The sequence below is a fragment of the Heterocephalus glaber genome, unplaced genomic scaffold (genome assembly GCF_053883595.1).
Source record: "Heterocephalus glaber isolate CG9 unplaced genomic scaffold, H.glaber_assembly_v1.0 deba00001452, whole genome shotgun sequence".
Taxonomy (NCBI): Eukaryota; Metazoa; Chordata; class Mammalia; order Rodentia; family Bathyergidae; genus Heterocephalus; species Heterocephalus glaber.
In genome coordinates, this window is record NW_028258302.1 from 18,990,223 (window position 1) to 19,134,401 (window position 144,179).

The 144,179-nt window shown below is 44.5% G+C and overlaps 1 protein-coding gene and 1 pseudogene across 8 annotated transcripts; one reads left to right on the top strand and one right to left on the bottom strand.

Annotated features, from left to right (window-relative positions):
- Nucleotides 1-16,641: 16,641 nt before the first annotated feature.
- On the top strand, nucleotides 16,642-18,755 carry LOC147827259 (ubiquitin carboxyl-terminal hydrolase CYLD pseudogene; annotated as a pseudogene).
- A 6,508-nt stretch (nucleotides 18,756-25,263) lies between these two features.
- On the bottom strand, nucleotides 25,264-96,362 carry Zbtb40 (zinc finger and BTB domain containing 40). Of its 8 annotated transcripts, none has more exons than XM_087215608.1 (20): nucleotides 96,194-96,358; nucleotides 73,550-73,633; nucleotides 63,160-63,954; nucleotides 62,557-62,690; nucleotides 52,728-52,920; nucleotides 51,872-52,014; nucleotides 48,074-48,266; nucleotides 46,267-46,403; nucleotides 45,446-45,647; nucleotides 44,751-44,884; nucleotides 42,988-43,156; nucleotides 42,209-42,667; nucleotides 41,381-41,587; nucleotides 37,691-37,855; nucleotides 34,610-34,824; nucleotides 33,261-33,423; nucleotides 32,445-32,531; nucleotides 30,836-31,062; nucleotides 28,973-29,163; nucleotides 25,264-28,203 (listed from the first exon to the last, which is right to left on the bottom strand). In XM_087215608.1, exons 3-20 carry the CDS (start codon nucleotides 63,857-63,859, stop codon nucleotides 28,014-28,016), a joined length of 3,909 nt encoding a protein of 1,302 aa, XP_087071734.1. In that variant the 5' UTR covers nucleotides 63,860-63,954; nucleotides 73,550-73,633; nucleotides 96,194-96,358; the 3' UTR covers nucleotides 25,264-28,013. The 8 variants fall into 8 exon arrangements, 7 of the variants coding, with proteins under 7 accessions (XP_087071734.1, XP_021118680.2, XP_021118683.2 ...); XM_021263021.2 differs by having other exon boundaries at nucleotides 63,160-63,896; nucleotides 96,194-96,354; XM_021263024.2 differs by lacking the exon at nucleotides 73,550-73,633 and having other exon boundaries at nucleotides 42,209-42,481; nucleotides 63,160-63,896; nucleotides 96,194-96,362.
- Nucleotides 96,363-144,179: the final 47,817 nt, after the last annotated feature.

The window sequence follows — 144,179 nt, forward strand, 5'->3', positions numbered from 1 at the left end:
TCCCAGTCACCTCTTGTTCCATAGTCCCCTCCTTCTTAGCAGAGGCTGTTCCTCCAATGAAGTCTCTTGTAATCTTTTTTTTTTTTTTTTTTGGTACTGGGGATCAAACTTGGGTCCTTGTGCTTGCACAGCAGGCAGCAAAACCACTGAGCTAAATCCCCGGCCCTCCAGTGAAGTCTCTTGTCATCCAGTGCCACTGTTTTGCTCTGCGCTGGCCTGTGCTTCCCACGGAGGTGAGGGCAGTGCCTGGCCCCTCCTGGTTGCTCTGAGTTGGAGAGGACGCTTCAATAGCTCTATGCCCTTTCCAGGCCATGCAAGACCTCGGCAACTTCAGAGCTGAGCTCTCAGTGCCACAGGCCCTATGTCTGTCACCCAGGCTGGCACTTGGCCAGGGAGGGAGGGAATGGGAGAGAGAGGGCAACCCACAGCCCCAGGAAGGAACCACCAGCCCTCTGAGGTAGGTGAGAGGACAAGACTTGAGGTGACAAGAAATCTAGAGCCACACTGTCCAATGTGGCCACCTATGGTTACTGAGCACTTGGAATATGGGTAATTTGCACTGAGATGACTTTTAAGGAAAAAAATGTAAATTCTCTAAGTAGCATTTTATATTAATTAGTATAACTCTGGCGTGTCGTTCTTTTTTTTCTCTCTCTCTCTCTCCTCGGTACCATGGATTGACCTCAGAACTCTGGCATTTTGGGTTGAATAAAAACATACTATTAAGGGCCGGGGGTTTAGCTCAGTGGCACCGTGTCTGCCTTGCAAGCACAAGGTCCTGAGTTCTATCCCTGATACCAAAAAAACAACATACTATTAAAATTAATTTCACTTGTTTTATTTCCTTTTTAATGTGGCCATTAGATTCAGAAGTGCACGTGTGGCTTATATTGTATTCCTATTGGATGGCACTGTGCTAGACCTTCCAAGCCGGGAGAGCCCTTAGAGATGGAAACTGAACATCCACGGTACAGGTAGGGAGGATGAGGCCCAGAAGGAAGGCACTTGATCCAGGTCTCACAGCCAGAAAAGCATGCTTGGAAGACTCAAGCTCAGATCACAGGGACAGAGCTTCTGGTGCTAACTGGGCACATGAGTTCATTAGGACGAGACTAGAAAGCATAATTTCCAAGAGTTCAAACAACTGCCAGGTGGATTAGGAGCTTAAAGAGGCTCCTGCCAGGGCTGTCGGAAGATCCCGACCTCAGTTTGAGGCCTCACCAAAGATGGGGGTCTGTGAATTAATGTCACCACAGTGACTGGAGGAGTGAGCTCATTTAAAAAGCTGCAGCAGGAGAAAAGAAAAGGTGAACCTGAACTGGGGACAATTATGAATCTGCAGAAGCCTCCCTCAGTGGAATGAAAGGTGGGCCAGAAGGGTGGGAGTGTGAGCTACTCCATGTCTAGGATCTCGGGGGACCCAGCAGAGGCCGTAGGAGGAACAGAGCTAGAGCTGGCTGGGTGACCTCGGGTAAGTCCCTTGGCCTCTCTGGATGTGGGACCCTCGAGTGTGGGCTGATATCAAAGGGTGTGAGCTTGGGATCAGATAAGCCCTGGTACCAGCTCCACCAGTTTCCAACAAATGCTCACTTGGCATCTGGGCTACCTGCACAGTCCCAGTGCAGCAGCCCAGATGTGAAGCACTTGGTAGGCCCTGCCTTGTGGGGCTTTAGGGAGGAGACCAACCAAGCAGTAGAGAGAGGATTTAGGAAATATTAGATGGTGCTAGGGCTGTGAAAAAGAATTTAAAGGAGGCTAAGAGGAGGGAAAAGTGATTCGCGCCTGTTCCAGGCAGTATAGGCAGGGAGCTCCCTGCAAAGGTGACATGTGAGGAGCAGGACAGATTCCAAGAGCCCTAGTGTTAGAGGTCTACGGAGGCTACCCATGGGTCCCGCAGTTCCACCTCTGAGCACCGTGACCTGAGCAAGTTCCTTTTCTACCCTGGTGTCGCCTCTGCCTGGCTTTGTGCTGATGAGGCTGACACAGAAGCAACTGCAGTAGAGTCCAGGATGAGTTCCAAGATGGCAGGACAAGGTTGGCAGGAGCACAGAGGAGGATCCTGGAGGCCGTGAACTCTGAGGCATGGCTGGAAGGTCTTTAGGAAAAACCAGGGGGCAGGACCTCGCCTGGAGGTACCAGTGGAGGCTCTGAGAGCAGGGCTGCTCCTGCTTGCTTGTGAAATGGGGTGGTAGTGCCAGGGGGTTGATGGCCTGCATGGAGGACAAGACGCCATGTGAGGCTGGAGGGTTAGGCTCCAAGGGCCTGTCTGCCTGAGCTGCCAGGACTCTGTGTTGAGCGCTGCAGGGGCTGAGCAGGCCACGGTGGGTCAGATGTATGTCCTGAGCAGATCCCTCTGACAGCTGAAGGCCTGGGAAGACAGCTCTTGGGCCCCTGGGCCTTCCCCTTTCCAGCTCAGGGTCCCCAGGGCCTTCAGCCACCCTGAGCCCATCTCCTCTGTATGTGCTCTGCTTGTCGACGGCCCCCAGAAGAGAGAGATTGGGGCTCTTGGGAAGACAGCCCAGGCCACCCGTGAGAAGCCGGCTACAGAGGACCTGTGGGGCCTGGGCCCCGCCTGTCTTCTCACCTGATCTGTGCCCGCGGGTTAAACCCCAGCTCCCCATTTACTCCCTGTGTGACCTTGCTTGAAACCGACTTCCCTGTGCCTCAGTGTCCTCACCTATGAAGTGGACCCTCCTCACAGGTCTGAGTGAATGAGCTCATGTGCGATTCCCATGGCTGATGGCTTCTACGTGCTCCTCACTCAACACGCTGCCAGGGGCTGTGCTCACCTCCCACTTTAGAGATGGGGTGGCTCTTGTCATTGGGTGTAATGTTTGCCTATTTCCTAGAATGTCCCTCACAAGATGGTGGCCTTAGGGGCAGTGTCTTTGAGCTTGTCATCTTAGTCCCCAGCACCAGGACTGTACTGTTACTGCATGCTGTAATGAGTGTGTGCTCCCAGCCTGACCCTCTCCTCCCTCCCGTAGTGTGCAATTTCTCACCCATGTTTTTCAGTACTGTTTCCCGAGGCTCCTTTCAAGACATTTTCCTGAGTGAAATTTTAAGACTACGAGTATACATGTGTATGTGCACTGTATGCAGCCGTGCTTTCTAAGAGTTGATTTTTCACCCCAGTAGTCGGTCATCGCGCCCTTGAGGATGCATGGAGACCTGCACATGTCACCTTCATTGGCCAACCACAGCACATGGTAGGTGCAGATGGCAAAATGATGTCCAGGCATATTTGCTGCTTGGATGGGTGTTCTGGGAGCCAGACACGGAGCCCTCTCACAGCTCAGAGAACGAGGGCAAGCAAGTTGGCCCCATGCAGTTACAGGAGGGCTGGGTTAGCAGGGCACTTCACAATTGTCTGGTCCAAAGTCTTTTACTGATGGAGAGATTGAGTCATGAGAGCAGAGGTAGAGGGGGGCAAAAGAAGAAGGAAGAGGTTAGGGAATTTGTAACCGAGTATGGGCCTAATGAGGGCAGCTGTCAGGCCACAGCTTTCTCATTCCCGAGGCTCGTCTCATGTGTGACACAGGTTAGATGTGCAGGGAATGTTGGCTGAGTGGATGGACGGATCCATCCAAGGACAGACTGATGTTGGTCTCTTCCCTACGCCAAGGAGGGATGAGTCTGAACTATAGCCGGGGTTTCTGGGGAGGCTCTGTGATGCCAGCTGCTGGCTGAGACTCAGAAGAAAACCTAGGGGCACCCAACTTGAACACCAGCTTCCCACTCCTTTGCCCCAAACTCAGCATTCATGGCCCTTCTCACCCTCCTCCCTCCATGCCCTGCCTTTGCCAGCTTCTCCCACCACAGCAGGTGGCAACATCCTGCCTCTAGTCAGGAATTGTCCTTGAGCCCTCCTTTTTCTCAAGTCCCATGTCCACTCCATCAGCAAATCCTGTTGGCTCCACTCAACCACTCCTCACCACTCTGATCCAAGCCACCATCATCTTCTTTGCTTGGCTAACAAACAATCCACTCAGACATTTTCATTGGTTGCAGACTCATTTGCATTTTTATGGAACTCTGCTGTGAGGAGACTGCAGCAGCCCCTCGGTCATCCCCGGCACCACCCTTTCCCCGCTCAGTTATGAGCAGCACAGCAGCACAGCTGCACAGCTCCTCTGCTCAAAACCCTCCCCTGGCCACATCTGTAAAATAACCCAGAAGGTCCTGTGTAATCTGGACCCCAGCTGCTTTTCTAGCTTTGCCTCCCACTGCTCCCTCCCTTGCCCACTCTGTTTCAGCCACAGTGATCCCTTCAATATTCCTCAAACAGCTTATGCATGTTCTGGCCCCAGGGCCTTTGCACTGGCTGTTCCCTCTACCGTCTCCCTGAGATGTTCACATGGCCACTCTGCAAAGCTAACAGGTCTCTGTTCAAGTCACTTAAAGCTGAGACATTTCTTGCATCAGCTATGACTTGAGTGAGTCCTTGAAAAGTTCATGTGCTGGAAGCTTGGTCCTCAGGTGGCATTACTGAGGTGTGGCCTAATGGAAGGTATTAGTGCCCATGGGGGCACTGTCCTCATGGAGCAAATTAGTTCTCTAAAGAGCAGGTTGTTAGGAAGCAAGGCCACCCTATGTGGTTGGCCTCACTTGCCCATTACATAGATAGCCACGGGAGTCCTCACCAGAGGCCACACAGAAAAGGTTGCCTGATCTCTGACTTTCTGCTTCCGAAGCTATATGTTAAATAAATCTTGTTTCTTTATAAGGTACCCAGCCTCAGGTACTGTGATAATAACAGGGAGTGGACTAAGACACCACTTAAAATGGCAACATGGCCTGACACTTCCCATACATGCTTCCTTTTCCCTGAGGGTAGGAGAGTGATGTGGCAATGGTCGGTGGTGGTCTCAGGAAGCCTTAGGCATGGTCTTAATTTTGATTTTTTGCTCCTTCATTCACTCTTTTTACACAATTGCTTGTCACTGAGCTCTGCAGGAGTAACACACAAACACAACACTCAGGTGTAACACCTGGCCTGGTCAAACTCACTGCACAGCATAGAATGGTGGTTGCCCGGCGCTGGGGAGGCGGGAGAGTTGAGGTGAGTGCTGACTGATATGAGGCTTCTTGGGTGGTGATGAGAAATGTTTAGTGGGCACAAAGCTTCAAGAAGGGAGGAAGAGAACATTCTGATGGATGCACAACTATGTGAACGGACTTAATGCCACTGAACTTTGCACTTAAAATGGTTTTTGGGTTTTTTTCTTATGTATATTTTACTACAAAAAAGTACAATACAAAACAAAAACTAGAACACAAATGAGCATGTGGCCAGTACTGTGGCTATAGGGGGTGTCTGCAAAGTCTGGGGGAAGATTACCTGGCTGTGTGACAGAGGCAGCTGTTTGTGGTGGCTCTGGAGGGCAGAGAGAGGCTGGGTGGGAATGGCTGGCAGGGGCCATGGGCGGGCATGGCCTGAAAGTGGGCACTTGACTGGGTGCACATGGTTGGATACTGGAGACCCTGAAGCTCTGTGACCTCCCCCAGCCCCCAGATGCTGAGGTCCAAGGCCCTAGAAAAGACAGTGGGGACAGTTCTGACCAGATGGGGGCAACCTGGGTCATCCAGGGCCCATATCTCCTCAGGCCTTTGTGTGCTGGGATGAGGAAGCCCCCACAAAGCTGGGGTCACCTAGCCAGCCAGACTTGGAAGACCTGGGCCTTGGGCCCTGCCTCTTGCAGGTGGCACTGAGGCCAAAGCCCTGGGTGGTCAACAGAGGTGCTCCCGGCAGATTTCCCTCTTCCTTGTTGGCTCCCTTGTGCAACAGGTGGGCAGGACGGCTGCCCTCCCCTTGGCCAGCCCCACCTTCCAGGCCCAGGAAGCTTCCCTCTTCCGGGCCTAGCTGCTCTGGCCACCTGCTGCTACCAGCTCCTCCCAGCTACCAGCTGGGCCAGCAGCAGCAGTACCCATGCACATGTCCACTGAGGGAGGCCTGGCTGCCTCGAGAGGCCCTCTTGGTGCTGCCCTCAGTTTCATGCCTACAACTTGGCCCAGAAAGGACACGTTCTCCCCATGTCTGTCCCCAAGGGCAGGAACTCCTCCACCATCACTCTCAAATGTGTCCTGGGTTCCTGGGGGTACTGCACACTTGCCATGGGGCAGCTCCTGCCGGGCTCACTCAGGCCTTGAGACATTCTGCGAGGCAATCATTATAGATGAAGAAACCGAGGCTCAGAGACAAGTCACGCATTCCAGTGGCAATGTCAGGCTCAGAATCCCGACTTCTCAGCCACTGGTGCAGTATGAGTCACAGAATACTGGAGAAGGGGTCTTAGAGGTTATCTCGTCCACTCGCTGGGGGTGGGGGCTAAAAAGACTTGCCGTCCAAGGTCACACAGCTCATGAGTGACAATGAATTCAGTGTGCCCATGACTACCATTATAAGTATGCTGGCTTGTTGCCACAAATCTTATTTGTTCCAAGATAAAACAAAAATCGCAATTGATATGGGCTGGCAAGGTGGTGTGAGCCTGTAGTCCCAGCCCCTCAGAAGGAGGCTGAGGAAGGAGGATTACTTAAACAAAAAACTAGAAAAGATCACGGTATGCTTTCTAAAAAATGTATTTACCTCAAGCAAGGGCGAGCTAGTTGTCAGAAAGCCCAGGATACCCAGGAAGTGAGGCTGTGCCCTGAGAGCTGTGTGCTTGGCCCTGCAGCCCACTCTGTGGATACAGCTTGTGCCCCGCCAGCAGATTTGGGGTAATGATGCCTTCTCAAAGGCAGAGGTAAAGAGGGCCTCAGGGCTGCCTTGGTGGGACCTCCTAATTTCTTTTTAGCTCTTGCCAGGAGCTGGTGAGAAACAGGAGCGAGAGTAGAGTGATTTATACTTATACCAGTGTGACCCTTCCAGCAGCAGCTCAGTAATCTTGGACAAGTCTCCTGGCCTCCTGAGCTTCTGTGTACTGCTCCATGAATGGGACAACAGCATTGCAGTGTTTTGGGATCAGCATGAGGGAGTGGAGTCCCTGACACATGGCCTGGGGATGATAGGTGCTCAATAAGCAGTAGCCACCATGGGGAAGGTGAGAACAGAGAGGGCACAGACTGGGGACAGTACGAGCTGCAGGGGCCTTAACGAGCGACATGAAGTCCTCCAAACCCATGCGCCTTTCCCTCTTGACACCGGGCTCCTATGCTAGTATCATACACCTGCCTGTGGTGAATGTGGGCTCAGTACTTCCCATGTAGCCTTCACCTCCCTGAGCCTCCGTCTAGTTCTATGCTCTCTAGTGACTGTACTAGCTGGCAGGTGACCATCAAAATTAAAAACTTGGCTCCTCAATCACAGTGGCCACATTTAAAGTGCTCAATAGCTATGTGGACTAGAGGTTCCATACTGGGCAACACAGAGTAGTAGACTGTCCCCAACAGCCCACAGGACAGTGCTGGTCTGGCGATCTGGTATGCAGGTGTTGCCCGGCCCATGGTGGCAGTTAGTAAATGGCAGCTCTCGAGCTGTCCCTATTGCTGGGTCACTGGCAGGACCTTGTCCCCTCTTGCTGGCCTAAGGCTCCCTTTTCCTTGGAGGGTGGGCATGATGCCAGGCCAGTTGTTCTGGCTACAGTTCTATTATGGACTCCCCATGTGACTGAGTTTTTGCTGGCATCTCTATTTCTTCACTGGAACAAGTATTTTCATGTCCCTCCAGGCTCAGAGCATTGCCTCAAGTCAATGACCTCAAGTGCTCTGGGGAGTTGGGGCCAGGACAGACACAAGGGACCCCACGGGGAAGGAGAAAGCCAGGTTTGGTGTCAGGGAAGCCGCATTCCATCTCTTGCTAGCTGAGGCACCTTATGTATGAGGCTGAGGTCTCTTCTGTCTAAACTCCTTTATTGTAAAAAGGAGTAAAATAACGAGCTTTCCTGAACTTTCATGTTACTGTAAGGATCAAAAGAAATAATGCAAATGAGTAACGCATACACTGAGCTGCTTCTGCCTCTGGTCCTGCTGCCCACAATGCATAGGTCAGATGTCTCCAGGGTACCAGCCACTGGCACAAGAGTAGGAAGTGATGGGTGGCTGGGACCAGTTCCTCCCTGCAGGACTCACTGTCCAGCTTGCCTTCTTTTTCATCTTCTTCCCCCCATAAAAGCCCACCTTACCTGTATGTCAGAAGTTCCCAAGCAGGTAAAACTGTTACACTTAATTTTTTTTTGGTACTGGGAATTGAACTCGGGACCTTGGACTTGAAAGGCAGGCAGCGGAACCACTGAGCTAAATCCCTGGCCCTTGGTAAAAGTGTTAAAGAGACCAGTACTGCTGGTATATTCTGTGGCAGAGTAACAAATAAAAACATGACATTGCCTTGACTCCAGACTCAGCCCAAACCAGTGAGCACTAAGTAGTACAAGGATGGAGTTTTTCCTTTGGCTGTGACACCAGACAAGCACCATGGCCTCATCAGTTTCCTGAAAAATGCTTGACATCACCCACTCTGTGCCACACCCTGCACAACAAGCCAATGCAGTGGTTCTCAAGCTGTGTTCCAGAGAATCTTGGGCAGCAGGGGTTCCTGGGCATGAGGGGTCCCAGCAGATTATTTTCATATAAGACAATGCTTTCTTCACTTCTGTTCACTTATAAATGTGCAGTGCAGTTTTCCAAAAGTTGTATGACATGTAACTACAAGAATCAAACTGTTTCCTTTGAATCCAGATGTTAAAAATATTTGCAAAAATACAAAATCTGGAGCCAGGCATGGTAGTGCATACCTGCAACCCAGTACTCAGGAGGCTAAGGCAGGAGGATCGTTGAGTTTGAGGCCAGTCTGAGCTACATAGTGGGACCCTGTCACAAACAACCCTCCAAAAAACAAAATATGCCATAATTCTTTTTATAAAAGTTATGTTTAGGGCCGGGGATTTAGCTCAGTGATTTCACCGCCTGCTGCGCAAGTGCAAGGACCTGAGTTTGATCCCTGGTACTAAAAAAAAAGAAAGAAAAAAAAAAGTTATGTTTAAATGAAATGGATTTATTGTCATTTTCATATGTTGCTAAAATTTTTCAATTTTTCTTTCTTTCTTTTTTTTTTTTGAGACGCAGTCTCACAGTGTAGTTCAGCCTGGCCTTGAACTCACTGTGTAGACCAGGCTGGCCTCAAACTCACAGTGATCCTCCTGCCTCAGCCTCCTGAGTGCTAGGATTACAGGCATGGGCCACTCTGCTCAACTAAAATATCTCACTTTCAACTTCAAACAGGGTAAAAATAAGAAGATATAACCCTCATTAAAAAAAGCTCTTTGAAAAAAAAAAACAGCTCTTTGGCCCTCTGTAATGTTAAGTGCAAAGGAGCCGTGAGACCAAAAAGTCTGAAAAGCACTCTGCTAGAGAAGTGAAATTGCAGAAGCAGTGTTTGAGGAACAGGATGCACGAAGAGAAGGCAGGGCTGCAAAGCAGGCAGTGAGTTGTCTACTGACAAGCAAAGGTGAAGTCTTAAAGTTATGAAGTCACTGGAGACATGAAATGACAAATAGTGTGTTGATGATGGCTACCAGGATATAGACTGGTTTTAGGACCACTGCCTGTTACACTTGAATTATATCTTTTGAAATCAGACTGAACACAGGAGGAAGAAAAGCTTAAGATTTATGGCATTGGGTCCTAGAGATTGTGTTCTCAAAGCTTACCACATAAAAGAGCTCAGTAAATAGCTGTTAAAGACACAAATGAAGCCAGGCTTGGTGGCACATGCCTGTAATCCCTGCTCTCTGGGAGGCTTGAGATAGGAGAGTGGGAAGGGAGATCAGGAGAGAGGGTGGGAAAGAGGAAGCAATGAATGAATATACAAATGAAGTTATGTAGTTGAATAAAATTGGGAGAAAAATGGCTGCATCAAGAAAGACAGCTGGCTTCCTGTACTTCAATAACAAACTCACTGAGAGAGAAATTAGAGAAACAATACCTTTCACAATAGCATCCAAAAAAAAAAAAAAGAAAAGAAATACCTAGGAATCAATCTAATGAAGGAAGTAAAAGACTTCAACACTGAAAAGTACAGTACTCTGAAAAAGGAGATCAAAGAGGATATCAGAAAATGGAAAGATATCCCTTGTTCTTAGGTAAGAAGAATTAATATAGTGAAAACAGCCATACTTCCAAAATTGTTATATAGATTTAATGCAACCTCAATCAAATTCCAACAGTGTATCTCACAGAATTAGAGAAAACAATCCTAAAATTCATTTGGGACCAGAAGAGACCTAGAATAGCAAAGGCAATCTGAGCAATAAAGACAAGGCAGGGGGTATCACAATCCCTGACCTGAAATTATACTACAAAGGTCATGTGATAAAACAGCACGGTACTGGCAAAGAAACAGACCTGAGGATCAATGGAACAGATTAGAAGATGCAGAAACAACATTGGACACACTCTGCCACCTCATCTTTGACAAAGGAGCCAAATACTTTCACTGGAAGAAAGATAGCTGCTTTAATAAATTGTGCTGAAAGAACTAGGTTTTCACTTGCCAAAGATTAAAACTAGACCCATGTCTTTCACCATGCACTAAACTAAAATTGAAATGGATGAAAGATCTAAATATTAAAATAAAAACACTAAATCTGCTGGAAGATAGAATAGGTAGAACTCTTGAAAACATTGGTGTAGGTAAAAACCTTATGAACAGGGCCAAGGATTTAGCTCAGTGGTTCTGCCACCTGCCTTGCAAGCACAAGGTCCCAAGTTTGATCCCCACTATAAAAAAAAATATATGAACAAAACCCCAATCACATAGGAAATGTCACAAAGAATAACTGAGATCTCCTTTTATTAAAAAGCTTTTGCACAGCAAGAAAAACCACCAACAAAGAGACAACCCACAGTGCGGGAAAAATTTTTTGCCAGCTGTTCCTCAGACAAAAGACTAATATCTAGAATATATAAAGAACTAAAAAAAACCAGACCCCCCCCAAATTTAAAGACCCAATCCAAAATGGGCATCAGAGATGAATAGCATGTACTTCTCAGAAAAAGAAGTAGAACCAGCAAATAAATATATGAAAAAATGTTCAGCATCAATGGTCATTTGAGAGATGCAAATTAAACCAACGCTAAGATTCCACCTCACCCCAGAAAGAATGGCTGCTATCAAGAAATTAACCAATAACAAATACTGGCGGGGGTGTGGAGAGAAAGGAACCCTTCTCCATTGTTGGCAGGAGGGCAACCACTACTACTTTGCCATAAAGAAAGAAAAGTTTGAGACATTTCTAGCTAAATGGATGCACCTTGAGACCATACTCTTAAGTGAAATAAATCGAATACACTTGTTTAAATACCACATTGTTTCTCTGGTGTGAGAAACTGAAAGTGGAAATAAGCACCAAAATATATAATAGATACTGAGAAATGGGAAGAAAACATTCAAATGAGAAAAGAAATAAGAGAAGTGGGAGGAGAAAAGGAAAGAAGGAACAAGAAAAAGGAGAGAGAGAATATGGGCCAGGGATTTAGCTCAGTGCCACCACCCCTGCCTCACAAGCACAAGGTCCTGAGTTCGATCCCTAGTACCAAAAAAAGAAAGAGAAAGAATAGAAGGAAAAAATGGAAACAAATCTTTTGTAAATAAGGAGTGGAGGAGGGGCTGGGGGAGGGGAATTGGAAAAAAAATATCATGTACAGGTACAAATTCCCTATGATGAATGTTATCATTATGTGTATATAAAATGTACTGATAAATCTTTCACACAAAAAAATTACTGCTTCAATTAAAAAAAAAAAGGTGGCTGGGTATGGTGGCACATATCTGTTATCCCAGCACTCGAGGCTGAGGCAGGAGGATCACAGTGAGTTCAAAGTCAGCCTGAACTACATAGTGAGACCTTGTCTCAAAAAACAAAACAAAACAGGAGGATCACCTCGAGTTAAGGCCAGCCTGGGCTACATAGTGAGTTCAAGCCCACCCTGAAATGCACAGGGAGATCCTGCCTCAAAAGAACAAAACAAACAAAAAAGTGAAACCAGTGCCTGACCCAGTGAACTTTAATAAATATTAAATAGCATGAATTATATACTGCTGACTGTTACATTCAAAAGTTTTCTTCCAAGGGGCCGGGCTTTAGCTCAGTGGTTTCGCCACCTGCTGCACAAGCGCAAGGACCCGAGTTTGATTCCCAGTACCAAAAATAAAATAAAATAAAAGCCCCTCCATATTCAAGGAGTTAAACCATTTAAGGAAAATATCCTGGATAAGTCCCTATTGAACAGTAAACTTTTCTAGATTTTTCTAAGGGATAAATGCTATCTCCTCCAACTTGACTGAAAGCACCACATAGAAGAAAGTAATTATATAGAGACATGTAAATTTAAGGTCAACATTGAACCTAAGCACTGAATTTGATTCCGTTTACAGCCAATTCAGTTTGCAACCAAAATTGTGGAAAGAATTAAGTCCATGAACCAATGTACTGCTGTAATTATCACGTTACCAAAACCTTAACTTTCCCACAGCAGATGGAAGCCATGGTAGTGGTGCTTGAGCTCGTCCAGCACCCTCTGTCTCAGTGACTTCTTTACTGCCACTGAGGCCGCTGGACTCTACACCCTCCTCCAGCTCTTTGTTCTTGACCTTCAGGGACTGGAGTCATGGCTGAGAGGGGCAGTGAATGCCAGCCACGCCCAGAAGGTACTGGCCCACCGACGAACACACTGGCTACAGCGGAAATCCATGGCACTCCTGCCACCACACACAGGTGTTCAGGCCTCGGCGTCCAGCAGCCACTGAGCTCAGCTCTGAGGCACAGCTACAACGTCTACTGTGATACTGAAGAAAACTTGTGAGAAGAGAAATCTTTGCCATATTTCTGATCTCAGCAAGAAAGATTTGTGCCTCTCATCATGCACAGCAGCGGTGGTATCCATCAGTGTCTTGTACATGTTCTTTCAAGGCATACTACTGAGAATGTCCATTAATGGAATGTTGCTCCAAGAATGATGCAGGCAGGGTCAGCTGAAGAAGCCAAGATGCAACCAGACTCGTGGTCCCTAATATTGAAGATATTTGAAGTCTTTATATTCTGAGATGGTTCGTTATGCAGTGATAATTGAACCAGTATGCTGATTTCTGTGATGACATCAGGATCTGGGAGAGAGGGGAGGACAAGGAGCTGTGCTGCCTCCTCTTGGACATCAGAGAGCCCCTGTGATGGAGATGTGGAAGCCACACCAGCCCCATGCACAGGATCTTGCTATGTAGTTCGGGCTGGCCTTGAACACAGTATGTAGCTGAGGCTGACTTCAAATGCCTATCCTCAGTCTCCTGGTGCTGAGACTACAACCATCCTCCACCACATCTGGAAGCAGGTAACAATTTGCTGGCAACTCATGACCTGATACACTCTTCCTGATAAATGCTGCTGCTCCCAGCCAGCCACACAGTCATGAAGGGTAAACAAGCAGTGCTCCGAAGGGGACTGTCCTATACAAGCTATCTTCTTCAGGTTCACCTCTTTGCAGATCCTGAAATCAAGATATCAATAGCTCAACATTGCTGGTATCAGGTTGACCCTCACATAGAGGAAATTTGTTATACAACTTTCTAGAGCAGGCCCAGGGACACCATAGCCACATAAAATCCTCAGATGTACTTCACAGTGTAAAACAGCAAACACCTCAAGGAGCAGAGCTCCCCCAGTGCGGAGGAGGTGAGCTGCGTGGGTGCGAGCAGCACCGCTCTCTCCCATCCTGGCGGCCATACTGAGACAGTATTTGGATCCACAGAACAGAGGTGCAGGGGGTCATAAAGGACATTGTTCTGAGCTCCAGAAGACAGCAGAAGTGAGCATCAGAAAGAGGGCCTTTCTCAAGCTCCTTGATGAAAATGGAAGCCCACTGGAAAAGTGAAGATAATCTCTGCAATAAAGGCACCCCAGACCACTGTAGTTGCACACTGAATCAGGCAGGATGGTGTGTGACTGCAGTCCCAGCCCTCTGGACAGCTGAGGTAAGAAGGTCACATGGTGGAGTCCAGCCTGACCAATTTGATGAGTTAGTGAGACCCTTAGTGGGTATCTGGAGTAAAATGTCTGAGGATACAGTTCACTGAGGAGATGCAGAGCACAAGCCCCAGTAATGCAAAAGTGAAACACTAACAGATAGATGATAAATAGATAAAAATATTCATAGATACTTAGATAAAAATAACAAAATAAGTGGCCACTGATTTATTTAGTATGAAGAAAAAATGGCTGTCATGGGTGGAGACAGGGGGAGAGTCCCCACAGTCCCGGGCCTGACTCTCCCAAGGACGCAGAAGGTTGTGGAAGAATCAGATAGAGACCAAAAGCATAGAAGCAAAGTTGTAGTTTTATTGAGCAAGCATGCAAGAGTACAGCTGCCTTCTCACAGAGAGACAGGCAGGCGTGCCTGAAACAGAGCCACCATTGCAGGGGGGCTCAAGATGCTGGTTTTGTAGTAGTTGGGGGCCTATCCTGCCTCTAGGCTGAGGGCGCCCCTACTTCATTGGTTAATGATTAACTTAGCTTGTTACTCGGGACAAGGAAGGGTCTTTTCAGGGCCCTTTTACATCTTAGGGCCAAGGTTCTTTTTCCTGTTGATCTTAGCAAACCAAGCTTTGCAGGGTACAGTGTGAAGAGAAGGTGCAACCTCAGCAGACTGTCAGCTTTTTATGGGTGGTTAAGCCTGTTCTGCCAGCTATCTGAACTCCTTTGGGGAGGGGCTCATCTCTCCCTGCCTAGGGGGTCTCTATGCCTACAGGGCTGTAGGCTTTTCTGTTACATGGAGACTCAGGTTTTGGAACCCCAAGACATGAGGTCACTTCCTTGGCAACATTTCCAAACAGAACTTGGAACTCTTGCTAATGGGTGTCACAATCTTGTGACTGCCATCTCCCAAGCTCACTTGGCCAGAGACGGTCAACAGCAAATATGCTGAACTGCTTCTCCACTTTGAGAGGCCGCAGCCTCAAGACCCCAGGTAGAGAAAGTATCTGTGAAAGATTAAGAAGATGGCTGACTTCATCCAGATGCTGCAGGCCATGCTGGAGCAGCCCCACGACTGTCACAGACATCCCAGGGACAGTCTCCCTGGGAGTGACCACCAGTGACCTACCAAAATCAAGGTACCCCAGTGAAGTCTCCCTAAGCACAAATACCAATGGCACAGAAACTGGGAAGAGCATGGGGCAAGTATCACCAGGCCCAGAAACACCCAGTAGCTCTGGGAAGGCCTCCCCAGAGCCAGGCACAGAAAACCTAGAGAGTCAAAGTCCAGGGGGGGAGACCGAAGTCACAGCCACCATCCCCTGAGAGACACTGAGAAGCCTGGTGTACATCCATCCAGGCCTGGTTGGCACTATTGGAAACAACTTCACAAAGAGCCTTGCAGGATTCCGGCCAGTGTGGTCCCTGCAGACAGTCAGGCCATTCTCGTTCTCTGAGCTCTGCCTGCCTGTTTCCCTGGGCAGCCAACCCGTCTATGCTCCCTTCTTCCCAGGCACCTCCACCACCCACACCTTTACCCAATCAACCCTGATTTTGGGAAGGGACATCATGACAAGATCACTTGAGAATTCCATCCCCTCTGAGGGCCTGTGTAATAAAGGTCAAGATGTGAGGTGTTTGGACAATAAACATCTTTTCACCACATACTGGGTAGAGGAGGGAGGAGACCCGGACACTGTGTCACCTCAGTTGGAGTTAGAAGAGGCCATTAGGGTTTCTAAGCTAGAGAAAGATTCTGAGCTCTTAATTCATTCATCGCCTTGTATACCAGAACATCCTAAAGTGCCTTGTCCAGGAGAAGAGAAATCCATCCACCACAGAGCTGCAGGCTGCTGGAGAAAGCTGTATTATGTGAATGGCCACACTTTTCAGGCCAAACGCTTCAGCAGGAGAGCTCACTGTGCTGTCTGCACAGACTGTGTAGGGGGACTTGGCCACCAGATGTACAAGTGCACCGACTGTAAACTCCCAGTTCACAAGGAGTGCCACAAACTTATCACAATTGAATGAGGGCAGTGTTCTTTACCATCAGAGCCCACGATGCCAGTTGATCCATCACCCATGGCTTCAGACCCTGCACACACAGCGATCCCACATAACCTTTCAACTCATGAGGCTTTAGAACAAGTTGATGAAGAGAATGAGGCAGGGAACACCGGGGAAAGTGGCAAAGCTTCATCTGGCTTAGGTGTTGAGGACTTTGATTTGCTCCGAGTGATTGGCAGAGGAAGTTATGGGAAAGTACTGTTAATCCAACAGAAAGAATCAAATTGTATGTATGCAGTGAAAGCAGTGAAAAAGGATTTTCTAAACAAATACCCAAAAGAACGACTCGGTTGTCATCCTCACAGGGGCTTTGGTGATATTCAGGAGCATCCATTCTTTCAAAATGTGGACTGGGACATGATGGAACAAAAGCAGGTGGTGCCTCCATTTAAACCAAATATCTCAGGTAGCAGGTTCGGCTGCGTGGGGGTCCGCACGTCGGAGGAAGAAGGTCGTGGTCAAGGTTTCACTGATAGGGTATATCAAGGGAAACAGCTTTTTCAGTGTGATGAAGATTGTGGAGTATTCATTGCATTGGACAAGCTAGAAATCATAGAAGATGATGACAATGGACCGGAAAGTAATTATGCAGGCCCAGTGGACACAATGCAGGTTGAACTCCCCCCTTTGGAAATAAACTCCAGAGTTTCTTTGAAGGTTGGAAAAACTATAGAATCTGGAACAGTTATATTCTGTGATGTTTTGCCAGGAAAAGAGAGCTTAGGGTATTTTGTTGGTGTGGACATGGATAACCCTATTGGCAACTGGGATGGAAAGTTTGATGGGAGTACAGCTTCGTAGTTTTGCAAGTGTTGAAAGTACAATTCTCTTGCACATCAATGGTATCATCCCAGATAGCATGACACAGGAAAGGAGACCTCCCAAACTTGCCTTTATGTCACGAGGTGTTGGGGACAAAGGTTCATCCAGCCATAATAAACCAAAGGCTACAGAATCTACCTCTGACCCTGGAAATAGAAATAGATCTGAATTATTTTATACCTTAAATGGGTCACATGGCCTGGAAGTGGGCTCACTGGCTGAAGTGAAGGAGAATCTTCCTTTTTATGGGGTCATTCACTGGATTGGTCAGCCACCGGGGCTCAATGAAGTTCTAGCTGGACTGGAACTGGAGGACGAATGTGCAGGCTGCACAGATGGAACCTTCAGGGGCACTCGATATTTCACCTGTGCCCCGAAGATGGCGCTGTTCATGAAATTGAAGAGCTGCAGGCCAGACTCTAGGTTTGCGTTCCTGCAGCCTGTCTCCAGTCAGATTAAGCGTTGCAACTCCTTAGAATTTGGAGGCTATTTAAGTGAAGTGGTAGAAGAAAACACTCTACCAAAAATGGAAAAAGAAGGTTTGGAGATAATGATTGGAAAGAAGAAAGGGATCCAGGGTCATTACAATTCTTGTTACTTAGATTCAACCTTATTTTGCTTATTTGCTTTTAGTTCTGTTCTGGACATTGTATTACTTAGACCCAAAGAAAAGAATGATGTACAGTATTACAGTGAAACACAAGAACTACTGAGGACAGAAATTGTTAATCTTCTGAGAATATATGGATATGTATGTGCCACAAAAATTATGAAACTGAAGAAAATACTTGAAAAAGTTGAACCTGCATCAGGATTTACCTGTGAAGAAAAAGATCCTGAAGAATTCTTAACTATCCTGTTTCACCACATTTTAAGGGTAGAACCATTGTTAAAAATAAGATCAGCAGGTCAAAAAGTACAAGATTGTTACTTCCATCAAATTTTTATTGAAAAAACCGAGAAAGTTGGAGTTCCTACAATTCAACAGTTATTAGAATGGTCATTTATCTACAGTAACCTGAAATTTGCAGAGGCACCATCATGTCTGATTATTCAGATGCCTCGATTTGGAAAAGACTTTAAATTATTTAAAAATGTTTTTCCTTCTTTGGAATTAAATATAACAGATTTACTTGAAGATACTCCCAGGCAGTGCCGGATCTGCGGAGGGCTCACCATGTATGAGTGTAGAGAGCGGTATGATGATCTGGACATCTCAGCTGGAAAGATCAAGCAGTTTTGTAAAACCTGCAACACTCAAGTCCACCTTCATCCCAAGAGGTTGAATCATAAATATAACCCAGTGTCACTCCCCAAAGGTTGCCTGACTGGGACTGGAGACATGGCTGCATCCCCTGCCAGAAGATGGAGTTGTTTGCTGCTCTCTGCATAGAAATGAGCCATTATGTTGCATTTGTGAAGTATGGGAAGGACGATTCTGCCTGGCTCTTTTTTGACAGTATGGCTGACCGGGATGGTGGTCAGAATGGCTTCAACATTCCCCAGGTGACCCCCTGCCCGGAAGTGGGCGAGTACCTGAAGATGTCTCCCGAGGACCTACACTCCTTGGACTCCAGGAGAATCCAAGGCTGTGCTTGCAGACTTCTTTGCAATGCATATATGTGCATGTACCAGAGTCTGACCACGAGCTTATACAAGTAGTGGGTAATCCCAAGAGGTGAAGAGACTGAACACAAAATCTCAGTTGCAATTGCCCAGAGCTGGCAGTTCTGTTCCACACCCATTGCCGGCAATGGGTATCTTTGTGTGGTGGCAATTCAGAAAAGGATTCCTTACTTCAAAACCAATTGCTTTTGTGTTACCGAAGTATTTAATAAGCATTTTGGGCTCTAGAAAGTATGTTTGTGTTGGTTTTTTAAGAAGTCTAAATGAAGTTAATTAATACCTGAAGCTTTAACTGCATTGATTATATGATATTTTTGGAAACATAAAATTTTAATTGTGACAGTTTAAAACCTCTTTTAGTCCACTGAAAATATAAATAAATGTTTCTTCTTTCTGGAAAAAAACCTTAAAAAATCCCCTCAAATATCTCTGAGTGATTCAGTTTGGACAACTTTGATCCTGAATTTACTAATGAACCTGTCCAGCTGACCCCAGATGATAATGATGTCGTGAGGGAGCTTGACGGATATGAATTTGCAGGTTTTGAGTATATCAATCATCTTATGATGTATGAAGGAGTCTGATCCCCATTTTTCAACTATGCATTTTCCTTATGTTCCCATTTAATGCTTGGAAAAACTTGTTACCAGCCTAGATAGAATTAACCATTTCAGAGATGTCAGGAAGCTAATTTTAATTTATTGTTTTGAAGCTATATTTAGATGTAATACTTGATTCTTATAGTCTGTAGTAGAGAATATGGAACTTTTTGTTCATAGATTAGATTTTTATGAACTGATTTAAATAACAATGAGGCAATCGCTTGTTAACCACACTTGTATATACATTCCATTTGTTGAGTGGGACATAATGCCTGATATTTTTTTTACTTATGATACAAGAAAACAATTTGTCTTTTCAGTAAAATATCTTACCTATGCTAGTTTCTCTCCAACTACACTTTTGAAACTGACCACCTTTTGGTGTCAATTTATGTAATCTTTAGGAAAATCCAAAAAATACCAACAATTGTGAATAAAAAAACATATACTTGTATCTTTTTTATATGAAAAAATACAATATACGACTACAAGCTTTGGAAAGGTAATAGTTCTCATGAAATGGGGCATCTGAAAAAGATTAAAAGATAATTTATTAAATGTTTATAGGGTCGGGGATTTGGCTCCGTGGTTTTGCTGCCTGCTGCGCAAGCGCGGGGACCAGAGTTCAATCCCTGGTACCAAAAAAAAAAAGTTTATAAATTTTAAATTGTTCTAAATTTAAAACTAGATCATTAAAATTAAATTAAACTAAGACTGTACCATTATAACTTATTTACATTTAGATGATGATGGTTACCTTTCACATCCTTGGCATAAAAATGATACTAAAACATAAGGATGATATATAGCATCCTAATTTTACTTAATGATCTAGTTTTAAATTCAGAATGATTTAAAATTTGTAAACATTTAAGAAATTATCTTTTTTTTTCCTTTGGTACCGGGGATCGAACTCGGGTCCTTGCACTTCCGCAGCGGGCGGTGAAGCCACTGAGCTGAATCCCTGGCCCTAAGAAATTATCTTTTGACCATTTTTAGATGCCCCAAAGCTTGTACTCATGTATTGTCTTTTCTTCATATAATTTAGTTTGAAACTAATGAAAACATCAAAGGAAAATGTTTATAGACATTCTCCTGTTCATTTCCAAGGCGTGTACGTTTCTCTTAATGCCTGGAACTTGTTTTAAAACAAAAAACAGAATTTATTCACAACATAAACTTATAGAGAATTCTAACATGTCAGATATATGTTTAGGATCTTGCTTTTAAGTGTTGCTCTTTTCTGTAGGGCATTTCAGAGTGTAGAATAATCACCCAGGGTGTTTGTTTACCATGTTTATTATTGAGCCCACATTAGAACTCTTTTGGACTTTTGAACCTCATTTTGAGAAACACTTTCTTCAAGATATTCTTTTGTCCTCCAGTTAAATAGTAGAAAGTGTGTTTAAGATGTTACAAGCAGAAATTTACAACTTTATGAACATTTCTGAACAAATTTTACATGAATGACTTCATTAGATACCTTCCTTGTTCCTCTCAACAAAATCTTATCAGTTTTCTGCCAATGATATCCAAATGATGAGCATTTTTCTTTGTTGAGGTTTTCATCATTATTCAGGGTGGTCTTTTGCTTTTCAGTTTTTTAAGTAATAAGATTAATTGTACATTTTATAGAGAACTGCATTACAAATATGTTTTCAATTATTTTTGTAGTATTTAAGTGTTATGTCAGTTCTTTTCACGTCTTACAGAAATTGTCTCAAAATACTCTTTAGGGGAATAAGTCACTTTATAGTCTGAATGGATGACATTCTGGTGTTCTAAAAAAATTTATTTTGCATAATCCTGTAGTCAGATCATTTTATGCATATGCAGCTTGGGTTAAATTTCAAGTACTGTGTTCAGCATTGGTATATTTACTGTATACATTTGTTTTGTTTTGATTTCTGTCATGTAGAACACTGTCTTGGTCATCATAATGTAATCTGTGTTGTGTTCTTCTTTTTTCATGTTACAGCCTTTAAAAAAAATTTAATGTAAATTCAAAATTAAAAAACCCAAATCCTTAACTTATATTTTGACCTTAACATGTAGCAAGTACATACATTTGGAAACTTTTGATCATTATCCATATTTTGCCATGTATGAAATCTTGATGTAATGCAATTATCATTATATTAAAAAACAGTAATGTGTCGGTCAAAAAAATACATAAAAAAAAATAGAAAGAAGTTCCCAGTGGGCTCTCTGCATTGGAGATTTGAGATCCCCAATAACATGACAGGTGCCACTTTTATCGAGCATTTGCCACATGCCAGGGCCTGCACTAGAGCCTTCCATATGACACTTTCAATCTCTTCAATGACCCTAAGCATCATGGGGAAGTCAGAACAATGCTGCTTCCTGCTGGGAGGTGCCCTGCACACATGTGCTAGGGGCTGTACACAGGAGGCCTGGTGGGCTTGTGGGAGTCCTGTATCTTAAGGATGAGCTCCAGTGGCGCTGGCAGGTGTCAACTGAGGACTGGCCAATCTGTGAAGGACTCTACGCAGCTCGTGCCACACCAAGGCAAAGGACATGCTGTTTTTGCTACTGGATACCACATTCCCAGTGATGAAAGCAGAGTTCTGGGCCTTGCTGGCTGTCTTGGGCAGGATGGAAAGAAAGATGGGCAAGGAGAGGAAGCAGGTAAGGAGACTGGCTGGGAGTAGCGAAACAGCCCAGATATGACAACACTGTTTACGGCAGGAATTATGGATGAGCTGCATTTTCTGATTGATTAGGTATTAAGCAAGGACTGCTTTAATATAGCATGATGTTTAAGAGCAAACACTGGAGTCATAAAGCCAGGTTCAAACCCCAGATGTGCTCTTCTTGGCTATGCAGTGACATCACTTCTCTGGCATTCATCTCCTCGCCTGTCACTCAGGGATGCTAAGGGCATCAACATCAGTGTTGATGCTATGACTTAATGGAGTAAGAATTACATAAAGGTCTTAGTCCAGTGTCCAATGTGTGGTAATCACTTAATAACAGAAAATAGCATGAGAATATTTCTAAAAGTATTACTCCCCACAAGACAGAACAAATAAAATCCCCCAACACTTGTAGGCACCATGAGCACTGGGTCTGGTCTAGACCAGTGTGGGTGTTCTACTCATTTCTCACATGTAACCCTCGCCTGTCTCACTAGCTGTGAGCTGCCTGGGCACAGGAGCTGTGTGCTACTGTTGCCAGGTCCATCCAACCTTCCAGTGTCTGGCATGGGACCAAGCACATGACAGGAGCCCGCGGACTCCCTGAACTTCAGGTCTCCACAGCCCTGTGCAATCAGACACCTGATGTGCCAGGCTCACTGTCTGTGTGTGTGAACAGGATAATTCACTGGCTTTGCCCTTGAAGGGGTCACAGCCAGTGAGGGAGGATCTTAAGTCATGCTGTGACAATCTAATAATCCCATGCTCCCCAGCCCACCTGTGCCCCTACTTGATGTCTCTCTTACCCCCACACGCACAGGAGCAAGTGCAGGCACCCTTTTCCTCAGCTGCAGTCCCTGGGCTCTGAGAGGGCCCTGGCACTGGCCTTCTGGAAAGCTGGCTTTGCTGAGGCTTCCACCTTAAGTGGAATAAAAGGCTGTTCGGTCCTATGGCAGCCCCACAGGGCACCCCCTCCCCCCTCCCCACTTTATCAGGCTTTCCTGATGGCAGGGCTGTGAAATCTCCCCTGGAGGGGCCCTGGGCCCCCAGACTGACCTTGTGCATATGTTTGATCAGCCATCTGTGGCCTGCCTTGGGGGAACTGGTGAAAGAGAAGTGGCAGGGGTAGTGTTTGATCAGGGCAGCTGAGGAGCCCAGGCTGATAGCTGCTCTTAGCCTTCTGCTAATCTCTTCTTAGAGGACAAGGAGAAGAGGATGTTCTGATAGACTGGGCCAGAGGGCTGGAGCACAGCATCACTGACAGGAGCGAGATGTGGAAACGGGGTTCTCCCTGAGTGGAGAGAGGGGCAAGCCTAACTGCTGGTCCCCTCTAGGTGGCCAATGTGGGAGAAATGAAGTCAGTAGGTGTGGTCCCTGTCCTCAAGGCATTCAGAAGAATCCACCCCAGGAGTGGAGAGAATTGACAGTGTATCCACTACTGGTGGGAAACAGCTCACACAGGACTGAGGGGTAGCTCCCCTCCCCCAAAAAACTGTGAGAATGGGGTCAGAGTCCTCCAGAGCCCAACAGCAGGCAACAGCTACTATGCACCCATGGAGTACACTGCTGGGACCAAGTCTGCAGAGAGGCACAAATGTGGACACACAGTGGGTATGGGACGGACGCTCCACTAGCACAGTGACAGATGCATGGGAAGAAGTCCCAACAGCATTCCTGAGGAGAAAAAGGGCTTGGTTTGTATGCCCCTGTCCTAGATGTACCCTTCTCAGGGAAACCCCAAGTCCTGGGATATTTCTCAAGAAAGTGAAGGTTCTTAGACTAGGACAAGACCATGTGGAGCCATAAGCTACTTTTCTTTTTCATCCCGAACATATTTTTGAGTATAAGCTTGTGGAGGGCAAGATGAAAATGAACACTAAACTAGATAGGCAAGGAGAACTGGGCATGGTGGCACATAGCTGTCATCCCAGCTACTTGGGAGGCTGAGGCAGAAGAGTAACAAGTTGGAGGCTAGCTTGGGGAACTTAGCAAGATCCTATCTCAAAAAAAAAAAAAAAAAAAAGGGGCTGTGGGTGTAGCTCAGAGTAAAGACCCTGACTCTATTCCCAGTACTGCCTACATGCATGGACACATGCATACACACACACACAAGAAGGCCAGACAGCACTACACACACATTTCCTTTCCCCTTGCTCTTGCTGATGTGCTCACAGAGGCTGTGCTTTCCCTTAGATGTGACCCCTCAGCTGTGATGCCCAAGGGTACCGAGCACTAGCCCTGGAAGAACCGGTCTCCCTTTTGTCCCTGTCTACCCTGGTCTGGGCAGGGTCTGGGTTCACTTCAGTGCAACCCATAAAGCACAACCTCACTTCTCCTCTCTAGCTTGTCTGCCCTGACATCCCCCAGGCCCTTTAAGTCATAGACTTCATCATTTAGGAAGCCACTATATTGTCAGGAACTAAAAAAATGTTACTAACTTCTCTCCTCATGGTCATTCCAAGGTCATCCATTTAGTAACAGGTGGGGCTGGGAAGCTCTCAAGTCCAACCCTTCCCACTATGGCATGGCCTCTCCCAGCCAGCCACCCAGGTCCAGGTGAGGATGACCGACTCTCCAGCAAACCTGCGAAGCTGGCTGATGGTTGGCAGTGCTCCCCTCTGCACGCTCCCCTCCCTAGCTGGGATGCTGGTATTAGTTACCCTCCTGGCTGCCCAGGACACACTCAGCACCACTGCTCCATATACAATGTGTGCAACCACAGACTCTGAAGACACAATAGGGAGGGGGTGTGGTGGGGTATGCCCTCATGAAGGTGCCTGTGGCTCTGTACCAGGAGGGTCCCAGGGGAAGGGGAATGGGCAGAGCCTCCCAGGCCCACACTGAGCTGAACTTCCAGGGCTGCAGGACTCAGTGGCCCCCCGTCACCTCAGGCTGGTCAGTTCCTGCAGGCAGCCTGCACCTCCTACCTGTGCTTCTCCCTCTGGTCTCCTTGTTGGCCGTCAGCAACGTGACATTTTCAGCTGTTCACTGGGAAAGATTTCTGCTTATTTTATGGCTATCTGCTCACCATTGGTGCTTTGGGGGTACCTGAGATTCAAGAGATAAATGAAAAATGGTGTGTGTTTTAAGGATCCCTAAGGATTCAGAGGAAGAAGAAAACACATAGAGTGCCAGAAAATGCAGGGAATGGTTGACTGGTCTGTAAAAAACTTTATTAAAAACTAAAATTTTTACACTAAATTCATTAAATCCTGTCTTTCACTTTGTCCTGCATCGTATGAAGTGAGACTGCTGGGAACCAGGAGGAGGGAAGTCAAACAATACTCACCAAGATCACACAGTGGCATGCAGGGATTTATCAGGAGGGACACCAAAGCCTGTGCTCTGAAACATGACCCTCAAATGAGACTCTGAAAGACAGGAGAGTCCCCTGGGCCATACTAACATGAAAGCACATGGAAGTCCCTAGGAACCCGGGCCTTCACGCCTGTGCCCATCTGACAGCTACCCAGAACCAAACAAAAAACAGGCCTGGGACACCACAGTCCACCTGAAACTCAGGCAGCATAATTTTTTCCAAGTATGTATTTTATTTATATGTATTCCCATACATTAAACATGAGTAACAGTTTGTAACCCAACTTATCCAGCATCACATGGGGGCTGCATGTCCTGACCGTGATGGAAACAGGTGTGACTGGCCTTGCTAAAGGAAAGCATGACCATTTCCACAATTTGGAGGCAATCTAAATTAGCCCAGAGAATGACTTTATTCCCCTCAACAATTCAGCCCCCAAAGCACTGACATCGTCTTTCCAGGTAGAGTTTCAGGTGTAGCAAGTTTCTGAGTTTCAGCTGTGCTGCTGAGCTGTTGGCCCAAGTTCTGCCAGCCCCAAAGTTTCTATGGCAACAAACAATGAACTTGGCTCCCTTCAACCCCAAGTCTTTCCTTTATTCCCATTTTCTTCCTATCTCCCAGGGATTTCTGGGGTGCACTGAATCATGCTGTTGAACCTTCTTCTTGGGAGACCTAAAGCACTACAGCCTCTTCTCCGTCACTGTCCACCTTTCTAGTCCCAATTTAACAGGTGTGCTGCTTGATCCTAGGACCACCTGTCCACTCTGGTAAGGCTAGCAGGTCCCTCCTGCCCTTCACCAGTATGGGGCTCAGGCACACGTGATTTTAAAGGCACACCCTCTCACCTCCAGTATGTCATGAGCCCCTGGGGTGAGAAGGAACTTTTAGGGACCCCCTGACCTTTCCCTGATTCTGAGAATCTGACTATTTGGGCCCAAGAGTAGGGAACAGAGACCCTGTCTCCTCCATCCCTTGCCCGAGGGATGCAGCTGAGGTGCCTCTGAGATCAGCCACAAGTCAGTGGCTTCTTCAGGGGGACATTTTCCAAATGCAGAGCTGCCGAGACAGAGGAGGCAGGCTTTACACAAAGAATCGAGGGAGACCTTGATCCTTGCCTTGTTGCTGCCCTGGTGGTCCAGGTTCTGCTCCTGTATTTGGAGAGCAGGAGTCTTGTCTGTCTGTGGTAAGCCCCACTCTTCTATCACCCATATGCAGTCTCACTTACTTGTGATGCGCAGATCTTGTTCCCTAACTGGCCCCACTATTCCTACGGTCAGACTCCAGTTTGGACTCTGTGTTTCCCCCCTCATCAACCTGATCCCGAGCTTTGGGAGCAGAGGCAGCTTGGGGTAGCCCTGAACAAATTCACACACTCCAAGAAGCCTGGTGACTCCTCCAACAATGACATGAGCCAAAGGGAACATGGGTGCCATGAGAGCAAGTGAGAGCAAGCAGTGTGGACAAAGGAGACCTGATAGCAATGTGCTCCATGGCAGCAGAAGTCTCTTGGGCAGAAGGGGGAAGAGCTGAAAAAGTCTTCCTTCAATAAAATCCACATCTTCTCCAGAGAGCAGCACTGTGGAATCCCAGTCAGCCAGTGAAGAGGTCCACTCAGCCAGTGCTGGCCCAGCATGGGCCCTCGCTGAACCCTGCCCAAAGCCAGGAGCACTGGTCTGTGCTGCTCTGTGCCCAGGGTGCAGAGAAGAGTGCATCTGGTGGCCTGGCAGCTGGTCCCACTTCTCTGCTTTCAGCACAGGGAGTCCAGCGATTCTGAAGAAAAAGAATGACTGGCCACCATCTGGGTCCTCATCCAAAGTGTTTCTTAGTGCTGGAAAGGATCTGACACTTGGGTTTAAAACTTACAGCTTTTATTCGAAGACTTAAGAAGAAACAACTTTCTGCTACAAGCCCTAGGCACTTGATGTGTTACTATCTTGCCTTTTGGCAGGCAGAAGTTCTGATGCCACTCAGTGCAATTCCACCATCCTACGGCTTATGAGGTGCTGCACTCTGACCTGCTGGGCCTGGCACCAAGGCCTGGTAGCCTGTGCCACTCCACTGTCTTTAAGGGGGTTCATCTGCCAAGAGGAGAGTCTGTGCCATTTTGCCACTTGCAGATCAAGAGCTCCCTGATCTGCCAACCATGGGGACTGAAAAACCTTAGGATGAGGGCAGACTTGGTAGAAACAGCACGGTCTGCCCAGGGAGACATCTTAAGGTTTGAGCACCATCTTCTGGTCAGTATTTGGCTCCTGAGGCCACCTCTCCTTTAAAGACTTCCCTTACCCTTCGGGATGGGAAGATCCCAGAACTGACAAGCTCAACTGATTTAGATATCAGAAAAAGGAGGATGGGAGGTGGGAGGAGTTGGCTGGGGCGAGCTGGCCTGGGCTGGAACTCACTGTTGCCAGGATTGCCTCCACAAAGCCAATGCCAGTGAAGACAATAGCCAGCCCCTGAAAATACTGGTCAGAACCAAGGCTCTACCTCTGCGCTTTTAGCTGTGCCCACCTGCCTGTGTGCCTGTGTGCAGCAATAAAAGCTCCACCTATGACCACCTCAACCCCATGTGCATCACATGGTGATGTACCTCACAGCCGTGGTGGGTGGGGCACACCTGACTGGAAAAAGGGGTGGGCTTATCTCTCTGGCAGTGTGCAGCATGAGGGTGAGTGATCAAACTGGACACCCTCTCCACAAGGGGTCAAGCCACACTAAGAAGCAGGGGGCCCTGCCTGCTGTATAAACAGTGCACTAGCCTACTCCAACCTTTGGGCATCAAGGAAAAGATAAATGCTAGTCATTCTTTCTAAACGGCAGGAACCAACATCCATCTAATTGCACTTCATAATGGATTCCACAAACCATTAATTACCAGATTATGTTTTAGGAACTAAAGATAAAAGGCTTTGTGAAATTCAGACTCCAAAGGATCACTGACCTGCAATAAGCATGTAGCCTAGGAGAGCTCATACAGCTGGCTGCGCACAAGGCAAGCGGCCTGGCCTGGTGGCAGGAGCAGAGCTAGGGGCAGCCTGCTGCTCTTGTTTGTGCAGGCACAGAGTGGCCTGCCAGCTGCAGGTTCATTAGGAACATCATCAACTCCAGAGGAAGCGAGGGAGGCAGTCAGGGTGGGCAGAAGTATTAACCTTTGATTAGAGGAAGAAGATGAGGAGAACATGGAAACATTGTGAGATGCAACCTTCAGGGAATGCCATGAGGAACATCCCAGAAGGCAGAGACCATCTGTTGCTGGATGGCTTGGGATGAAACACTCCCAGGAGAAACACACCAAAGGCTCTATTTCAGGAAGGGCTGACTCTACAGACTAGGTGGGACCTGGCATGGAAATGGCGTTATTAACACTGCCACCCTACTGCCTGGTGCAAGCACAGCCCCAGAAAGTAGATGGAGCTGAGCAGAGGGGAGGCTGGGAAAAGTGAAGAGGAAGCGCAAGTGTGTTTCAGGCCGGGGTCTCCACGGAGTCTGCTGTGCTTCCCTTTCACTTTCAAATGGCCAGAGGGACAGGCAGGTCTGCAGTCTACTCTGTGCGCTCAGTCCCCACCTAAGTGCCTTTCTGTCCTCTGAGAGCTGCTGACGTGTCACACTTCCCTGACCCTCAGCTCCCATCCCACCGCTCTTTCAGACTGTTTCAGAGGTGGGGTCAGGGAGGTCTGAACAATAGCCTGGGGGAAGGAGGCTGTTGGTTATGAGGGACAGAGCATAGGCATCCATGACGCAGACACTGGGTATGAGAGCAGTGGAGATTCTGTCTGTCCTTCGAGTGAGGCCATTTGGGTTGGTGCTAGGCTAAGACGCTCACCACTCGGGTCAGCAGGGAAGGGCAAAGGCCAGGATTCGGAGCTTCCTCTCTGAAGCAAATGCAGTCCTTTGCCAGTGAGCAGCCTTGACACTCACTTGGCCTCACCACAGATCAGGGTCACAGTACCATCCAGCAGATCCTCCACAGTCACCGCCACGAGCTCAGAGCTGGCCTGAGATGTCTGAGAGTCTGGCAAAGTCACAAACACCTGCGACCCAGCAAGCTGGGTCTCCTCCAGGGTGATCACCTGCTCAGTCGGGGCTGCCGGCTCTGAAGTCTGGATCACCTGAAAAGGAAAGAGCAGGGGGCTGCTCTGGGCAGTGTCCACAGTATGCACCCCAGAATTTACATGGCTTCCGTCTCATGCTGTAATGATGATATTTGTATTTTCACCTGAGGAGAACAATTACTTGTGCCTAATGGGAAGAGGCAAGTCTAACACACCAGTGATGCAAAAGAGAAGGCAAGCAAACAATTTAACTCCATGTACTAAATTGCTATAATTTTGCTTAGTATGCCATCTCGGGGTGCCCAGACTGTATGATTACACACCAGTGAACACTGGCTCAGTTTCTCACACTGGGTTTTCCTGTCTTGAGGATGATACTGCAGGGCTAAGTGCCATGTGAGAGCAATGCCACTGTAGGCGGGTGGTCTTGTGCCCGAAACACGGAAATGGGGTGATTTACAGAAGCCAGGCCTGCCAGGGGTGGCATCCCCGGGCCCCTGTGGGGCTGAGAGCCTTCTTGGGGCAGCACAGCTTCAGTCTCAGAGGAAGACAAGCTCATTCATTCAGCTCAGGAGGCCGATAGGGCAGGCTCCCCCTCTCCTCAGGTCACACATAACCCTCCCAGAGCTGCACGATCTGCTGAAAGCAGCCTTCCTGGCTCTGGGAGAACTCTTCCGTGGCTAAGCACACCCAGTTCCTTCCTGAACCTCCAAGTTGATGCTCTGACCTGTGGACCCTAGCACAGCTTGATGTTCTTGATATTTTTACACCAGTGAGCTCCCAGAGGGCACAGCCACCTGCTCTTGAGAACCAGCCAAGAGAGGAGAACAAGCACACAAGTGTGGAAGGCAAGCTCAGCTACTTCTCTGGTACGGAGTGAAGACAGCAACTGTGATATTTAATCAACAGTTATCTAACATCATAGTTTTCAAACAGGTTTTCTTTATTTTAGGATTGGAGCCCCCCATGCAAGACATCTCACCAAGAACTCTAATATAAAAAAAATGAAAGCAGAGAGGCTCTGGTAATGTGACAACAGGAGTGTCACCTGAGTCCTGCCCACCTGACCTGCCCTCTGTCCTCCGGGGCTCTACATGTGACTGAGCAGTGGGACAGTCCAACAGATTAAAGCCTCCACTTACAGTTCCTCTCCAACCCATCTACAGGTCACTAAAACTTGGCTGAGCTCAGTTTATCTTTTCTGGTACCCTCTCTATAGATCAGGAGGAAGAGTAAGAGAAGACCAGGGAAACACAGAGACTGGGTCAAGCTTAGACTCAAAACAATGCAAAGAGATGGGCTTCTCAGCAGGTAAGGAGAGGCCCAGATGTGTACAAATATGGCCATGTCCAGCCAGGGGAGCCACCTGTGGGCTTCACCTGCAGTGGTCCCTGCCTAACAAAGAGCTTGGCCACCCCTCTTTTAAGGTCTCCTGCACACCTCACACATTTCAAGGAATCTCTCAGAAGGCAGGAAATTTGTGAATGGGAGGAAAAACAAAGGTTCTTCTACTTTTGGAAATTCTGTCTGCCTTAGGGGCCACTGGGAGACTAGAATTTTCTGTTCTGTTTGGTAAGAGGTCCAGAAGCACTTAAGGTCATGGACGTATTACTCACAGAGCCTGAAAGAGCCCCGGGGAATAAGATTGAATGGTGGGACAGAGGCACCTCCACCGAAGCCCTAGGAACCCCGTGACTGCAATCTGTGTCCCTGCGGGCCCCAGAATTACCTGCACCATCTGGGAGGTGGCTTCCTGGGTTTCAGTCCCCGTCACCTTTGGGTGCTCAGACTCCAGGTGGCCATCCAGCTGAGCCTGGGAAGTGAAGAGCTCCCCACAGAGCTCGCAGGGGAAGGTGCTCTCTGACTGCTTAAAGTGCTCCGTGGTGACGTGGTGCTGCAATGCTCCAGGGAAGCGGAAAGTGGCTGCACAGTACAAGCACCTGAATGGCTGGGACCCTGGAGGAGGGGAGGCAGAAGAGATGGGCTGCAGGTGGAATGACTGACACAGTAGGGAAATGTGAGAGCAAGGAGTGTGAGGACTGTGATGGAAAGGCACAGCTGGGTTTTGGGGGATATGAAGCTGGTACCATTTGGAGGGGCCTTCAAAACACAAATACAGAATAAATGACAGATACAGAACTAGATGCAAAGCCTTGAAGTGACCCCTTCAAGTAAGAGGCTCTCAAAGTCCAGTTTCCTTAGCATTAGATTTAGGCTAAATTTGCTCTGGCTGAAGCTCATTATCCATTTAGCAGTGGGCAATGGTGCCAATGATACCATCTTTCATTGTTGTAAGGAGTACACTTTCAGATCTCCAGGCGGGACAAACAGCACCTCTATCTGCTGTGCACCAGGCGGCAGTCAGGTGCCACTGCAGCACCTGCATGTGCACAAACATCCAGACTTACAGGACAAGTGTCTGCGGGCTGGAATAAAATCCCTAACACTGGAGGGTGCACTTTTAATTCATAGGAAACAAATGTTCTAGGAAGGAGGAGGTAAGTGATGAAGAGTTAGGTACATTCCTAAACCAGGAATCAAAGCAGTCTGGGTTTATATAACGTTCAGAGACCAAAGCCAATGGCCTTCAGCTCTGTGCTCTAACTCCAGTGCTCTGATGGCAGGGTAAACACTGGGTAGAGAGACACACGTGTCCACAAGTCACAAGTGGAATCCAGAGTCACTCTGAGAAGCTGGATCCTTCTCTCAATCAATTTATTTCTTATGTTTTTCTTTGCCCTTATGAGTGAGTGACCTCAAATCTATGTCAGATTAAGACTAAAATAATATTTAGGGTAAACTACAAAATCTAAGTGATAAAAAGGTGTTTAATTGGTAGTATTTTTTCTTTTTTAATGCTCATTAAAAATGGTGCATCTTGGGGCCAGGGATCTAGCTCAGTGGTTTCGCTGCCTGCTGTGCAAGTGCATGGACCTGAGTTCAATCCCCGGTACCAAAAACAAAAACAAAAAATGGTGCATCTTACGTGGGAAGTAGGAGGCTGAGGCAGGATTTCACATTAAAGCTCAGGCTGAGCAATCTAGGGACTCAGTGAGACCCTGTCTCAAAAAAACAAACAAAAAGGTGCACTTTATACTGGCATTTTAGATTTGATGAAATAAGCAACAATGACAACCATGGCTAATACTTAAGGGATACTTACTGGCACAAGGCTATCATACTTCAGTTACCCTATAAGGTAGATACTACAATTGCTCCCACTTTCTAGGTAAGGAAACTGAGGTAAGTGACTTAACCGGGGTTGCACAGGAGTGAGTGGTGGAGACAAGACTCACAGCCAGACAGTCTGGCCCAGAGCATCCAGAAGGGACACTGACCTGAATGCTGGCACTTGATGTGAACCTGCAGCAGAGCTGGAGTGGGGAAGAGCTCCTTACACTGCTCACATTCGTGGAACTTTAGATCTGTGAAGTACAGAGGAAAGAAGTGATGGGAACGGAAAAAAGATGGCTCCTCTGAGACTTGTGAGGAACAGAGCTGGGGTGGGTGAGGACCGACACTGCCCATGCCATCTACCACGTGTGTGACCTCACACCTCAGGGAGGTTCGTGTAAATCGGTAGTGAAGAACACTCATCTGGTCCAGACTGTCTGGATGCAAAGAGGGTTGTGAGATTAAATGAGGAAATACACATGGAGTGCTTGGCTGGTGCCCTGCACACAGGAAATGCTCTATACTGACAGCTGTTGTGATTATGCCCAAATTTATCTGCAAGGCAGGTATTAATAACTCCCATTCTGAGAAGGAAATGGGCTCAGAAAAGAGAAGTCACTTGCCAAGGTCATGCAGCTGGTAAGTGCTGGAGTCAGGATTTCTTGCTGGGCAAGTCTGCCACCAAAGCTGACACCTTCCCACACAACCGTGACTGGGTCTTACTCAGGGGCTGGCAGGAGCTCACACTGCTCTAGGTTTCCAGGAGTGAGAATCGTTGCCACCCAAGCTACTGCTATGATGGGTGGGTGTGGCACCTTTCAGGATGCTGAGACAGAAGAGAGGCAATCGCCACAGCACCACAGCACACCACAGCACACCACAGCACTGAAGCCAGCATTTCTGGATAGAAGCCAGGATACTAATGCATCAAGCCCCTCCCATAACCACCTCACACCAGGTCCGAGCTCCCCCAGACTCACCTGCATGCTCTGCTTTGATGTGCCTCTTGTGCTCAATGGTGTTGGAAAAGGTTTTGTCACAGGAGCTGCACTGAAGCGATGAGAACTTGGATGATCGATGGTTCTGAGCAGCAAATACATCTGGGTGGTGGGTCCGATTGTGATACCACAAACCAGACAATTGCTATAAGGAATTTGGGAAATGTTAGGCCTTGGAAAGTTCTCAGATAAGCTCATGGATGTAGAATCACACTCTCCTACCCATCACACTGAGTATGGAGGTGAGGAGAGGCTGGTGTCTGTGGGAATAAGGCAACTGGGAACCTATGAAGAGGCCACTCAGGCAAGGCTGAGCTGAGTCCTCCATAAGCCCTCACTGCTCACAAGCTGATGGGGGACGTTGGCATATTCCCAGTGAGGCGGAAGCTAAGGCACAGAGGGATTAAATGACTTACCCAAGAACACACAGTTAGTAAACAGGAGGACCAGGATTAAGCCTGGCCTCTGGCCTGGAACATCTGTTTTTCACACTGAGATGTGTCTCACTGCTTCCCAGATTCCCAGGGGTGTAGCAGAACAATGTGCTAGAGGAAGAGTCAATTGGCTCCAGGAGCAAGCATCCCTCTCTGCCCCAGGTTCTAGACCAGCACCAAGAATACTGAATACAATTCCTCAGTGTCCTAGAGATCAAGCCCAGGTCTTATTCAGTTGTGTCACACTAATGTCACAGCACAAGGCCTGACACAATGTTGGCTCTCTATTTCTAAATCAGCTGCTATGCTTCTGTCTATATCTCAACCTTACAGATGCCAGCAAGGACATTTCTTTCCAGGCCAATTTCTGACAGATGGGGTTTCTCTTTAGTTCTACATGGGATTTCACTTTAATTACATGCCAAGTTCCAAGGTAAATACACACAGCCCTTCCCTGGGAGTTAAAAAAACAACAAAGTAATTCTGGGTGGCTCCCCATTATCACTCTCGTGTTCCTGAAAACAGGTAGCACAGAGTGGGAGCATCCAAAGGGAAAGTCAGCATTTAGCTCAGGACAAGACTGACGTCTAAGAGACAGGTTAAGAATCCTCTGCTCCAGTTTCAGCCCCCACTGCAACACTGGTCAGGTCGCCTCAGAGAATCTGAATGACAAGCTGCCTTTTAGCTTTTGGAGTGCTGGGGATCAAACCCAGGGCCTCATGCATGCTAAGCATGCATACCACCACTGAGCTGCACCCCGAGCCTGTCACAAGAATCAAACTGTCACCTCTTGAAGACGAGATAAGACAAGCTGCAGGTCACAAACATGAACATCAGGGAGCCAAATGTAGAGTAGGGCAGGTGCTGGGGGAAGCTTCCAGTGGCACAGGAGGTCACCTGGTAAGCCTTGTTGCAGATCCCACAGCTGAAGGGCTTCCCTCCGACATGGGTCACCATGTGACGCTCCAGCATGGAAGGAGCACTAAAGATCTTCCCACAGGTGGGGCAGGGGTGGTACTCCTTGGAATGCACCTCATGGATATGCTTCCGGTGATCCTGCAGAGTGGGGAAACTCATCCTGCATTTCTTGCAATCATAAGGATCTTCTATGTCTGTTTCCAAGAAGGACATGAGCAAGAGGAAGAGGCACAGAGGGGAAAAAACACCACAGGCAGCAATTAGTAAAACATGGTTGCTATGTGTAACAAGATGTAAGTCTCTGTTTAGATGTCATGTAGGCCCCAGGACCCTGAACCAGTGCAGCAATGCCAACTGCCCCCTACCTTCACCCTAGGAGATGGGCTGCACTGAGCCTTCTGTATTAACCATCTATGAAACAGCAAAGAGTTCATCTTAATTCCTCATTTTATACCCTAAATGTTAAATTCTACTTCACCACTTTCCAAGGGGTATCACCCTTGCCCTTCCTGTTTGCAGTGGCATTTTGAGTTCTGTAGTTCTCTGTACAGATTTCCAACATACCTAGCACCACTATTTTTTTTTTTTTTTTTTTTTTTTTGGTCATCAGCAGTATGAGAAGTACTTCTTGGCTCCCCATTTTATTTTTTTTCCAGTACCGGGAATTGAACTCAGGACTTTGCACTTGCCAGGCAGGTACAGCGCCACTGAGCTACACCCCAGCCAGGTCCTCACTTTAGATACAACAATAAAACCCTGTGCATAGATGACATTTAATGAGTGCCTTATAGAGGCACTTTCTAAGTGTATTGTAAATCCCTTACTCCTTCCAATAGCCCTGTGAGTAGGTTCCATTCTTATTTTATAGTCTGGGAAAAACCAAGGTTTAGAGAGTTAAGTTCGTATCTTACACAAGCATGTAATAGGAAATGGCCCTCATTCACAAGCCCATGGTCTGAGCCACATGTTCAATTGGACATGCTAACTCCTCAGTGTGACCTCAAACATAAGTAGCACTGGTGGAGAATATACTTGTCACCTGGGTGGCAAAAAACTTCGGTCTTTCTCTTAAAGCAACAGAAAGAAAAATGTTTTCATAATAAAATCCGCTCCCCACAAGAAAGGCCCAACCCACAAGCCAATCTTGCGTGTGCACTGACTCAGATTAAAGCAGAAATTCTGACGTGCAGCAGCATTTGGTATCATTAACTAGTTTCCCTGTGGATAGTACCTCTTGAAATCTCAGTGTCACACTGTCTTTTAACAGAGATTTCTGTGAGCAATGATGTGGCCCTCAGAAATGCAAGGAATGGGAGAGGGTGTGTGTAGCCTGGAGGAGAGAGGGGGCTGAGTGATGATACACAGTACTCCAGGACATGGCAAAGTATCTTGGGTCCTTTCCATTCTGAAAATTAACATCTTCCCACTTCCTGATTCTCATGTGATGTTACTAGGAAAAGAAGATTAAAGCACAATGTCGTCTTAAGAAGTTAAGAGGACATTAACATTGTGGCATTGGATCCAAGCCAAATCCCACCCATCTGCAAGTCTACTGTAATTGAATTTTTGGGACAGTCTTGGTAACTCCTTAGGGGGAAGAGGACACACTTTGTACTCCTCCTGCATGACCCAGTGTTCACTCACATGCTGGGCACACAGGAGCTCTGGTAAAATCCTTGTTGGCTGGCTGACAACAGACATGGACGTGTTTACATAAAGCACATGTTGTGAGACACTATTTACCCAAGCTAGAAGCTGGTATGTGGGAAGATGGGTGGGGAGTGGAGAAGGGGGAGTGGGGAGGGGAAAGAGGATATGCAAGGCACCTGGCTTGCAAATCAGACAAGCTCTAATGGTGACAGATGGTACCCGACGGGGGTGCTCTGATCACTAATAACAATATCTGGCATTTATTGCACACTTTTGTGTGTCAGGCATGGAACTTCATCCTTACATATGACAGCCATTTAATTCTTACAACAACCTAAGGTAGTGGCATTGTGTTATTTGCTCTGGGTTAGAAGGGGCTAAGAGGCTTAGAAAGGCAAAGAAATTTGTTTAAGGTCTCAAGAAAAGTTAGTGGAAGAGTCAAGATTCATGTCCAAGGCTGTGTGATTTCAAAGTCCAAGCTTTCAGCCTGCCTGCTATTCTACACTGACTATGTGCTGGCTATAACAAGGGAGGCTTGCGGAAAGCACAAGGGGGCCAGCTACATGATGCAATAAAAACCTCAGGATTTCTTTTTCCTTCACACATGTATGTATGTGAGTGTGTTTTGAATAAAAGTATATATTTGTATATTAGAAGAAGGGGAGAAAGACAGGGATAGACTGTACTGAGGGAAATACAGTGGTACCTTGGTTCATGAATGCTTTTGTTTGTGGAACAATTTGTTGCACAAACAAAAGCATTTGGCAAAATTTTGTTTTTGTTTGTGAACTCTGCAACAGGTGATGAACAAGATCGTGGCCATCTTTTTTGCATGAACATGAACGAACATGGCCATTTTCCCCAGAATCATGCAACAAATTAACTTTGTAAACCAAGGTACCACTGTACAATACACTTGAAAGAGAAGACGGAGCAGGAGGCTTTGAACGGAACATGTCCAGCTACAACAGTAACTATGACAGTAGGAGGAACTCAGACAGGGTCAGGCCTGCTCCTGTGGCAAAAGGCAGGCGCGAATAGAGGATGAGAGTGGAGGAAGGCGGGGGAGAAAACAGTTCAGTGGATTAATGGAAACATTCCAACACCCTGGGAGCCTGTCAGTTACAGAGGCTCTCTTTCAAATATAATTTGTGTCTGTGCAGGCCAAAAAGTGCCAGGTGGGCTAAAGAGGAAGACAAGGAAACAACCTAGACAGAGAGAAATCAGTAGCATGCAGTGGAATGTTAAAATAGGAAGGAGAGACTGTGCAGTTTGTAGGAGACTAGGGGAAGGGAGCACACTAAATGGGGCCCAGCTCTGGTGGAGTGCCATCTCTGTTATGACTGCTACATGCTTTCTCAGTGCCAAGCCTGGCCCCAAGCGCCTGACACTCACAAATTCAGTACATACTGTGAAAGGTGTGCAGGTGGATGGAGAGGCCATTGGCTTGCCTGAAGCCCTTGCCACAGTCCCTGCAGACATATGGTTTGTCCCCGGTGTGGGTCCTCACATGGCGGGACAGCTCAATGGACTGGGCAAACACAGCATCACAGTACTGGCAAGCATACATTTTTCCTGCAAATATACACGAGCTTATGAGAACCAGTACTAAACATGGCATTTCTACAAACAAAATCTAATTCTAAGAAACACACCAGGGAAACGTCCTCTGGGCAATGACATTAAAATCTCAGGTAATCTGTAATACACTAGATGAGGTCTGACCATAAACACAGCTCATCACACAGAGGGTGAGTAGAGGGACAGGGACAGACTTCTCATTACACAAGAGTACCCATCTCTTCATCAGGCTGCCATGACGGTGAAAGAGCTCATTCTGCCTTTGGCCAACAGATACATCCCTGTGACCAGAAATGTATGAATTTACATCACCTTGCAGGGTAAACAGCATGAATTTGTGACTGCACACAAATGTCAGACATGGATTCAGAATAAACCTTTTTTTCTTCTTTTGCAGCACTGGGGATAGAGCCCAGGGCCTTTGCATTGAGCTACGAGCCTCAGCTTTGCTTAAAATTTTAAAATTTTGAGATAGAGTCTTACTAAATTGCTGCAGCTGAGCTTGAACTTGCGATTCTCCTGCCTAGTCAAGTGGCACCATGCCCAGCTTAAGAATGAAAGCCTTTTCTAGAGACTTGCTATAAAGTTATTACATATTCCTTGGTTTCTCAACTTTCTCACACACATAACGAGGATATAATAACTACACTACCAAAGACTGTTAGAAAAACAGGTAAAGAGCAAGTCTGGGGATTGGCACTGGTACAAAAACTGGACCAGCTGAGGCTCCCAGTTCCCTCATGGGCTAAGGGAGGAAGTAGGGCCATCAGGGAGGTGAGGCTGCAGACCAGCCCTCCTTGGTCCTAGGCCCTATTTCTACCACAGCAATCAGCCTCATTTTCATATTTTACTTGCTAGGGTTTGAAATAAGATTTTGCTAGGAAAAAGGGGTTTCTTGAGTAAAGGGTTGAAATGACTGAGAAGCCAGGGGCTTAGTCCTTGACCTTCTCCACCCTCACTTACTACATGATCTCATCTCAGAGCCCTGTACTGACCTGCACACTGATAGCTCCACTATCCCCTAGAACTCCACACTTACCCTCCCAACTCTGCCTGCTCTACCATTCCACTCAGAGCGCCACCAGGCATCTCAAATGGACCACCATCAAAGCAAGGCTCCTGCCACCCGCCCCACAGCCTCCCATCTCATTCAATGAGGTGCCCCTCACTCTGCTGCTCATGCCCCAAGCCCCACAGCCATCCATAATTCCTCTCCTCCCCCACATCCCATATCCAATCCATCATGAGTCCTGTTACCTCTCTCTGTCAACCCCCATTAAGACCTCTAGCTGACAATGCCACCCTCCTGACTGGACCACTACAACTGCCTCCTTCTGCCTGTGTCAGCACTAAACTCTCACCCTGGAATGGGTCATTGGCCATAGTGGCCCGAACTAACTAAGAATGTAAATCACATATTATCATACCTCTGTTCAAAATCCTCCTGTGGTTTCCTGTGGTCAATAGAATAATGGGGCCCAAAGATGCTTGTATCCTAAACCCTGAAACTTGTTAACTGCTACCTCACATGGCAGAAGGACTTGAGAGCTGTGACTGAGTGAAGAATCATGTGAGGATTATTCAGATGGCCCAAGGGAATCCAGAGGGTCCTAGCAGAGGGAAGGAGAATCAGAGGAAGCATGGTGACAGAAGCAGAGGCTGGAATGCTGTTGCCATGGGCCAAGGACTACGGGTAGCCTCTCAAGGCCAGGAAAGGCAAAGAACAGATCCTCCTCTGGTGCCTCCATCAGAAGGAACACAACTCTGTGCAACCATGATTTTAGCCTTGTCAGACCCATTTTTTAACTTCCAGTTTCCAGAATGGAAAAATAACACGTTTGTGTTATTTTAAGCCACTATTCTGGCAATTTGTTAAAGCAGCATTGAAACTGACCTTCTTCACATAACAGTCCTTACCTAGATATGAGACCCCACAGGACTTGGCCTCGGTGACATCTCTTAACACACTCCCCTCACAGACTCTGCTTTAGCTCCTTCTTGTTTTCTGTGGTCTCTCAAGCAGACAAAGCTCATTCCCACTTTGGGGATCGGGCTCTACACTTGATGCTCTTCTTCTAGATCATCTATTGGGTCCACTGCCCACTGTATTTGGGTTTCAAAATTAACATCCTTTCTCACAGGCATTGCTCATGGCAGGAACAGCACCTACTCTCAACCCTATCATTCCCTGCTGCTTATCTGGTTTTATTTTTCTTCACAGCAGTGGCTACACTCTGGATTTCTACTGCACATTTATTTACTGTCTGTTTTACTCCTTGCAGTGCAAACTCCATGTATGTATTTATAATAGTCCCCATGCTGTAAACAGCATTCAAGAAATGCTTTAATCAGCAAATATTTGAGGGCTGACTATTGCCAAGATCCCCAAATTCAGTGTGTGTGTATGGGGGTGTGTGTGCTATGAGCTCTACCTTCACAGAGCCTGCACTCTAAAGGGGGAGACTATAAACTAGTAACATAGACACGCATCACATGACAGGCACTATGGAGAAGAAAGATGTGGGGAGCAGGCTGGGATGCTGAGATTCCCTCCACGTAGTGGGGAGGACTTGAAGAGAAGGTAAGGTGTGAGGGAAACCTTGAGGGAGGTGAGGAAGTGAAGCATGAAGAGGGAGGCGCCCCAAGAAAGGGAACAGCAAGAACAAAAGTCCTAGAGCAAATGGCTGTCAAGGCTGAGCTCTGGCAAGGAAACTAAAATGGGCAGAACGAACTGAGGGAGCAGGACAGTAATGAGTGAGAGTCAGGGAGGAATCAGGGGACTTAATCTGATAGCCTAGCAGGCTATCAGAAGGACTTCAGATTTCACACTGTGTAAGATGAAAGTCACTGTAGGGTTTTGAGCAGAGAAGTGACCTGAGGTGCTTTAGTTTAAAAAGTACTGAGGGAAATGCCAAGAGCAAGGAATTAGTTAGGAGGGTATTGTAATAATGCAGGGGAGGTGATGGAGGCATTCTTAATTACCATACATATAGTTTGCTCCAAACTATATCTAGACTCCTCCAGAAGCCTTCCCTGACAACACACTTCCTCCCCTCCAACTGGGCTGGAACCCCTTTGCCTTCAGCCCTGATATAACTCCATATTACACCACCGCTCATCTGTACCGTAACTGTCTCCCAACCCAGGTCACCAGCTATGGGAGCACGTAATTCCAGTTTGTCACTCAGCATCTGTCACTGCCTGATCAACAGTAGGTGCTCCAGGAGGTCTTTCTCAGGCTTGAACTACACATCAAAGCTCAAAGAATTCCTGGCTATGTAAATTGTGTAACTATAAAGTCACAATACTATGCTGGCCAGCCTCTCCTCAGAAACCCTCACAGCAAGCATTTGACATGCCTGTGTACAGACAGAGGCCTGGTAATTGTGGGCCGTGTGTATGAGCTCTAGTTTTGTTTGTAATTTCCCTGACATGTCCATTGTGCCTGATACTGAGTGGGTTTACAGCAGCTCCCACTGCAAAGGTCTGCAGGAGACAGGAAGGGCTTCTCTGACTCACCTTCTGAGTGCTTCTTCTTGGTATGGTAGGCCAGGGCCGAGGCTTGGGTGAAGGTCATGAGGCAGTGCTTGCACATGAAGGGGCGGTCCCCAGTGTGCAGGCGGAGGTGGTTCTTCAGGGTGGAGTTGGCTGCGAACTTGGCCCCGCACTCCTCACAGGAGAAAGGCTTCTCGTCAAAGTGCTCTGTCAGTTTATGGTACTGCATGCCTGGGAAGGGGGACAGGAAAGAGACCAGCAGTCAGTGCCAGGAGCTCAGCAAGGTCGCCTGACAGCACCATCTCAGGCCAGGTCTCAAGGGGAAGCACAGCACAAACCACTCTTTCTCTTAAAGAGGCTCTAGCCACCCAGAAATAGGCAAACAAAACTCACTTTTATGTTTCATTAGGTTTACCCAACATCTCAGACAAGGGAAAACAATTCTGACTATATATCTCACAGTTTCTGTGACTCCAAGCAGCAAGTGGTACATGGAAAACCTAAGAACCAGCTTTAAATGGCTAGTCATTACTATTATGAATAACAATAACTTCTAAGTTATGGTGTGCTAACTACATCAGGCACTATAGTAGTTTAGCTCTTTTATCTTAAATTTCCCTAACAATTGAATAAAGTAAGTGGTACCAGGTGGGAAATTTAACAGATGGGGAATCAACGCTCAGGTAGCTGATTTCAGAGCCAATGCTCTCTGGAAAATATCCTTCCCCTTAAGAATCTCCTCTACTTTCTAAACCTATCCACTCTCATGGCACACAGCTAAGGGCCAGGCTAGAACCCAGAGTACAGTACCTGCAATGATTATCCTCCATGACTTTGCCTTCTTGATCTTACCTGAGGCATGCGCAAATTCTCTTCCACAGAGGTCACATGTCACTGGGAGCCTCTTCTTCTTCTTCTTGGGGACTTCAGGGTCTCCATTTGTACCATGGGCCTCCAGCTGATGCTTCTCCAGCTCTTTCTTGGAATCCTTGGTCTCACTGCAGTCCTTACACTGCACCTGTTTGCTCTTGGCTACCCGGCAGCGCTTCATGTGCACCTTCAGGCGGCAGTAGAAATGGAAGCTCTTGTCACAGGCCTTACAGACAAAGCTCTTCTTGGCAGAGTCTGGGGAGACAGAAGTGTCTTTCTCTTGTTGTTCTGGCAAGGAACCAGCCTCTCCCTGGTCGTTCTGTTCTGCAGGCTGGCAGTCATCTTCCGCAGCCTTTTCATTCTCTTTGTCATTGGCTTCAAGGTGAAATTTATTACTCACCTTCCATATTTCCTTCTCTCCATTTTCCTTAGTAAGGAAACCTGCACAGAAGATAAACCTCATGGCTCTGGGAATTCTGTTTCTACTTTGCTTTATAACTTCTCTAATAATACTCTTAGAGGAGACTGGAGACCACTTGAGATCCTCAAAAAACTGAATAAGTATCACTGTCATCTTACCTCCCCATAAACACAAATAGCACCATGCTACATCTGCATCTTCTGGGTGTTAGATACCAAGAGCATATGAAAAGGATAAATAACTTGAGGTACTACAGCCTCTCACATGAGTTACTGCCTCTTTTCCTCAAAAAAGAATGAGCCTGGGGGCCTAATAGGATCCCCAATCCCTGGTTCCTTACCAATAAGTGCCAATTCCTGCATGACGGGGTGTAGGCTTGGGAAAGATTTGTGGACACTGCACAGGAGGTGACAGATTGCAATGGCCGAGACTGATTTTTCCATGGCTCTGCTCAGCACTGCTCTCAAGGAAGCTTCAGGGCTGGTTGTCTCAGAGGAAATGCTCAGAATCTAAATGAATACCACAAGGCAAAGGTATGGGGTTAATATCAGCAGATTTCCCCCATGGTTTTCAACTTAAAATAAAGCTAATTCTGGAAGGGACAGTTCCATCTATAAGCAGTTTATACTTGTCCTCACAACACATGTAATGGGATAGACCTGTTTTCCAAAGGCAGGGAAATGAATAAAACAAAAAGAGGAAGCACATATCAAGATAAATGTCCAAATACAAAGAAGGTATGAACAGGGAACCATTAGTATTTTCTGTAAAATTATGTTCTTAGCAATCAGGAGTCTCCTAGAGAGTTTTTCTAGATCTTCACATTAAAAGCATGGAGAGCTATAGGATTTGGTGGTGGTTCTGTCGTGAAGATCAGGATAATTTTTCATAATATACAATTGTCTCAATGTCTGGAAGTAATTCTGCATGATCAGTGGCTTCATATTTTTAGACACTTAGATGTACCCTTTTAAACATCGTTTTCTTTCATAAAGAAACTCAGCGTTCTAAAGCAGGTTCAAATAGGGGCTTTAAAGAGGCCAAGAATATGATTTCAAAGCCGTTCTCTTTCAGAATGTTAGAGCTATCAGCAGAGAGTCAGCATACTGAGAAAATAAAGTGAAACCATCCACAGATGGTCATATGGAATTTTCACTTTGGAAGATATTTTATTTCTGCTCTTTTCAAGTCTATCTAAATAAACCTGATGTCCCTGGAGGCAGACATGACACTAATTAAGAGGCTAAAACTGATCAAGTGCAAAAGCCCAGCTCTGAAGTACATGGTGTGCTGGAGAGAGGCTAGCACATAAGTCTTGCTTCTGAAGCCCCATAGAAACATGGGTCATCTTCTTCCCAGTTGAGAGTCAGACGGAGGGAGGGCTGTCACTGGTGTGGATGGTCAGAAACCTGCCCTTCTGCATACTTCCCATGCCTACCTGGATCAAAAAGACACTAGTGAATTGATAGTTTAATTTTATGTACCTTTATTCTTCTTCCCTGCTCAAGATGTACATGATCCTGGGGTAGACATCCATGAATCCCCCCCAGTCCCCACCTGGTTTTTCTGGGATGGTGGCCACATTATGAGAAGCCTTACAGAAAATGTGTTGGCACTAACTTCTGCCCCATATGGGCAAAAGCTTTGTTCTATCTATGTTTATCTTGGCTCCTTCAAGGAGCCAGAATAGAACATGTAATAAGACCAGCTTTACTTTCCTTCATCTGAGAGACGTTGCATCTCAGAACATGTTACAGAACAGAAAATCATGGTTTCCCTTGAGATGTACCTAGGTTTAGACAATTGGAATAAATGTAGGTATGAGTTATGTACTGGGTGTGAATTGTGGCTTCAAATCTTGCTCACTGGACCTGTAACTTAATCATGGGGAGCCTGAGCTCCACTGCCTGCAAAATGGGATGGTACCACCCAACATTCGGAGTTGGGGGGTTAAAACAGCCAAGGTTATAAAGAACTTAACACAGGGCCAAGCACACAGCAGGTACTCAGCAGATGTTGGTTCTTCCCTGAGGAATGAAGGCAGTCCCAGGCATCAATCCTGAAATCCTCTCCAGAATTTGGTTTGCTTTTTATTTGCCCTACCTCTTTCAAAGTTCTGGCCAGCTGCTCTTCCTCCAAGGAAAAGGGCTTGAGCTCACCCCTCTGTTGGATGGCCTCTATGATCAACTTGTTATGCCTCAGGACTATTTCTAAGGCAGCAGTTTCTGAGGTGGTCACTGAAAGAAAGGGACATTGGAAACTCAGTCAAACTAGGAACACCATTTTTCTCTTTCATTTTCTTCACTGAAGTTCTTCGTAATGAAAATACATTTCATCTGTCTCCCATCTAGGGCTGCATGTGAGGAAAATGACAAAGAGCACTGTGATCAGAGTATAATAATGAATATAAGCTTAGAGTAATCACTGTAATTTTTTAAAAAAGGTTTTTAAATGCTATATCCTTGAACAAAATTGCAAGACCTTACTGCTTTAAAAAATTGTACATTTTTATGGGGTAATGTGATATTTTGATGCATGTACACACTGTAATGGTCAGATCAAGGTAAGCACTTTTATCTCTTTAAACACTTCTGTAAACACATTCAAAATCCCTTCTAGCTTTCTGAAACATACAGTATGCTATCATTACCTACACTCACCCTGTGTAGTTGTTGCCTATCCGTTGTTACTCTGAAGGGCAGAGATACGGATGACTACCATGCGAGAGCTTTTTCTACTTCCTGAAAGATAGACCATTATCTCTACTGGAGGCAAAACTATGGCAGAGGCCAATTTACCTGCCCGGAAGAAAGCACTGGCACCAGGCTCCTTTCGTATTTCTTCCACAACCACGTTCAATGGGCAGGTCTTTGTCTCCTGAGCTGCCAGAAGTAGCTGCCAAATGGCTGTTGCAGAGACAGTCTGCTCTTCTAGAACTGCTGACATCAGGGAGCTGAAACCACCTGAGCCAGAGCCCTGTTTCACAAGCTTCTCCATAACCTTCAAGATGTAACACAAACACACGTAAGACACACTCCAACCTGGCCCAGCTACAGCGCTACAAGTCTAGGCATTGGGTTACAGTGAATGTATTTCTGTGTAGGAATTTTTCAACATTCTTCTCCTCTCTCATGATTTCTTTTTTAAAATCAAATTTATTTGGGGGAGAGTGGTTGGAGATGTAGCCCAGTGGTAGAGTGCTTGCTTAACATGTGTGAGGCTCTGGATTACACATTTCTAGCACCAAAAAGAAAAAAAATTTTTTTTTAACTGACACATTTCTATTATACATGGCAAAGTTCTTCATTTTCTCTTTTCAGTGTTTTTCCTTCTTACCATAGAAATTACAACTATCCCACTTATTTTTCTGCCTCAGAAAAATGAGTTACCTTCTATTTCTCCTTCTCTAATTAGCATTTCTCAATATAGCTGTGTATAGGGCCTGGGATTTAGCTCAGTGGTTTCGCCGCCTGCTGCACAAGCACAAGGATCCGATTTCGATCCCCAGTACCAAAAAAAAAAAATAGCTGTGTATGTATACTTGTAGAAAATACATATATGTATGTCAATATTTCTCCTCCTTACCCTCCCTCTCTTCAACACCTCACCGTGCTCTTACTTCTCTTTCTCCAGGGGCTATACTCTTCACGTGTGAGATCATCCTTAGCAACATCTGGTTGTCTGTGAAAATCTCAGACAGGTTTTCATGATATCGTCTCAGTAGCTCAGTCCCATAATCATCAGGGTTTGGCTGGACTGTAAGGATATTACCAAAACAACATTGTCTGATGCAACAAAACCCCCTAAAGACTAAAGCCATTATAGATGGGAGAGGTAGATGAGCGCAAGCAGAGTCCAACTGCTGGTTTGGGGCTGCACCCACACACATGTTCAGATCTCCTCTGGTTGACTCTTGGTGCTTCAGGTCATAAAACCACTAACGCTTTGATAGTCAGTGCCAGGTGGTGGAAGCCAGTGACTGCTCAACAGGAGGGTAATGAGAAGGCTGTACAAGCAAGAGATTCAGATGTACACACTCAAGGGGTATTGTTTGTGAAGCCCAAGGAAAAGGATCATGTGGTGATCCAAAGCACAAGCAGCCACAAGTCAGGACTGTGCCCGTCAAGAAGCTGCCCCACAGTGCTGTTTAGCTGCCCTCTGAGCCCATCTGTTAGCTACTTTCTTTTAAGAAGTTATACTTACTTGAAAGAAAAAAAAAAATCAAAAGGATCAGGCATGTCCCTTAGCTTTGCAGATATTTAAAATTTTATTCTCCCTTTGACCCAATAAATCCACTTCTGGAAATTTAATCTTAAAAAATTATCTGAAGGCAAAAAACAAATGCACAAAGACTAGCATTTACTGAGTACCCTCTATGTGCCAGGCATTGTGCTAAATGTTTTGTAAGTATTATTTCATAGGAGCCACAAAAATGTATGTGATAGGTACCACTCTCATAACTGTTTCAAGAAAAAACAGGGTTGGGAAAGGTTAAGTCACTTGCTAAGGGTCACAGAATGGTGGAGTCAGGCTCCAAGCACAGATTGTCTTGACACTACAGCAATAGTATTAACCATTGTGCCTTACCTGCCCTCAAGTATGGACATGAGTAATACTCACAGTCATCCTTATGATGGAAAACTACACAGCCTTCAAAAAACAGGATTATGGGGGGCTTTATCAAATGTGGAGAAAATGTTACACTGTTAAGTAGGGGACACTATAAGTATTATAAAACACAGCATCTAAACATTGTAAAAATAATATATGTCAAAATGTTAATATTGATAATATATGTCAAAATGTTAATACTGATACACTTGAGTGGTAGGACTTTACAATTTTTTCTTTTCATTTTTGCAATTATCCAAGTTTTTAAAGTATATTTTACTTTTGTAAACTCAAAGTTCTCCTATTTCCCAAGTATCCTTTTTCTTAAAGCCATCTCAGTTCTAAATGCTGTGGGATGGGAAAATAGGCTCTACGTAGACTTTCTGAGGAATGCAAACAGACTCATTCCCCCAGCTGAATGGACAGGGTGGTTAGGCCCAGGACAAGTGGGAATAGGGTGATGAAGAGCTGCATTTCTGCAGCTCACACTGGTCCACAAAACTTGTCAGAATGCTGAGCCTTGTGAGGAGTTTGTTCCTGCAGCTTTCACAGGTGATCCTGGACGGTCTCAGAGAGCCATCATTTAATAAACCATGTACCATGGGAGCAGCAGGAGGGAGTTTACCAGAGAAGAGTCTCTTCTCGGAGTTAAGATCTTCACTCCAGAAATACTGAAGACCACTGATTCGTGACTTTCTGATTTGCTGTGGCATTTCCTAATGTTATCTTACGTCCCAGCATGGAGCCAAAGGGTATTCTAAGCTTTAATTTTGTCAGAGTAGCTCCAGTCCAGAGAGTGAACAATTAACTAATACCTGTGGTATTGGGCAAAGTGGCTAATTTCTGCAAATTCTCCAGCAGAAGGTCCAAGTTTGGGAACGTCATCTTCACAGCGTGGAGGAGTTTTACCAAACTCTCAGCAGTCAGGGTTTTTTCTTCAGTTATTCTGTGTAACATATTTTCTATTGTCTCTTTGGGTGTTCTGCCCTCACAGCAATTCAGAATCACCTGCAGTGGCAAGCAATCAACCAGACAGCAGTTACTGGCAATTCAAAATTTATCTGCCACAACACTGGAAAACCCAGCAAGATGGTATTACAAGATGCCCTGTCTCCAAGTCCTCCTGTGTTGGTTTCTAGCATGATTTTTGTCATGGACCCTTCCTTACTCTGTTTCAATAAAAATCCAAAATATTCTCCAAACAAGTAGCTCTATGAGAATCTTTCTTTTTCAATTGTAAGTCTGTGTGTATTCTTTGCCTTCAACAGTTCACATTTATTGAAATCATTCTTACACTTGGACTGTGTGATACAGTCCAGACACTAAGACTAAGAAACAGACTGGCAATTAACAGTTACAATGTTTTTAAATCTGTGTTCAGTAAAGTTCATGATGTTAGTACAGGTTGTAATTTTCAGAACAATTCTATTATTTTGCTTCCTTTCCATAGTAATTTAAATGCCCAGATAACTTATCTGAGGTCTCCAAAATAAAAAGCTTTTCTGGGTTTCCTTGTGAATCTTTTATATCCATTCCTTTCATTCTCAATGGCCACATATATCAGTTCTAATCATAACTCAACAATTCCACTCCCTTGTTCTTCCTTGGTGTGCCAAACAACTTTCTGAGTCAAAAGGACACAGGGCTCTAGCAAAGGCTGAGAAATAAAACACATGACAGGTATTTTCCTATAACAACAGAACCATCTCTTATTGGACTACAATGCAATATGCATAACATGGCTCTGACAGAACTGAGAAAGCAGAGATTATTTTAATATATGTAATCCATAGATTCACTGTAACTGAATTTTGAGCTTTCCTTTGGGGAAATGTCAGCTCTCAGAGAAACAATCAAGCAGATTAGTCAAGGTCATAGGCCAGAAGCTGCCATTATCAAATTAATCCCTATTTTAAAATAATGAATGTAGTTTTAAAACCAGATTGGCTTTACATATATAAATAAAAGGATATATATATATATATATATATATATATATATTAAACCAAGTTGTCATATTCCTTGTCAATATAGAACATAGTTATTCTCTTTGTTTAAGGTCTAATATGTAATGCATTTCTACTAAATGAATCATAATTTAAAATTTAAGAGCTTATATTTTAAAACCATACTGATTTCACTTCTATATCTTAGTTGCTAAGCAATAATCTGATACATAACAAGGCAGCCAGACATTGTTAAGAGTAAGGATGGGCTTTAAAACCAGACAGACTTCATTTGTACCTACTATAGTAGGACTTCAATAGTCCTACTATTTATTTCTTGTGTGAGCCTGGGTAAGTTAATTATTTGAACCTTATTTTCCTCATTTGTAAATGAAGATAATCATACTAACACTTGAACACAGTCATTTCTATAAAATGAAGTTGCTAGCTGGGTGTGGTGGCACACGACTATAATCCCAGTCCTTAGGAGACAGGAGGATAGCTACAAGTTCAAGGCCAGCCTGGGCTACATGGTGACTTCAAGGTCAGCCTGAACTACATATTGAGACCGTTTCAAAAAAAACAATGAGTGAAAGAAAGAAAGAAAGAAAAAAGAAAGAAAGAAAGAAACGAAGGAAGGAAGAAAGAAAGGAAGAAGTTGCTATTTGTGGAGCCTAGCATAACTCCTAGGACATATGTGCTCTTTAAGAAACTACAATGTTATTCATATCATTGGGGAGCAATATGCACAGTGACGAGAATGTGTTTCATCTGAAGACTGGGTCCCAGTATCTTTACTTTAAAATGAGGGTAAAATTCCTTACTTCATACAGCTTCTGGAAGGGTAAAATTCAGTGGTGTTTAAAAGGTCTACAGCTTGGACACAGTAAGCAATAAACAAATGGCAGTGATAGTAATTATTATTTGTATGTCCTGAGAACATTCCTATTGACCACTTACAGCAAGACTCAAGCTATTTACAAATAATAAGGCTGAGACACCTACTATAGGAATAAAGTCATAAAAGAAAAAGTTCTGAAAGGCCCAGTTAATGTTCCACGTGATGTCAAAACACTGTGCGGCTACTTGATCAACATTCACCTCTACACTCCCACCACATTAGTTTGCTTCAATTTTCATGAGAAAGAACAGCTTAATGTCGCTCTGGTGGAACCTCATTCTTAAGGAGCATTTTCGTGGTTTGTAACTAATTTAAGTTCTTCTGCTTCAGCTTTCACTATTGAGTAAACTGAAAGTGACAGAGGAAAATGACAGTGTGGTCGATCTTGCTGCAAAGAATGAGGCTAAACCTGGCTCTACCTCTAAGTCCTGCTTTACTAAGATAATGAAACAGCTCAAAGGACACATTCAATCTAACTAATAAGGAGAAGGTTTGAATGAGTAATAGAACGAAATCACTGAACAGGGAATCAGGTACTTCTAGCACTATAAGTAATTCACTTAGAATGCCTGAAATTACACTTAATCTGAACTCTTAGGAGAAAAACAGTTGTTTACTCTTTTTTGGTATATTATCTTTCTCTAAGAAGTTCAAGAAACTTAAAAATTTAAAATCAGAGGTTGTGCTTATCTATTTTTAATAAAAGATCAGTCCTCGCCATGAATCCAGTGCTCAGCTATTACACCAGTGATTTCCAAACATTTTCTCTCCTGAACATTTAAGTCACTTCCCACAGCTTTAAGAACTGATGTCACAAAAGTTCTCCATCCTTGTTCCTTCCTTTCAGATATAAAAATATTTTTAGCACAAAGTTGAAATCAATAACACCAACAAATATAGTTATCTAGTTGCCTTGAGAAGTCATGCTAGCAGCTTTATGAGGATTTCAGTAGCAAGCTGGTGGGGGAGTAAATTGGTACAACCTTCCTGAAGGGCAATTTGGCGATGTGTGTCACACATGTGAACATTTTTGTACTCTATTCCAAAATTCCACTTCTTAAAAATTATTCTAAGGAAATAGGAATTAGGTAAATGGGAATTAGGTAAAACTTTGCCTATTAGAATGTCCTCTGAAGTATTATTTGTAATAGCCAAAAAGTGGAAATGAATGTCTCACAATAATTAATGAATTATGATATATCCATTAGAATATAGTACAGCTGCTAAAATCCCATATTCTAGGTAATGAAATTAAATGTAAAATCCAAATTAGAAAACTATGTTCTGTGTAACTTCATCCCAAGATGAGTCAAACAAAGAGTAGGAAGAACATGCTCTAAAATGTTAGCAGGAGTCTGAGTGGTAAGATTTGATTTTTTTCTTTTTGCTGATTTCCCATATTAACCAGGTATCATTTCTATAAAGAGGAAAACTGTCATAATAATTACAAACATGCCTAAACATTTTAACTCTTGGCAAATGTTTATAATAAAAACTCATGAAGTCAGAGCAGGAATATCTTATATCCACCCATCTGTCCCTCCAAACACTGACTCCACAGTACACTGACTACAAGGTGCACAGCCCTCAGAAATACTGCACAAAATACAAGGGGCATGAAACAAGAATCTGAACTTGGTGGTGATTACTATGCAGTAGGTATAAAAATCCTGCAAGCTAAAAAGTGCTATGTGCCAGAGAAGAGGTTTTACTAAAAAAATTGCTGTATCAATTCTGAGGAGTGGGGAGATACTTGACACAGTTACCCTTTTCTCGGTGCCAGGCAGGAATTCCTCCTTGGCTGTTTCTAGGAACTCCGTAATAGGTCTCAGCTGTGTTACACACTGTATCAGGTCCTCTTTGTGTTCCAGTAACAGAACAGACAAGGTCTTTTCCTCCCCTGTGCTCCCTGGGGGAGAAAGAATTAGAGACACACAAGAAAAGCTAGTCAATTTGAAGAAAATGACAGCCTGGTTTGTCAAGAGAGATCTAACAGAATAGTAAAGTGATTCTCAGCTTATTCTGTGCACCTGAATGCAGAATCACTTTTAGAGTGGAAAATACTTTATTATTCTGTTTAAACTCTATGAAAGGAAAAATGTTTCATTTATCTGTCGAAACACAAAGCTTCAGAGCCAGCCAGAGGTTAACTTCTGGTTGGCAAGGCCACTGCTTTGTACCTAACCCAAATGAGAGAAACTCCAGCCTCTTAAGTGCTGTCAGTGAACCAGTTCACCCTGGGCACCCTGGGCACCCAAAGCACTGCTTTGGATATGTGGTTTTGAAAGGCAGGGGGGAACACTGATGGCATTCTCCAATTTAAGGTATCAGGCTAGTTAAGTAGGGCATAGAAATGGAGGCTTATGTTTAGCTTGTATATATTTAACACACAGCTTCTGTAATGACATTAGAACCTATGTGGAATCCATTTAATAACTAAGCCACTGAAGGTACATATCACTGGAACCAACTTTTTGGGGGGAGAGAGGGGGGTAGCATTGGGGATGGAACCCAGGGCATAGTGTATGCTAGGCAGGCACTCTACCACTGAGCTACATCCCCAGCCCCCACTGAAATCAACCTTCAATCTCGGTCACTCAGGAGGAGAGGACTCCCTCCTACCTTTTGGCTGCACTGGGGCTGCATCTTCTGGCTGTGGGCCTGACAGTGCAGTTTTTACTGCAGGATTAGAATCCTGGTACAGTCTCAGCAGGGACACAACAGTCTGCACATCCAGGCTCTCGGCTCTTACTTTCTCCAGGATTCTCTGGAATGCTGCAGGTCCTCCTTTACCCTCAAGACATTCCATTACAATCTGTGGAATGAAGTATCCAGAAAGAGAGATGGGCCAGTCACAAGAACCATACTTGGCAAGCAAGGGCCCCACGAGCTGATCCCTCACCCACTGAACCTGCTTCCCCAGCAGGGGTTGTAGCAAACCCTGTGCCATGGGCTCCCAGCTCATCCTCGGGAGGACTCCAATCCATGCTCCACCCTGCTGGGAGGCCTTCTCCAACCCAGCCCCACTTTCTCTTTATTGCAGGTCATTTTACATTTGTCACATTATATTATAAACTTTTATCTTTTTATCCTAATAGACTTCCTGAAGCCAGGGATCATGCTTTCTAGGGCTTTGCATTCTCAGCAGCCAGCAGAGTCTGGCACACAGTAGGTGTTCAGTGCATTTTTAACATATTAACACACTTTTTACCTAATTATATGTTTCTGAATCTTATGACATTTTGAGTATTTCTTAGGCAAGGATATCTGAATTTCAAATTGAATGAACTGTCATTTTATTATTTGAGAATGCAATTAAAATCTCACAAGTTAGGGGAGAAAAATCACTTAAAGTCATTTACATTATGAATGATAGACTATTTAGAAAGACATGAGCCTTATTACTTTTACATATATTCTGTAACAATTAAGGCTAACAATGTGTTGGCTTGCAGTTGCCAGCTGTCAAAGAAAATATGATTCACATATTAATTATCCTACTTTAACGACTCCTTCCAATCTAAAGGGGCTTCAGAGTTTCTTCCCCTTACCAACACTGAATACACACCAGCCTTGCCTCTGGCCTTGTGCCCTTGACATTTTTGTGGGATTTGGCATTGTTACCACCTCTGCATCAGTTCTCAGTTCTCCTCTGACTTTGGCAACACTGAAGCATTGTGCATGAAATTCTGACCATCCTTTTAAGCCTTCCCCATTGCTCTGCTCCCAAATCCATAACCGTAAGCAAGATCTGACTGGTCTCAACCCTTCATTTTTTTCTCCTTTTTGAGAAGCCTTCAACCAGGTGTGGTGGTGCACATCTATAATCTCAGCACTCTGAGAGGCTGAGACAGGAGGAATATCACAACTTCAAGCCCAGCCTAGGCAACTTACTGAGACTTTGTCTCAAAATAAAAACATTTTTTTAAAGGCTGAGGACGTAGCTCAACGTGAAGGCTCTGAGTTCAATCCCTGGTTCGGCTTTTAAAAGGTGGGGGGGGTGGGGGGTGAGAAATGCTCTCAACTACTCAGCTTTATCACATTTCACAGACATCTCTGAAGATGGGCCCTAATCCCAAATTCTCTGTTTTAATCTAAAGCCACACAATTTCTGCTTTGTCTTAAATAGCAGAGCTCTTAGGGCCACCAACTATGCTCACCATCTTGAATCTTCCAGAGTAAAATATCAACCACCCTAGTAGCAAAATGTTAAAAATGAGGATTCTTTTCTTTGGTCTGACAAACATTTCATACAAACAGATGAAAGACCAATCAGAAGGCAAAGTGAGTGTTTCTGTTTTAGCAATACTTTGAAAAAAAATATCATGTAACCAAAATGAAAAGTTCATGTGATATTCATATGTGGAATCTTTATACTAAACTTTAAAAAAGATTTCCCATGTGTTTTGGTCATCTTCAAAAGTAAACTTAGATAAAACACAGTTTAATAACCCACATTAATATTTGATTAGAGTAAATAACTGCCACGAGCCTAAGGTAACTCATCTTCTATTTTTAAAATAACAAACAAGAAATAAAGGCATGAGTTGAATGCTTAATCTCTATGGGTAAATGAATTCAACTGGTCCTGCTTTTGTGAGTTGGTCCCAAATCTCCTTAGAATGCTCTCCACAGTCAGCAGTAGGGACCTTGAAGCAGGCAGCCTACAAACAGCTTCTGGGTGACCCCTGCTTCTAGATAGTCAGCCAGTGGGATGAACTCCTGGCTTGCTTCTAAGGAAGAGAATATAACAAAAGTAATGGGATGATGCCCCTTTGGAGGTGAAGTTACTATGACTTCTGCTGTGTATATGTCCACATGCATGTGTGCATGCACCCACTCGCACGCTGCTCTGGGAGATGCAAGCTGCCACACTATGAGCTGCCCCAGGAAGAGGCCCTTATGGCAAGGAATAGATGTCTCTGGCCCACAGTCAGTGAGTAAGCCTGGAAGTGGATCTTCTGTGGCCTGCCAACAGCCAAGGAAGTGAGCTAAGAAAAAGATATTACCCTCATTGAGCCTGGAAATGGCTGCAGCCGCCGCTGACATAACTGTGGCCTAAGGACTCAGCCACAGTACTTCTGGGTTCTTTACCCACAGAGCTGCAAGTAATAAATGTTTGAAGCTGCTGAATTTTAGAGTAATTTGTTACACAACAATCGATATGTGGCTAATGTTCTTAGTGAACATGTTTCCTCCTCTTTACTTTCCCTCTCCTTCCTTTTGTATGTCTTAATTGATATAGCATATAGCTATCTCATTCTGTCCTAGGCCAGGTTTTATTCTTTTTTCCACATAAAGTTCTCTGAATATCCCAGACCCACCACTCTCAGTGTACAGTGTGTTTGGCTTTGTCACTTGAGCTGGGGGGAGGAGAAACTTTCATCAGAGGCAGCATCTGATGTGCTTCTCATTATCCTCTCTGCTTTCTTTCCCTCTGCAGAACTACTCAGCAGTGAAATTAAAACATTTGTTAACTCCACTGCTTAGGAGTAAAGCTAGGGTGACCATCTGGGAAGAGAAGCAGGGATGGGCTGATAAAAGAAAGGACCAGGAGGGAGCAGAGAGCTGCCTGGACAGCCCTGCTCTTTCTTCCAGAACCTACTGGGGACCCACACCACAGCTAGCACTTTTGCTTTTACTATGATAATCAATTCCATTTCCGAAACAGTGTCTGTCTTTGTCACATATTTTGACAGGCTGCTACCATGTAACTGAGCTGAACTGAAACAGCTCTTTCAAAAGGTCTTCTTTAACCATACATTTGGAACTCCTTCCATTCCCAGGGGACTAAGGGTAGATTCATGCCAACACACAGTCACACAAATAATCAAAGTACTTTACCTATGAGTGAAATATAGGTAAATGTATTTAAAGATGAGACATTTCCTTTCTATTGATGATATGGGAAAAACCATTTAATCTTTTCCCTAACTCATGTCTTTTAACTGAATTTACTTCCCCCAATTGTTTGCCTACTACCTTCACATCTATTTGGGTTATACTTTACTCTTATTCACCAGAACCTTTCCATGAATGCTGAGGGTCAGGTGATGGCAATAATGATACAGACAAGGCTGGGAGTGTAGCTCAGTGGTAAAGCACCTGCTTAGCAGACACAAAGCCCTGGGTTCAAACCCCAGCACTGGGGAAAAAAAAAGATAAATAAAAATTAAAAATAATGATATGACTATAATCACTCAACACCATCCTGGACACTGTGTAGACTACTTGCTTCCTTAGGCCAGTCTTGGGCAGCATGGCTACTGCTACTTTGGGTGAGTGTCAGGGAGGTTAAGTAACTTGCCTAAGGTCAAGGGGCTAGGGAATGGCCTGGATGAAATACTGCATTCATTCCACAAACCCAGCACTCCTTTCATTCAGTTCTATCACCCCAATTTTAAGGGTAAATTAAATCCATTTATACTGGATCCTATTGGACTTATCAGAATCCTTATCACTGAACATAATGTAGTATGTAAGACAATCTGTACTAGTCTTCTTGGTCTCAATGACTAGTATCAACTGTACCTACTAGGTGCTCAATAAATGTTTGTTTAAATGAATAAAATTCACTTTCTATACAGTTACTAGTCCTTCTATATACAGTTGCGTATCCCACACTTAATAGTTAACAAGAGGAGATCTGGAAAAAGAGCGATGTATTTTCATCTCTTGACAACCTTTAAAATGAATCCCACTCTGAACTCACTCGAGAGGGTTATCCTCCACTGTCAGTGAGCACAGTCTTCAAAATACAGACCTGCACTACTGACCAGGCCTCCAAAGTGGATTTACACAGGAGGGGAAACTTGTTTGGCTTTGAAATACAGTTGAAGGAGAAAAAGTATTACCAGGTCTTCTGCTTTGGGAGTCTTTTCTAGAACTTTAGGTAGGGGCCAGGGATTTAGCTCAGTGGTGCTGCGCGTGCCTGACAAGCACAAGGTCCTAAGTTAGATTCCCAGTACAAAAAAAAAAAAAATAGAACTTTAGGGCCAGGGATTTAGCTCAGTGGTTCCGTCGCTTGCCTTGCAAGCGCAAGGACCAGAGTTCGATCCCCGGTACCAAAAACAAAACAAACAAACAAAACAAGAACTTTAGGTAAAAAATGAGTCAAATAGCACAGAATCAGTAAGAGAAAGTGAGCTCCATATTCTCATCAAAGATCCACTTTGCTATATACACAATAATTAAAATCAGGGACATGGCTAGGAATAAAGAATACAATTAAAAGTTCTAGCATAGGGTTGGGGATATAGCTCAGTGGTTCCAGTGCCTGAGTTCTATCCCCGTACCAAAAAAAAAAAAAAAAAGTTCTAGCATAAAAACCACCAAAAAACATGTAAGTCTGGCTTTAAATGGAGATTTTACTCAGATCTCCCAGAGAGCCTATTGAGTCACTGCTCGCTTTTTCTAATGTTTAGGCGATGTAACACTGGGATATAGACTGGCAGAAGACACTTCCCCACCCCAGCACCCAGAACATCACTCTGTAAATCAGTTCTGGCTTTTGTTTCACACAATTCAAGCAGCCTGGCCTCTTTTCACGTGGCTGCAATCACTGCTGAGGGAATGGTTTTGCCACCTTTCATCACTTATCTCAAGAAATAAAAGCATCAGGACATTGCTGAACAGTGTCCTCCCTCAACTCAATCTTGGCCGGTTGCACATCCCAGGTCTCTGTCTCAACCAGAGCACTCACGAACCTCAACAAGCCTCAAAATTATACTTAAGAGTGGTAAATTATTTTTAATGTTAAATCATCAGTGATGTTATAATGATTAACCTACTAACAAAACAACCAGCAATAACCAAAATTATTCAAAGCTCCTTGGGAACTAAAAATGCATAAACAAAAAAGCAAATAAACTCCAAATGATTTTTAAAGTTGTAATAAAACTGAAAATAATATCATTCCAAGTGAACAGTTCTTAAATCCATTCATCACTGAAACCTTACAGTGTGATTCCTATAATTTGGTGACTACCAAGCATACTTCCCAGGAAAAAAATAAATTACATGTGTGGCAGAATTTCTTTGCCGTTAAGACACTTTGTAAGGATAGAAATTGGGTTTTAGTTTATTTTTCTGGCAACCAGGTCAGTGTTTGGCTTCTCTCAGTTGCTCAATAAACTTCTGCTGGATCAAGGAGTAAGCAATGGGTAACACTTGCAGAAAAGGGGCATTCTGCAGCCACTCACAACACTAAAAGGTGCCAGCACAGACATTATGACATATGCAAACATGTGCTAAGAACTTTTTAGGCTGTTAACTTCTAAAGCGGTGCTTCTCAAAATGTAGTCCTCAGATAGCAAGACAGCAGGACTTGTTAAAAGATAGCGTCCCAGGCTCTACCTCCAACCTAAGAATCAGACTCTTTGGAAGTGAGGTTTGGAGGGATATGCTTTAACAAGCACACCCAATGATTTTTATATACCATTATGGTTTAAATCTGGAATGTCCCCCCAAAGCCTTGTGTGTCTGGAAGGTGACTAGATCATGGAGGTGCTGTATTCATCAGTGGATCAGTCCACTGAAGAGTTCACTGCTGACTTGCAGTAAGGAGATGGGGACTGGTTGGAGGCAGGTCACTGGGGGTGTGACCTCGAAGGTTATTATCTCTCTCCCAGGCTCCTCCTTTGACTCTGCTTCCTGGCACCGAGACAGGAACACTTTTCCTCTGCTACGCCCTTCCACCACACCGGTTCTGCATTGGAGCCTGCTGACCATGGACTGAAAGTGTGAGCCAAAATAACCTCTCCTTTAAGTTATGGGTATCAGTATTGTGTCCTAGCTAAAAAGTGACTAAGGCATATACGCTGTACCACTGTTATAGAGATTGGCTGCTTCATACTAGACACTACTCATGCGGCTCAGGAAGCTACTTCCAAGTGGATGGTGGCACCTATTTGAAAGTATGTCTTACTAATTAAGCTTAATGTAATAGCAAACCATTTCATGTGTTATAAACAACCATGACATTAGATGTAATAACACATTTGGCAAAAAGGGGCTTAGAGGTCTATTAAGTTTTAAACTCCTGATTAATGTATAAACAAACTCCTGATTATGTATAAACTACTAAGCTCCTACTATGTGCCTGACGTTTCACCATAAGCTTTATATACATAATCCTAATTAATTTATAGTTACTCTATGATGAATTCTTATTTTTAAATTTTTCGGTAGTACTGGAGATTGAATATAGGACATTTGCACTGAGTTTCATCCCCAGCCCTTTTTTAAATTTTGAGACATGGTCTTGACCTTGCAATCCTTCTGTTTAAGCCTCCCAGAATGCTGGGATTTCAGGCCTGCTCTACCATGACCATCAATGTATCCCTTTTTTTACAAATTAAGAAATTAAAGCTTATAAAGACTAAGTTACTCAAAGTCACAATGCTAATATATGGTAAAGTAAGATAAACTGCACATCCATACAGGAGAATACTACTCATCAATAACAAGGAACCAACATGTAACAATAATTATGCATCTCCATAGTTACACTGAATAAAAGCCAGACAAAACCAATACATACTACAGGACTCCACTTATATAATACTATAAAATATACAAACTAATCCAAATTGACAGCAAATCAGTATTACCTGGGAGAAGAGAATGCAGTATGGGACAGGAGAGCTGGATTATAAAAGGATGTGACAAACTTTGGGGGGTGATGCAAATGTTTACTCTTCTGATTTCGATGATCAAAATTTATCAAATTATACACTTTAAATACATTTTTACTGTATGTCAATCATATGTCTTTATAAAGCTGTCTACAAGAAGCACAAAAGAGGAAAAGAAGTGGAGGACCTAAGTATAAGTGGCATCTCTGTATGTATGTGTGTATGTATATATATATGGATGTATTTATGGCAATGCCATGGATCAAAGCCAGGGCCTCATGCTTGCTAAGGCATGAGCTCTATCACTAAGCTACATCCCCAGCCGTTATATTCAACTTAATCTTATATTCTCTGAGCATCTTTCCCCTTTTTCTTTCTGAATTTAAAAGATTTAGTATGGGCCACAACAGAATCAGGATTTTTTTTTTTTGGTACTGGAGATCGAACTCAGGTCCTTGCACTTGCATAGCAGGCGGCAAAACCACTGAGCTAAAAATCCCGGGCCCAGAATCAGTTTTAAATATAGCCACCAAGTGATCTGTACAGCTGTTACTCGGTCCTCTAAAACCAAGGAAGCAATAACTAAGCCTATAATGATCACCAACAGTGAATCAGTGCTCTTCCAAACTACTAATAATGTTACTGCCATCAAAAGATTAGAGCAAGGATTAGAAAATAAAGAAAGAAATGTTGAATGAGTCCAAGTATAGCAGACATTTTCTTAAGCCAGGACCTAGCCACTATGTTCAAAAAAAAAGAAGAAACCCCCCCCCCCCAAAACAGCACAAAACACAATTCAAGCAAGTATGGAGCAATACTAATAACTTGGGTATTGCTGATCTGAGGAATAATGCTGCTCCTCTGTAGCCAAACGCAAGTGGAGGGAAAGGCTTAAGGGAAAAAATGAAGGTATTTCTAGAAGCTGTCAAGGTAACAAACTGATCACAAAAATGATGGATTTAACAACTAAGAGAATAAATATACAAAGAAGAAGTACAAACATATATAAAACCAAAGTGTCCTTCAGCATAATCAGTATAAAGAGTACTAAGGATTAATGACCTGAAACCTCCCAAAGAGAGCCACTGGGGTCAGCCCTCTCTCATAAATAGCATATTTCCCAAGACAACAATTTATAGTTATAGCCAAATGTTAATTAATACAGTTAAAATCCATATTAGACCTTGAATTTGGTTTTTTAAAAAAGTAACCTGCTGTAAATCAGGAAACACGTAAATACTGGAAGCCACTGCTAGCTGAATTAACAGTCCCTAACAGACACTGAGTTGACTGAAAACCTCCCCACACCCTCACCAATCAGACAAGCAAGTCTGCTTTGCGGGGGGTGGGGGGGGGTGGACCTCACTCTGCTGAAGGCTTTCAGAGGGGGAAGCAGGGCAGTCAGAGCGGAAGCAAGTAGGGATCAAAAGTGCCTCATCAAATCTGAAGGGTCAGGTGTGTGGGAGCACACAGGTGGGGATCTGTCTCAATTATGTTACTGCAAAAAAAAAGAAAAAGCAGCTCAGAAACAGAGCAAGACAGCCCTTTGAGTGGGCCAGGGACTTAGCTCAGTGGTTCTGCTGCCTGCCTTGCAAACACAAAGTCCCAAGTTCCATCCCCAGTACCGTAGAAAGAAAATAGAACAGTCTTTGGGCCGGGGATTTAGCTCTGCGGTGCCGCCACCTGCCTCCCAAGCACAAGGTTCTGAGTTCAATCCCAGGTACAAAAAAAAAAAAAAGAAAAGCATGTGAGTTTTTTGGGCTGGGGATTTAGCTCAGGGGCTCCGCTGCCTGCCTTGCAAGCTCAAGGACCCGAGTTTGATCCCCAGTACCAAAAAAAGAGAGAGCCCTTTGATACTTTCCTGTTGGGTGATTCCTAAACATATTTACATACATGATCATTTCACCTTGTAGCGGGCAGGGTATGCAAGGAGGCAGCTCTACAGTCAGAATGCAAGCTGGGATGAGCCTTAGTAGTGGAGCATTTGCCTGCCATGTGCAAAGCCCTGGGTTCCATCCCCAGCACTGCCTGGTTTGACCTCTGGCTCTGGCTTGGAGTTTATGAGCTCTGTGCCTTTGCCAAGTTGTATCACTTCTTTCAGTTTCCTCACCCATAAAACAGGACTAAAAACATAGAACCCACTTCTCTGAGTTTTGCGAGCCTTAAATAGATGAAATATGTACCAATACAATGTTAAATTAATGTTCACCATGTTTTTATAACTAAAAGTGGCCAGCATATTCTTAAACATTAGTTGCAACTTACTGTGTTAAGTTTATAGTAAATCCTTTTTGTACATGTTTTGAGTAGCTGTTATTTTTATTGTTTTAATCTCTGATTTGGGATTATCGAACACTACCCTCTGCCTCATTTTATTCTTGATTTATCAGGAAGGAATAGTATGCAAGGCTGGGTACAGTGGCACATGCCTGTAATCATAGCATTCAGGAGGCTAATGCAGGAGAATCCTGAGTTTGAGGCCAGCCTGGGCAACAGCAAGCTCAAGGCTGGCCTAGATAACCTAGTGACATCCTGTCTCAAAAAAAAAGAAAGAAAAGGGAAAAAAAGGAAGTTACATCAACATTGATGATAAGCTAGGATTCCTATGGTGATCAATATATAACTTCATTTTGAAATTATCTTGCCTAGTGCTTTTGCAAGATTGCCCTATAGGGAATAAATGACCAAAACATTCAAATTTGAGAAATTTGAAACCCTGGGGTATTCTGCATAATCATACTTTTGCCCCATAAGGAAAGTTGACATGGTATCCTAAGAACACTAAATTAGCAAACAGATAAAGCTCCGGCACCTACCTCCTTCTGTGGGCCTTTAATTTCTGAACATTCTTCTAGTCTTTTAAAAATGTCCTGAGTAACCAAGAGTGCATCTGAGAAAACATTTTCATTTTCTAGAAGAAAACTCAGCTGGTATTGTTTCCTCTCACATTCTAAATGTAAAACAAAACAAAATAAAACAAAACAGTGATTTGTTCTTTGAAATGATGATAAATAAAGTTTTCAGCTATCAGAGAACCTTCAGGTTACAGACTGCACACCTGGCACCTCAGTGCTGAGCAACAGGCACCAGCATATCTCATAGATCCCTCCCGTGTACCACCCTGAGCCTGCTTAAAACAATGGAGAATGATCAAGCGGGACATTGTTACTTCAATACCCATCTTCTGCTTTGTAACTCTTCCCCAGAAATTCAACCCCGAAAAACATAGACACTTTTAAAGAAGAATGCTGCAGTGAGGTACTGTACTGGACTAGGGTTTCCTGCCTATGGTGGTCTTTGGTAAATTCATCAATGAAATAAAAAATAAATAGAGATCATCAAATCTAGTGACTGACAAAAGAACTACAATTCCAATTAAAGCTGAAATGAAGTTAAATATAAAATTAAATAAGTACTACCTGGTTCTGTGCTCGCCCCCTTTGCTCCACTCAAGGTCTGTCCAGCAGGTGAGGGGGAACCAACATCAGCTGGGTGAGGAGTCTCCACTGGGGCTTCTGCATCCCCTGGAATCTCCTGGGCAGTGGGATGACCTGCACTCATCTCTTGGGTCCCCATATGGATTGCTTCCTGGGCCTCGGCTTTCACAGGGACCCCTGAGGTGGCAGAAGCCTCCAGGGAGGAAAGGGACACTGCTGCACCTTCAGAGGAAAGGACTGCTATTTGAGGCATTTCTGTTTCTTCTTTCCTACAGGACTCTGAGGATGGTGCAGAGATGTCCCTTACCACCTGACCCTGCACGGAGCAGTTTACAAGGCTGGTCAGAAGATTCTTACAGCTTACAGCCACATCAAACATCTGCAGGCTGTCGGCTAAAGAGATGATTTTGGAGAAGTTGTGTTTGCCCACAGGTAATTTGCCAGTATACATCATTTCTAACAAGAGGGCAAACTCCTCGGGGCTCACCACAGCCGCATCGATGGAGATGGTGTCTGTGTTGTCCAGCAAGGTTTTGAACAGAAGGCTGGCTGCGGCCAGGACAAGTTTGTGAGCCCTGAAGTAAATGGTGCCGATGGAAATGGTGCAGTCACAGAACTGCTGCTCCTTGCACAGTGTGTACAGTTGCTGCAGCAGCTGCCGGCTGTAGTTGGGGAGCTCCATCACAGCAGCTCTGCCCCAGGACTTCACTTCCTCTCTCCTGCCACGACACCAAATAAAACTTCACAAGCACATGGGAAATGCCTTATTGTGAAATGCTAGACAAACAAAAAAGCAATTCACTCATTCATTCAACAAATGTTGCTCAATAGGGAGGGGGGCAATTTACCAGGTATACTACATTAATAATTATAGTAATTACCACATGCTTAACTACAGGAAAGGAATTATGCTTAGTTCTTTATGTGGACAACCTCATTTGATCTGCAAAATGACTCAGTGAAAGAGACATCATTTCCTCTTCATTTCACAGATGAGACAAGCTTAGCAGGCCCAAGAGAAGCAGCCCAAGGAAAAGAAGTCAAGAAATGACCTGCCACATCTCAGGGACTTCATAGCTGTAACTACACTACTGGATGCTATTCTTGCCCCCACAGAGCTGCTGGCCACCTGGAAGAATATACAGAGACTTCAAACTAAATGTCTCCGGCATGCTGAAGCTATCTGCAGCACTGCACAGAAGCCAACATTCCTTCTCTCTAACATGCACTTTTTTGGGGTTTTGTTTTGGGGTGTTTTTTGGTACTGGGGATCGAACTCGCGTCCTTATGCTTGCGAGGCAGGCGGCGGAACCACTGAGCTGAATCCCTAGCTCTGCACTTTTTTTTGAATTTTGAATTTTTGTATTAGTACATCTTTGCAGTACACGATTGCATTCCTTGTGTGCGGTTGTGTACACAACACATCTGAACTTTTTGTATCCCTCTCCCCTTTCCTCTCTCTTCCCTCCATCTTTTGATTTCTTTCCCATTCGTGAAATCTCCCTACTTCCTACTATCTAATTTTTATTTGTTCTTTATATTATGGGATTTCTCAAATAAGAAAAACCATGCAATATTTAAGCTAGTGTGTTTGATTTATTTCACTTAACATTATGGTCTCAAGGTGCATCTATTTTCCTACAAATGACACAAGTTTATCCTTCTTTATGGCAGAGTGGTACTCTATCATGTGTAAATACTAGTTTCTTTACCCATTCATCTATTGATGGACATATAGGCTGCTTCCAAGACTTAGCTATTATGAATTGCAACTTTTGAGAATATACCTAGAAGGGGAAATAGCTAGGTCAAATGTAAATTCTAGTTTTAGTTTTCTGAGGAATCTTCATACTGATTTCCATAGTGGTTATAGTAGTATGCATTCCCACCAACAATATAGAAGGGTTCCTTTTTCCCTGAAGCCTTGCCAGCATTTGTTATTCGATTTCTTGATGACAGCCATTCTTTCTGGGGTAAGATGGAATCTCAGTGTTGTTTTAATTTATATTTCTCTAATGGGCAGCAATATTGAACATTTCTTCATGTATTTACTGGCCATTTGTACTGTTTCTTCTGAGAAGTATCCATTTCACTTGTCCATTTTTAGACTGAGTTTTATTTTGGGAAGTCTAATTTTTTAACATGTTTTTCAACTGGCTGTAGGTCAGTGGTGGCGAACCTATGGGACATGTGCCACAGTGGGCTGTTTGTATCATTGAAAGCTCTAAAAGGTTTGCCATCAGTGCTCTACATTCTCTTACTAACTGACCAGCCATGCCCTCTCAGTTTCTCCTGTTGGCCCCCTTCTGTTCCTTTTCCAGCTCTGGCTTTGAACTCCAGATATACACCTCCAACTACCTACTCAAAATCTGAAAGCCTACTAGCTTTCTGAAACTCTATACCTCCAGAAGTCTCCTGCCTTCTTTCCTACCTCACAGCAATTCTGTCCTTCTAATTGTTCAAACTAAAACTCTAGAAGTAGTTTTTGACTCCTGATTTTCTCATACCCTAACTCCAATCCTTTATCAATTCTTTTGGCTCTATTTTCAAAACATATGCCAAATCCAATCACTTGCATTGCCAATGGTCAGTCCAAACCACCACCACCATTTATCTGGATTACTGCAATAAATCTCCTAACTGGTCTCCATACCTCTGCTCTTGCCTAGTACTACCCCTACCTCATTATTATTGCAGATCAGGAGGAAATCAATCAGGGCTTTGCCAGGAAGAGGTGGTTACAGAAGAGAGCGGAGGAGAGAGTCAAAGAATGTATAGAAACTGTAGCTGTCATGTTTTAGGAACTGAATAGATGTGAAGAGGAGAGAAACATTCAAAAATCAATTAATATATTCCATAACATTACAGGTTAAGGGGGAAAAAAAGCACATCATTATCAATGATGCAGAAAGATAATTTAATGAAATCCAATAGTTATTGATGATGAAAACCCTCAGCAAACTGGAAATAGGATAAAGACAATCTATAGGCTGGATGTGGTGGTACATAGCCATAATCTAGAACTTGGGAGGCTGAGACAGAAGATTGAAAGTTCAAGACCAACCTGGACTAAATAGTGAGATATTATCTTTTAAAAAAAATGAACATTTACCAAAAAATCCTACATATACATCATATTTAATGATGAGAATGCAATGTTCTTCAGCTAAGATTAGGAACAATGTATACATGTTTCCTCTTACCCCACTTTCAACACTGTACTGGAATTACTAGCTCCTCCAATAAGGCAAAAAAAAAAAAAACAAGTTTGGGAAGGAAAATATAAAATTATTTTTCTTTGCAGATGACATGATTGTCTACGTACAAAATCTATTAATTGACTAAAAAATTCGTCTTGGAACTAATAAGCAATTATAAGAAAGATGCAGGACACAAAGTTAATATACAAAAATCAATCTCAGATTGGCAAAAAAATTTAGAGAAAAACAAATGGGGATGGAAAGGAAGAAGAAATAAAAAGAACTACGATGTGTTATACATATGTACACGTACCAATTCCTCACAATGAATCATTATGTATTGCAAACATGTACTAAAACGTACTCATACATGTACTAATACATGTAATAATTGCAAACATGTACTAATACATGTACTAATACTAGTACATGTACTAAAACATATACTAATACTTTTAAAAAATATAAAAGTCAATTGTTTCCCATATACCATCAATGAACAAACGGAATTTGAAATTATTCTCCCAGTGCTCAAGAGGGTGTGCCAGGAGGACTGTGAGCTCAAGGCCAGCTTGGGCTGCACAGCAAGACCCTGTCTCAAAAAACCAAAACCATAAAAATTTAAAAAATATTTAAAATTGGCAAAAGACCGGAACAGGTATCTCTCTGAAACAGATATATAATAGCAAGTAAATGTGAAAATATATTCAACACTGTACGTCATTAGAGAATTGCAAATTAAATCAACAACGAGATACCACTACCCACTTAGGAGAATGGCCAAAATCTGAAACACTGCCTACGTCAAATGCTGACAAAAGATGTGTAGTAAAAAAACTGTCATTCATTTCTGGTGAGAATTGCAAAATGGTACAACCACTTTGAAAGAATTCTGGTAACTTGTTTCAAAATTAAACATACTCTTAATATATAATCCAGCAATCACATTCCTTTGTATTAAGCCAAAGGAGCTGAAGACTTACATGCATAAAAAGCCACACACAGATGTTTATAACAGTTTTATTCATAAATGCCAAAACTTAAAAACAAGCAAGAAGCAGGTGAATTAGTAAATAAACTGAGGTAATATAGTGTATTCAATTCCAAAGAGAAATGAGCTATCTAGTCACAAAAAGACACACAGGAAACTTAAATAAATATTAGTGAAAGAAACCAACTTGGAAAGGTATATACATAAGGCTTTGTGATCTAACTATATGACATTCTAGAAAAGGCAAAACTATGCAGACAGTAAAAACATTTAAGATTATCACAGGTTATGGGGAGCCAAGGATGGATCAGCAAAGAACAGAGGGTTTTTAGGGCAGTGAAACCATTCTGTATGAGTCTACAATGGTAGATATACATCACTATACATTTGTCAAAACCCACAGATGTACAATACCAAGAATGAACCTTAATGTAAAATAGGGCTTCAAGGGGCTGGGGATTTAGCTCTGCCTCATAAGCCCAAGGTCCTCAGTTCGATCCCCAGTATCCACCCCCCCCCCAAAAAAAATATATATATAGGTATTAAGTAATAACAAAATGTCAACAGAAGTTCAGTGATTTTAAGAAAGGTTCTGGGATGATGTGAGATATCTAAGGGGGAAGTTGTGCATGTATGGGGCACAGAGATATGTGGGAATTCTCCATACTCTCTGGTCAACTTTGCTGTATACTTAAAAATCACTCTAGGATCGGGGATTTAGCTCAGTGGCACCGTGCCTGTCTTGAAAGCGCAAGGTCCTGAGTTCAATTCCCAGTACCAAAAAAAAAAATTACTCTAGCCAGCCATGGTGGTGCATGCCTGTAATCTCAGCACAGGGGAGGCCTGTAATCCCAACAAAACAAGACAAGACAAAACAAAACACTGCTCTAAAAATGCTGCTTATTAAAAATGTTTACAATATAGTTTGTTCTGTTTTGTTTTTCCAGTTCTAGGCACTCCAAACCCCATCTATACTATAGTAGCTAACACTGTTAGGCACTCATTAATTCATATAACTTTTTCAGTTTGCTCCAAGAGGATCTTTGAGAATATTTTGTTGTTGTTGTTGTTTTGTGAGACAGGGTGTTACTATGTAGTTCAGGCTGGTCTTGAACTCACTACACAGCCCAGGCTGGCCTCAAACTTACAGCAATCCTCCTGGCTCAGCCTAAGTGCTAGGATTATAGGCATGCACCATCATTCCCGGCTGATCTTTGAGAATATTTAACCCCACTCCGTGTGTACAGTCTGTTTTAATATTTGTATTATAAATACATATATATATATAGGAGCTCCAGTGGCACAATCAGTTAGCATGCAGTACTTATAGAAATATATAAAAACACACACATATATATTATTTATATATAAATAGATGAACAAACAGCACTAGGAGCTAAATGACTTGCTACTAATAGTAGCAAAAGCAGCAGCAGGAATACAATTTGTATCTCGTGGTACTTATGGAAAGAGGAAAAAAAATGCCAAGTTGTTTTTTTTTTTTGGTACCGGAGATCGAACTCGTGACCTTGCGCTTGCAAGGCAGGCAGAACCACTGAGCTAAATCCCTGGGCCTGCCAAGATTTAAAATAAGCAATTGTAGGTGCTATCTTTAGAAAAAAGGGAGAAGAATAACTGAAGTTTTAAATTTACTTAATATCTGAGAAAAAAAATCAGAAAAAGAATTCAATTCACAAATAACAGGAACTATAAACTACTAAACAGGCATTGATACAAACAAAATGTATTGACATGTGATTTTCTTTATAAGGCAAGGTATGGACTACAGTACATCAGAAGACTTATTGTCCAGATCAATATGGACATATATCAGATCTTTTTTTTTTTTGGTACCGGGGATCAAACTCGAGTCTTTGCGCTTGCCCAGCAGGCGGCAAAACCACTGCGCTAAATCCCCGGCCCCATATATCAGATCTTTTTAAACATTCTTACTAGTAAGAAATGATTGACTGGAGTTATATTTTCAGGAAAAATTAAAACTTAGAAGGTTGCTTTATGATCATTTTTCTGGGAAGGGTATCTATATCTTTTTAAAAAATAAAAAGAGCTACCGAGATCCAGAGGGAAGTATTTTGAGCATTAACTATAGGACTGTGTGGTCAGAGCTGTTTAATATTTTATTAACAAAAAAATTAGAAGAGAAAATAATAACTTTAACAGAGTAAGTGTGCAGTGATTTAAAAACACAAAACAAAAAACCCTTAAATTTTGTTCCTTACCAGTTCAGAGATACTAACAAGACAGTAATAAACTTGGTCAATCAAAGGAGAATACAGATAGCTAATGCCAAAAACAGTCAAGGGTGGTCAAGGGCTACATAATAAATGTAAGCTGGCAATGCTGAAATTTGAATATTTATTGATTAATAGGAATACTAATTAAAGAACACACTCTTGGCAAAATGGTACATTGGGCTGATGTAAATGGGTCTTTTCTCTAACTACAAACACACAGACATTCTGGATGAAACATAGCAAAAATCCTTTTAAAATACATAAGTCAAGTTAAAAAAAAAAAAAGAAAGAAAGAAATCCCTAGGCACCTGAAATGAAAAAGACATCAAAATCAAAGCTGGAACAGTTAAGTGGGAGTTGAGACCACGGTGGCCCGTAGGGGTTCCAAACTCCTATACAGGCCCAGGGCTTGGAGCAGGATGGATGAATGCTTACATCGAGACTACAAATATGGCTTCAAGCAGGTAGAAGGTGGGGAGCTAGAACTGAGTCCCCTGCATAAAGCCAACAGCCTAAAAGGCCTATTCCTCCTTGATATGCAGCCTTGAAAACTCTGCTCCGGGCCCAAGGAAATGATGACAAAAGTTGCTAATTATCTAGGCCTTGAGTGGGAAAAAAGGCACACACAGAAATCTAAAATGTAGGCCTATGACTACATACAAATGCAGGTACCCAATTTACATTATATACATATAGGAATCTTGAGCTGAGAAATTAACATAAAAAACTGGTTCCTGGTACACAGCAGAAAAAAGTGGAATACTTTCAAAATCCACAGCATGGAGACTCACATAGGGAAAAAGAAAAACAGAAAAGAGGCTTCCTCATATGAGGAAGACCTGAATATGAAAGGCAAATATAGAAAATGTCAGAGGGGAACTTTGAAGCAGGGGTAGGAAAAGACTTCTTAATACCCCAAAAGTAGAAAAAAAGGAATTTGATTATATAGGTACTCAAAGAACTCTATAGACAGATTCAGACAGATCCAGACTAATGGCAGAAATAGGAGATCTGCAAAGTTTAAAGGCATCAAATACCTAGAATACATAGGAACTTCTATAAACTTAAGAAAAAAGAAAACCACAAATAATTTGCTAACAAGCAGTAATGGTAGTTACAACAGTAATAGCCCCTAGTATTTATTTAATACCTATTAGTCTCATAAGCTAAATGTATATAAACTCATTTTATCATCTTAACACCTGATGAGGTAGATACTATTATTTTCCCTTTGACTGGTGGGGATACTAAAACCCAGAGAGGCTGAGCAATTTCTCCAAGGTCTAACACTAACATGCGGTTAACATGTGGATTTGAATCTAAAAGTATCACTGATAGGTATGTAACTGATACAACTGTTCTGAAAAACCAATATGGTAATATTTAGTGAGATGTGTTGCACATATATGCCTTGTAACCTAAGCAGCATCCTCCTGTATATGTGCTCTAGAAAAATTCTCACATAGATTTATAAGGAAGTATGGGCAGAAAGATCACTTTGGTATTATTTGTGGTAGCAGAGGGATGAGAGTCAGTTTAGATGTCCATCAACAAAAGAAGACATAAGGTAAAGTGCAAGATGTATGCTACGGGAAACAGTGCTTTAGATAGGAGAAAGGCCTTACTATTCAGACAGAAACATGGGTAATCCTAAATATGCAGTACTGAGTAAAAGCAAAAAATCAACCAACCATCAACAGGATGAGATATGATAATACCACTGATGTAAGTTACAAACACATAATTGAAACAAGATGATATATAAGTTAAGGCTACACACACAAAGACATGTTATCAAATGCATTAGAGTGGGTACCTACAGGAAAAAGAGGAATGGAAACAGGAGTTGGGGGTGAGAGAGAGAATAAAATGAGAGGAGCTCTATATCAGCTAGATAAATACATGAGTGTTGCAGAAAAGGAGGGTCCCCATATCTGTACCTAAAAGGTAAAACATGAAAAGTCACATGAGGAAATAAATCATGTAACTTCACCATGAAGGAAAGTCATTACACGCAAGAAACCAGAGGAATAGCATCTCCAAGAACTGAAAACCCTAAAATGCTATAAACAAGCTGTTTCATTTTCACAAACAGGTAAATTAAAGTCATACTGAAAGAACAACAGTATGAAAAAAGGACAGGCACATATAAAAAGAACCAAAAGAACTTCCAAAAATAAAAATAAAAATTAGTCACTGAAATTCATCCTTTGAGGAATTAAACAGATTAGATACAGTTAAGGAGAAAAATCAGTGACCATGAAGAGAAATCAGAGAAAATTGCTCAGAAGAAAACAATGTTAAAAAGACAGAAAATATGAAAGAAAGGTTAAGGAACATGGGAGATAAAATGACAAGGCTGAACATGCATCTAATAGGCATTCCGGAGGGAGGCAAGGGAGAACATGCAGGCAAAGCAATTTGAAGATATAATCTCTCAGAATTTTCTGAAATTAAAGACAGATATGAGTCCTCAGAATGAAAATGTCAAATTATCAACAACACAGAAAAAAGAATTTAAACAAACCAAGAGAAAAGCTATTACAAGAGAATAACAACTAAAGTGATAGAAATCTGTCATTAATAACAATAGGTATCAGAAGAAATGGAGTAATCGTTTTCAAATACTAAGGGAAGTAAATACCAATGAACCAAGTATCTGTGTAAGACTGAGTTTTGAAGTATGACAAGAGATTAAGGAGACTGTTACTGAGAGAACTGCCATACAAGGGAAAATTAACCAGAGAGAAGAAATGAAGTGTAAGAAAAAAAATAGCAAGTAGCAAGCAAAGAAACTGCAGAAAGACTGACAACACCAAGTGTTAGTGAGAATGCTGAGTAAGTACAACTTTCATTTATTGTTAGCAGTGTAAAATGGTACAACTACTTGGAGAACTGTATGGAAATTTCTCCTAATAAAGAATGAACTACAATACATACAACAACATTGATGAATCTTAAATATTATGTTATTTTCAAAAAGCCAGACACAAAAGAGTAAATGGTATATGGTCCAATTATAAGAAGTAGGTATATTGGCAAAACTAATGTACTGTGATCAAATCAGATAGTGGTTGTAGAGATGGTAGAGGGTGGGCGTGGGAAAGAAACTGAATGGAGAGAGAGACTAGGGAACTTTCTGGGAGAATGAAAATGTGCTACATCTTTTTTGGGGCAGTGGTTACAGATGGCTCTCAAAAATTCTTCAAATTGGGCCGGGGATTTAGCTCAATGGTTTCACTACCTGCTGCGCAAGCGCAAGGACCCGAGTTTGATCCCTGGTACCAAAAAAAAAAAAAAAAATTTCTTCAAATAGAACACTTAAGATTGCAGTACTGTATGTTACTTACATCGTAATCTTTAAAATTATCAAATGTGTTATTAGCTAAAATGCATGGTTGGGTGTAGTGGCACACATCTGTAGTCTCAGCTACTTGGGAAGCTGAGATAGGATTGCAAGCTCAAGCCCAGACTGGGCAACTTAATGACTTAGCAAGACTCTCTCTCAAAATTAAAAAAAAATTAAACAGCCTGGGGATGTAGCTCATTGTGAAAGACCTGGGTTCAATTCCCAGTACCACTAAACAAACAAACAAATAAAATGCATGGACATGGGCTGGGGGAGTATGTAGCTCAGTGGCAGAGTACTTGCCTAGTGTGACAACACTGCAACACTGCCAAAAAATGATAAATTAAAATGCACAAACTGTTTCAAAGTGGGTAAAAGGGAGATTAAAAACAAGGTAGAATACCAGCAATCATGGTAGCCACCACATACTAAATGCTTACTCTGTCTCAGACACTTCTAAATGCTTTGCCGGGATTAGTTCATGTAATCCTTTCAACAACTCTATGCAGTGGATCCTCTTACCACCTTTCTCTTTACCAATAAGAAAATTATAACACAGGGAAGTTACAGAACTTACCAGAGGGGTCTCACAGCTAGTGTGTGGCAGTGTGGAGTTCAAACTCAGGCAATATGACACTGAGGTCTGTAATCCACTGATTCTCTGAAATTAAAGAACAGCATAGAAACTGAGAGAAAGGAGTCTAGAGCGAGGGTGTTCTAACAGTCAACGGAGGCCCAATTAACTTTAGCCTGCAAGGGAAGAACATATGTTAACATGTAAGGAGGTAAGGAAATAGAAGCTAAGTAAGTATTTTCAAATGAGAGATACACAGGAGAACAAGAAAAATGTGATTTATCCAGTAGTAAGCAGAAAAAGAGAAAAATGAAGCAAGTATGGTAAATAGAAAACAATTTAAGAGAGTAAAAATAAGTCTAAAACTATTAGTAATGACAATAAAGAAATAGGTTAAACTTTCTTGTTAAAAGGCTGAAATCCTGTCTGAATTTTTTAAAGTCTGCTATATAAGCTGGGCATGGTGGCACATGCCTGCAATCCCAACAGTTGGGAGGCTGAGGCATGAGGATTGCCATGAGTTCAAGGCCAGCCTGGGCTACACAGTGAGTTCAAGGCCAGCCTGGAACATATAGCAAGACCCTGTTTCATAAATAAATAAATAAATAAATAGTAAAAATTTTAAAAGCCTGCTATATATTGCTTATTAGTATGTGGGTGTATTTATATTTAAAACTGCCAAGCAGGTAGTAAGCACTACGTATGTTACCTATTGTCATTGTTACCAAAAGAGGCTATGAAATCCTCTTCAAACAATTTTGAAACTGGCCACCTGACTAGATAGTTAAAGTAGCTATCTGTAAATAAATAATTAAGCAATATAATTTTTGTAGACCATTTTTAGGTACAGAATTCTGTTATTAAATATACTGTAATCATGAGGGACTCACTAGTGATTTGGGGGCTACTGAAATAGACTACAGAGGCTAAATTATACTTTGCTCATCTCATAAATGAAGTGTAAAAACTTCTAATATATTTTGCTGTGTTTCCGTCTACCTTCCTTTGCAAAGGAGTTAAATGGAGGAGAGAACACAGCATTGGATGAAACACAGTAGAAGCTTTTCCGAGGTGAGAAACTGGCAGAACACTGCATGCTGAAATGTCTAAGTCCTGCAGATTGACGCAGGGAGGCAACCTAAATTATGTTATTAAGCACTTACTGAAATTGCTAGGCTTGGGGAAATTGTCAAAGGTCCCATGGGAAGAACATTTAAGCAACAAAAGAGCACCAGAAAGATGGATGTTCCTCAAAGGAACAATATTAAAGCCTCAAGAAAAGACTATACTGATACAGAATAAAGATACTTAGAAGAAACTTAATTGGCTGAGCCAAGTGCCGTATAATGACCCAAAACACAAATGGGAGTTCAACACAAAGTGAAAAACTAGGCCAGCTTTCTAAATGGAGCACAAAGAATATTTATTTATTTAAATTTGTATTCTGTCTGCTTCCAAAAATGATTTGAAAGTTGCGGGGAGGTCTCTAAGTGACAAACAACACAGGAGAAAATCCAGAAAAAGCAAGTGGGAACTAAGTCATAGTTTGCAGGCAACATGGAAGGCCTTTAAACAAACAGGGGAGAAAATAACACTATAAAGATTTACAATCTCAATATACATTTCCTAATTTTAAAAAAAGTGAACGTTCTGCTGGCAAGTTCCCTGGGAGGGAACTCAGAGCAAAGGCCTTTGCTGCCACCGCTAGAGGACAAAGAGCTCCCTCCTGTGCCTCAGGGCACTGGACCTGCTACTCCCCAATTCACTGTACTTATTTTCCTGTAAGTCTTCCGCCAGCAATACACACATGCCAACCAATAACACTTATGGGTCAACTGTCCACCACTTACTCAGCACACTGCTAGCTAGGTGCTGTGTGGGAGCCAAATGAAACCTAAAACAAGATCCCTGTCCACAGGGAACCAGTAATAAAGCTGACACTAGTATGACTGAAAACAGAACTCTTAAAAGGACTTGATGGTTTTGCCACCTGCTGTGCAAGCACAAGGACCCGAGTTCAATCCCCGGTACCAAAAAAAAGGACTCGATTCATAAGAAACCAGGCACAGTGGCACATGCCTGTAATTCTAGCACTGTGGGAGGCTGAGGCAGGAGGATCACAAGTTTGAGCCCAGCTTAGTGACTTGGTGAGATCTTGTCTCAAATAAGCAAATAAATATATTAATTAAATTAAATTTTAAAAGGCCTGGAAATGTAGCTCAGTGTAAAGCCCTTGGGTTCAATCTCTACCACAAAGAGTCAGGGAAGAAGGAAGGAACAGGGAAGAAAATGAGGAAAAACAGATGGATCCTGGTGAATGGCATGAAAAGGTAAAAGGCTGGAGCTGGTAACTGCAAATGAGGTTGGTAACTTTCACTCCATCAGGCAAGGGTGACAAAGTAAAGAACTGCCGGCGGAGGGAGAGGCGCACTTGGCATGGATGCTAGCAACACATATGTGCATAGGCAACTGGCACTGCACCAGGCACTGCAAAGACATCCAGTAAGTAAGTAGGTCCCTTTGCAATTACACATACTGTACAAGACTGACGAGAGCAATCTCCCCGCCAAAAACCCCACGTAACAGCAAGTATGGACAGTGAGACCAGATGCTGAGGAACTTACACCTGCTTTGTGAGGAAAGAGCTTCTTGAACAGGAACAGTGCAATTATAGCAGAGCATTACCAGTGACAGGTGGGATGATGAATCCAGAAGAGACCAGCACTAGGAAGAACAGGCATCCTATTGTCTACCAGTAACCAACCAGAGGGTGGCTCACAGAGCAAACCCACCTCTGCTTGGATTTCTGTATTTCTAGATTTGTTTGTTTTTTGGTTTTGTTTTTTTCTTGGGGTGTGAGGGATACTGGGGATCAAATTCAGGACTTTGCCCTTGCCAGGCAAGCGCCGTGCTGCTGAGCTAAGTCCCTGCCCCCCCACCAAGATTATTTTTGTTTTTGGATTTCTATATTTCTATATCCAGGAGAGAAAAGCCATTCTAATTCTTGATCAAGGCTCCTCAATTTTGGTTCCTCTAACAATTCTCCCCTCTCCTTTGACACACAGACCTCTCCTTGGTCTGAGACAACTCTTCTGGTCTGCCTTGACAAGGCCCTGGCTGCTAAAGTATTTCTTTATTGTTACTGTTGCTAATCCCTATCTCCTGAATAAACTCTTTTTTTTTTGGTATCAGGGATCGAACTCAGGACCTTGTGCTTTCGAGGCAGGTGGTGGCACCACTGAGCCAAATCCCCGGCCCCTCCTGAATAAACTCTTGACTTCTATCTTGATGTCTGTGCTCTGCTAGAGCTAGCGAGCTGGAAGGGACCATGGAGAGCCCTATTCACTGCTTCTGCCCAGCAAGAAGAGATCATTACTTTATCTATCACGTACTCTTGTCGCATGACCAAATGACCTTAGTCCAATCTCCTTCCTTTGTAAGGAACGGAACTGAGGTCCTGAGAGGCTGAGTTGCTCTCTGATCCTAGTCTGCTTTAACCCCATGGCTATTTAGTATCTCACAAACAACTAGAGTCAGGTGAAATAACGGGCACTCTCAACATAATTAGAGCAAAGATCACACACTCAGAGACAAGAAAGGGGGGATTTGCTACACACAAAAAGATGATTTAAAATGTAAGGTATCTAAGGAATCAGCTAAGTTAAAAGAGAAGCCCTAGCAATTATTTCTGAGAATGCAAAGAGGATTGGTGAGGTTAGAAAAGGGTGACTGTAGCTTTTAGCAGGCCCAGATTTCTCAAGTTCAAAAGCAGCTGTCATTGGGTATGTTACACTGAGGCCTCACAGGCAGAGACGTGTAGTGCAAGGAATGCAGATTTCTGTACCTGACACTCCTCGGTTTGTAGTAGTCTCCTTCATAGGTATTGACATTGTTGTTTCTAATGTTATCATCACTAACACCATCACTCCAGCCGAAATATGAGTTTATTTCAGGTCCAGTGCCCAAAACTTGGAGCAACACCTGAATGGCTTGTATGTTTTCCTGATGTACATGCTACTCACTGGGAAAACCAGAGCCAGAACAGCTCTAGGTCCAATACTGAAGACTCCAGAGGGGATGAATTGTGCAAAATATGCATTTCTAGGAATGTGGGAGGCTGTCTAGAGAGTTCTGTCATAGATACCAAGTAGGAATGATGCTGAGATAATACTTTGCTTAGGTACTGGAATTGGCAGCTCATAATCCAATTTATCTTCCTTTACAGATGTGTACTAAGGTTCGGAGGTGTTAAATACCCCCTTAAAAGACACAGAGCTAATAAAGGGCAGAATCTTTTTGTTTTTTATTTTTTGAGACAGGGACTCACTGTGTAGTCCAGGCTAGCCTCAAACTTACCATGTGGCCTAGGCTGGCCTTGAACTTGTGGTCTTCCTGCCTCAGCCTCCTGAATTCTGGGATCACAGGAGCTCAGGCATGTGCCACCATACCCAACTTCAGCACTGCCGGTCTCTGCTGAAAGCTGAGTGGAGAGGTGTACGTGGGAAGAAGGAGGGCTGTTGGCATAGGCCAGCTAGCCGGCTGACAGCCAAGAGACTTTCCAAGATGGTTTGAACTTAATTTACCAGTTTGATTGTCAACCTTGCCTTATCCCATCAAAGTCTCAGAGTTAACTGTTCCTGGGGAAACTTAATGATACTATCTAAACTCAGAAGAAATGGGAAAGTTCATTAATTCATACTATTTTTTGCCCAAGTATCTGTGAACAAATTCAAATGGCGAGGTTTAATATCATGAGAAAGTCTTTCAAAAATCATGGAGCGCAAAGGGAAGTAGTATACAATTAACACTCAGTGGAACCTGATACACCTGTCTTTTCCATTAACGCCTGGCCCCAAACTGAGCAGACAGAACCTGAGGGTCAAAAGCTGAGGCTATCTTATTCTTCATCACTGAGTGCTGGACCCTTCCACAGCTCCAGACTCTCCTGTGATACAGCTGCCCCACTGGACTTTACTTTGTTCTGAAGATAGCCTTCAGCAGGTCTCTAAACGGCACTGGCCTGGTACTAATATTTCAGTTTCTTTCAGAATCCAAGGAGTACAGTACCTTCTTGCTGCCTCAGACCACAGGGTTTTCTTCTGGTGCTCTGGATATCTGTAGATCAGAACTGCTCCTCCTTCAAGAAGCCTGAGCCCAAGAACACACCCAACCTCCTTCAAACCCACCACCCATCTTGGCTTCCTTCTGAGCCGTCCACCCTCCTCAGGTGACAGGAAACCCAGCCCTCATTCCCCTTCTCTCCCTTCACACTTTCCCTTCACCCATGCACTTCTTTCTCTTCCTACTCTGCTCCTCCAGGCTACACATCACCAGGCTAAAACTTTAAACATTTTTTAAAAATTTACCAATACCAAGGGCCAGGGATGTAGCTCAGTGGCACCTTGACTGCCTGGCAAGCACAAAGTCCTGAGTTAGATTCCGGTACCAGAAAAAAAAATACTACAAAAATCTACCAATACCAAATATACATGAAATTATTCTTTATCAAGAAGATAATAAAAATCAGAGAACTACAAAACTAGAATGATCTAATGCAGTCCTATCATTCTACAGATGAAGAAACTTATAAAAATTAAGTGACCTAGGTTAGGCATGGTGGTGAACACCTGTAATCCTAGCAGTCACTTGGGAGGCTGAGGCAGGAGGCTTGCCGTAAATTCGAGGCCAACCTGGACTACATAGCCAGACCCTGTCTCAAAAAGTAAATTAATTAATTAATTAATTTTTAAAAAGTGACCTGCCCAAGTCATGTATCTAAGAAGAGCTGGGGGCTGGGGATTTAGCTCAGTGGTTTCGCCGCCTACTGCGCAAGCGCAAGGACCCGAGTTCGATCTCCGGTACAAAAAAAAAAAAGAGCTGGGACCCAGGTTTCTGGACTTCCAAGTTCAAACTGGGACCCAAATACCAAACTCTAAACTTGATACTACAGACCTCAGTGCAGAGGGTTTCTGTAGATCTCACAGACTGGCACAGCTGGTCTATGTAACTAGGCATGTTACACAGCATATGTACCATCTTTGAATGCTGATTAAAATGTCAACTACTATAGCTCCTTCAAATAGCTACCTTCAATCCACAGAACTGCTCAAAAGCATCTCAGGGGCTGTGTAATTACAAATTTCCCAACTCAGTGTTATTAGAACTATATGGTGGATTTGTGATTCAACAGTAACAACAGTAACAACAACAGTAACAATGAAATTTTAAATGACATTTACAATATTTAAAAGGTAATAATCCCAGCACTTGGGAGGCTGAGCCAGGAGGACTGCTGTGAGTTAGAAGACAGCCTGGGCTCCATAGTGGGTTCAAGACCAGCCTGAACTACATAGCTAGACTATGTCTCAAAAAACAAACAAACAAAAACCAAAAAAGATAATATACTAATGAAAACTCAACTGAAGTTAGGATGGAGGCTTTTTTATTAAAATAAAATATACACATAAGGAAAATATTAACTTTTTTTTGGTACTGGGTATTGAACCCAGGCTCTTAATTCATTACACTGAGCTACTTCCTCAGCCCTTTTAGTGTGTGTTTTGTTTTGCTGAGACAGGCTTTCACTAAACTGCTAAATTGCCTGGGCCTGGCTCAAACTTGGGATTCTCCTGCCTCAGCCTCTCAGAGTGCTAGGATTATAAGCATGCACCACCATGCCCACTAACATTTAAATTTTTAAAAATGAACAAAGAAAAACCAGATTCAAAAAAGAAATAAAGTCAGTAAATTGATAAAAAGTTTACCCTCATGAGTAGTCAAATAACTGTAAATTAAAACATTAATTCTATTTTGAGGCTCATAATATTTAATGGAAAGCAGTGGTTTTAGATCATGGATTTTTGATCTGCCAGGCTAACCTGAAGACTACCTAGTGAGCTTGAGTAACTCACCTTAATCACTGTGAACCTTACTGTCTTTGCAGTTTTGAGTAGAGATGAAATGAGATAATGCATTGAAATGGCTTTAATGAAGTGACTGTCAACAGTTGATGTCCAGTAAATGTTAACTGAAATCATTATAAAAATACTGCTTAAATTAATCATGCAGGAGAAGAAATAGTGTGATAAGTTCTCACACAGTGCTGATGGGTGGATAAACTGGTAAATAATCTGAAAGTAATCTGCTCATCTAAAGCTAGAAAAATTCATTGGAGAGACATGAGTGTTCAGGGGATAGGGAAGAATATTTTTCACTTGCCCTGTTTCAAAGTTTTGATAGAATGAGTTTATATACCAAGTGTACAATTACAGATAAAGAATAAGAAATCCACGACAGGAGGGAAAAATTATTTAATGTTTATGCCCTTTACATACATTCTAGAACTTTATCAATACAGAAGTATTTACAATTATTCAAAGCAAGAGCATTAATGGTATTCAAAAAAAGCACAAACCCTAGATAGAGTAGGGCATAGTGGTGCATGCCTATAATCCCAGCACTCTGGGAGGCTGAGGCAAGAAGATTGCAAATCTGAGCCCAGTTAGAGAGACTGTCTCAAAATAAAAATTTTTTTAAATGGCTAAGAAAGTAGCTCAGAGTGAAGCCCTGGGTTCAATCATTCATTCATTATATATTATATATATATACATAATATAATACATGCTCATATTACAGAATACTGTGCAGCCATTAAAAATTACTCTCACGGTAGGGGTGGTGGCGCACACCTATAATTCTAGCACTTAGGAGGCTGAAGCAGGAGGATCACCACAAGTTCAAGGCCAGCCTGGGCTGCATAGTGAGTTCAAGGTCACTCTGAACTACACAGTGAAACCCTGTCTCAAAAAACCAAAAAGAAAGAAACAAACAAAAAAGACTTTCAGGGCTGGGAATGTAGCTCAGTGGTGCTGTGCCTGCCTGCCAAGCTCAAGGTTGTGAGTTCGATCCCCTGTACCTCTCCACACACACACACACGCACACATGACACACACACGAGACTCTATTGTAATCCCAGCTACTGAGGAGGCTAAGGCAGGAGGATCACAAATTCAAGACTAACACAAGGCCCTGGGTTCAATCCCTAGCACGTTGGGGTAGAGGTAGGAGGAAACAAAACATTTGAATAGATTTATCTCCAAAGATAGACAAAAGAGCCAATAAGCACATGAAAAGATGTTCAACACTAGGATATTAGGAAAATACAGATCAAAAACATAATGAGACATCACTTCATATCCACTAAGATGAGTATAATAAATAAAAGCAGACAGGGATGTAGCTCAGTGGTGCTGCACCTGCCTTGCAAACCCAAGGTCCTGAGTTCGATGCCTGGTACCAGAAAAAAAAAAAAGCTTTGTTTCCGTCTTTAAAAAATAAAATAAAATAAAAAAAATAAAAGCAGAAAAACATAAATATTGCTAAGGATGTGGAGAAATTGGAACCCTCACAGCATTGTGGAAATGTAAAACAGTACAGCCACTATGGGAAAGTTTGCCAGTCCCCACAAAAGCTAGGGTGCTCACCTAGGCTACAGGAGTCCCTGGGTTTGATTCCCAGCACCACAGGGGAAGAACGGTAAGCACAGAGATATCACATGGCCCAGCATTTCCACACTGAGGTATACATCCCAGAGATATAAAAGCATATCTGTACAGAAACTTGTGCACTAACATTTGTTGGTGCAGATTCTAGTTTAAATATGAAATGTCCCCAAAGACACATGTATTGATGGCTTGAGCCTTAGTGCAGCCATGTTCAGAGTGGGGATTTGGGAAGGTGACTGATTGTGAGGCTCTGACTTCATCAATGGATTCATCCACTGCTAAGAGTGGCACTTGACAGCATTATTAGGAGGTGGGGCCTAGGTGAGGGGAGTAGGTCACAGCATGTGACCTTGGGGACTGTGTCTGGTCCTCTATCCACTTTTTTTTTTTGGTTCCAGGGATTGAGATCGTGACCTTGCACTTTTGAGGCAGGCAGCAGCACCACTGAGCTAAATCTCTGGCATGCCCCTTTCCTTCTTCCTGGGCACCACACTGCTCGGCCATGATGCTCTGCTTTACCTCAGGCTCACATTAACAGAACCAAGGACCGACCAAGGACTGCACCTCTAAAACTATGGACCAAAACAAGCCTTACCTCCTTTAGATTGCTCATGTCAGCTATTTTGTCACAGCTTGTCTAGCATGCATAAGGGCTCCAGTTGGATCCCAGCACCATCGAACAAACAAAGGACTAAGAACTGATATATGCTACAACATGGATGACTCTAAAAATGTTATGCCAACTGAAAGAAGCTAGACATAAAAGGTAGACAAATTGTATGATTTCATTTATATGAAATGTCCAAAACAGGCAAAGCCAAACAGAAGAAAGTAGACTAACGGTTGCCAGAGATGCAGGGAGGACAAACAGTGAGTGGTGAATGCTAAGAGGTACAGGGTTTTTTGGAGTGATAAAAAATATGCTGGAATTACAAAGTAGTAATGATTACAGATTTTTGAATTATACACTTTAAAATAGTAAATTATATAGCATGCGAATTATGTCTAAAGAATTTAACTTCTTTGAAGAGTTTTAATAATGTGAGGAAATATTTTCAATATACTAAAAGGAAAACAATTGGCATACAACTAAATGTATGTATAATTCCCATTTGTTTTAAATATTTGTATGCATGAACTACACATCTGCATAAAAATACAACAAAAATACTTTTCTTTTTTTTGTACCAGGGATCGAACTTGGGTCCTTGCACTTGCGAGGCAGAGAGCAGAACCACTGAGCTAAATCCCCGGCCCTACAACAAAAATACTAACAGTGGTCATCCCTTCATAGTGTCCTTATGGGGGACTTCTTTTTCATACCTTCCAAAAATTTTATAGGATACATGCATTATTTTTATAACCAAAAAACTTTTAAAAAGTAATCCAAATAGGTCTGTTTGGCTTTAAAGCCAGTCATTTCAATATACTATTCCCTCATTAAAAATTTATTAAGCATTTACTGTGTACCAAGCAGTTAAATAAGACACTCTGCCAGATAGAAATGTAATAAACCTAAGGTGGAGTTTAAACCTGGGTCCATGCACTCGGTGCGGGAAGAGGAACCCACATGCTTTCTAAATTACATAAGTGCTATCCAACGGCACAATTTCTGGCAGGGAAAGCCCACAGCTTTTATGAGAGCAATGCAGTTCAGAGATTAAAGACTGGAGCTGGCTTCAGACTGTGTGGTGTGATCTTCACTACACAATTACAAATGAAGCTGGCATGGTGGTGCATGTCTGTAATCCCAGCACTCGGAGGCTGAGGCAGGAGGATCACCAAGAGTTTGAGGCCATCCTGGGCTATATAGTGAGTTCAAGGCCAGTCTGAACTACATACCAAGACGCTGTCTCAAAAAAAAGAAATGATAAAAAGAAAAAGATATGATCTTACTCAGGTATGGTGTTACATGCCAGTAATCTCTGCACTCAGGGGGCTGAAGCAGGAAGATCTCAAGTCTGAGACCAGCTTGGACTACATAGTTACTGTCTCAAAAAAAAAAAAAAAAAAAAAAATCTTGGGCAAAATACATTATGGTACCTCTCTCAATGTGTTCCTGGAAGATTAAACGAGATAACACATCTGAAGCACTCACATTATATGCTGGGCACACAGTAAGTGCCCAATAAACCAATGGGCTGCTGTTCACTAGCATCATGATTGCCACCACCCTTCACATTCAGATTCTCAAGGAGGTAAAGACATGGAGAAGTCTAAGGACCAGTGGGAAGGTTTTCTTCCAAAACTCTAGACTGGTACCTGGTATCTGATTCTTGATGAGTCTGTAACAACCACTCTATTCAAGCAATTTCTTTTTCCAAATTCTCTCTGTTTCTAATAAAACTCTTGAGGCACTGTATAAAACACAATGAGGCAAAACATCAAAATATTCAGCATAACAAACTGCTTATGTCCTCTTATCTCCCGACTAATTCATAGAAACAAGCGATTTTTCAAGGCTATTATAACACAAGGAGGCTCTGGGAGACTCAGGTGCCTTTTCGGGCATGCTGCTCTGATCCAGTAGTTCAGCCAAGATTACTCTTCACAGGCTTGGCTGCAAAATCCCCTGAGCAACACGCTCATCTAATGAGTGACTAGGGATTGTGACTGCATTACACTTAATGCCAACTTTTCCATCCTGCAGCCAAGAGTCTCAGTAAGCAATCACCACTTCAATGCTTTCAAATCCAACCTCTTAGGTGTACAAAAGACCCTTGGCTTTGTCACTGGAACTGACAGGCATCTTGTTCTGATTTGAAAATGTGGACAGTTTCTGATTTTTCATAACTTGATTATCAGAACACTTTCCTTCAGCAGGGAATAAATCTGGACCACACATTAACACAGTGCCAAGTTTCAATTCAAAGATACTGTACTGTGTATGTTTTACTATGTAAAACTGTAAGGGCTATGGCGACTAAAGGATACCACACCAGGCATTATGATGCCAGACGCTGTGTGCTCAGAGTAAAGGTTAAGAACACAGGATCTAGAGACAGCCCTGTGTGTGAATGCCAGACCTCCCCTGCTTACTTGCTATGCAACTTTAGGCAAGCTGCTTTACTTTGTGGGCCTCATTCTCCTCCTATGTAAAACAGAGATAATGTTGGTGTTTATCTCATGGGGTAGCTGTAATTAATACACTATGTAAATGAATCAATATACATAGAGAACAGTTCGGTAACATTAGATATTAGCTATTATTAGTTATTTTAACACATTGCTTTTGAAAAAGGACACACAGAAATGTACTTGCCAAAATATTTCTTTTTGTCATTCTGCTTCATAACTTTTAAGTTATGTATGTACCCTGTAGATATGTCAGATATTACACAATTATTTTTTAAATCAAACACCTCACAGACAATCACATTCCTAGTTTTAGCCAGCTGTTGAGATGAAAGTCAGCTAGGAAAGGGAGCGGAAGTGGAGTTAGTTCTCATGTAACAGATTGCTGGGCTATAATCTGAGAGATTTCATATAAAGCATTAAATACACAGAAAATAAGGAGACAAAAAGAACTTGTGAAGTAATCTGGACTAATTTCCACATTTCATAAGAGAAAGTGTAAGATCTTCCAGCTCACTAAGGATAGAAAAGAAGACTCTTCCTGTTCCTAAATCTTATAAATGCAGTTGCCTCTGTGAGGAATGGCTCTAGGATCCCTCTACACGTACTCAAATCTAAGGATGCTCCAGTCCCTTAATTAGTTATTTATTTATTTGTGCCAGGGATTGAACCCAGGGCCAAACACATCACTCTACTACTGATTTACACCCCCAGCCCTAAGTCTCTTATTTATTAAATTCATAATAAATACAGTTGGTCCTAAGTAGCCACGTGAGATTGGTTCCAGGATCCCTGTGGGTACCAAATCCATAGGATGCTGAAGTGTCCATATAAAATACCATAGAATTTGTATATAACCTATCCACATCCTTCCATATACTTTAAATTTCCTCTAGATTACTTAAAATACCTAATACAATGCAAATCTATGTCAATCATTGTTGTATTGTTTAGGGAATAATGACTAGAAAAAAGCCTGTATGTATGTAGTATATGTATATTTTTCCCCAAATATTTTTGATCCACGGTTGAATCCATAGATGAGGAGCCCACAGATATAGTGGGCTGACTGCATACTGTAAGTGGGAAGCAATGAGGAAGACAACTTGGAAAAGGGAGGAAGACGCAGTTTAGGAGGTTATACTAGCAACCTAATAATAGCATTAACATGTATCATTATCATTATATCCTAGGCAAGGTGATAAGCACTTTACATGGGTGGGCTTATATAATTTTTGCAAAACCAGTGAGATAGTTACTATTATTGACCCTACTTTCCACTAGGAAGTGGAGGCCTAGAGAGGTGAAATGACTTGTCCAAATCACAAAGCCAGTGAAAGGCAGAGTCAGTAAATGAACCCATGCTGTCTGATTTCAGAGTTGGAACTTTTACCTCTATGTTATATTGGCCAAGCTTGAGATTTTAAAATGTAGGGAAACTCTTAATCCTATAGTCATTTTCCTACCAAAATTTTGGATAAGTTTCTCCAGTTAGAGGCATTACAAAGACACATGGTAAACAAAGTGTTTTTAAATAAAAGCATAAGTCTTGGTGGTAGGGTGCTTGCCTAGCATGTGCCAGGCCCTGGGTTCAATCCCCAGCACTCTGCCCCCTAAAAGTAGGTACAGTACAGCTGAGGAAGGGCCTCTTTGTTCTGTGCTATGTGAGGTGCTGCTGCAGTCTTGATCTTACGTGCCCCCAAGGCCCATGCACTGAAGGCTGGTTTCCCAGAATGGTGCTATTGGGAGGTGGCAGAAACTTTACACAGTGAGGCCTAGGGGGAGGTCTTCTGGCCCCTGGGACATGTTCCTGAGGGGATAGTGGGACCTTCATCTCTCCCTCTCTCCTTTTCTCTTTTGCTTCTCCTTCATGAAGTAAAGGGTTTGGTCCTCCATACACTCTCCGCTGTGACATGCTGCTTGGCCTCAGGCCCAAAAGCAAGAGGGCCAACCAACCACAGACCAAAACAAACCTTATAGGTTGATTTACTCAGGCATTTGTTACACTAACAGCCACGGAACACAGGCGCCTTGCACACATTTGTCCTGCTCCCAACTCATCCACGTCATGATGCCAGTAACAGTGCAGCTTTTCCAGCCTTGTCAGTGCACAGGGACCTCCCTGAGCTCTGCCCCGTGCCTCCACCGAGGTCGGGCACTACACAGGGAAGACGCCATGCAGCATCTTGCTCTCAAGGAGCTCATGGCACAGCTGGGAAGAAGAGGCCATTTTCAGCCTAAATCCTCCATCTCTTACCCCTTTGTAGTTAAGTACCAGAAGCACTGAAGTGACAGTGCAGCCCAATCCTCCTACAACACCATCCTAGTACACATCACAGATCACTCAGCCTTCAGTACCCCTCTGTGTACATTTCACACAGGAACTCCATTCTGCTCTCCTCTTAGTGCTATAAGCTTTTTCCTATGTCTTTGAAGAAGTGGGAATTACTTTCATCTCTAGCTTTCCCTTAGCCATCACCAGGGAGTATAACAAGAGCATTATCTTAAGGAGCTAAAAAAAAAATAATAATAATGCAAAAGAGACTAACTTCTCTATTGCCTTTAACTCTGAGAAAGAGCCTGTGGGATTCCACAGTATTTGCTCAAAAATGTTCAAAGGAATACATGGAAAATTTCATCCTCAACGTTTTGCTGCCCAAGAAAAAAACCCAGAACTCTAGGGGCCAATTATTCTGCTGTCTTGGACTTTGACCTTCAAAAGTCTCCCCCTGGTTCTAACCTGACTGAAAGTGAGGGCAGCTGACAGCAGAAGGCCAGCTGAATGAGCAGCCTGTGTCTAGGGTGGTCAAATTTAATGACTGTCAGGCCTTCAGAGAAACATCCAAAAGTTACAGTACCATGCCAAACCCATAGGCTAAACGAACAGCAAGTTTCACTGTTATTTAATTTAAATTTACTAGTTCCTGCTACATTCATGGCATCACGCTAGGAGCTCGATACTCAACACAGGGGCAGTCCTCTGAACGTCAACTAATCCTGATGACACTAATCAAGACAGAAGAAATGGAGCTGAGGGAGCAGAGCACACAGAGAAGCAGTGAAGCAGGAGATGGAGGTCAACCTGTTTGCAAACAGGAGTGAGAAGTGCTGGGGTGTGAACCACAAGAGGGGAGCCTGATACAGTACTACTCCAAGAAGGGCTGCCCTCTACCACCTCCCTTGCTTCTGTCCTTCCCAAGACAACTGGAGCTTAAAATTAGAAAACAATCTGAATAAGGAGTTATAAACAGCTGGGTTCTAAGCCCAGCATGGTGGCACATGCCTGGAATTCTAGCACTCAGGAGGCTGAGGCAGGAGGGTATGAGTTTATGGCCGGCTTGGCCAGTGCCTGTCTCAAAAGGAGTGGGGATGAGGGAGAGAGACACAGGGCAGGGTCTAAACCTGACTTTCACTTTATAACAATATGTAACCTTTCAAAACATGTCTTCTCAAGTGTAAAAACACCTAGTCTGGCAGTTTCTATGTATTCAGTAAATGGTAACTTTTATTATCAACATACTTCTGTGATGGATTCTTTGAACCAATGAATTAACTACAGCAGACAGGAAAGCTGGATGTCTACACATCAAGGACTACCTTTCCAAATACAGGCTTTACAAGCCTCTCACTCTGTCCCCCACTTTCACCCATTATTCTGTTGATCCATTAGCCAGATATGTACTGACTGCCAACTGTTGGGGCCTCTGAAAGGACAGTATAAAAGGATGGGCTGCTTCAGATGAAAAAAGTCTGGAGTCCGTGGGTGTATAAAACTTCTCTGAGAAGTTCTGGAGGGATTCTTAAAGGAATTAACATTTTAAAAAATTTAGAATGAAGGTCTAAAAAACTGAACGAGAAATTATGTAAGGAAAAACATAAAACACTCCTGAAAAATCCCCAAAGTAGCTTTGAGCAAATGAAAAGACAGACCGTGATTGTGGACAGAATTCAACATCATAAAGATGTCAGTTCTTCCTAAATTATAAATTTAGCACAATTCCAACAAAAATATCAAGTTGTCTGCTAAAATTACACAAATTGATTTTTAAAAATTAATACAGCTGGGCCAGGGATTTAGCTCAGTGGTTTCGACGCCTGCTACGCAAGCACAAGGACCCGAGGTCGATGCCCGGTACCAAAAGAAAAAAAAAAAAATTAAAATTAATACAGCTGAAGGCCAGGGATTTAGCTCAGTGGTGCTGCCGCCTGCCTCACAACCGCAAGGTCCCAAGTTCGATCCCCGGTACCAAAAAAAAAAAAATTAATACAGCTGAACAAACATGATAACCAGGAAACTGAAAAAGAACAATAAAAAAAACCTGGTTCTTATAGATATTAAAACAAAATATAAGGACTCCAAACTTAAGGTAACTTTGTAATGACATGAACTGACAATCAAACTAATGGGATGAAATAGGAAATCTGGTGAGAAACCCAAGTGCATACACAAGTTTAAGCATTCAGTAAGATAGCATCTCAAGTCAGAAGAGTTTTTAATAAGAAGTTTTGAGACAAATTAGGAAAAAGGGTCACTAGGAAAAAGGTAAAAGTAGATCTTTCCTCAAACCAAATGCTAAGATATATTTCAAATGAACCATATTCTCATACAAAAAATACTACTCAAGAAACCAATATTTAGAGCCTTGAAAACTAATATATATATATATGCCCTTGTTTCTAATATCCTTTTTGGAAAGCATTCTCTATTTTGGGTCCTCTCCTAAAATGATTCTGGCACCCTGGTGTATAGATTACTCATCAAAGGCCTCCAGATGAAACATGTTTCAACGTAAGCAACTAATTTTCAAACACTATATGAGCCAAAAACTGGCCTACAGCAATTTTCTATTGAGGTCCTATCAAAGATCAAAAGATAAAGCTATCCCTTCTTTTTATTTTCCTTTGGGTATTGTTAGGGTTGCTATCTGAAATGTTGCCCAAAAGCTGCAGTGAATTCTTGGTTGCTAGCTACTGGACTTCTGAAGTGACTGGATTGAGAGGGCTCTAACTTCATCAGGGACTATTGTTAAGATCATAATATGATGGCATTATTGGGAGGTTATGGAAATTTAGGAGATGGTGACTAGTGGAAGGGAGTGGGTCGTGGGGGCGTGGCTTTAAGGACTATGGGTTTTCTCCGCCCCTCACCCCCTTTTTAAAGTACTGAGGATTGAACCCAGGGCATTCACACTGAGGTGCATCTCTAGTCCTATTTTTAAAACAAGGTCTTGCTGGGCATGGTGGTGCACACCTGTAATCCCAGCACCTGGGAAGCTGAGGCAGGAGGATTGCCAGGAGTTCGAGGCCAGCCCGACCTGCATAGTGAGACCCTGTCTCAAAAAAAAAAAAAAAAAGGACAGGTCTTGCTAAGCTGCTAAACTGCCCAAATTTGACTCAAACTTGCAATCCTCCTGCCTCAGCCTCCTAGAGTGCTGGGATTACGGGCGTGCACTGCCAAGCTCCCTCCCAAAACATTCTTTTTTGGTAGTACAGGGATGGAAACCAGAGGTGCTCTATAACCAGGCCTTTTTTATTTCGAGACAAGACTTCCCCCACTGGCCTCAAGCTTGAAGTGCTCCTGCCTCGCCCTCCTGTGAGCTGGGATGACAGTGTGCACCACGGTCCCTGGCACTTTTCCTCCTTCTCTTCCTTGCTGCCCCAATGTGAGCAGCCCTGCTCCCCCACACCCTCTCCGTCCTGATGCGCTCTGCCTCATCACAGGTCCAGGACCATGGAGCCATGGACCATGGGCGGAAACCATGAGCCAAGGTACATTTTTCCTCCTTTACACAGATTCTTCTCAGGTAATTTGCCACAGCCATGCAAAGTTGACCAGCACAGGTACTAATAAAAGCAGAAATCAGCCAGGGGCATGCATGAGGCCGAGTTCAATCCCAGCACTGGGAAATAAACAAAACAAAACTCCAAGGCAAAAACAATAAAATTTACATTTGTGAATTTACTTTTTCAGAGCTTCTATGTGTTAGTTGGGCATGGTGGCACACACGCCTGTAATCCCAGCACTCAGGAGGTAATTATGCTTGACCATTTTAGACAGGAAACAAAGTCTGATGAGATACTTTCAAAACTCAGAAGTCAAGGTCACAAAGCTGTGGAAAGTAACTGGTTTTATACTTCAGGTTGGTGCTATCACATGTGATGTCTCACTGTTGGCTCTGTACCTTTGGAGGGGTCCAGGGTCCTTCTGACACCTGACAAGTGATGGTCTCTCTTCCCTCCCAGAGAACACAAACTTGAAGGTATCTTCACAGGAGTGATACGTCGCTTGCAATTCGACCATGGACCACAAGATCAACAATGCCTAATTTACATGGACCAGCTGTAATGTATTTATTTTACATAAGGAAATGAAATACTTAGTGTCCATGATTTTGAGGATTTGGAGTTAAGTAACATTAAGGAAATATAACCCAGCTTTTTTTCCTTGCTCTTCTCTCCCTTGAGGGCTGCCAGAGTCTCATAACTGCATGCTCTCTGCAAATGAAATACTGTACCCTCTGCATGACTTAAAGAAAGTGACAATCTCATCTCTGAATTTAAATGCCCTTAATATTTAATTCTTTTCTCTGTGTGGTTAGTAGTTCGCTTCTCCACATTATCAAGATGATGGCTTTCAAAGGCAGGCTATTGGAGATCCTGCACATACCCCAATTCAATTTCCTTGTGAAAATCAAAGCGCTCGCTCCGCTGAAGAGTTGAAAGAGGCTGAAGGGTCACTGCCTTCCCCAGGGGTGCTTGTGCAGGCATTACTCCAGAAGGGCAATGTAAATACTCAGTATGAGGCAACAGGGCATACAAATTTGTTTTTCAATCTATTTTATTTCAGTTCAAAGCATCCTTGCAGACAGACTGTCCAAGGAAACAAGCCACACTTTGGTTATACTCAGTCTTCCTCAATCTCCAAAAGCAGCTCAGTATTGCCAAAGTACAGCTTGTTTTCTTGGGCTGCTGACTGCATTGATGCTTTGAACTGAAATAAAACAGATTGAAAAACAAATTGGTATGCCCTGGGTCTTCCTGCAGCTTCATAATATCCTTCAAAGCCAGGGTTACCACCTACTCTTTACCGGAACCCAACAGACCCAAATCACAGAGTAAAACTGCAATACTCAGATGTGAAGGTCCCACCCAAACCCAAAATAGCAATTTAATTCAGGGATTGTTGTTTAACATTGCATTAACACGCCACTCTCTGTCCAGCTCCTCGCTCCATTTGCTGGGATGGATTCTATCTTCTGATGACATGTACAATATGGTTACTGGATACGGTTTAAAGCAAAACTTGACACTGCTTTTCTTATTTAGTTCCTTAGATTTATTATTGTCTATAATTTCTCATGCTCCTGAACCCAAACATCATCCTATTTTCACTTATTCAAAATTCCTACTACTGTGTCAAAGCATTTCTCTATAGCTTTGGAGGTTTTTTGAGGCAGTTCAGGCTGGCCTCCAACTCCCAGCAACCCTCCTGCCTCAACCTTCTGAGTGCTGGGATTATAAGTGTGTACCACCACACTCAGCTAACACTCTTTTAAAGTATGCAACACTTTTTCGAAAAGTTTTAGAGGAAATCTAATCATTTCAAAAAAAATTTGAAAATAATAGACTAGAAAAATCCCAACATTTTCTTGGTATGCCTTAAGAAAATGTAGATATTGGAGCTGGGTGTATAGCTCAGAGCTGGAGCAAAAAAAGAGGCCCTGGGTTCAATCCCCAGCAACTGCCTCCCCCACCAAAGAAAGGAAGGAGTGTGGGAGTGTAGGAGGGAGGAAGGCAAGGATGAAGGCAGGAAGGAGGAGAGGAAGGGACGGAGGAGGGTAGGGAGCAGATACCTTTGAGGGAGGAGCACAAATGGTTTCTAACAGTTCAGGGGCTGGCCTCTAACTCTCAGCATTCCTCCTGCTCAGCCTCCTGGGTGCTGGAATTATAGGCATGTGCCACCACCACGCCTGGCATGCTTTCTAACTTTTAATTAAAGTGCTGAAAATGCTCTGTACAGATAGTTGTATAATTTGGTTCAAAAAATTAAAACCCACCAGGAAAGTTCTTCTCTAAACAAAACTAAGGAAAAAAAATAAGATATGTATCCCCCCGCTCAAAGATAGAAAAACCACCTACCCTTTTTGCCCCCAATTTTGTCTGTAACACATTTCTGGATTTTTTGGTTATATTTAGTACTTTCAATAAACTCTCCAGCTAGGGTCAAATTGGTTAGTTTTCTCTAAAATTCAGCAAAACAAAAACATTAACTCATTTTCTCTTATTTAATGGGCAGATAACTCTTGGAGGAGGTCTCATTGTCCAGATGGCACAGGGCAGACAGCTACCTAACTTGCTCAGCACCCAGCTCTACCGGTAGTGAAGCTGGCTCAAAGTCAGAGTCTGAGCACAGTACTGTTAAGCACAGCACTCAGTTCTCTGGCACCCCAAGTTCCTGCTCATCTTCCAGGGTCTCTGAGCCTGCTCAAAGGTTCTTCCACCCGGCTTCCTTTTCCTTTCATATTGAACAGGCACCTTGTTTGGACAAGCTTCAACTTAAACTATCTTTCTCAAGAGAGGTCTTCCCTGACCACACAGCCAAAATGGGGACTTCCAGGTTAGTCTCTTAAGTCAACACTGTTTTGTTTCCCTTATAGCAGCTGCCACAGTTTTGAATAACTTATTTCTGCACTGTCTTGACACTGGGTTTTAACATCCAGAACAGAGCCCTCAGGCCCTCATGCTCACCCTGCTAATCATAGAACCTACCAGAGTCCGGCTTGGATGACCTGGCATACACCTATTATTCCAGCACCCTAGAAGCCTGAGGCAGGAGGATCACAAGTGTGAGCCCAACCTGGGCAATTTGGTGACTTAGTGAGACACTGTCTCAAAAAATAAAAAAGGGTTGGGGATGTAACTCACTGCTAAGGGCCCGGGTTCAATTCCCAGTGTCACAGCACAAAAATAGAACCTTCACTTTTAATGTCTACCCAGGATTGTCAGGTTGCATCAGGTTATGGACACAGGCTAGCAGCCTAAGATACAAAAGGTAAGGCGTGGTCCCTGCCTGAGGTCCTCCCAAGCTAGCAGGATCAATACAGGGTAGTTGAGTGGGACCCCTTTAGTTTCAGCTCCCAGCTCCTTTACAGCATAAGCTGTGCAACTTTGACATCTCTCCTCCGGGAGCCTGTTTCCTTGCCTGTACATGTAAATAGTAACAGTACTTATGTCATCATATTGGTGTGAGGCTTATGTGACAGTTCACACAAACAATGCACTAAGCGCCAGTACCCAGCACAAAGGAATCACTTCATAAATATTAACTACTAAATGAATCTGAGGCTGGCAAAAAATAAATAAATAAAAAGGGGTTGGGGGAAAGGCAAAAAAGAATTGAAATGTGTTATGTACATGTACCAATTCCCCACAGTGAACAAAATCGTTATGTACTGCAAATGTGGACTAAAATTTAAAATAAATATTAACTTATTTTATTGTTATGATGCTATGACAGCTGTGTTTGAAACTATCTTTGTGTACCTGTACATCATCTGTCCAAGATCCTCGAGGAATTTAAATTCTTTGTACACCACTGTATTTCCAGGGACTTGAATTGTCCCTGGCACATAGTAGGTGCTCATAAAATGCTGCATGATTAATGAATGCATTCACACAAGCAGAGTGTTTTCAACCATTTGTTAAATCAATGATGAAAAGTTAGGTTTGGGAACTACTGCCATATAAGGTGTCTACTTTAGGGAGAAAGACGGGGACTGAAGTCTGATGATTTAAATGGAGTAGGCTTATATTCCCAGCACTTGAGAGGCTGTGGCAGGAGGATAAGCTCCAATATTCAGGCCAGCTGGGGCTACACAGTGAGTTCAAAGCAAGCCTAGGCTACAGAGTGAGTTCAAGGACAACCTGAACTACATTACATAAAGAGACCATCAAATAAATTAAATAAATACAAGCCAAGTGCAGAAACATTTCACTTGGGAATTTGTTTAAACCTAACTTATATCAAGGTTTGATACAATTCCAGACTTGAAAGAAAGTCTGAAGTAACATGTCCAAAAACCAGGCGGGAGTTTTCCCGGGAGGGGCTCACTTTGCCAGCCCTAAAACCTAGCACACCCTGAAACTGCTTAATCCCTCTCCTCACTTCTTCCTCTATTGTAAAACGGAAACATCATACTTACAAGGCGTGGAAGTAAAGCACAACAAGGTATGAATATAAATAAAGCATCTGGATTATTGTAGGCGCTGAGTGTATATTAACTGCGATTGAAAGTAAGGGAAACTACTTAGAATAATCGGCAAAACATGAGGGTTAATGGAAGACAGAATGTTATGTCAGCAAAGAGCTATAGGTGCATGGCCCACTAGTGAGAAGGGACTGGGGAAATCGCAGGACAACAATGATACAATCATTCGTGTCTAGGGCAGAGGTCGACACATTTTTTTCTGTAAAAGGTCAGAGAGAAATATGCAACTACTCAACTCTGCCCCGGGAGAACGAAAGCAGCCATAGACAACATATAAACAATGAACATGGCCGCGTTCCAATAAAACTTCACTTACGGACACCTAAGTTTGATTTCATTATCACCTACATTTCTCTTTGTCCCCCAACCATTTAAAAACGTAAAAACTACTCTTAGCTCTGGGCAAACAAAAACTGGGAGAGGGAGATCAGAGGAAAGTACTTTGCTGAGGTCTGCAGGTTGCAGATGCCGGGTGCTGGGCATGGGGGAGGCGGAAGGAGACTGCGAGATCGAGAGATTCCTGTCGGCCCCAGGCAGGACCCCAGCGGAGAGCAGGCCCCGACCGGGACCGGGTCCCCGAGGCCTCTCCCTGCCCGAGACTACGCGGTGCCTGGGCCCGGGGCGTGTGCTGTCCCGGGGACCCACGTCCCGTGGCGGAGGGAGGCGACTGTGACCGAGACGAGCCCCATAGAGCTGACCACGCGGAAGGGTCTCCGAGAGCCCGTCACTTGGGGCGCCTCTTGGGTCTCAGCTGCAAAAGGGGTCTCCACGCGGAGTCCCAGCCCCGTTTCTATGGTTACCTGTTCAGCACCGATTCAAACTGCCGTTCTTTATTGACAGCGCCATAGAGGACACGAACACTCCTGCCCGAAGGGAACAATAAAGCTTTCGCCATTCAACAGCGCCAGAGACGCCAGCAAGCGGCCATCTTGAGGCCAGCGCGGAAGGGGCAGACGCGGGCAGGGGCGGGGAGTCCTTGCCCTGGGCCGCGTCACGTGCCGGGGGCGGTCTCGCGAGAAGGCGGGGCTTGCGTCAAGTGCTCGCTCTCCGCCAATGCTAGGCCTCCGAGGCTAGCGGGTGGCCATCCTTCTCTGGCTGTCTGACCTTGGCTCTTCCGCCCCATCGCCATAGAGCCTTGGGGAAGTTCTACTGGAGTTTCTCCGCCCCTTGCTGGGGCAGCTCCAGGGATAAGATCTTGTTTCAAAGGATGACATAGAAGTAGACAAAAGATTTATTTTTTCCAAAGCAACACGTTCACTTGTAAGGCCTGGCCGAGTCCCGTCCCCAGACACATTCTCATTGGTGGAGAGCTTGCGCCGCTCGGACGTGATAGGCTAGCGGGCTGAGTACCAACCAATCACGGTGAGGCGATGTCTTTGTGATCCCGCCCCTCCCTCTCGGAGTTCTAGGGTTTGGGGGCATTTGCTGGGGAAGTGTTTGTAGCTTTGTTTTGCACGTTTTTCTTCTCACGTACTTCGTCACGCACTATGCGTTTCTCGTTGAAGCCTGTACCTCCCCTTGCCATCCTCACAGAATCAGATGTAAGTCAGACCAAGACAGTATTAAATTAAATCCCGTCGGCGCTGGCTCGGTGGACGCAATTACTATTATCCCATGCACCCTTTAGCTGTCCTTGGCTCGAGCTCCCTCTGTGGTTACAGCTATTACATCAGTATCAATATTCAGTCCTGAGCGCTGTCACTGTCCGACTATCGCCATTTTAATCACAATTCATTCTACTGGGCAGAGCTGGCATTCGCACCGTTGCTGTCGCCTGGCCCATCATATTTACTGCCATTGTCCAATATACACCTACTACCTGTGACAATAAACTTGAAGCAGTCCTGTTTACTGTAGCGCTTTGTGTTCCCGCCGTGGGGTTGTCTTCACTCAGCTACTTTCATTGCCACCTAGTCAAGTCATTAACAGGTCAGTCTCAGTACACTGTTGTCCTTCTTAGTCACTTTCACTATCATACTCACACATCGCTGTCACATTCAGGATCAGCTTTACTATAGCTAACATTCAGTCATTTTTGTAGTCCCTAGAGCTGTATCTATAACTATTGTGTCCTCTGAGCCATTTCCACCGTCGCCAGTTTCTTCCTAATGGGAGCCCCACAATATGGAATTGCTAGATCTCGCATATAAACACCTAGAAGAGTGCCTGGCACATAGTAAGAGCTCTGGAAATATTCACTGAATTCATGGATTTTTTAAAAAACAATATTACCACCAGGCATGGTGGTATTTGGGAGGCTGAGGCAGGAGGATCTCAAGTTTGAGCCCAGCCTGGGCAACTTAGTGACTTAGTGAAAATCTGTCTCAGAATAAAAAATTAAAAAGACTGGGAATGTAGCTCAGTGCAAGGGCTCTGGGTTCCATCCCCAGTACCAAGTTGGGGGATAAACCACAAGGAAAACCGCCACCATGTACACAGAATTCCTGGAACCATGGTTACAGGAGGACTCTTTTTTTTCAGTCCAAGGGATCCAACCTAGAGCCTCACATATGCTAGGCAAGTGCTCTGCCGCTGAGCTACATATCAATCCGCAAGAATAGGACTTCTAAAAGTTTTTTTTTAATTTTAAAAGGAATACAGGCATCTCTTGTTAACAACCTACCTGTTTAACAACTGTTCAGACTTATGACTCATCTTTTTTGGTACAGTTCCGTACGTCTTTATAGAGCCTCAATGTCTTCTTTTGTACAGTACACCTTGTTTATACAGTACTGTAATTTTTGCTGATTGTACTATACAGTACAGTACTGTAGTTTTGTGTTCTGTTATACATTACAGTACTGCACTTGAGTTGTGCAAATAAAAGCAAAGTCATCAAGTTGGAGTTTCCTTTGACCATTTCTTTCCTGTGAATATTGTAATGTACATACTATATACATTTCCTCATTTAACGACCAATTCATTAACGACATAGTCACAGGATCAGAAATTGATTGTTAAACAGAGAATGTCAGTACATGTTTATTGTAGAATATTTAGAAAATGTGGGGAGGAATCATTCCTCCGGAAGGACTGTCTCAGACATAACAGGGAATGCCATACCCATCATGTCCACATGAGGCTTTGAGTGGAAAGCTCTACAGTGGATCTGAAAACAATCGCTGGAGGTCAAAATGTAGGCATGCTTAAAGTATTGTATACGACTACCTTCAGTCTGTGTATATAAGATATGTATGCAGCATTTATATGTTGAGACTTGTGTACCATCTTCAGGACATCTCATTATGTATATGCAGATATTCCAAAATCCCAAAGACTTCTGGTATCAAGCATTTCAGATAAGGGATAATTAATCCATATTAGACTTTCTTATGGAACTGACTTGCCTGCAGTTCAGGAAGAACAGCGTAGGAGGGCAAGGGGGATAGTAAATCAATGGCTGAGTATTTACCTAGCATGCAAGCCCCTGCCACCAAAAAAATTAAAAAATAAATAAATAAATGAATAAATAAATAAAGGAAGAAAGAAAAGAAGCTAGGCATGGTGGCAAAATACTATAATCCCAGCATTTGGGGAGGGCTGGGGATGTAGTTCACTGCAAAGGTCTTGGGTTCATTCCCACTGTTGTGGAAGTGGAGGGAGCGAACAAACAGCCTAGGGTCAGAGAGAGCTGGCTTCCGGCCAGCTGTGACCGGGAAGAACAAGGAACTCATGGCAAGGACTTCCAAAGGCCTCACTTCTTCAGAGAACCCCAGCAGCTTTAGAAAAAGGAGGTGCTTCCCAACCACCAAAAGGACTCAGAACTTGACCTTGAGGGGGAAAGTACTTAAGGACTTTTTACTTTTTTTTTTCCTTTGTAGAGAGTGTTCTTATTCACGTCCCTTCATCAGATGCCTGAGATGGCTCCAGGTAAATGCTAGCTGAGGGGCTGTGGCTGTGGCTCCATGGCAGGGTTGTGTGAGACCCTGGGTTCCATCCCCAGCACCAAACAAACAAAAACCCTACAGCTGTTTCCAGAGTGACTATACATGCTGAGGACACTGAGCTGAGGAGAACACTCATCCTTGCCATAGTTGGAAATAACACCATCGCAGCTACTTCTATTGCTAAGAAGAGCAATCATCATCTATTTCGCTCTTGTTCTCTGCCAGGTACTGTGCCAATCTCCACAACAACACTACCTGTTATAGTTTAGATGTGAAATGTTCCCCAAGCCTCTAGGTGTGTGGAATGTAGTAGATTCTGAGGGTATTACACTCATCTGTGAATGAGCGGACTGATCAGAGTTAAATGTACTGCTAGAAGTTGGGGCCTAGTTGGAGATGGGCCACTGCAGGTGTGACCTTGTCCCACTCCTCCCTTCTCTCTCTGCTTCCTGGCTGCCGTGGGCTGAGCAGCTTTCCTCTGGCAGGCCCTTCCCCCATGATGTTTCTGCTCGGAGCCAGCTGACCATGGACTATAACCGAGAGCCAAAAGAAATTTCTCCGTTAAGTTGCAGGCGTCAGGTGTTCTGTCCCAGCTACAGGAAAGTGACTCATAGATTATCTCATGTAATTCTCATAGTTACTCAGGGAAATAGGTAACATTGTTACCCCATTTATATAAGAGGAAACAGACCCAGAGAAGGGAAATAATTTGTCCAAAGAAACCCAACTGCTTGGCTAGGTGATAGGGTGCATACCTATAATCCCAGCTACTCTGGAGGCTGAGGAAGAAAGACTGCAAGTTCAAGGTCAGCCTGGGCAACTCAGCGAGACCCTGTCTCTCAAAACAAGAAGAGGAAGAATAGGAAAAAACCCAGCTAGCTTCTTAACAGTAGAGTTAGGATATACATCTGGCAGTCTGACTCTAGAGCCTGCACTTTTTTCAACCTAAAATATTAACTTGGCTTTTACAGAATAAATATGTTCATTGTAAGGAATTTGAGGATTACAGAAAAAGTACAAAGAAAAGAGTGAAATCTGAGTCACTGTAAATCCTACCCTCTAGCAGTAACCTATCATTATAGATGAGGATTGCTCCATTTCCTGGCATATTTATACAAGTAAATGGATAGAGAGATACTAACGATAATAATGACAGCTTCTATCCAACAAGCATTATCTGCTGGACACTTCCCATGAGCCAACACATTTAATTTACTCGAAGAGAGATGGATAGATGTAATTTTATTAAAATGAACTCATTTAACACATTCAGAGTTCACATCAGCAGCCAACCACCTGCTGATGTTATGCTCCAAATCTGTGTTCTTCCATGGTTTTGCTATCTTCTCTCCGCCTTCCAATCAAATCCTAAGCCCAAAGTCCTTGGGCTGCAAAAGCTGAGTCTTTAAATAGCATGCTCTGCCCAGCTGCTGCCCAGTCAAATGTTTCTGCATTTCCCCAAGGCAGCGGTGGTATTTGTGGAAGTGAAGTTTGCTGCAGACCCGACATATGCTTTTTATTTGTTAGAGTAGGTGTCTGGGCCTTGGCATTCTCCTTCCTGGCTTTCTAAGTGTTAGAATTTCACTCTCCTTTTCTCAGTCCAAATGAAGCCAGACCTTCTGATCGTGCCCAGCAGATACAAGAGTCTCAGATGAGGATGCTGTTGGAATTTGCCGAATGCCTCAGAAAGGTCAGCCTCCTGCTCATCCATCCAGGACGACAAAAGACAAGGAGGAGGGAGACTGTCTCCCTTCAGCAGCCCATAGCACTTCGGTGGACCTGCATCTGCTGATAGCCTGTGAGTGAATCTCCTGCCTCAGTTGCCCCCTTAGGCACCTGAGGTCTCACATTTAGATTGCTGGAATCAGGCTGGCGATGGAGCTCAGTGGTAGATTGCTTTCCTAGCATGTGTGGTGCTCTGGGTCCAATGCCCAGCAGTGCTGAAGGGAAAAGAGGAAAGCAATCAGCAGCCCCCTGACATAGATCACAGGCCCCATCCGCTGTCCTCTACCCTGTTGTACATTCTGTGGGTTTTGCTAAATAAGAATTACAGGAGGTCATTGTTTTGGACCAAGTTCCTGTACTAGGCCCCTACAGACCAGACTAAAAATCAAAATGGAGTCACTCATACTAAAGTTCTGTGTCACCAAGCTGAAAATACACTACTTATCTAACCTCCTCAGAGAAAGGATTAGAGAGATAACAGCCAGATTTCCCAAACAGCCCACTTTCCATTGGCATGATAATGAAGTTCCTTTGCCTTAATCCTTTCACAAAGATGGTAATTTAAAGTAACTGCTGCTAACCAACCAATTTAAAAAAAAAAAAATTCTGTCTCTCTGTCCCCATCTTATAAGGAAAGGAATTTTGAAATGACTAAGTCACTTTTTATTTTTTGTGTCTGCTTTCTTCAGTCCTTCTTTGCCTATAAAACCACCTTCTGCAGTTTGGCTATTGGAACATTTGCTCTACTTTATGAAACTGTTACTGAAATTCTAGGCCAGAGGCCCAGCTCTGGTGGCCCCAACAGCCTCCAGCATTCAGTTAGTGAGACAAATGTGGTGAAGTAGGAAAGGAATTTATTCAGTGTGGCCATATGCAGAAGAACAGGGGGACCTATGTCCCAAGGCCTATCTTGAGGGTACCAACAAGAAGAGGGATTATAAAAGTGGGGAGAGTGAGAAGTATGCATAGTCAAGCAGTTGTGATCCAACTGTGGTCTGGTTAATCATTAACTCGGTCTGGCTCCAAGAGATCTTACTGGAGAAATCATTATTGCTTTAGGGGCAATTCCATTCTGGTCATGAGATAATTGCTCATGCCTGAAGTGGGGATGTGGCCTCAGTTCCCATCACAGGGTATAAGCCAACAGCCTCACTGTTTCTGGAAGGACCTGAGAGATCAGGCCAGAGCAGCAAAATGGAGTCAGTCAGGACAATGGCTGGATCTTCCTTCAGGGTAAGCGAAGAGAAATTTCAAAGAAGTCCTGTTACAGAGTGATGTATGACCTCTTTCTAGAATAAAAAATAAAACCAAGTAAGATCTTTATATTAATTTGTTAAAATTTTTGTTCTTTGACACATCTGATAAATATGTACAGTAACAACATATCTTCAATTTTTAATCAATATTTTAGTTTTTGGCATACAGATCTTTCACTTCCTTAGTTAAATTTATTCCCAGATTGGCTTTTTGGTTTGTTTGTTTGTTTGTTTGTGGTACTGGGAATTGAACCCAGGACCTTCATACTGAGCTATGTCCCCAGACCCTTGTATATTTTTTATTTTGAGACTGTTTCTCACTATGTTGCCCAGGCTGGGCTCAAATTTTAATCCTCCTACCTCAGCCTCCCAGAGTGCTATAGATTACAGGAGTGTGCCACCACACCTGGCTCTTCCCAGTTATTTTTTATATCATAAATGGGATTTTCTTAATTTCTTTCTCAGGTCATTTTCTGTGTATAAAAATGCACTGATGTTGATTCTATATGCTGCAACATATAAAACAACTTTACAATACACATACAATATTACTGAATTTGTTTATTAGCTCTAACATTTTTTGGAGAATCTGAGGTTTTTACATATAGAATTGTGTCATCTGCAAATAGAGCTAATTTTATTTCTTCTTTTTAACTTAGATGCACTTTATTTCTTTTTCCTATCTGATTGCTCTTGCTAGTACTTTCAGTACTGGGTTGAATAGGTGTGGCAAGCATATATCACTGCCTTGTACTGGGTCTTAGTGGAAAAGGTTTCAGCTTTTTTCCATTATAATGTTAACTGAGGTTTTATAAACAGCCTTTATTATATTGGGGAAATTTCCTTCTATATATAAACTGTTGAAAATTTTTATCAAGAAAAGATGTACTTTGCCGGATGTGGTGGTGCACGCCTATAATGCCAACATTTGGGAGGCTGAGGCAGGAAGATCGCCACTAGTTCGATGTCAGCCTAGGCTGCTTAGTGAGTTCAAGGCCTGTCTCAAAAAATAAATAAAAAATAAATAGGGGCTGGGGAGCTCAGTGGTTATGCCACCTGCCTTGCAAGCACAGGGACCCGAGTTTGATCTCTGGTACCAACAAAAAAAAAAAAACAACCACAAAAAATCTCCTATAAAGATAAATAAATATTATTTTTAGAGTACTTTTTTAAATATTATTTTTAAAAAGAGAAAAGATGGGGCTGGGGATTTAGCTCAGTAGTTTCGCTGCCTGCCTTGAAAGCACAAGGTCCTGAGTTCTGTCCCTGGTACCCCCCTCTCCAAAAAAAGAGAAAAGATGTACTTTGTCAAATGTGGAAAATATGCTACTGTAAATGATAATGTGTTTTTAATTTCAAACTGTTCATTGCTGGTATATAAAAAAGTAATCTTCGGCCGGGGATTTAGCTCAGTGGTTCCACTGCCTGCTTTGCAAGTGCAAGGTCCCAAGTTTGAACCCTGGTACCAAAAAAAAAAAAGTAATCTTGTATTCTTCAACCTTGCTATAATCACCTGTCAGGTTCAGTAGGGTGTGTGTGTGTGTGTGTGTGTGTGTGTGTGTGCATATGTGTGTGTTAATTCTTTCAGAATTTCTTAAAATTTTTACTTTATTAGCACATATTTGTAGTACATAATGATTACCTTCATCATGGGGAGTTGGTACATGTACATAACACATCGTCATTCTTTTTACATTCCCTTCCTCTTCCCAACCCCCTCCCTCTATCTCTTGGATCCATTTGCAAAAGATCTATCTCTGTTTCCTTTTTTTTTTTTGGTACCAGGGATCGAACCCAGGTCCTCAGCTTGTGAGGCAGGCAGTGGAACAACTCAGCTAAATCCCCGGCCCTGTTTCCTATTATTTATCTTTTATTTTGCTCTTCATTTATACATTGGGTTTCTCACATAAGAGGAAACATGAGATATTTAAGCTGTGGGTCTGATTTATTTCACTTAACATTATGGTCTCAAAGTGTATCTATTTTCCCATACATGACTCAATGTATACTTTATGGCAGAGTAGTACTCCATTATGTATAAATACCACATTTTCTTTATTTATCTGTTGATAGACATAGAGGCTACTTCCAAAATTTAGCTATTATGAATTGCGCTGCTGTAAGCATGGGTATGCATGTAACCCTATAATATGATGTCTTTCACCGTTTCAGGAAAAATACCTAGAAAGAGAATAACTAGGTGGAATGGAATTTCTAGTTATAGTTTTTTGAGGAGTCTCCATACTGATTTCCATAGTGGTTGTACTAGTTTACATTCCCACCAACAGTGTAGAAGTGTTCCTTTTTCTCCACAGCCTCACCAGCATTTGTTATTATTTTATTTCTTGATGGTAACCACTTTCAGGAGAGAGATGGAATCCCAGTGTTGTTTTAATTTGCATTTCTCTAAGGGCCAGAGATGTTGAACATTTTTTTTTTGGTACTGGGGATCGGACTCAGGTCCTTGCACTTGCGCAGCAGGCAGTGAAACTACTGAGCTAAATCCCTGGCCCTCGAACATTTTTTATATGTTTATTGACCATTTGTACGTCTTTTGAGAAAGATCTATTCAATTCAGTTGCCCATTTTTTGTTTGAGTCTTTTATTTTATGGGGTCTAATTTTTTTTAGTTCTTTATATATTTGAGGTTTTAGTCCTCATTTTCATTAATTTTTGATCTGATCTTTATAATTTTCTTCCTTGTCCTAGCTTTGAATTTGGGGGTGTTCTTGGTTTTCTAAGACCTTGAGGTGCATCATTAGGTTATTTCTTTGGGCTCACTCTATTTTTCTGATACTGGAATTCATAGCTATAAACTTCCCTCTTAGGGCTGCTTTCATTGTGCTCTGTAGGTTCTGGTATGTTGTACTGGCATTATCGTTTGAGTCTAGGAACTAATTTCTTCCTTGATTTCTTCTGTGACCTATGGATTATTCAGCAGTGTATTGCTTAATCTCCATGTTTTTGCATAATTTCTGTGGTTTCATTTGCCATTGATTTCTAGTTTCATTGCTCTGTGATCTTATAATATGCGTCATATACATTTGAATGATATAATCGACAAAATTCACACAAGAAATAGACAACCAAAATAATCTATCTATTAAAGATCTTGAATCAGAAATAATCTTCCTTAAATGGATTTCTTCTCCAACTTTAGCCTGCCATGTGGTCATTTTTAGAGGAAAAACCATGCTGTTTTTGCAATTTACAATAACTGTGGGCTTTTCTTGGGGCTAGCACTGTTGGCCTGACTCATTGTTTCTCCCTAGAACAGCTGACCCTTTCCAGGTTTATATTGTATTAGCAGAGACAGGTACCCCTCCCAGGGAATCAAATTAGCTTTCCAGATTGCTTTTTCTTTTTGTGTGTTGTGCCCCATTTCTCCAGCTCCTTTGTAGTTTCTAGTTTTCCTGTCAGCTCCCTCCAACTAGGACAATTTTACACCTTCCTTTCCAACCCGTATGACTTTTCCCCCTTTTCTTGTTAGATTATCTAAGATTTCCAGTACAATGCTGAGAAGCAGAAGTGAGAGGGATAGCTTCACTTTATTCCTGATCTTTGAAGAAATTTTGAGTTTCTTACCTTTAAGTGTGGTGATAGCTGAATATTTCTTGTAGTGTTCTTTATCAAGTTGAGGAAGTTTCCCTCTATTTCTAGCTTGCTCAGACTTTTTATCATGAATGGACACTGGATTTCATCATATATTTTTCTGCATCTATTGATTTTATTTGCTTTTTTCTTTAGTCCATTGTTATGATGGATTACATTTATTGATCTTTGGATGTTTAACTAGCATTGCACACTTGTAAAAAATCCCACTTGGTCATGGTGTATAATTATTTCTATACTTTGGTGAATTCAATTTGATAATTTTCTTTAGAGACCGGATCTTGCTATGTAGCCCAGGCTGGTTCAAACTCATTACCCTCCTGCCCCAACCTTTTTTTTCCCCCTGAGACAGGGTCCCTCTATGTAGTTCAGGCTGGCCTTGAATTCATGTGCAGATTGGCCTTAAACTTATGATGGTCCTTCTGCCTCAGCCTCCCAAATGCTGGGATTATAGGCATGAACCACCATGCCTGGCCCTGCCTTAGCCTCTTAAGTGGTAGGATTACAAGCATGTATCAACACTTCTGGCTTCAATTTGCTAATATTTTGTTGGAGATGTGTATATCTATGTTCATAAGAGATATTGGTTTGTAATTTTCTTATAATGCATTTACTTGGTTTTAGCATTTATCATGTCCCCAAAGAATGGATTAAGACATATTCCCTGTGCTTCTATTTTAAGGAAAAGATTGTAGAGAATTCCTTAAATATTTGGTAGAATTCACTAGTGAGCTTACCTGGGCCTTTTATTTCCATTTAAGGAAGATTATTTCTGATCCAACTTCTTTAATAGATAGATTATTTTGGTTATCTATTTCTTCTTGTGTGAATTATGTCATTCAAGGAATTAGAAGGAATTGGTTGATGGCATATACCTGTATTCCCAGTACTTGGGAAGGTGAGGCAGGAAGATCACAATTTCAAGGCTAGCCTGGTCTAAATAGTGAGAAGTTTTCTAAAACAAAAACATTACTTTATGATCCTTTTGAGATTTGTAGTGATAGTCTCTCTCTCATTTCTGATAGTAATATATTACATTGTCTCTTTTGTTTCTTAGCCTATGTCTGATTTTCTCAAGTTTGAATATGATATGTGTATGTTCAGTGTTCTTGACATTTATCCTGCTTAGGGTCTTCTGAGCTTCGTGGAGCTGTGGTTGGGTATTTGACATTGATTTGGGAACATTCTTAGCTGTCATTGCTTCATATATCACTTCTGTTCCTCTTTTTCTTAACTAGTCTGGATAGATGCTTGTTAATTTTATTCATCTTTTCCAAGAACCAGCTATTGATTTTCTTCTTTGATTTCCTGTTTTCAATTTCATCAACTTCTGACTTTCAGTATTTTTCTTCTGCTTACTTTGTATTAAATTTGCTCTTCTTTTGTAGTTTCTTAACATGATATCTTAGATTATTGATTTTAGATTTTTCTTTTCTAATACATGCTTTCAATGCTATAAATTTCCCTCTAAACACTGCTTTTTCTGCATTCCATTTTGATAAAGTTGGGCTTCCATTTTCATTTAGTTCAAAATCTTTTTAAGTATCTCTTGAGATTCTTTTCTTTGACTCTCGTGTTATCCAGGAGTGTATTCTTTAATATCACAGTATCTGGGGATTTACTAGATATGTTTGTGTTACTGATTTTCAGTTTAATTCCATTGTGGTCTGAGAGTAAATGTTGCATAGTTTCTATTCTTTACACTTTGTTAACATGTTTTTATGACTGAATATGCTCAATTTTGGTGAATGTTCTATATAAACTTGAGAAGAATATGTCATCTTCTGTTGTTAAATGAAATGGTCTGTACATGTCTGTTGTATCCAGTTGACTGGGATAGTTCAGTTGATTTCCTGCCTGCTGGATTTCTTTTTTTTTTTTTTGGTACCGGGGATCGAACTCGGGTCCTTGCACTTATGAGGCAGGTGGCGGAACCACTGAGCTAAATCCCCAGCCCTAGATTTTTGATAAAAGGTATTGAATTCTCCAACTATAACAATGGATTCATCTATTTGTCTTTGTAACTGTATCAACTCTTGTCTTGTATAGTTTGATGTTCTGTAGAAAGCACATATATATTAAGCATTGTTAAGTCTTCTTGGAACACTAACACCTTTATGATTATGTATTGTCCATCAAAAATCCTAAGTTTCTTTGCTTTGAAGTCTGAGCTGTCTGAAATTAATAAAGCTACTCCTGTTTTCTTTGGGTGAGTGTTAGCATGATGTATCTTTCTTCATCAATTAATTAATGCAGTGCTAAGGATCAAAGACAGGGCCTTCCTTACTCATGCCACGTAAATCCTCACTGAACGACACCCTCAACCCTATCCTTTTCTTTTTAATCTGTACGTTTCTTCATATTTAAATGAAAGGGGCTTATAGATAGCATATAGTTGGGCCTTACTTTTTAATTCACTCTGACAATCCCTCCCTTTTAATTAGCATTTAGATTATTTTAGACATTTAAAATTATTGTTAACATAGTTGGATTAATATCTACCATAGTTATACTTTTGGTTTTTGCCCTTGTTCTTTATTCCTATTTTTGTCAACCATGCTTTTCTGTCCTTTGAGGTTTTACTTGAGCATTTTATATGATCCCATTTTCTATTCTTTCTTGGCATATCAGTTATACTTCTTTACTTTTTTGGTGATTGCCCTGGAGTTTGAAATACACATTTACAAATGATCCAAGGCCACTTTTAAAAATTATTTATCTATTTTTGAGGCAGAGTCTTACTATGCAGCCTTGGCTGGCCTTGAACTTGGAATCCTCCTGCCTGCTATAAATATTTCAGTCTGTGGCTTGCCCTTTCACTTTCTTACGTGTCATTCAAAAACAGAAGTTTTGAATTTTGGTAAATTTAATTTACTTTTTCTTTTTAGAGTAAAATTATTAGCACAGTCCATCTTCATAATTGGGAAACCCTGATATAATCTCTCTAAAATTTTAGAACAACAAAAGATTTCCCTTATTTCTATTTTTTCTTTAACAATAAGTTGGAGGTATTATTCAACACAATCAGATATTTAAAATGGAAATAATGAGATTGTATAACTGGAAATCCCTGAAAATTAACTAAATAAACTAGATAAAATATGGGGACCAGGGATTTAGCTCAGTGGTTCCGCTGCCTGCCTCGCAAGCACAAGGTCCTGAGTTCGATCCCCGTACCAAAAAAAAAAAGTGGTCAAAATATGGAATAATATCAAACTGCCAAGTATATGGGGGAAATGCACTGTTAGGGGGAGTAAAAATTGGTACAGCCAGTTTGAAGAACAATTTTGAGGCATTTAGTAACACAAAATCCGTATCATTTTCTACTCCAAACTTCACCTTGTGTATAAATCCCAGAGAAATCCTTGTATAAGGAATATAAAGGAATATGTTCAGGATGGGTTTTAATTTTTGTTCTTGTTTTGGTTTGGTTTGGTTTGGTTTTCTGAAACAGAGTCTTACAATGTAGTCCAGGCTGGCCTTGAACCCAGATGGCCTCAAACTCACGGTCCTCCTACCCCAGTCTCCCAAGTGGGGCTTGTGCCACCCTCTCCTGCTCAGGATGTTTACTGCAGCATTGTTTATAATAACCGGGTTGAAAGCAATTTAAATGTTCTTCAATGGAAAATTATTGAATATGATGTAATATGTGTAATTGATGGACTGTAATGCAATGGTCAAAAAGTAGGACTAGATCCTATTAATCAACAATAATAGATCTCGAAGAAACAGCGTGAGATATATATAGTAGCATATCACTTGTATACATTAAATATACACATATAACAATATCATAAGTTATATAAATATGTATATATATAAATTTACATATATGTATACCGGTATACATTTAAAGTATAACTGCAATTATAAATGTAAATAAAATGAACAGAAGATCTGAGATCTATGCCTATGGGCAAGAGACTAGAAATGGAAGATGAGCAGAACAAAAATAAAATAAAAAATAAAATAATAAGCCAGCCATAGAGACTTTCACTTGTAATCCTGGCAGTCTGTAAGTCTGAGACAAGAAGATCTCAAGTTTGAGCACAACCTGGGCAACTTAGTGACTTAGCAGCTATCAGAATAAAAAATAAAAAGGACTGAGGACATAGCTCAGTAGGAAGGCTTTGGGGTCAATTCTCAGTACCACAATCAGTCAATAAAATAAAACAATAAACAACATACCAAATAAATTGGGGACCAGACTGAAGCCCTTTAAAGCTAGGTCTGGGATTGTGTCACCTTTCAGGCCACCCAAAACACCCAGATTACATAATTGAGTGCTCAATAATATTTGTTGAATGAATGTACAACAATTTCCCGAACAGAATACGGCTGAGTCTGCTGTGCTACAACACGGGATTTGTGCGATGATCTATATGAATATTTTCCTCTTTGAGGCTCAAATCATTTGCCTCCAACTGTTTAATCTCATCAAGCAGTGCCCTTACAATTGCAAGTTATTTCTTGCGAGGCCATTATCATTGCTATTTTTTTGTTTTGTTTTGTTTTTCATTTGGAATTGTATTTCTAAAGTGTCTCTATCCCTGCAGGTTTTGTGCCATCTGTGATAAAGGAGGTACTTAAGATTTCAATAACAGCAAAAACAGATTAACCAAAGGTTTGCCTTTCATGTTGAGGATATTTCTGTCCCACTTTCAGGTTCTGTGCTACAAAGAGCCTTTATTTTGTTTCAGTCGATTGAGAACGCGGTCTCAGAGCCGGATGAAATGCATTTGTTCTTCTTTCAACTGTTTCCAAGTGTGGAAATCTCTCACCTCAGATATCCACATGGCTTCCTTCATGTCTCTGCTCAAATGTCATCTTTTTTTTAAAAAATATTTTGCCATGCTGGGCATCGAACCCAGGGCCTTGTTCATGCTAGGCAAGGGCTCTACTACTGAGCCACATCCCCAGCCCTGGATGTCATCTTCTGGAGAGGCTTTTTATCATTGTAATGGTATCCTCATGATCCTGTCTCAGCTCTATCTTTCTTTGTTTTACTTCATAGCACCACTTATTATATCATATATTATATCATATTATCATTACTTATTATATCATATATATATCAATTATATTTATTCATTTATTATCTGTCTCCCCACACTTGAAAATGAGCTCATGAGAGCAGAGACCTTGTCTGTTATATTAGTCAGCTTTCCTGTGACTTGGACACAATATCTGACACCCATTGCTTAAAGAAAGGTTTATTTGGCTTGGAGTTTCAGAGGGTTCAGTCCATGTTTGGCTGATTCCAAGGCAGGGACATTATGTCAGAAGGTTATGGTGGAACAAAGCTGCATGGTACATGGTGGCAGAGAAGGAGAACAGTGCCTGAGAAGAATGGACGAGCCATACGTGCAATATTTGTTTATGGGATATGCCCGAGCCCATACAGTGTGCCGGGCATTGTGCTAAACGCCAGCAGACTCTGTAGCCAGTGAGACAGAGCATGACTTACAGTTTATGCTTCTGTTTCAATGATGTATGTGACCTCCTATTTCTGTGGTCAACATACACATTGAAAGTTTACTATGTGCCAAGCACAGAGCCCATCTCCCTGCATCTGTTACCCTTTTCAACCCTCACAACAGTCCTGGAAAGTTGATATCATTGTCTTTCCTGATTGTATGCAGTTTATTGGCAAAGAACAACAGGATTGTCTTGTGAAACCCAGCTGATGATTGGTCAGCAGTGGATAGAGGCTATGAGGGAAGCATACACGGTGTGATCATACGGACAGAAGCAGACCCCTGTGGAGTCAGGCAGCCCACTCCACACCCACTCCCCTCCAACCTTGCAGGCTGCTTCAGGGACCATTTCCTACTCGAGGCTTCTCCTAGCAGAGTCACAGACACGTGCCACAAGCACAGGGCTTCCAAAAATACCTGAATGGGATATCAAACATGTGAACACATCACCTTTTCTACAATGTACTCAGCACCTCCCCTTCATAAGAAAAGACTTTGGAGACTCCTTAGTGTTTTTTGTTTTTTTTTAAAAACATTATTTTAGAGACAAGGAAATTGACAACAGTGAGGTTCACAAACTTACTCAAGGTGAGTAGGTGGGTGATTTAGGAGTCATAAACAGTCCTATCTCCCAAACCTGTGCTCACATCCACTGAGCTGAGGGACCATTTTACCCCTTGAAACCTTCACCATTCCCTTCTGTAAGATGAGGATGATATTACCCACCTCTGGCTATTGTGTAGTTAAACAAAATAGCAAATGCAGGGTTCAGCACAGAGCTTGACACAGAGCTGGATGGCACTGAGTCTGGCCCTCACTTCCTGGGATGGGAGCCCTGCCTCCCCTTTTGTATCCACACCTTCTCCCCAAAGGCCTCCCCAGGGCAGGAAGTCAGGTAGTAGTAGGATCTCATGATCTGAAACTTCCAAGCTTTCCATCCTCACTTCATCGGACACGGACACACACACACACACACACACACACACGCACGCACACACACCATTCCTGAATGACACCAAGGTAAGGTCTCAGATCCACTTTTGAAAAACCCTGTCCATGCATGCATAGGTTGGTTGGACAGCTCAAGGTGGTCGGCAGTTAGTTGTGCTCTGGGCGGGGCCTGGCTAACAAGGGAGTGACCTAAGCTTTAGCAGTAATGGCTCAAAACATTACCGTTAATGAAAAACAATATCCCATAGGAGGCAGCGGAATGATTTGAAGTCTTTCCTTGCTATTAAGGCAGGAGAATATTTTCCTGTATTATCTTTGAGAAAATTTATTGTTTTCCCTCTTGCGTTAAGATGTACAATCTGCTTGGATTTTACCAGTATGTTGTACGTGTTGAAGAAAATTGTAGGAGATACATTGTTTTCCCTAGAGATATTGAATTACCCCAATGCCATTTATTAAGAAGGCCATTGGTCTCCCCTTTGCTGTAATCCAATCCCCATCAAAGTAAAGTCTGTTTCTGAGCTCTCTGAGCTGCAGTTCTCTGCCTGCCCTTGTGCCCACCCTTCACCACCTCAGGTCTGGAGCTTTGTAATGAATGTGATGTGTAGGAGACCAAGGGTTCTATATCTCTGCCCAGCCAGGCTCCTTTCACTCCAGTCTCTGCTCCGATGTCCCCTCCTCAGGGAGGTCAGATCCCTGACAGCCCTACGTGGCGTGGCAGTTCTCTCCATGGCCATCTCCCCTGATACTTTTTCTCCTTTCTAGCACTTCTTACTACCTGATATCACATCGCACATATTTCTTTTTAAAATTTTAACTTCTATTTTCTGTAGTACTGGGGATTGAACCCAGGGACTCATGAATGCTAGCTAAGTGCTCTACTACTGAGCCATATCTCCAGGCCTTTTTATTTTATTCTGAGATGGGGTCACCCTAAGTTACTCAGGCTGGCGTAGAACTTTTGATCTTTTTCCCTCAGTCTCTCAGAGTGCTGGGATGACAAGCATGTGCCACCACATCCAGCTTCAGCTTGTATATTTCTTTTCTTTTTGTTTTTTGGTACCAGAGATTGAACTCGGGTCCTTGTGCTTGTGCAGCAGGTGGCGAAACCACTGAGCTAACTCCCCGGCCCAGCTTCTATATTTCTTGCTATGCATAGAAGAGAAATTCTATGAGGGCAGGGACTTGGCCCTGGTGTTTTCCTAGCACTGTAATAAATACTGCTTGGGGGCCGGGGATTTAGCTCAGTGATTTCGCCACCTGCTGCACAAGCGCAAGGACCCGAGTTCGATCTCCGGTACCAAAAAACAAAAAACAAACAAACAAAAATACTGCTTGGAAGGCTGGGTGTGGTGGCGCTTGCCTGTAATCCCAGCACTTGGGAGGCTGGGGCAGAAGGATTGCTGCGAGTTTGAAGCCATCCTGAGCTCCATAGTGAGTTCAAGACCACCCTAGACTGCATAGCAAGACCTTGTTTTAAGAAATAAAAAAAAAAAGATGAGGATGACAATAATAATAATAATAATGTTTGGGACATAATAGGGCTCAGTAAATATTTGCTGAGAAAGTGAATGAATAACTAAATGAGTGAATGCATGGGAGGATTTTAAGCAGCAAGATTGAAACTATTAAGAGTCTACCTATGGCAGAGTGACTGTTTTGGTTATAGAATGAACAACAGATCACGGCAGGGTAAGGTGGAGGCTGGCTGGCTGCCTGCTAGGAGGCCAACGTGGTCTCCAGGCTTCACTGCAGGGTGGCTTTGACCAGGCACTGCTGAGGTGCAGTGGAGAAAGTAGACAGAAAGGGGGCTGAGAAGGTAGCAGCTCCAGAACTTGATAATTGCAACTTGTTTGCAGCCAGAGACAAAAACCTCTGAGGATGACTGATGCTGGGACTTCCCAGGCAATGCCAGAAGACACAGACTAAAGATCCAGGCTCCCTTCAGACCCACCTCCATCCTTTCCTCCTGGGAATAACTATGTCGACGGTTTCCATAATGCAGGCATCTCAGACTTCTCAGCATCTGCTCAATGCAGGCTCCTTTAGAACCCCAGAAGAAATATCATCCAATAACCAGCAAATATCCCTGGCCTCCCCAGAATGCAGTGTTGCCAGTGACCCTGGTGGTAATGACCCTCAGAGGAAAATCTGAGCAAGCACAGAGCCAGCTGGGGAAAACTCCCCACCCCAGGAGGTGTAGCCCTGAGACTTCAAAGGGCACACTGCCTGCCTCTTTGGCCTAGCAGCAATTAGAATTCTTCCTCCGCATCAAGTGCACAGAGATGAGACAGGTGGAGATGCACTGAAGATCTGTCTTCAGCCAGCACCCCAGCTTTCACTATGGTGACTCTCAGGACACAACATGACACTTGGCCTCCATTCCACGCTTGGGTCCCCAGTGGAGGATGAATTCATATCCACAGCAGCACAAAGCCTGAGCTCCAGCCAGTCTCCAAGTTGGAGTCTGTCCTTCGGTGTCATTGATTTGGGTCCTGCTTGGCATGGGGTGAGCAGAGGTTTCTTATGGCAGGAGAACTTTGATAGAGCCCTGTTGCCTTTGTCCTGGGCCCACCAGATGATGCTGTATTCTCTTCCTTCTTGTCTGGCCTCTGGGCTTCTGCACATGCTGTTCCTCCAGCTTGGAAGGCCTTTCTTGACTCTTCTTCCCCTGGCCAACCCTCTCTGTCCCGAAGGCCTCAGTTGGCTCTTGCATCCTCCAGCAGTGCATCTCTGATATCCCCACGTGCCCGCTGGTGCCCCAGGCCTGGGGTCCCAACTCCTGCTGCCGTTCACACTGGGGTCTTTCAGTGACACTTGCTTTTCTCTCCCTAAACCAGGTGACACAGGGGCCATATGCCAATCTTCTTCGTGCCCTGTGTGCCTAACACAGTGTCTGGCATGGGGTGGAACCTTGCCAAGATTTGTGGAGGGAATAAAATCAATTCATAATATTAGTGAAAAAGAACTTGAGGATCGAACTTGGGTATATGACCTCTGAAAGGGTAGGATTCCCTTGGGCCAACTGGTGTGGGACAAATCAGAAGGTGGGGTACCAGGAGCCAGGCTCCTGATGACATCTGATGCTGACTTCTCTCTTCTTCCTCTGAGACAAGGTTCACATGTTCAGCCTGGAGACCTGGGCTTGAAGCTCTGCTCAGCTACTCATTTATGTGTGGTCTGAGGCAGGCAGCTCCTCCACTGGGCTTCAGTGTCACCTTCTGTGGAACACAGAGGTTGGAGCACATACACAGAGCTCATAAGTACACGATGTTATTGAAATATACAATGAGTAGTAAATTTTAAAAATTTATTACAATAAATACAAGGTAACAGATTGCCATTAATCCCCCTCAAAACACCCTCCCTCACTTTGCACACACTTATCCCATTGTTCTTGCCACTTTCTGAAGCAGTTTTGGAAGTCCTCTTTCCTGAGTTCTTTATGAAATGTGATTAAAAATAAAGTAATGCTGCTGCCGAGTCCCTGAGCTCTTAAAAACATTGCAGTGTGTCCTCATCCACCTTATTGGCTGGATCTGGCCCCATGTGACTTCTAGATCTTCCCCAAAGTCAAAATGACCATGAAAGGTAAATGTTTTGAGTCAATTCAGAACATTGAGGAAGCCATGGCAATAGAACTACAGACACAAAAGAGGACTTCCAGAACTGCTTCAGAAAGTAGCAAGAACAGTGGGATAAATGTTCTTGAAGCAAGTGGGACCTCAGTTCACAAACTTCTCTCCCGATTCTGGTTGTAAACTGAATTGGATGAGAACCAAATCAAATTTCCCCACAAGGTCAACATTGAACTTAACCATTGAATTTGATTTGGTTCTCGTCCAGTTCAGTTTGCAACCAGAATTAAGTTCGTGAAGTGAGGTACTGTATTTTGAGGGGGATTAATAGCAACCTGTCTTTTATTGTAGTAAGTTTAAAAAATTTAAATATTCACCATATGTTTTGACCTCATATACTGTAGGATGCCACAGCAACCCTGTGCATGGGTAGTACTATTGTTCCCATATCTGAGGCACAGACAGGTCAAATAACTTGCCCAAAGTCATGCAGCTAGTCATGGGTGGGGCTGGGTCATTTTTCCAATAATCAGTTTCCTGCACCTGCTTCTTAAACCCAAAGTCTAGCTGCCTCTCAGCTGTGTGACCCACAAGCCTCCTGTGGAGCTGGGTTCACAGGTGTGTACCGCCACAGCTAGCTAGCAAATTGGTCATTTCTATGTGTGTCCACGTGTGTGTGTTTTGGGGGATTAAACCCAGGACCTTACACATGCTGAGCAAGAGCTCTGACCCTGAGCTACACCCCCAGCCCTGTATTTCCATTTTGAGGACTTGTTCCCCTCAGAGCCGATTTGTAACTGGCTACTGCTCTGGAAGGCAGAGGAATTCAGCCTTTTCTCTTTCCCCTCATTGATGAGGGAGGAGCCTGATGAGGGTGCTGACCTGGGAGGCAGGCCCAGGCTGGAATTGCAGCCCTGCTGCTCACCGGCTGTACGAGGCAGACAAGTCCCCCTGGTGAAGGTGCCTGTAATGTGAAGACAGAATTTTCCACCTCAGCAGCTGCAAGGATGAAAGTGTATAGTAGCACTGGATGTGGCGGCGCATGGCTATAATCTCAGCACTCTGGGAGGCTGGGGCAGGAGGACCTTATTTTCAAGCCCAGTCTGGGCAGCCCAGGGAGATCCTGTTTCAAAACAAAAAATAAGGGCTGGGGATTTAGCTCAGTGGTTTTGTCACCTGCTGTGCAAGTGCAAGGACCTGAGTTCGATCCCCAGTACCCCCCAAATAAATAAATAAATAAATAAACAAACAAATAAATAAATAATAAAATAAAATAAAAATTAAAACTAAAAAAGGGCTGGGAATGTAAGTGGGTTTGAAGGCCCTAGGTTCATTCCTCACCCCCCAAGCATAATACAGTGGTGTTATCAGGTTTAGCAAGTCAAAATCCAGGATGCTCAAATAAATTTGGATTCCAGATCAAGGAGGATTAACTGTAATATTGCATGTGACATTTGGGACAGACCTATGCTACAAGTTATTCCTTGTTGGTCTGGAATTGAAACTTAATTGGGTTTCCTGTGCTTGAAAAGACAGCTGCCTAAGAACTGTAGAAAGATTTCCGCTGAAGCCCACACTGCACATCCCCAGATGCACCAAGGGGACCTGTGGTTGATTCCCTGGCTGGTTTACCCTGAATGGAGGCAACGAGAGTCCTGATTCATCCATCCAGTGACTAGCTTGTCTGTGGATGTGAGTGGACAAGCCAGGGTTTTATCAGGAGTCTAGAAAGGGCAGGGGGACACGGCACCCGGGCCTTGTTCTCCCGCTGTATCCCTCTAGCTCGAGGCTGCAGTCGGTTCCTTGGACACTGGCGCCACCTCGCGGCAGTATTGGGCTTGCCAGCCGTCTGCGCGTTGCGGGTCAGGTCTAAATTTCCTAAGAAACGGCAGAGGTGCTCTGAGAGGCCGCTAGTGCGGGAGCTAGCGCGGGCTTGAGAACTAAAACACTTAGGTTGGGGCTAGAGAGACCACTGAACTCCCTATATGGCAGGGGGGTCCCTGAGGCTCCTTGAAGCTATTTGCTTCCTGAGGTTGCAGCGCTCCCTGCTTAGCATAGCTTCAGGGACACTAGGGAGGAAGAATTGGCCCTGAGTGTAAAAGCGCTCTGGAAACTGAGTGCCACGAAAGCTTGAGTAAAATACAGTATATTATTACACGGCATCCACAAGAACACAAGCACTGTTGCTGGCACTGGGGACTGAACCCAGGGCCTTTGCTCTGAGCTACATCCCCATCTCCCATTTTTATTTTTTATTTTGAGACAATCTTGCTAAGTTGCCCTGGCTGGGCTCAAACTTGTGATCCTCCTGCCTCAGCCTCCCAGAGTGCTGAGATCACAGGTGTGTGCCACCGTGCCTGGCCAGCACTGGTTTACGCGGCAGGCAGGACCCTGGATCTACCCACCCTATTGCAGACTCCCTGGGTCTCAGTTTCCTCATCCATTTAATGGCATGATCAACAGTTGTCTCTCTTCCTGTGAGGATGATAACTGTGAGCTTGGCAAGCTGAGCAGACTCTACATAAATTCTAGCTATTATTTCCTTGGGGTACTGGCTGCTGCTCCTCCCATTGTCCCTCAGGAAGCATCTTGAGGACAAGGAAATTGCCTGGGGTTTGTGGCCAGACAGAAGTGACTTTGGATACTGGCACTGTTATCAGCATTATCACCAGGGGACCCTGGCAGGTGTCTTCATGTCTCTGAGCCAGTCTCCTTCACCATGAAATAGAGATAAAAACAATCATCTTCAAGGTTGGGGCTGGATGCCATCACTTTGAGTGGTCTGCATGTTTTGATCACCAAGTACCAGATAAACAGCAGTGTCTATTTATTCCTTTTTTCACTTTCAGCTACATCTTCCACCCATTCATCCCTCCATCCACCAATTTAGAAACATCTATTAAACTTCTACCTTGGGTCAGGTCCCAGGCGAGTCACTGGGGACACAAAGATCAATAAGACATGAGTCTTGTCCTAGGCATCTTCAGTCTCATGGAGGAACAATCACCCAAAAAGAAAAATCCTTTCCATTTGTTGAGCACCTACTATGTGGCAGCCCCTGGACTAGGACTCTGCACACATCCCCCGCAGCAAGTCCTTGTAAAGACCCTGCAGACAGTCCCCACAGGCTGTGCTCTTGACCAGTGGTCCCTCCCACCCCAGGTTCCCTGGTCAGGCAGCAGCAGGTCCGAGGGGCCAGTGGTGTCCACAGGAGGAGCCAGCTCCACATGGCTGCTGAGAGGGGGCAGCAACGGGGGTGCTGGGTGCTTGGGGCAGTGGGCAGAGGCCTGGGAACCTCAAGGGACCCTGAGTGCTTTGGGCTGGTTGGTGGGGGTAGGGAGGGCGAACAGATGATGTTTGAGGGCTTGGTGTCTGCAGACCTGGGTGTACTGGCTCTGCCATGGGGGTACGAGGTTCAGAGCAAGTGTGGAGAGGGTTGGTGTGGGCCCCTGGTGGCAGTGGGGGTAGGGGTGTTGTAACCTCACCCTGGCAAGAGGAGCAGTGGCCTCAGGGTGGGAGGAGCTGGGCGGACAGGTGTGGCAGGATCCACCTCCTCACTGGGGGAGGGGAGCAGGGTCTGCTCCCATGGTGGCTGAATGGGCCGTGCCACCTAGCAAGACAGAATCCAAGAGGAACAGCAGGACTGGGGGAGAAAGGACTGTGAGTGTGATGTTCCTTCCATGAACAGGCCTGGGGTACATTTACACAAGGGGGAAACTGAGGCTCAGAGACATCAGAGCTCTTCCCAAGGTCACACAGCCAGGATTTGAGCCCGCATCTGCCTGGCTCCAAGCCTGGTGGGAAAGGAAAAATGGCAAAGGCGCTTTCAAAGTTCTCTGGGGGTGTCCATGTGCCAGGCTCTGGTCCTTGGGATCTGTCTAGAAGCCCAGAAGGTCGTGGCTATGCTTTCAACCTGTTCTGCTCCTGGGCCTGGAGGAAACCTGGGGGGTCCCAGCTGCTGTCTCTGACTCAGCCTGGCCAAGCTTCCCGGGGCCAGTGAGGCCTGCTGACCTCACGGGGCAGTGCCCAAGGCACCCACTTCCCAGGTCCTGTGCACACCACCGCCTCTGCAGGACCGCGCCTGCGGTAGGCAAGAGATGCCCCCACCAGGGGCTGATTTACAGCTTTGGGGCTTGAGAGGAAGTGGGGTGGAGAAAGGGAGGATCAGGGGAGCTTGTGACAGTTCAGGAGCCACACTGAAAGCGCTGAATGACCACGAAGCCCACGGCAGGGCAGTCACATGTTGGGCAGCTGTGCCACGAGACTGTCTTCCTTTTCACCTCACTTGGGCCTCACAGCAAGCCCGAGACATAGGGACTAAGACTCTCTCCATTTCACAGAGAGGGAAACCTCGGCACAGAGGGGTTAAGTAACTTCACAGAGTCACACGGCTGTTAAGGTTTTGGGGGCCCATCGGTGTCCCTCTTCCCCCTCGGCCCCTCCCACTTACCTGGTGTGTCTGGTGGCCCTGAGGGCCGCGGAGAAAATGGGGGCAGGACAGGTAGACAGCGACGAATCCAGCCTTGCACTGGGGCTGAAGGGAAGGCCAGCGACCCGAGCCCTGGGTCCTTCCTGCGCGGATGCCTCACGCGACCCTGAAGGACCTATGTCCACTCCGGGCCTAGAGATCTCGGCTGTGTGGTGAGAATGTCCGTTTAGATGGTTTCAGTTTCATTCCAGATTGAAATGACACGATCCCACGCTCCCTGGGACAGAGCACTAATTAGACTGCGCAGGAGCCAGGGACCAGCGAATGTGCACCTGCGCTGCGTCCCCTCGCTGCCGCGCGGGCGCCACTGGGGGGCGCTGGCTCCTCACAGTTCTGGCTGTGTCTCCTCCGCGGGCCCCAGGTCCACCAGAGCACTTGGGAGTTCTGGAGCCTGGGCCCGGGTGGGCTCGGGACACAGCTGGGCCCCTGAGCCATCTGGGGCCCTCGTGTCTGCCCCTGTGGAAGGAAATGCCGGAGACGTGGGTGGGAGTGGAGGACGCCACGACGGAGGCCTTGTCATTTTGATTCTGTCATTGTATCTTGTTCACTGAGGACTCATTTGAAGTAGCAGTGTGACTCAGTTTCCACAATATTCTGTCCTCTACCCTTCTGCAGCTGGGGACGGGATGGAGGGCGCCAGGCAGGTGACCTCTGGAATCCCCCAGCCTGAGGCACAAGGAGGGGACCAGAGTTGCCCAAGGTGTGCTGGCCAGGAGCAACAGGCTGGGTCCCGAATCTGCCTCTGCCCTGGTCTCGTGCCAGAGAGCAGGAGATGAGACCGCAGAGCGGGGGACGGGGCGGGCCTGACCTGGCTCTCTGAAAGTGCTAGTAGGGAGCTGATGGTCCCCATCTGACGTCAGCCCCTGGGCAAACAGTGGCCCAGGGAAGCAAATATTGTCAGAGTAAACGTGTCAACATAGGGCTGTGCGTTCAGTGTCACTGTGGGCCGAGGGCTCCAGGCTCTGCCAGCTGGCACCCCTGCCCCTGCTGCCTCAGCTCCGCCCCTTCCCCTACCTCAGGCTGGACTGCAGCAGAGAAGCAGGAGGGTCCCCTGAGAGATTGCTGGGGGCCCAAGGGGGGGGAGGAGGCCAAGGGGGAAGGGTTAGCACACCCAGGGGTTAGAGGAGATCAGGAAGGGTAGAAAACCAGGCATCTACCCTGTGCCAGACCTGGCTGAGCACTTTGTACAGATGGTCTTGCTTAATCTGCACGGTTGGTCTCATAGATAGACACCACCATCCCCATCTTGTAGGTGAGGATGCCCAGAGAGGTTAAGCAACTTGTCCACAGTCACACAGAGCTTGGGAAATGGTGGGGAGGGGATTCAATCCCAGGTCTGTCTGACTCTATTACCCTGGTGTGTTTCAAAGTCTGGATTAGCAAACTTCTAGCATCAGAATCACCAGGAACCTTTGTCAAAAAGGAGACAAGAGCCAGGCCTCGCCCCAGGTGTATGGAACCAGAAGGTTTGGGGGAAGCCTGGGGGAGGCTTCTTGGGAAGGGAAGCAGGCGCAGCACCAGGACCTGTGGACAGTGGCTGCATGGCAGGAGCTGGGCACATCTTCCTCTGAGGACTCCATAGTAAATAGCTTAGACCTTGCAGGCCTCACCATGCCCCTCCCAGCACTCCACTCTGCCATTGCAATATGAAGGAGCCACAGACGACACACTCACAACTGTGACTGAGTTCCAATAAAACTTTATTTACAAAGCAGCACACAGTAGTTTGCTGCCCCTTACTTAGTCTACAACAGGCCAGGGCCTCGTAGCTGGTCTCTCTCGCCTTCTCCCCAGCCGTCTCATTCTCTGCTAGAAGGAGACTGAGGTCCAGGGAGGGCAGACTTCCAAGGTGGCCCAGGTCGGGCAGGACAGAGCCAGGGTTACCTTCCGATTCCCAGTCCAGCAAGTGGAAGGTATGAAGGCTGCTAAGGACACTGGGCTATGGGAGGTGCACACTATTATTTAGTGGAACTGACCACCAGGCTTCAGGCACCTACATGTGCCAGGACCAGAGTTGTTACCACATATGAGCTGCTACCCAGGTGTTGAATGTCATTGTCTCTGTCACACGGGCCCGTCACAACCTCCCTGGGAGGTAGGAAGGCATCTGCAGCCTGTCCAAACCAGCTTATCTCCATGCCTCGTACACCTGACAAGCCACAGCTGGACAGGGGAAGGCGAAGCTGCTGACGAGACACACTGGCCTTCCTGTTGTGAGAATGTGCACTTCTCTCTCTCTCTCTCTCTCTCTCTCTCTCTCTCACACACACACATACACAGACACACACACACAAACACACACACGTACTCACCCCACTCTCAAGCAAACATCAAGCAGACATGTGGTCAGTGTGGAGATCTCCTTGTCCTAGATAGGAGAACACAGACTCCAGGCCTGGCAGTGACTCATCTGGTTTACGTGAGACTCTGCTGAGCGTAGGAACCAGGAAATGGTCTGGCATGGGGAAAAGCATGTGGGGCTTCCTGTTGGCTGAGATGCCACTCCACACTCTGCCCTGTCAGCCAGGTGGCTGTAGTTCACTCTCCTAAGTCATGTGCTGGAACAGGTTTGCTCCCTTGTTGAAGGCAGGACTTGTTCACCCATCTCCTTGCTCACAAAGATGTACCAAGCAAGGCTAGGTCTCTGTGATTGGAAGATCCAGAGATTTCAGACTTAGTATTTCCTGTTCCTCTTCAGGAGTTACGACATAAACGATAGGTCCTTTGGTCCTTTGGCTCTCAGGGACCATGCTAGGATTTCTGTCCAGGTAAAGTGTGTCTTTCTCCCATGTGTTAATTGGACATTGGCAAGACTGTAGCACCAACTCCATCCATCAGTCTACTCATCCATAATCCATCCATCCACTCTTTCTATCCATCCACTCACCCATCTACTCTTTCCATCCATTCCTCCACCCATCCACTCATTCATCAATCCACTCTTTCTATCTCCATCCATCCATCCATCCACTCTCTCTACCCACTACCATCCTTTACCTCACCCTTCTACTCCATCCATCCATCCATCCATCATCAACTCACCCACAATCATATCCCTCCATCCAATCATCCGTTAAATCTATTCATTTATCTAAGTATTTGTTGAGCACATACTATGCCTGCCCCAACATTGTTTATTGATCCACCTCCAGAAGTCCCACAGTCACCTGGAGTTTGAGTCAAAGATGACAGAAAACTTCAAGTCTAAGGTAGCAGTAATTCTTTTTTGTTTGTTTGTTTTTATGGTAGCAGTGATTCTTAATGTTTAGGATCCAGGAATTTCTGGAATGCTCTCAGGTTCTTTGGGAGTAGACAAGGCCAGAGACTGATCTCCTCGGGTTGCACATCTCTCTTGTCTAGACACAGCCCCCCTTCCTGGTTCTGCTATGGTCTCTCTCCCTCTGAGAACACTGAGCCTTCAATACTGGCCCTGTGTAAACTAAATATCATACTCTGTGAATGAATAAACAAGCTATGATAAGTTCACACAATAAAATATTATATAGCCATGAAAAGTAATGGAGTACTGACACATGCTACCATAGAGATGACAGTTGCAATCACTGTGCTAAGTGAAAAGGCCATTCATAAAACACTACATCCTCCATACTTTCCTTTGTATGCAGTGTCCAGAATAGGGCAATCCACAGAGACAGAAAGGACATTATTAGTTGCCAGGGGCTTAGTGGGGGAGAGCTGGGGGGGGGAATTAAATGTTCTGGAATTAGATAGTAGTGATGGTTGCACCATCTTGAGAATAAAATAAAACCACTGGGTTGTTATATTCTAACAGGATGAATTTTGTGGTTTATGAATTATTTTTAAACAATGTAAAAGTTATTAGAACACATCAAACATTATAAAATAACAGTCCTGTGTGTTATTGCATCTGCCACATACAACCCTCAGGAGCCAGGGTCAGGACAGGCAGCATTGGTGCTCTCTTCACCTGAGAACCCAGATGCTTCGAGACAACACGGGGCCTGTCCAGGGGGACCCACTAATTTGTGACAAGGGGGACGAGAAGTGTGGTCAGACTACTAGCTGAGTGCTGCCCGCGCTTTGTGCCAGCCTCTGTGGTGAGGCACCTCCTGCAGGCCGAGACCCCACTAGAAAAGGCTGACAGCTGCCATCACAGACAGCGCTCCATGCCAGACACAGGGACCCATGGGTGTTGTCTCCTTTCATCCTCAAAGACCCCTCTTGTGAGCCTCGTTGGTCACCCCTGCCCCCTCCCCACAAGTACCCTGGGGACTCAGACTGGAGGGAGCCACACCAGCTTAGGCGGTTTCCGCATGGGCTCCTGTGGGCCGAAGCTAGCCGAAGTGGGATTTCTGTCTGGAAGGTGTGGGCCTAGGGTGGCAGAAGGAAGGGTGCCAAGGCTCTGCTCCTCCAATGCCCTGTCCGACCTTCGCCCAGATCCAAGGCCAGTTCCAAACCAGCTTCAGGCCAGGTGGACGTCCACAGGTGCCCAGCCCTCCCTAGGCTCTATGGCCAGCTGACCTCGGCACCAGCCCCCGACTGCCCTGGCCTGGGTTTACCTGCAGTTCAAACCCGACACAGCTCCATCCCGAGAGCGTCACACCCTCAGTGCAGCCCTGGCCTGAACTCAAACCCACGGCAGCCACAGCCTTAAAACTCACCCTAAACCTGGCCCATCCCCTGAGCCAGTGGCACTCTCTGGTCCAGGGCAGAGACTCACCGAATGGCTGTGTATCACTTCCCTCCCAAGGCCAAGCCTTGGGGACACTGTGCGCAGAGCAGAGCCCACCCCTGCCCTCTGACCCCGCCCCGACCCCGCCCCGCCTCCCATCCTTTCCTCTCTCCCAGCGGCAAGAGGCTGGGGCTGTGCCCCACAACTTCGATCTCACTTTGTATCTTGGGGAGTCTCCGAGCCTTGCATCCTCATCTTCCTAAGGGGCAGGGGGAGAGAAGGGAAGGTTGAACAACCTGACCTTGGATCTACCACCTCCTAGGGACCTCTGCCCAAGAGCAAAGGTCGGTGTCTGTATCCGTGTGGCAGACGGATGTGGGTCTTTCTGGACCGGATGTGGGAGGTGGAAAGGAAGCTCTGGGATCTGGAGCCAAACGTCATCCTCTCTCGGGAGAGAGCACAAGCTCTCCTGGACCCCAGCCCTGAGCCAGATGGCCCCATGGCCACTGTGCTTCTGACTCCCCAACAACGCACATCTCACCATGAGCACTGAGCCCCACCTCTGCGCCCGTGACTGCCGCTCTCCACCCCTGGCGTCAGCCCCTGTGGCCCCAGCGTACCTGGCATCATTTGTCCATTTACCCATCCCTTGGTCACTTGCTCTCATTTGCTGTTGCATTCTCTTTTCCTTCATGCCCTTCCCTGGTCTGGTCATTTCCTTTGCCACCTTTTTCTTTTCTCTGTGTTCATCTCCCTTTTGGTTCTCTGGGTCTATCACTTGTAACTGAAGGAACGCAGGGGAAATGAGCATAGATCCAGGGCAGAGCAGGAAATGTAAGGAATGTTGCCCTCGGGGTTCAAACATGCCTGCGATTCATCCCTACATGATCGTCCAAAGGAACTCCAGCGATGGCCGGGGGCCTTTGACACATTGTTCAGTGAGATTTATGGGAAGACGTAATCTCAGCCGATCCTGCAGCTGCCCAGGGAGTCAGGATCAATGTTCCCATCTTCCAGATGGAGAGACCGATGTCAGAGTAGAGGCAGGACCTCTCACAGAAGGTAAGGACCCAACTCTGAGGCCAGTGCTTTCCTCTGTCATCTTCATCATGTTTTGTTTGTAACATTTATAGTCATAGGGGCCAGGGATTTAGCTCAGTGGTTATGCTGCCTGCTGCGCAAGCGCAAGGATCCGAGTTTGATCCCCGGTACCAAAACAAAACAAAACAAAACAATTATAGTCATATATTTTCGGGTTTTTAAAATAATTTTTGATTGACACATAATTAATTATACATATTCAGGTGAGACACTGTGATAATATGACACATGTGCTCCATGTGTAATGATCAAATCAAAATACATGTCATATCCACCACCTCATCACTGATCATTTCCTTGTGTTGAGAACATTCAAAATCCTCTCTTCTAGGGCCGGGGATTTAGCTCAGAGGTTCCGCCGCCTGCCTCCAAAGCGCAAGGTCCGGAGTTCAATGCCCGGTACAAAAAAAAAAAAAAAAAGAAGAAGAAAATCCTCTCTTCCATTGTTTTTTTCCCACTGAGCTAAATCCCCGGCCTCCTGTCTTCTAGTTATTTTGAAGTTTACAATGAATTATTGTTAACTATAGGGTGTTAGTCAGCTTTCCATTGGTTTGGCAAAATACCCAACACCCACAATTTAAAGGAGGAAAGATTTATTATGGTTCATGGTTTTAGAGGGTTCAGTCCATGGAAGAATAGCTCCATTGCTTTTAGGTGCATGACAATATCGTGGCAGAATGGTGTGGTGGTAGAAAGCTGCTCACCTCGTGGCAGCCAGGAAACAGAGGATGAGAGAGCCTGAGAGGAAGAGGTGAGGGACTAGATAGAGTCCCCAGGTCATGCCCCATGACTCACTCTATTTAACTAGGTCTGTCCTCCTAAGTTTCTTTCCATCACCTACCAATGAGGGCACCAAATTATGATCTCATTTATGGATTAATCCACCAATGAAGTTAGAACACTCACGATCCAGTCACATTCTGAAAGCCCCACCTCTGAACACAGGAGACTTTGAGAGACATTGTAGATCTAAACCATACTTTCAATAGAACACTAGAACTTATTCTTCCTAGCTAACTATACTTTTGTACCTGTTAGCCAACCCTTCCTATCTCTCTATTTCCTTCTCTTCTTGGTCTCTGGTAACCATCATTCTACTCTCTACTTCTATGAGGTTAACTTTTATTTTGAAGCTTTCACATTTTTTCTTGACCTTCAAAGCTTTTTAATACACTTCACATCAGTCTGGCTGGTTCATTTCAGCTTTCACATTTCAATGAGACCATTCAGAATTTGTCTCTCTGTGCCTGACTCATTTCACATAACATAATGTTCTCCAGGATCATCCATGTTGCCACACATGACAGGATTTTTGCTCTTTTTATGGCTGAATATTGTTCCACTTCATATAGATGCCACTCTTTTTTGTCCATTTATCTGTTGATGGACATTTGGATTGATTCTGAATCTGGGCTCTTGTGAATAGTGCTGAGATAATGTGGGAATGCAGATGTCTCTTTGACATACTGATTTATCTTTCTTTGCATTTATTCACAGTCATGGGATTGTTGGGTCACTGGGTGGGGAGAATGCTGAGAAAGGGAACTCTTACTCACTGTGTATGGGAATATAAATTAGCACAGCCTTGGTGGGAAGCAGAATGGAGGTTCCTCAAAACATTAAAAATAGAACTACGGTATGATCCAGAGATCTTGCTCCTGAGTGTGTATTGAAAGGAAATGAAATCCCTGTGTTCAAGGTGCATCTGTGTGCCCCTGTTCATTGCAGCTCTATTCACATCAGTCAAGATGCAGAATTAACCTGAGTGTCCATCAGTGCATTAACGAATGAAGAAAATGTGGTGTCTACACAAATGCAGTGCTACCTGGCCTGAAAAGGGCAGAAATTCCTGTCATTTGTGACAACATGAACAAGCCCGGAGGACATTATGTTAGGTGATATAAGCCAGGCACAGAAAGACAGAAACACATGGTCTGACTTCATGTGGAATCTGAGAGTCAGGGTCAGGGAAACAGAGTAGGGTGGTGCTTACCAGGGCCTGAGACTGGGGAGGTGCTGGTTCAGGGCACCCCCAACTTAGACAGAGGAGCAAAGTGTTCTGGAGAGCCATGGCCACTGCAGCCAGTGGTTGTGTATTACACATGAAATAGGCCAGGAGAGTCCATTTCAAATGTTCTCATCACAATATTAAGTTCATATGGGAGGTGACAGGTGTTGAGTAGCTCGACCTAACCATGATATGATGGTTCATACATCAAACACCACACTGCATGCTATAAATAAATACAAGCTTTTCAATTGCAAATTAAAAAGATGATTTAATCATTTGAATATAAAGGTGAAGATTGTAAAGGTACTGTTTGTGTGGAGGAAGTTCTTGTTTTATTTATTTATTTATTTATTTATTTATTTATTTATTTATTTATTTGAGACAGGTCTCACTATGTAGTTCAGGCTGGCCTTGAGCTCACTATGTAGCCCAGGATGGCCTTTAACTCACAGTGATCCTCCTGCCTCAGCCTCCTGAGTGCTGGGATTACAGGTGTGGGCCACTAGGCCCAGCTGGGAGTTGTAATAATGACCTGTGTTGTTATTTTGTTGAGCACTTATTACTTGCAGGGATTGTTGGGCCCTTTCTACACAGACCCCTTTCTTCCAACACTACAGGGCTAATGTCCCGGTTTGTTGGATTTCTGTCATTGTGACAAAATACCTGAGAGACTCAACTTAAAAGGAGGGAGGTTAGTTTTAGCTCACAGTTTCAGAGGGTTCAGTCCTTGATTACTTGGGACTGTTGCATTGGGCCTGTGGTGGCCCAGTCCATGGTAATGGAAACATAAGGTAGAGATTTCACATCATGTTGGCCAGGAAGCCAAGAGAGAATGGAAGGGACTGGGGTCCTTGTATCCCCTTCCAGGCCACCCTCTCATACCCAGTGACCTTATTTCCTTCCTCTGGGCTCCACCTCCTAAAGCATCTACCACCTCCCAATGGGCCACAGGCTGGAGACCAAGCCTTCAACACTTGGGACTTTGGAGGACATTTAAGACCCGATCTATAGCAGGTCCCATTTCATAGACCAGGAAACTGAGGCTCAGAAGGTTAGGTAGGTATGAACCCAATCAGTCTGACCCTGGAATGCAATCTCTCCCTCTCTCTCTCTCTCTCTCTCTCTCTCTCTCTCTCTCTCTCTCTCTCTCTCCTCAAATCCAGGGCCATGCACATACAAGGGAAACCCTCTACCACTGAGCTATACCATGCAGTACTAAGAACTTTGCCTGCTGGTCCCATGAGCATCCCATTTCATGAATGAGAAAGGAGGTCAAGTCAACCTCCTTCTTGTGTCTACACTCTTGAGTCCAGTATTGGCAACTTAGAAGGCCTTCACAGCCTGGCCCTGTGTCCTCCTCAGCCTCCCCACTGCCTGCTTCCCCAAGCAATTTCGCAGCACTGTCCACTGTTCGCTGGGAGTAGCCCAGCATCTCTTGCCTCTGAGCCTTTGCCACCTCTGTTCCTTCTACCTGGAACACCTGGTCCTACAGCCTCACGCCCACTTGTCCTCCTGGCCTGGACTGGGATGTCACCTTCTCCAGGAAGCCACCAGTGATTGCATTTGACTGGGCCAGCCAGACACCCTCATTCTGTTTCCTATGGGCCTTGGTCCCCTGTCCTGAGATGTCCCGTGCTCTCACCCTCCTGGCTGGTCTGCCTTTCTCTCCAGACAGGAGCACCATAAAGGCAGGGACTATCTGCCGCATTCAGCTTTGTCTCCCTAGTTCCCAGAACAGCACCTGAGGCAGGAAGCACAGTTAATCCTCGAGTAAACAAACAAAATGCTTCAAGGTAAAAGAGAGCTGCCACTGAGCACTTGCCTGGGGTCAAGTGTTAGGCACTTATGAGCTCACTGAGTTCTAAAAACCTCAAGAGGCAGAAACTATCACCATCTCCTCTTTATTTATTATTTTTATTTTGCAGCACTGGGGATTGAACCCAGGGCCTTCACACTGAGCTATATCTAGCCCTTTTTAATTTTGAGACAAAGACTTGCTAAGTTGCTAGATTCGCAGGACTGGGTTCAAATGACAGTGCTGAGATGACAGTTGTCAGGCATGCGCCACTCCCCCCTGCCGATCTTTACCTCTATTCTACAACTGGGAAACCAAGACACTGAGAGTGTAACGCTTTGTTCAAGATTTCATTAGTCCTGGTGAAATGGGGATTCAAGTCCAGATCATCTGGCTCTGGCATCTCCAACTTTAACCTGCTTCTAAGATACGGGGAAGTCGACAAACTTGGAATGGGGTAAACTCAGAGCATAAGGACCAACACATAATTATATTTGGTTATTCAGATGAGCAAATGCAGTTAGAAAGAAACAGGCTAAAATTAAAGCCCTTAAAGAGCTCAAAAGCAGACAAAATGGGTCAACAGCAGCCAGGGTTGGGCAGCTGGGGCCCGGGCTTGGGCAGGTGGGGCCTGGGCTCAGTGCACTCGGGGCTGCAACTCTGTCTGGTTTGAATTAGCCGCTGGGCGAGGCAGAACCGGGTCATTAGCAGTTTCATCCCCCAGCCTGGCGCCCGCAAGCTGGTAACATTTTACTGTTTCCTTGCTTTTTCTTTCCTCCTTATTTCTCTTTTTCCCCTCTCTTTATTATCTCAAACTTCCACCTCATGCCATGAAACTGCAAATGCTGACACATTCCTACTGCAACACACCCAGCCACCAGCACCTTTTGGAGCCCACACAAGGTGGCACAAGCGGGGACCCACTGCACCCCCTTCATGGGCAGGCCTCACTGGGGAGCAGGCTGAGGGTTCCCCAGCCCCCGCCCAGCCCCCATGCACAGCCCCCCTGCCGTTCCTCTGGGAACACAGGTGGAACAGCACTGGCAGGCATTTCCAGAATCTCTTACCTCTGTTTTTTCTCTCAACTCAGTTTTGAACTCTGATCTACAATTTATTTCTCCTCCTCCTCCTCCTCCTCCTCCTCCTCCTCCTCCTCCTCCTCCTTTTTCTTCTTCTCCTCCTCCACCTTCTTCATCTTCTCCTCCTCTTTTTCCCTCTTTTCTTCCCCTCCTCTTCCTCCTTCCTCTTCTTGAGACAGGCCAGACTCAAACTTGCCATCCTCCTGCCTCAGCCTCCTAGAATGCTGAGATTACGGGGGTGTACCACTGTTCCCGGCACTCAATTGATTCTTTTCTTAACAAATCAACCTTTTCTTACCTGCAACACAGCTGTGATATGAACACACATCTCCTGTGGAAGTAGGGGGCTGGCAGACTGGAGGGAGAGCAAGCAGAAGGTGCTTAATCCAAACCAGGCACACGGTCACCGCTTAACAAACAGCGGGCATGGTGATGCTTCTGCTGAGACCAGGACAGCCACTGCCTCTTGGGGGCGCTGACCTCAGTGGCTTCAGCCATGACACGAAGGAGTTGTGCTGGGTTGGGCGTGAGGAAGCAGCGCTAGGTCGGTACTGTCAACATCATCATCACCATTGTGACCATCAGCACCGTATCTCCGACGCCTTCTGTCCTTTTTCCCAGCCTGCTCCTTGGCAGAGCGTGGAGACACCATGATGAGGACTGACCAGACTGGGGGGACCCATGAATGACAAAGGCCCCTGAGAGAGGGGGGCTGAGCTCAGTGAGGGAACAGGACGGTGAGGCGGAGCCAGCCCAGGCAACTGTGTGGAGGGAGAAGTCCGTCCCCAGTGGTGGCCATAAACTTGCACGACTGTGTCTGGATCAGTGAAGGGCTCCTCTCCATTTCTTAGCTGTGAGGTGCTCTTTGGGGGAGGGTGCTGTGACTCTGTGCCCGGAGCTGTCACTCAGGTGGCACTGTAGGAAGGGTGGAGGGTGGGGATGGGGGATGTTGCAGCAGGGCCTCTGGGAGAGGCCCCAAGCACATGGCAGCTCGTCCACATGGGTGGCCAGTACCTGGTGGTTTGGGGAGGCTGGTGACTAGATATGGACAGACAGGGTCTGAGGGCTGCTGCGGGATCAGTGGCGGGAGCCCAGAATTGGGAACTTAAGGTCTCATGAGGGACGCCGAGGTGGGGGCCACCTCTGGGGAAGCAGCTTCCTGCTGCTGAGGAGTGCAGTCCTTGGGCCTCACCTTCTGCACCTTCTCAGCAGCTTTCACACTGAGCTACATCCTGAGTCCTTTTTCTAATTTTTACGTTTGAGTCAGGACCTCATTAGGGCCCTAAATTGCCCAGGCTGGATTTAAATTTATAATCCTCCTGCCTCAACCTCCCTGAGTGCTGGGATCACAGGCCTGTACTACCACGCCCAGCTTCTCAGCAGCTTTTGACAAAGTCCATTTCCCTCTCGCCCTAGGCGCTTGGCTTCTGGGACACCACACTCTTGGGTTTCCTCCTTCTTCCCTGGCTGCTCCTGCCACTCCTTTCTGGAATCTGTCTCCTCTTCCAGAGAGATAAATGGTGGAACATCCCAGGGCCTGCTGCACTCCCTCTGGGGGCCCTGTCTACGCTTTTTCCTGGGGATCTGTCTACACCCCCCCCCACCCGGGGGCTCATCCAGTCTGAGGTCGCAGACAGAGTCTCCAGTGACGTCTCCCAAACATCTAGAGCTTTCCCATCCGCCAGCTCTGCACTGGACCACCCAGCCCCCCTTGAAGGATCCCCCCACATCCCAAGCCAGGCTGAGCTCTGAAGCAGCTGCCCCTTCAGCCTCTAGCTCCTTGGGAGGTGGCACACAGGTTGCTCAGGCCCAGCCCCGGGAGTTGTCCTGCCTCTCCCTCTCCCTACCCCACCCCCCATCCACTCACAGTGCTGAGGTGGGCAGAGCTGACATAAAGATGGGCACTGACTCCCCAGCACCCCACTGCCACCCGGATTTGTCACATCAGCTGTGGATCAGCTTCTTACCTGCTGCCCTCCAATCTAGTCATCTTTTAAAAGCAGACATCAGATCTTCTTGCTTCCCTGCTTGAAACTCTCAGATTGCTTCCCAGCATTCATGCCATGCAGTCTTATCTGGTGGCCAAATCCCTAATGTGTGACCCTGCTATCCAGCCTGTATCTCAATAGTTCTGCCTCTTGGTCTGGTCCCAACTCATTCACCTCCTTGGTGTTCTGTGGCCTTTCCAAACTTACTCCCTCTTTGGCCTTGCCAAAAGCCTCCGGGCCTTTGCACTTGCCATTCTTCATGCTTGGATTACACTCCCCACATGTTCCCAAGACTCACTCCCTCTCTTTGTTCAGATCACTTTCCCACAGCCACAACATCCAAAAGGCCTTCCTCACTGGCTTTTCCAAACGACCAGCACTGTGCCATCTGCTCAGACCTCACCCGTCCAGTTCCAGCCCTCCCTACTGTAGTCCTCTTCTCAGCACTGACTTCCACATTAAGTTCAACCACGTACTTTGAACTTCATCAGTGCTTTCATCTCCCTCTTGATTACGAACTGAACTCTGTGGGCTATCATGTTCATTCCCGTTTCCTAGTGCCTAGCACCATGTCTGGTGCACGGTTGGTGCTTGTATCAGTTGGGGTTCGCTGGAGGAACTAATTTAATGTACACATGTGTGCACACATGTGATTATGTAAATTTACAAGGTAGGCTCACAATGGCTGCCTGTGGAGCAAGGGTGGAAGAATGCAAATGACCGCCTGCGGGCTGGAGAGCCTGAGGAGGAGCCAGACGAAGGTTGAAGGCTGCAGAGCCCGATGTGAGTCCGTGTCAGAAAGCCAAAGGTTCTGCATTGGAAAACTGAAAAGTCTGCACTGGAAACCTTTGCTGTAACTGGAGACCAGCGTCCATAGGCGATGGTGAAGATGGGAGCAACTCCAAAGAAGAAAAGGAGAGACTTCCTTTTTCCTTCCCTTTTTATTCCATCCAGGCTATGAGCCTATTGGTTAGTGTCACTCACATCCGGGTTGGGCCTTCCTTCCTACATTTCAGTCATCTATAGACACACAAAGAACTGTCCTTCACCAATCTTTAATCCATTCAAGTTGACATCACAATTAATGGTCACAGTGCTCCATAAAAATTAGTTGGATGACTAAACAAATCAAATATCCACCAAGGCGGGGCTGAGAGAACACATTCATGAGAGCCTTGGACAGGGAATGTTTTCTGAATGAATTAATGTGAGGTCATTGTATTTGCCCTTTTGACTGTTAATTCTTTGAGGGCAGAACTTTAGCTTGCTCTTCTTGGCATTCTCATAAGCTGTGTGACCTCAAGCAAATTCCCTAAAGTGAGAATAGTAATGAGGTCCATGCTATAGGTTATTAGAGGATTAAATGCGTTAATACATGTAAAGCTCCTGGAACCCTGGCTGTCGTAAAGTAAGTGCTCATGAAACATTAGCTGTTACGCAATTAGCATCCTGGATTTAGACCTACCAGGTGCTTTGAGAGCTATAGGGTGGAGGGTTGAGCAGACCTGGAGTTACCTTGAGCTTAGCCCAGAGAAGCCTATTCACATGGCCTTTTGCTAGGGAATCGTCTGATTACATGAATTGAAAGGAGAAACCGCACCATGCCATCAGCTCCTGCTGAGTCTGTGGTCCAAGAAACCTCAAAGCCTTTCTTCCCAGTCCTACTGCTCAGCCAGGGAGCCCTCATCCTGTATTTGTGGGTTTCACTTTATTTCTTGTGGTCTTTTGCTTTCTTTTCTGTTCCGGATTATAAAAGTAATATATGCCCACTGTGGAAAGTTTACAATGAGCATAAAATTACAAAGAGCAGGAAAAAAAGCAGGTTACAAATCAGCAAGAATGGTTTGAGTCCACTTGCATAAAATGTTTTTATATATTTATAAAGGGAGACAGGGGCAGACAGGGAGACAGAGAGAGAGGGAGGGAGGGAAGGAAGCAGGGCAAAAGATGCTTGAAAAGAGATTTGCTAAACCATTTGCTGGGCTGTTCTCCATGTGGCCTCCTGCCAAGTGCCTCTTTTTTTCTCTTTGTATTTTTTCCTGGATGCTGTTTGAATTTTCATTAAGAAAATATATATCACCTTTTCTTCAAAAATAAATTTTTAATAACCATTTTAAAATGGAAATCAGACAATGTAGCTCCCCTACTTCAAATGCCCGATGCACCCTCATTCATTCAAGGGACACTGGGTACTGAGGAGCTGGGGCCTTTTCTCTCTCCGGCCCTGCTTTACGGGCTCCCATCAGTATCTCTGAGCATCACTCTATAGCCTGTGAGCTTCACGTCTATCCCTCCTTTGAACGTAGTCTGGGAGGGGAGAGTGCTGCACCCTGCCTGTCTCCTTGCCGACTCCCTGCTGGTGCGCAGCCTTTCCAGATCTCCAAGAACAACGCCTTCCCTGTAATATGAGCTCCTTAAATGAATGAATTCAGTAAATGAATGAGTGTATAAAAGTAAAAAGAAAAATGTAAAGAAAGATCTTCCATAATTCCCAGAGACTGTTGCTACCATCCCGGTATATTTCCATTCAATCTTCTTCCTCTCTTATACATGAATGTAGTTGAAAACACATTTAGCACCTTTTTTTTTAACCTGGTATAATAACGTAAGCATTTCCCAAGGTATTATGAGAATAGTATTTTTCTTGAATGGAGAATAGTTGCTCTCAGTCAGGGTAATTTTGCTCTCGGGGCACAGATGACCATATCCGGAGACATCTGTGGCTGTTGCAGCAGGTGGAGAGAGTGGCACTGCTGCCTGCTGATGAACATCTGTGATGCCTGGGACAGAGCCCACCACAGACTCTGGTCCCAAGTGTTGTCGGTGCCAAGACAGAGAACCCATCTTGTGGATTAACATCCTCTTGCTGAAGATGGAACTGTTTCCAGTTCTTTCGCTGATACAGATAAGCATGGTAACAAACCGTTTCAGACATAAAACCCTGGCACATTTGATGTGATTTCCTTCTGGTAAATTGCAATGCTTGCTTCTCCAGGTCAAGTACGGGACAACACAGACCCTGCCTGGACTCCTGTCACTCTCAGCAGAGAGTCCAGCCGCTCAGACACCCTGTCCCCTGCCACATCCATGGTCATGCCCAGCTGCAAGTCACATCGGGGATAATATCCAGACCTTCCTGGCCAGGGTGCCTTCTGTGATGAGGGTCCCCAGAGGGACCTCCCCTGTCTAAGACATCAAAACCTAGTTTGGGAGAAGCGTGGTGTAGCAGGGTGTCTAAATCACACCTGTCATGGGACAAGCAGAAGGGAGAAGATGCAGGGTGCTACTGTCTTGGTGTATTTCTTCCCTGTGTGCTCTCCACCCCAATGTGCCAGGTGTTCTGTGCACTGGGGACAGAGATAAAAGAAGGCAGAGGGGGGCTCTGTGCTTAGGCAGCTGGCTTTTTACCTGGGGCAGAGTCACATAAATTACATAAAATATGACATTAGAAAGGATTTGTGTTTGAAAGAAATATACACCGGGGCAGAAAACAGTGGCAGGTCTGGGAGTACTGTTTTAGACAGGGTAGTCTGAGATGGGCACTTTGAAGAGGGAGTTCTAAAGTGATCTGAGCCTAGGGAATATCTGGAAGGATAGCAAGCTCTAAGGCCCAGAGGCAGGAATGTGACAGACAAGGGGGAGGCACAGAAAAGAGGCAGGTATGGTGGGTGGGAAAGGAGTAAAGGAGTAGGTTGGAGGAGCTGAGGGCAGAGTGACAGGTGGTGGCCACATTTCATAGGAGCTCGGCTCCCCTGGAGGTCTAAGCAGGGTAGCAGGAAAGGGATCCCATGGCCATTTCTAAAAACGGTCACTCTGGCTGCTGTATGGAAGCCAACATGCAAGTGGGAGCCCAGGGAGGGGCTGGGGGGGACAGTGGCTCTGACCCCATCATAAGCAGTTGTACAGAGGGTGGAAGTGGGTCCCAGATGGACTTTGAAGATGGAGCCGATAGCTTTGCTAAATGATGGGTCTCATGGGGCACAAGGAGGCGGGCAGAAGCATTGCTACTGGGACACGTAGGAACCCTCTGCTGGGACCTATGTTTCCTGAGTGCCAGAGACAGACAGCCAATCCCGGATGTCTCCAAGTTTCCAAATATTCCTCCATTTGTGCTCAAACTGTGGGTAGGCCCAGCTCAAGGCTGCTGTCACTCAGGAGCTGGCTAGGCCTGCAGGAGCCCCATGTGCTCATAAACATTTAAGAAACATCACTGAGGTCACAGTCTGCAGAGGGGAAGTCTTTCTCTTCTCCTAGGATCTTCTGGATTTTGTGAATACAATGAAATTTCGTCCATAAGGATGGCGATTTGGAGTGGTGGTGGTGAGACAGGGTCTCGCTGTGTGGTTCAGGCTGGCCTTGAATTCACTATGTAGCCCAGGCTGGCCTCGAACTCGCTATGATCTTCCTGCCTCAGCCTCCTGAGTACTGGGATTATAGGTGTGTACCACCATGTCCAGCAAGGATGGTGCTTTTTAAACAGCAGCACAGTGGGCAAAATACACAAGAAGAGAGTCTCAAGGTTAAGGGGCCCACTGCAGTGAGGATTTGGGGAAATGGATGTTTCACACCACAAGTGTCTGGAGTACAGAAGAGCCAGACTCCACCCTGGAAGTAGCTAAGAGCATCAACATGCAGATGAAAGTGTACAGACTTTGGAGTAACACAGCCTTTGATTCAAACCCAGGCACCCCACTCTATCATTATATCATTCACTTCTCTTTACCTCGGTTTTCTCTATAAAATGGGACTGAGACCTTCAACAGTGGAGAATTACTGTGGCGATTAATTGGACACAATGTATAACGCTTTACTGGGAGGCTAAGAGAGAAGAGTTGTTAATAACTGTTGACGTAGTTATGACAGCACCAGGATGATTTGGGCTGCAAGTAACTGAAAACCTGTTTTGACTTTGTATTGCTGTTCTAACAGGTTGCCACAAACCATATGGCTTACAATGGTACACATTCATTATGTTACCATCCTGTAGGTTCAAAGCTCAATATACATCTTGCTGGGCTGAAATAAGTTATCTACAAGGCTGCACTCCTTCTTGCCGCTCCAAGGGGAGGATTTGTTTTTTCCAGACCCTAGAGTCCTTGGCCCATGCCTTTCATAATCTTCAAAGCTACCAATGTGGCATCTGTCCGACTACTCTTCCCCAATCCATCTCTGTTGACCTCTGCTTGGAAAAGTTCTCCAAGTCTGAAAATTCATATGATTAGATTCGGCTGACTTGGGTATTCAGTCATCTACCCATATCAAGATTCTTTCCCTCAATCATCTCTAGAAAGTCCCTTTTGCCACATAAATTAGCATATTCACAGTTTCCAGGGACATTGCCTGGGCATCCATTGGGGGGGATCATTATTCTGCCTACCACACTAGCTCAACTAGCTTTGGGTTTATTTTCATGTGTATCAAAAGGCTGAAGGTACTGTGGGTGTCAGGCACAGTTTGATCAATACTTAACCTTGGTTTCTCTGCTTCTCTCTCCTCTGCTTTCCAGGGTTGCTTCTTAGAGTGGCGTATTTCATAGTCATAGGAAGGATGCCAGCAGAAACCAGTGCAATGTAATTCCTTTTTTTTTTCTTTTGGGGGACAGGTATGCTGAGCTATGCTATGAAAAGATCATTTTTGGGCCGGGGATTTAGCTCAGTGGTTCCGTTGCTTGCCTTGCAAGCGCAAGGACCTGAGTTCGATCCCTGGTACCAAAAAAACAAAAAAAAGATCATTTTTAATGCAAAGTCACTGTGGGCAATGGGGGTGTCACAATTTCCCTGACCAGTTATCCTGGAGGTAGGAGTGAAAGCCGTCCCATCAGGGCACTGGGTAGTCGTTGTCAGGAGGGGAAGTAAACCCAGTGACCACTGCAATTATCCATGACCTCAGCCTACCCAGCTCCCCCCGAAGGAAGCAATAAAGCATAATGCAGGGCAAAGCGTCAGAGCACAGTACTGGGGAGTTCTCTGCCCGTGGCTTGCTGGGATCCTGAGCCTCACCCTGTGCACCTGGTCTCTGGTGGTCTGATACCTCAGCCCATCTTCTTCGCTCCTGGAACTTGAACTCAGTCCTGACTGCAGAAAACCGTTGCCTGTCTAGCTCCTACCCTGGGCTCTGGGCTCATAGCAGGTCTAGCTATCCCCGGTGCTCTGTGCCAGCCCAGGCTCCCATCTGACTACCCACATCCTCCCAGGATGCGAGCCTGGCTCCCAGGGGCCCTGAGAATTGGCCTCCTGCACAACTCTGCTTCTGCTTCTGCCTCTGCCGCAGCTATGATGGGTTATTATTCATTCCTGTTGTTTGACTGGACTATGTGCCAGGCTTATGCATCTCAAATTAGTAGCTCATTCATCTTTTCAGCAACTCTGTGAGGGAGGAAGGCATTATTCTTACCCCATGTTACTGACTGAGGAAATGGGGGCTTGAGAGGTTAAGTAACTTGCTGTAGGTCACAAAGCCTGGAAGCAGAGTTGACACCAAGTGTGGCTCCTGACCACAGTGTCCCCTGCTTCTCCACCCATCCAGATGTTGGAATACCTGCACTGCCTGCCTCTGCCTGCAACCTCATAGAGTAGGGAATCTATTCATATTGGTTGAATGAATAGAAACTAGGCCTTTCCCATTTCAGACTGGCCCAGGGAAGGGACATCCAGCTCAGTCTTTATCTGTGATGCAGGATCTGGGGACAAGCTAGGCATTTCAAGGTGGTCAAAGGCCAGGGATGACACTGGCCCTGACACGGGATTCGGGAGGGTGTACAGAGAGCTGCTGAAGACAGAGATGCATGGGAGAGCTGATTAACCTTGGTAGGGCTCCTCTGCAGGGTCAGGCTGACTGGGTGGATGCTAGTCCCACAATCTGGCTGCTGTGGCTATGCTGATCAGCTGGTAGGGCCAGGCAGGCTGTAGGGTTCCCCCAACCTTGAGCTTTTTCCCTCTTAATTTGTTGCCTTTGGGTGGGCTTCCCACCCAGTCCTATGAGAAGACTGTCAGCTCAGGGCCTGTGGGCCTTGGCAGTGTGAGCTGTTCTCTCCTGCCTGCTGGCTAGGCAGGAGCCTGGCACCCTAATGAAGTCAAGACTCCCGGCCTGGCCCAGAGCTCTTGGGGTTCAGAGAGCCTGCCTCTGCACAGACGTGGCCTGTCAGTCAGCCAAGCTGTGGACATGTAGAGAATACACTAGCACTTCCATTAAGGGAGGCGCCTGTCTTTCCTGTTTGGTGCTGAAAAATGTTTGGTGTGGGGAAAATGTTTATTTTGGTTACAGGGCAAGGAGGAGGAAGTGGGGACCAGCATTCAGGAGCCCAGAGCAGGCATGGATGGGCATGGGGCAGGGAGTCACAGCCCTGGGGGTCTGCGCTGGAAGTCGCAGTGGTCTCAGTGTTTCTAGAGGCTCAACTTCAGGAGTGGAGCTCTGGACTGGGGGCTGGACAGAGCTGGATTCTGGTCCCCGCTGGATGCCACTGTATATGACTTGGCAATTCCCTGACCCTGGCTGGGCCTTTGTTTCTTCACCTGTTGATGAAAAAGTTGACCACAGTAGTCTCCCTGGTTGTCACTGTCTAGGATCAGTTTGTCCCTAATGTTTCCGACATCGCTGCATTTGTCTAAGGAAAAGCAGCGTGCTCAGTATTGCGAGAGGGGCGCTGCTAAACTCTTAAGTACTATAACTGCCTGCACTGGCAATTCTTGCTCCAAGCTCCACCCAGGCCAGGGCGGAGGGGTATGTGGTTCATGGGGTGGAAAAGTACAATGGGCATAGGTGAGGCAGAGCCAACCCTGGGCACCCGTGCAAGCATGTGTGTGTGTGCGTGCGCATGTGCATGCACGTGTGCATGTGTGCAATTCTGTTAAAGTCTGACCGAAAGGGTGTGATCCCAGATGGGTTGTTAGAGTTAGACCAGATGTCTGAACATGAGTCAGTGTGGACAGTCACAGTGCCAGGGCCCAGAGTCTGTCCCCAGCAGGTGGGAGCACAGCCCCGTGGCTCTGTGCCTGAGCAACAGACTGGGCAGAAGCAGCTGACAGCCACTGAGCCACCCCAGCAAGTGACTTCACCTCTCTAGCCCTCTCTCCCTCAGCGGAGAAGGGAAGGTCACAGCCCTATGGAGCCGGGCCAGGTACACTTGGGCACAGGTGGGTGTCACTGTCTTTAGGGCAGGAGGCCCATCATCAGGGAGACCTGCAGTCCCTGCCCCACCCTGGCTGGGCCAAGTGAATGTGGGGAGATGCTACTGCTGCCAGCTCCCATGGGGCCTTGGGGCTCAGGGGCAAAACCATAGAAGTAGACTCTGTGAGGGCCTCAGGCCTCCAAACACAGCACCCAGGATACAGTCTGCCCTTCTCTGCACCCCCAGGGACAGGTCTGGGGAGCCCCTGGGGTTTCAGCTGCCTCCTGAGAAGCCCCATGGTGGTCTCTGCCTGCTTGAGAAGTGACCCTGTGCCTGCTGTGGGGTGCAGCTGGGAGCCTGGCGCTCCCCACAGGGAGGCTGGAAGCCAGATTCGCTCAGAGCAGCCCAGCCTGGGTGCCTCTGGGCTCCTCTGCCAGCTTGGAGAAGCCACTCCAGTCCCAGCCCAGGCACCAGACTATGCTCTGGAGGCATGGAGGGCCAGGCCCTTGTTCTGCTTCCATGGACCCTGCCTGTCCCCAGGGATGTGGCTGTGTCCAGGGTGGACGTGCTTGCTGACCTCCTCACCAGGTTCCGATGTGACCAGCCAGTGACTCACAGCCCCAAGCAGCATGCTTGGCACTCACCAGGAGAAGATGTTTGTTGCATTCCCAAGCCCTTAGAGGAGGCCATCAACGACAGGGTGTGATTGGGGGCCACCCAGTTACCAAATTATCTCCTTTGTGGATGCCTGGAATTCCACCAGTAATACTTCATTCTTTTGGAGGACATTATTTTCTTATCTCAGTTGCACTCTAAATACAAGCCCCTTGGGATATATAACATACCTGAATATGGATGAGCTTGTCAAAACATTTTCCTTCTCAGCAGGAGGGATCCAAATTCTCAGGCTCTAAGCTCAGCAATCTTTCAAATACCCAGCACTTTCAGTCACTCAACAAACAGGAGCAAGTCCCTCCTACGAGTCACACCCTGTGCCCAGTGTCCCGCAGGCTCACAGTTAGAAGGAATTACTCTCTGCACCCTAACCAGCTTGCACAATACCTGGCACACAGAAGAGCTCACTAAATGTTTGTTGAATGACTAAATGAAGCTCTCCAGCTTCAAAAATAAAACTGTCATGCAGTGGATCTGAGCATGAACCCGGGCTGACTGCTGGGCTTTGCCTTCTGGCTTTGGCACTTACCAGCCATGTGGCCTGTGGCAATGTCACCGCCTGTCTCCATCTCCGCATTGGTAGACTGGGGGTCATAATGGTTGTTGGGAGGATTCACTGAGTTAATCTTTGCAAAGCACTTAGAACATTTCCTGGCACACAGTAAGCACGATGTAAGTGTTTGTTAAATAACGAAAACTCAACCAACACGATTGAGTACACAGGGAAGGTATTTGGTGATGTTTGTTGGCTGGTCGAAGGGCTGCAGAGAGCGAGGATGACATTTTACTTCAGCCGCGTCTTCAGCGGCTGGCACAGAGCAGACATCGGGAGGCCCTGACACACTGGACCAACCCTGACCTCCTGGCTCCACACTGGATTTTCCAACCAGGAGCTGTGTGTGCCAGGGGGGCCATGCATTTTGGCAGCCCGGTTCCTGGAGATGCAGTCATAAATCCAGCTGCTGTCAGGTCCTCGGCAGGGCCGTTTTTCCTGCCTGTGTGGGTGCAGACAGAAACTGTCAATACAGAACCAATCTTGAGGCAGAGACAAATGCGCAGGGCCAGGAGCAGGGAAGTGGGGTGGAAACAGTGGGGACAGCTCATTGCTCCCAGATTCCCGACACCCCCAGTCTGGGAGTGTGATTGGCACCTGGTAAATACTTGTTAATGACTCGGAGTGTGGCGGGAGCAGCCATTCTCTCTGATCCCCTGCGGAACCCCTGCCTGGGTGGGTCCCACAACCTAGATCTTTTCAGATGCCTTTCTCTTTTCTAAATTCCCTCTGCACTTTGGGATTCAGCCTTGTTCCCCAGATTTCGACCTGGTCTTTGTTCAATGTCTTCTCTCCCATACAAACCACACCCTGCCCCACCAAACTCTTCACTGACCCTTTGTTCATTCATTCAACAAACATTTGCTGAGGGCTCAGGTAGTCACTCAACAAAATTTCACTGAAGTTCTTTTGTGTGTTGGACTTTGTGTGGGGGCCCCAAACTTACAGTCTAGAGGATAAATAGAAAGTAAGCAAAGAAGTAAACAATCATAAGAATGTGCAGGAGATGGAGGCTACTGCGGAACCACAGAGCATAGGTCCCTAACCCAATCTTGGGGTCAGGGATGGCTGTACTAGGAGGCAGGGCTTAAGCTGAGTCCCCAGGAACACACTTGAGTCAGCAAGGGAAGGAAGGAGAAGCGGAGGAAGTCTGAAACGGAGAATCAGATGAGCAGATATCAATTTTGGGGAAGGTGCTGGGGACTGAGCCCAGGGTGTCTGAACTGAACTACATCTTTAGCCCCTTTTAATTATTCTTCTTTTAAATGCTGAGCTAGAGTCTCACTAGGTTGCTACATTGCCCAGGTTGGATTCAACCTTGCGATCCTCCTGCCTCAGCCTCCCAGAGTGCTGGGATTACAGATGTGCGCCACTACACCTGGAAAATGTCAATTTTTGATATGAAGTGAGGCTGATGTTTTAAAATATAAAACAGTACATTTTTTTCAAGTTTAAAAATTATGCCAAGGCATAATTTACGTGTAATAAAATTTGCCAATTCAAAACATACAATGCAATCATTTTGGATGAATGTCTATGGTTGTAGAATTACTCGAGGTACAGAAATTGACATTGCTCCCCAAGATTCTTCCTGCCCCTTTGCAATCTACCCCTCCACCCCGCTGAGTCCCAGACAGCTGCTGAGTAGCTTGCAGATTTGCCTTGTCCGGACTTTCTTACAGGTTGACCCCCACAACACATTGCCTATTGGGTTTGGTTTCCCTCTGTTGGCACCATGCTTTTGCAGTTCCTCTATGTTGTGTATCAGGGCTGGTTCCTTCTTCACTGCTGAGCAATAGTCCATGGTGTGGCTATGCTACCTTTTACCAGTCAGTGGGCATTTAGGTG

Coding starts and splice junctions, on each gene's coding strand:
- Zbtb40 (XM_021263020.2), bottom strand. CDS start 96,288: ATGGCGAAAGCTTTATTGTTCCCTTCGGGCAGGAGTGTTCGTGTCCTC. Junction 45,648..46,266: donor TAGCCCCTGGAGAAAGAGAA/GTAAGAGCACGG, acceptor TACATCTTGAAG/GTTATGGAGAAGCTTGTGAA. Junction 43,157..44,750: donor TGGCCAGAACTTTGAAAGAG/GTAGGGCAAATA, acceptor GTATTCATTTAG/ATTCTGAGCATTTCCTCTGA.